Source organism: Pteronotus mesoamericanus, unplaced genomic scaffold (genome assembly GCF_021234165.1).
Source record: "Pteronotus mesoamericanus isolate MK-2021 breed Mesoamerican mustached bat unplaced genomic scaffold, CSHL_Meso_final contig_90, whole genome shotgun sequence".
Taxonomy (NCBI): domain Eukaryota; kingdom Metazoa; phylum Chordata; class Mammalia; order Chiroptera; family Mormoopidae; genus Pteronotus; species Pteronotus mesoamericanus.
The window spans coordinates 2,171,466-2,293,361 of record NW_026555277.1 but is presented as its reverse complement, the minus strand read 5'-3'; the positions used below and the strand labels follow the sequence as shown (position 1 = coordinate 2,293,361).

Sequence of the window (121,896 nt, the reverse complement as noted above, 5' to 3'; positions counted from 1 at the left end):
CTGACTTGCAGACCACTCAGACCACAAGCGACTTCAGTTGATGAGAGTGCAGCATGACTCTGGTCAAAGGGTAGCCAGATAAAGAGACACCGAGAGGGGTTCACTAACAGCAGCTGCTAGCAAACCACAGCTAACTTGCCTTTGTGGTTAACTTGATACTTTGAAAGCGGCACACGCAGAGTGAAGAAAAAAGTTAGGCAGGTATATTTGCAATGCTAAGAATGATCGAAGTGCTTACCTGCATGCCAGCTGCTGGGCTGGGTGTATTTTCTCATTTCATCCTTACCGTAACCTTCTGAATCATAAGCAGCCCCAGGGCTGGATTGATGACTAATAATAGGTCAGGTTTAAGGTAAAAATAGCTAAGGGCTTCTTCCCATAAACTTGCTCCAAGGGCTGCCCCACCTGGGGAGTGGACTCTGCACATTCAAGGAGGACGACTCTACTTGGCAAAAATTGCCTACATGAATAATCAAGACATTTTCGCCATGGGGAGAATGCTGCGGGTGACTTTTCAGGTAATTTCTCTCATCTGAATAACTTCCTGAGTAAAAGCAGGTCCTTCAAGTGCACAGCCCGCAGCTCTGGAGACAGGGTGGCATCCTCAGGAAGCAGAAAGTGCTGGCTGCACCAGCCCAGGGGTGCTCTTCTGTGTTTGCTCCCCGGAGTCCAGCTCAGTACGTGGAAAGCCAACTCTCCTCCAGGCTTTTCCTGTTGTTCTTCAGGTAGGGCCAGGATGGATGCATTTAGTTGACTGTAGCAGAGGTTAAATTGTGGGTTCTGCTGTCACACTGCGGACCTTGAATCTCAGCTTCACTACATCCCAGCTGTATGACCTTGGCAAGGTCCTCGAATGGGGAGCCTTAGTTTTCTTCATCTGTAAAATGGGCATAATGGTAAAACCTACTGCCTGCCACAGGCTGGGGGAAGGTTAATGGAATTACTCTGCAGGGCATGCTTTGCCGCGCCCGGTGCCGAGTCCCAGGAAATGCTTGTCGTCCGTGCCCGGCTGCCAGCCCTGGGGTTCTGTGCCGTTGCTTTCCTTCTCGGGGGCTGGGTGCCATGGCAACATCATTTGTTGGGCTCAAGGGATTTACTTTGTGCTCAGCTCACCCCGTGTGGTATAATGAGCCGTTACCTATATGCCAGCATTTGTTGAGGAGTAGCAAAGGAAGGAGGTATGTTTTAGAGATCCACTTTTAAAACGTTTTTATTTGACCCCCATAGCACAGAGGGCAGCCAAGTAGAGCCCGTTTTCCTGTTCGGTAGGGCCTCAAACCCTGTTGATTTTTTTTTTTTTCCTGATAACTGGAGCAGGTTTTTCTCCCCATAGGGGTCCCTTTCTTTCCTCTGAACCAGAAGGGAAGGTCCCCTTTCTCTTTCCAGTGACGGGCAAGAACAACGTTCCATTGATGACGTGAATGGAGCGTTTCTTACCCCGAGACTCTTCCTGCTGCAGAGGCAGGGACCCTTCTCTCTCCCTTGGCTTCCAAACACGATGATTCATGTTGTCTCCAGGCGACCAGGGCTGCCCAGGATTCCTGACTCTGGTACAAACTGACAAGGAAGGGAGGCTGCCCAGTTGCAGGGTCTCCACGCCACGCTTTCCTGGGGATGTCTGACGGGAGCCAGGCTGAGAATTCCCCCGGCTTCACCTCCCTCCAGCCCCCCCCCCCCCCAGCCCCCCCCCCCCCCCCCCCCAGCAGCAACTTTGCTCCCACTGCAGTCCCTCACCCTGCTTCATTGTCCACGGGAGTTCTCGGCACCGCCTGGCCCGCTTCTGTTACCACGTTTACTGACTGTTCTCCCACTCCTGGGAACACGAGCTTGTTTATTGCCGAGTCCTCCGTGTCAGGCAGATAGTAGATGCTCATTAAATATCTGAGCGAATGCATGAATGAAGGTGGAAAGCTACTTCTGATTTCCCTTTAAGATCCAGAAAATGCTTTTCTGATAACTGGATAACTGAAGTCTAGTTGCAATTGTCCTGGGTTTCTGGAACAGCCTGAGGTTGGATCAGTTGACCAACGGGCAGGATCCTTCTGTGGGCTGGCGGAGGTGAGGACCCAGCCCCTGGTCTCTGAGCTGACAGATTTGGCCGGTGAGACAAAGTTCCCCAAGGGCAGTGTAAAATGATTCCAGGCAGAAGGAGAGCCTGGCTTAGCCACAGGAGAGCTGGGGTGGGGATGGGGGCACAGGTTTGCAGCTCCTCTATTTCTCCTGGCTCCTGTTGGGCCAAGTGACAGTCCCGCAATCGTGGTGCCGAGAGACTGGGGTCCTCCAGGTGTCTACTTTCTGGCATTCTGAGTGTACCCAGAAACCACGCCCATGTTGCCAGGAAGTGTACGCCCGATGGCTTGTGCTCGGTAGGGGGTTTCCCCTTCTTCCTTTTCTATCTCTCTGCTGCTTACAAATTAAAAAGCAAGTCGGGAAGCCGTGTTAAAAATAATCAAACCACAGCAAAAGAAAGGTGCTACCAAAAGAGAGGGGGAAAAACTCAGAGTCGAATATTATTCCACAATGCCGTGTACCGAGGCCCTGTGAAACCACCATGCCGCGGCCGGGGGCGTTCATGCGGTCAACATTACTTTCCTTTTGCATTACTTTAACGGGCCATAAAAATTGGCATTGACTTCTCGGGGGAAAAAGTCACGCTGTGTGGAGAGAAGAATGTTAATAAAAAAAGAGGTTAAACCCACAGCTCCAGTTTTCTGCATTGTGAAGGCTTACTGCTCTCAGGCTTCTCCTCCCCTCTAATCAAAATCAGCTTCAGGCATTGGAGGACCCGAGGGAATGAAAGATCTGAACACCCTAAGGGCAGAAAATCAAGGTTCCCCAGGAGCCCAGAATCACTGTCCTGAAAGTTGGTGCCAAGGGAGGATTGGGGGGCTCCTGAGGGGCTCCACGCTCCAAGGATTGGAGTCAGGCAGAGCCGGGGAGACTCTGGGAGCTTGGAGATGAAGGGGGCTCCCCTCACAGAAGGCGCCTGGCCGCTTGGATTTTGTCAGGGGTCCCAGGATGTTAAAACATGAAAAGATGTCAAGACAGAGCCACAAAAAAGGTGGCATATGTGATACACTTAACGAATGAGCCCTTTACAAGGAAAGCCAACAAAGAAAATGGAAACTGTGCCAATCCAGGACTTATTAGATGTATTTTTACCAAATAATGGACCTGTTGGGGGGCCCAGATGCTATTACTGAAATGACATCCCCCTTCCCTGGGTCCCTGGTCTAGGTTCTTTGCCCACCACCCTTAGAAGTTATGGGTCTTAATGGCAGAGTTTGGTGAAAAGGAAAGGAACTGTTTATTCAAAAGTTATACAGGTTTTGAATAATGGATAAAGGTTGCTGTTAAATCTCAAAATCTCTTTAAAACACCCATCGACACACACAGCCCTGCCTTCCCCGCTTTGCCCAGTCGGGTCAGTCAGGCCAGTCAGGGGTACCGTCCTTCAGAAGAGAAAGAACAGAAGCCCGGGGCTCGGCTAGGCAGGCCTCTCGCGGTTCTCAGCACCATCCTCTGCGTTGCCGCGATCTCCAGCTCTTAATCCAAAACCACGTGGCACCTTCTCATGGCCCACTAGCAAGGGTCCTTTCTCCCCTCTATTTCCCGCAGGGGCTTCACATTGTTCCCCGTGTCTGTGTCCCGTAGTCTCCCACGCAGGCCCTATAACTCCTTCCCCGTTACCTCCTGCATTAAAGTTATGCAAAGCTTCCCGGTGAGCCTTGTTGAGATGCAAAATAACTGTCTTTGCATATGAGGTCTGAAGCTCTCCTGCTGTAATTGACATGCACAATGACTCTCCAAGGCCCTGCTCTGTGTCAGGTATGAAGCTGGCCTGTTATTGATACACAAACTCTCAATGGCCCTGCTCCCTGTCTCCCATTCCCCATGGTGGCCTGCCTGGGGGGTGGGTGGGAGAATATCTTATATTTTTCTTGGGCACCCCAAGTTCTGGTCCCCATAACAAATCCCCTCTTTGGGGGGCCCTGGCTGTGCTCCGTTACAGTATGATGTCTTAGTGCATTGCAGGTGGTGAGGAAGGACGTAGGACACGCCTGTGTGTCTGTGGGTAAGTTAGTTAGAGATATTGTCAAAAGTCTCCCAGAGGGAAGGGGGGTGGGAGGATGTAGAGGAGGGTAAGGGGATAAACTGATGGAAGGAGACTTGGTGTGGTGAACATACAATAAAATATCAGATAATGTATTATAGAATTGCACACCTGAATCCTATATAATTTTATTAATCAATGTCACCCAATAAATCCAATAAAAATTAAAATAAATAAACTTAAAAAGTCTAAATCGAGTCCTTTGTGAATGGAGAGGAGCCCTCCCCTCCTCACTCAAGTTCTGAGAGCTCCGAAGCCACCGCGGGCCGTCCCATGCTATACTGCTTGTCCTGCTTTGCTCAGAAGCGGACAGAGGGGCCTCTTCTTTGGGCCTCGCCCACAGGCGGCGAGGGTGGGGTGGCTCACGATGACTTGGCAGCTGGCTGGCTGGCTCCATGGGTCCTCTCCAAACACCAAGGTTTGCTCAGGACATTTTCTCTGAGTCACCCTGGTGATAAGTCTGGCAGGAGCCTCTAAGCAAGCCAGGTTTTAGATTCTTACCCTCGGAGGTTCGATTTCAGAATTTGCAAGTTCCTTAACAAAACTATTGTGGCTTTGACAGAACTGTAGTCATTCTGGGAGCCAAGGCGGCAGAGACAACGATAAGCCCAATGCAGGACCTACTGCCTAAGACTGAGGGAAGCTTTATTCTCTGGCTCTCCGTTCCTGCATTGATTTATTCACTCAACTGGTATTTACTGAGTCCCTTCAAGTACCAGGCCCCACGCTAAGTGCTGGAGAAATAATGGTGAGCAAGCACAGACCTGGTCACCTCCTGGCCTCCTGGATGGAACCTGCAGTGCAGCGGGGTCTAGGGGCCCCAATCGAAAACCGCAAAGCAGTGTAAATAGCCATCCCAGTAAATGCTCTAGAGGAGAGGAGCATGCTACTGTGAGCATGTATTAGGGGTCTGACTTGGTTAGGCAGGACAGGGAAGCATGTCTGAAAAGCAGATATTGAGCTAGATCGGAGGGATGAGAGGGTAATGGAGAGGGAACACTGCTTTTGGAAGCACTCATGACAGGTGCATAGGCCCCGAGGCGGAAGAAAGAATATACAAACCCAGAAGGGCTAGAGCAGAGTGGTGGTGACAGAGGGTGGTGCCCAGGACACCTGGGGCAGAGCGGGCCAAAGCAGGGGCAGGGGCAGGGCGACCTCGTGGGGTAGGCAGGAAGCAGGCCCCTCGTGCAGGGCTTCTGGGCCTCCTAGGTTTTCTTTCATTTTAAGAGCCATCGGAAGTCTCCGAAAGGCTTCAAGCAGACAGCAGGAGGCTGGGGAAGCCTGAATCGCATTTGCATTTTGAAAGGTCGCTCTGCTCGCTGTGCTAACATCTCTGAAAGTAATTTCTACTTTGCAAATCCAATAAGCAGGGTTCGCCCTCAGTTGCTGGAAACAGAGGCTAGTGCCCTAAGTGCCAGATCTGAGTTTCAGCCCCAGCTTCGTGCTTCATTTCCGGCGTGGCCTTGGGCAAGCCAGCCTTTCAGAGCTCCAGTTACCTCGTAGAGAAAATGGGATAATAATACCTCCTTCTGTATTGTTGTGAGGGTAAGGAAATTAAAGTTATTAAATAGTCTTGCTTGACACACTGAAACTCTTCTTGGAATTTTTAAACGTAGAAACCCACTTTGATATTATAGATGGTTATGAAGCAAGCAAAGCTCAGCAGATCATATGGACTTTCAGCTTTACTGGGAAAAAACATCTTGGACTTCACCTGGTGTGTGGACTTCACCGTCCCACACCAGGAAATACCTTCTGAAAATACCTTCTCCTGCCTCTCTGACACCACAACAACAACCCAATAATAAAACAACCGCTTATTAAACTGTTTGTACAAGGTGCTGCAGTCATGCTCTCTGGTTTGGGCATTTACCAGATCATAGACGATGGAGAGATAAACAAGGAGAAGACATATAATAATATGATATAATAAATGATGAGAGAGCTTTACAAGTATAGAAACAAAGAAGCAAGCCATTGGCTGTTGGGTAAGTGAATCTGTTAGCGATGAATAAGAGAGGGCCAGTGTCTTCAATGTAGCCAGAGTGGGGCTGGTAGGTCAGTCCAGAATTGGATACTTATCTCCTATCCAAGCAGCCCAGGGCCCGGCTGCCATTAATGGCACTCCAGTTGACTTTAAGTCAAGGATATTGACAAAAAGACTCGAGCCAACATTAAGAGGCCCTCGTTGGCCAGTGATGAGACAATGTGAGCACCACAGATAGGAAACGCCAAATATATCGAAATTCTTGAGTTTATAATGACACTGAAAAAAATATTAATCACCATTGAAAGGCGATACAAAAACCAATATATTATTTTGAAAATCTGTGATTAAAAGAAAGGAACCAAACATTTGTCCTGCCTTTTTGACATGAGCTGCACCAAACGGTAGATGTGAGGAAGATTTTCTTTATATAAATATTTCAGCTGATAAGATAGAAATAGTCTCCTGTCCCGTTATGTGACTCCTGATGGAAGAACACAAAGAAATAAGATTTTGCCAAAAAAAAAAAAAATTGAATTGGATACAAGTGAACTAGATCCAACAACACATTTTTTTTTGGAAATAGGCTAGAGAAAAATGTCAAAGAACATAGACTATAAGAAACAAAATGACAAAGGGTCCAATTCCTAAAAGAAAAGAATTGCAAGGAAAAAAGGAGATGGAGGGAAACCCATAGACTAAAAGAAACTTTGAGACATATGACTCAGTTACAACGTGTGGATTCCAATAAAGCGTAAAAAATTTTTTAAACATTGATAAGATAATTGGAAACTTGAACGCTGATGGGATATTTCATGATTTTAAGAAATTATTGTTAATCTTTTAGGTGTGCTATTGTGAAAAAAGAGAAAGTTCTTATTTTTTAGCAATATGAACTAAAATATGAGCAGATAAATGAGATGATAACTATGATTTGCTTTAAAATAATAGAAGAGGGCAGGGAGGAAGTGGATATAGATAAAGCACATTAATCATGAGCTGATAACTGTTTAAGGTGTGCCATGAGCTCATGGGAGTTTGACATTTTCATAATAGAAAAAAAAATCCATTAGCCAATCCAACATCTGTCTGTCCCTTTCTCTTTTATTTAGTTAGTTACTTGTAATCCTCGCCTGATGATATGTTTTTTAAAATTGATTTTAGAGAGAGATAGAAGATGGGGGGGAGGAGAGAGAGAGAAACATTGATCAATATGGGAGAGAAAGTTGCCTCTCATAGGAGCCCCGATTGGTTATCAAACTGCAACGTAGGTATGTGCACTGACCGGAAATCAACCCTGCCACTTCTTGGTCACTCCAATGGCTGAGCCACTTGGCTAGGGCTGTCTCTTTCTTTTAATATTAAAAACATTATTATTAATATTAATATGAAGGCTCACTTGACAACTCCCATGCAAGTCACTTTTATGGGGGATCTTGGCAAATAGGAAACCTGGATTCTAATCCTACTTTCCCATTCACCAGCTGAGTGACTTTGAAACTTCCCTCTCTGGGTCTCCTTCTATTCCTTTGGGAAATGAGGGGCAGGAAGAGTTTGGAACATCCTGCTGGCTGTGGATTCTTGCAGTAATTAAGAGACTGGGTCCTGCAGCCTGACTGTCTGGGTGGGAATCCCAGTTTTCCCATATGTCTCCTTGGGAAACATATCTAGACTTTGTAACATGGAAAGAATCAGGATGCTTACTTCAAAGGGTTCCTGGAAGGATTAAATGAGACACTGAATGCGTTCATTCCATAAACACTGAGCACCTTGGCCTCTGGCTCCGAGGGGCGAGCTGGTTTGAGCCTAAAGGGAGATCCCACGTAATACAGAGGAAACACCAAATAAGCAGCAGAATTTCAAATACTAGAACGATGAAGCAAACACCTCACAGCAAATTCACAGAGAGCAACTTTTCAGGAAGGTGGGCTGCAACTTTGGATGGGCTGATTGGGCCGAGGGTCATTACCTGCCGTGGATGATGCGGCCTTCCCAGTAGCCAGAGGTTTCTTGCCTGGTTGCTCTCATCTCTCTCTACCAGGGCTCCCCATTTAGTAATATCTGGGGATTTTTGGTTGCCACAACTACGGGGGAGGTCGTTCTGGCATTTAGTGGGTAAAGGACAGGGATGCTGCTCAGTATCCTGCAATGTATGGGACTTCCCACACGCCAAAAATGATCTAGTCGGAAATGTCAATTGTGGCGAGTTTAGAAACCCTGATAAAGACTGAACAGCAAGAGCAAGGGTCCTGAGTCACAAGAGAGCTTGCAGTGGTCAGGGAGCAAACGGAAATGTGGTGTGGCTGAGTAAACCAGTGTGGAGTAAGGGAGGCTGGGCCAGATGAGGGAGTGCTTCTTAGGGCACAGTGGGGAGCCTGGAGTTATCGCCAAAGCAGTGGGAAGCCCTTGGAGAGCTTTAAGTAGGGGGAGAAGGTAACCCATGCAATGCTTCTTTCTCTAAACCCTTTTAAGAGAGCAAGTAAATATTGTCTACTATTATCATTACTTTTCTGTGTTCCCTACTTGGCCCCAGCCGGAACCCAGGCCTCCGCGTGGCCGCAGTGACTCCTCCTGGCCAGCAGGGGGCGTCAACCGCCAGTTGGCCTCCGGCCGCCCGGGGCGGGCCTTCTCTTGCCGTCCCCTTTTCTCGTCTTTTCCCCTCTGGAGAAGTCGGGAAGGTGGCGGTGGCGGCGGCGGCGGCGGTGGTTGTCCCGGCCAGGCCGGTTGGTGTGGCCGGTCAGCCCGCGCGCCGCAGCGCTCGCGCCGCGCCCAGCCCAGCGCAGTCGAGTCGAGTGGAGGCGGCCAGGTCCGGCGCGGGCGGTGCTCGCTGACAGAGGGCGGCGGCGGCCAGGGCGGCCCGTGGGACCGCGGGCCCCCGGCGCAGCGCCGCCCGGCTCCCAGCCCTGCCGGCCTCCTCCCTCGGCACCGCGACCATGGCGGCCAGCGCGAAGCGGAAGCAGGAGGAAAAGCACCTGAAGATGCTGCGGGACATGACCGGCCTCCCGCACAACCGAAAGTGCTTCGACTGCGACCAGCGCGGCCCCACCTACGTGAACATGACGGTCGGCTCCTTCGTCTGTACCTCCTGCTCCGGCAGCTTGTGAGTGGGGGCCGCAGGGCGGGCGTGGGGGCGGGCGGGGGCTGTGCCTGGGTCGCGGTGGGAGCGCGGGCGGCCGGGGGCGGCAGCTGGGGCGGGGGCTGGCGGGCGGGGCGGCCGAGGCCGGCGGCTGGGATGCGCTCGGCCCCAGCTCCGGGGCTGGGGATGCGCTTTCGGTTTCTCCGGGCGAGGGTCCAGGCTCTGGGCAGCCTTCTTTGGTGGGGCGTGGGCGGGCCTGGGGGTCAGGAAGGGGCGCCCGGGGCGAACATCTTTGGTCCCCGCGGAGCCGGCGCTGCCTCCCTCGGGCCTCGGCTCCCAGAGGTGCTGACCCTGTGCCGCTGGAGGGGAAAGACCGGAGGGGGCTGGGGACGGCCGTGCAGGACCGTTGTGTGCTCCGCCCCGCGTCGGCCGGGCGAGGCACCTGCCGGGCGCCGGTAGAGGGGGTGGGGGGAGGCTGAGGTGGGCGCGGGCTAGGAGGACGCAGAGCCCGGGCTTTCCGCCCTCGGGTCAAGAGTGCCCGAGTGCCTGGGAGCAAGCAGGCGCTTAGCAATAGTAACGGGGTTAAAATGTTTCGATGGTAGAGATGTGAATCCCTAGGGAAAAGTTGAGGAGGATTAATTTCGGGGGAGGGAGGGAGAGCAGCAGATGTCAGGCTGCAGGAGTTTTAGCTTTAAGGTCCAAAGAGAGTCCTGAGGAGTTTGGGGGAAAGTTTTACTGGCAGTAAGGTATTGACTAGAAGCTGTGTCATTCTGAAGATGGTGGTGGTATCTGTGAGGCTGCTCTATCAACACCCGAGTGTCCGGGCTCTACACGGAACTGGGGAGAGACGGAAAGGCAGCGTTGTTTCAGAAAAACGGAGACTGCCGACTTGAATAGCTGGGACGGTGTGTGTGTGTGTTCATCTTTGCTTCATTAAGCTCTATTTAGATAAGATTTTTGTTACCGTGAAACTTCTTTTGGAAAGTTTGCAGGTGATTTTGGAACCGATAAGAAGTCTCTTTTATGCACTAATTACCATGGATTCAAAGTAACTTATCGACGAAGTGGTGGTTACTAAATATTTCTAAGAGTTTTGCTGTGCCAAAACATCTAATTAAGTTCTTTTGTTTGAACTAGTCTTTCAAAGAATTTGGTTACCCCCTCCCCAAATAAAAACGAGAGAGAGCGAGAGCGAGAGCGAGAGAAAGCCTTTGTAACGTTAATACTGAGACAAAGTATACGACGTATGAGAAAATTCATATTTGGAAAATGCAGGACTTGCTCGGTAGTGTACTGTTTACTTTTTTTTCTTTTAAGTTGGACAAAAAGAGGCATTGTTAGTCTTCCATGACTTACTGCTTTAACAAACATTTATTGGGTGCCCAGTAGGTTCTTTGAGAAGTTCTATGTGAAGTTGTGGGCTGTTGTGAAAAATACAGCAAAGTTCTTAAAATTTTTTTTTAAAGATTTAAAATGTATTTTTAGAAGGGAAAGGAGGGAGAAGGAGGGAGAGAAACGTCGATGTGGGAAAAAACCTCCATCGTTTGGTTGCTTCTCCCTTGCGCCCCAACCAGGGGACCAGTCCTGCAACCCAGGCCTGTGCCCTGACCGGGAAGGGAACCGGTCCCCTTTTGCTTTGCGGGAGGACGCTCAACCAGATGAGCCACGTGGCTCAGGGCTACAGATAAGTTCTTGGTTTCTTGGCACTTATATCCTAGTGGGGAGATGGTAATTAAATGAGAAAAATGTCAGGGGTAAGTATGTACTAAAATAGGATGATAGGAGGGACATCCTCTGAAAGTTGGTTTTAGATTGGGTGTTCAGGGAAGCACTCTGGGAAGCTGACAATTAGTAATACTATTGAATCATCCCAGAATCATAGAGCTGGGTGGTATCTTAGAGATTGTCTGGTTCATGATTTTTATTTACAAATAGAGTTAAGTGACTTATGTTGGGCAACTTTGGTTTTAAAATGAAGCCAGTAGTGAATTCATTTAAAGTGTATTTGACATTTATTATGTGCATTATATCCTGTTTTTACCAAAGCACAAGGTTCCTTGAGATACACACACACACACACACACACACACACACACACACACATAAATAAAGTATTTGGTTTGAAAAACTATGTATGTATTTACTGTTCTGGACTTGTGACATTTCTGTGTAGCTGTAAGCATAATGGGGCAACTTTTAATTTATTGTTGCAAATGCATAATGTCAAGAAATATTTACAAGTTTCTTCCTAGATCCCACATTTCAGAAACATTGTATGTACTAGTTAGTATATTTCAGTATGATAATTGTTTATTTTAATGGGGTTTATTGTATAATAGTTACAGCTTTATATCTCTGTTTAGTGGTGATTCCACAAATATTTATTGATCATCTGGTCTGTGTTATACACAGTGGGAGTCACTGGTGTTACTTGGATCCTCCTATTCTTAAGGCGTTTGCATTCTAAGTATATAAATGTTGTTACAATATATTACAACATTTCCTGTCTCTGAATGAGCTACCTGTGAAGTACATAAATGATAGGGAGAGTTTCACAGAGGATTTGATGCCTGAGCAAAGACCTTCAAAGACAAGATCTCTATGGCAGGCAGGTCCATGCAGTTGAAAGAACAGGTATTTATGAGCTGGGTAAACCTGGTTTTGAGTCCTGGCTCCACTTGTGAGCTAGGCGGTATTGAGGATGTCACTGTCTCTTTGAACTTGAGTTACCTATGAAATGGTGAGCATAAGGTTTATCTTGCAGATTTTGGATGTAGATTAGTTTTCAATATTTGAGATAATGTATGTGTAACGCGTCATACATGCCTGTTTCATAATAGATGCTCAGTAGATGAGAGGCATTATTAACAAGGTGGAAAGGATATTTCCCAAGTGGGGAACAGTATGTGAAAAACATATCAAAATGAGAAGCAAATTAATAAAAATCTCTCAGTTTTGAATTTTTTTAGATGTAACTCAAAACCTGATTTAAATTGGTTTAAAAATATGAGGGGAATTTACGGTTTTGTTTTGAATAAGACTTTATGCAGTGGCTTAATGATGTTGTCTAGACTCCCTCATTCACAGAAGGCTGCCTCCAGCTCCTGGCACTGCCATACTGTCCTCCCAGCTTTTCCAGAAGTTCTGCAGTTCGCTCCTACTTAGCTTGAGCCAGTGCCTTTATTGGGCACATGTTCACTGCTGACTTCATTGGAACAACAAGGATCCCCAGATAGAATTCCCTAATCAGAAATCTGGGAGTCTTGGGAAAGAAGGAATGGATGCTGGATCAAATGTCTGCGGCAGAACTATTGAAGGGACAGTAGCTCCTGAGGATTTTTTTCTTTGAAAAGCAACAATGCAGGAAAATAATTTAAGGATAACATAACTATTGTGTTTGTTAATAAAATATTTGTTATTTAGATGACATGGCAGAAGTGAAAGAATATGAATTTTGAAGTCAGATTTTGACACTTTCACTAGCTTTACGACTTAGGGCAAGTTAAGGTATTAGTCAAGCAAGCCATCTTCTCAGCCTCCATTTCTTTATCTGTGATAAGATGCTATGAGGATTAAATATTCGTTGAATACTTATTGAACAGATAATAAATGCAGGGCGGATTAAGTAGTGGATAGTCATACAGGGAGTGGGCAAAAGTAGGTTTATAGTTGTTTGTATGGAAAATAACATAATGAATAAATAATAGTATAAGAATAAACTGTGTTTTGCAAACTCAGAATGCTAAATCTATTTCTGCCCCACCCCTGTATATTAAATAAGGCATGGTAACTGCCATTCAGAAACCGTGATGTGCCTGTAAAATGCCAATACACAGTGAATGGTGTCCACTCTCAGAATTCTAAATTTTAGGATAGTCACATCTTTTATGATTCATTTAACAGTATCTTTGTTTAAATAAATTAAACGTTAATATTACTAGACACAGCAAATCTTTTTTTTTCAGAGGGCTGTCTTAGATGCTTGTATGAGGTTCATTCAGAGGACATAACTGAGTTCAGATTATGAAACTTTAAAATAGACTTCAGATTTAGATACAGTAGAACTGTTCTTTTTAAAAATTGTTTGTTTATTGAGTTTTTAGAAAGAGGATGAGAGAGAGAGGCTGGGAGAGAGAAAGAAAGAAAAATGTCAATCTGTTCCATTTATTTATGCATTTATTGGTTGCTTCTTTCAATGTGCCCTGATGGGAGATCGAACCTGCATTGAAACGGTGCTCAAACCAGCTGAGCTACCTGGCCAGGGCTGTAGTTAAACTGGTCTTTTTATTTGATTTTTTTAAGTTTTCATGTTTTCATTTTTAGAGAGAGGGGAAGGGAAGGAGAACAAGAGGGAGAGAAACATCAGTGTGAGAGAGAAAGGATGATCAACCAAAGATCGCACCTGCAACCCAGGCATGTGCCTTGACTGGGGATAGAACCAGCAATCTTCTGCTTTTTGGGTTGTTGCCCAACCAACTGAGCCACAATGGTCAGGTCTGAACTGTTCTTTATTGAGGCAGAATGGGGGTGATATAGCAGATTGAATTGTCACTTTCAAGTTCTGTTGACAAATACTTAAAATTATGAATGAACACTGTATTTATTAGAGCCAACAAGAAAAAATTGCCTTCCTGTTAGAGACTAATTTTATAGGCCAAGTTGTTTGTTTTGTGTAGACTAACATTCGTATAATAAGTGAATAATGTAGGAATTGTTCTATCCTTAAAAAATGATTCATAAATTTTTCAGAGAATTTTAGATAAAAAGTTACATTTAGAAATACTTTCTCTTAATAACAGCTAATTTTGTGTGGACAGTGTATTTATTTATCTTGGAATTTCACATGTGGATAAAGGTAGCTGGATAGTAACTTTTAAGTTTGTGGGCATTTTGACTTCTAGTGAATCTTGCAAGAATATTAACTTTCTAAAATTAAAGTTGGGTAGATGAGTGAAAGAGGTGTTTAGTTTTTTGATACAGTTATTAGCCTTAGAGTGAATTGCAATTAAACACCCCTTAGGAGCTCTGCTTATAGTATTTAGGGGAGGACATCATGAGATCACAGTGGGCGGTAATTTCTATCCTTAATTCCATTTCCACTTTTTTTACTATAATGTCACTATATTCAGGGAGATACTTTAACAATGGAGCACAATTTCAGTTTACTGTAAGTGGGAAAACTGTTTGATACATTCAGTTGCTGAATTTTGCAAGCACTTTGATGGGGGAAGTAGGAAAATGAGTACAATTAATAGTGTGAGAAGCTGTGAAAACTCTTCCTCATTTCTCTCTTCAAACCTTTATGTCTTACTTAATAAATCTTGGTGGCTCGAACTTGAAACACTAACTTGAAACAGTTGTATTCAGTAGGTATGTACTTCTACAAGAAGATTGCTAGTGTCTGTCTAATAAAGAAACTTGGTATATTTTTTAAAGATTTTATTTATTTTTAGAGAGAGGTAAAGGGAGGGGGAAAGAAAGGGAGAGAAACATCGATGAGAGAGGCATCCATTGGTTGCCTTTCACAGGCGCCCTGTATGGGGACTGGGCTCTCAACCCAGGCATGTGCCCCAACTGGGAACTGCACCCTGTGCTTGACAGGGTGTAGCCTTTCGCGTTGTGAGATGATGCCCAACCAACCGAGCCACACTGGTCAGGGTGAGAAACTTTGTATTTTTGAAATGTGAAAAATTACTCTTGTTTTCTAGGAATGCTTTTTCCATCAGTTAAACAATCTATAAATATATGTCAGGTTTAATTTTGAGAAGAACTGTTTTTCGTTCTTTATGTTTAATTTTTAATTCAATTTTAATTTTTATCAAAAGAATACATGCACATAATTTAAAAAGGGAAGGGCTTATATAGCAAACAAAAATAGTCATTGATCCCCTTCCTTCATTTCTTATGTACCATAGACAATGATGATGGATTCTTGTGTTTCCACTTTCTGTATTTACCTTAATTTTGGTTTTTATCTGTTGACTCTCTTACTGTACAAGGAGAAATGTAAGTATTTGACTCTTAATACTTCTCTTACTCTCTCCAATTATATTTCGCTTCTTCACCTTTAGTATAATTATATCACAACTTTTGATTAAATCACTGTTCAGAATTTGCCTTATCGTAACTGTGTATATTTTATTCTCAGCTGTGTTGTGCAGTATATTACTACATATATTTTTCTTCTTGTACAACCTTTTTTCTTCCTGAAGTTTGTAAGTGTCTAGTTTTCTTGGGTTGCTTCGTTTTCCATGTATATATATCATTAATATGTTCCCAGATAAATTGTTTCTAAGGTAGAAAATTTCATTCCACATGATCAGACACATTGGGTACCTTTTTTTAAAGTCTTTTCTGGGTACTTTCTGTCATTCTCTGGTATGGAAATGTTGTTCTCTGGGCCTGCTATGCATCCTGTGACTTTTCGTCTGCCTTCATTCTGGAAATTTCCTCGTACCCAACCTGTGTCCACCCTCTCTTACCAGGACCCCCCACATCTTCATTAGCCTTTTGATTAAAAGTTAATTTGAGACCATTTTTGAGAGCTACATGGCTGAGAATGTCTTATTCTGACCTCATTTTTTACTTAATAGTTTGCCTACAATCACAAAGATGAAAATACTTTTTTTTTGGATCTGTGCTGAATTTTCTGTTGAAGTATTTTGTTCAGTTCTTAGGCATTTTGAGGGGACTCGTTGGTTTGGAAACTCATGCTTTTTCTTTTTTTGTAGTTCAGAAGTATTTTCTTCAATCTTGCTGGGAAAAGGCCTGGCTACCCCTCTTCTAGGATCCACATTGGGGGACGGGAATGGAGGCATTGAATTTATCATTCAGTATATGGAGTCTCAGATAAGACCCCAGTTTTTAGTGTGGTACCTTATAACAATCCTCAGATCCCCCTGAGTCCAGAGTCTATTTGGTATACTCTCTCCAGGTTAAATTTTTCTTCAGATTACTCTGTCTAAAGCCTGGTAGGGGTAGTTTTGTGCCTTAGAGAAATTAGGAGTCTCTTGGTGACCCTATGTAAATTCCCTGGTTTCCTTTGGTAATCTTTGTAGGGCCCTGTAGCTGGGTTCTCCCACCTCTGCAGGAGTTTCCATTTTGGCTTCCTTTCCTCTGTAAAGTCGGTTACTGTGGGTATATTCACGTTTTATCTTCCACACCTTGTTATTCAGAGGACCATAGTGTGTTTTGGGGCTCCTCCCATGTTCTCTGTCTCTCTGCCTCTGTCCGGGTTAACGCCTTTTTATGCCTTTGCTGTAATTTCAGTGGGGTTCGGAGAGATAACGAAGACATTCCCGGGCTTTGTCTACTTTCACCTGAAATACTTTAATTAGTTTAAATTGTTACTTCACTATTTTCTAGATGCTTGCCCTAAGTATTACACAGAACTTGAAAGTGTAATTGTGACTACAGGAAGAAAAACCCAAAACAACAATTGTGTTTTATACCATGGTGTGTGTGTGTGTGTGTGTGTGTGTGTGTGTGTGTGTGTGTTTTCAATTAAAATTTGGTTCTAGATAAGTAATTAAATAACTAGTATTGGAATAGATCTAAATGTCAAATTAACTTTGTTGCTTTATGCCAACACTAGCAACCCCATAAATTTTCACAGCCTATTACAATATCTTAACCAGCTTCTCCCCCAGCAGGGAAAAAGCAATTAATCAAACTCACTAAATAAGCTTTCTTATTCATTCATCCAGCACAAATTGTTATTTGAGTTGAATAAATGGCTGTTAGCAAGCTTGTTTGAGGCGTGGTTAAGAGCTGCACAGGGGGAGACCTACGGGGTGAGTCACTCCGTCTGCTTGCCGTCGTACCTGGGCGGTGGTCCTTGAGACTGACACTCTGGGGGTCTGCATGTGACTTAGTTATACTGCAGGAGCCTATTTGACTCTACAAGTAGGTGACTTTGAAACTTCTTGAAACCAATTAACTGACAAACATGCTTTCAAAATATCAATTCTGCTGCTATTGAGTGAGTCGTCATTTAATTTTTTTTGCACTAAACTGAAGACTTAAAATGTGTTTTTTAGGATCCAGAATGGGTGGTACTTCAAATTGGCACTGTAAAAATGATGTGGTATACTTGCTCAACACTTTTATTCAATAGTTATGACTAATGTCATTATAGTAAAGTGTTTTATAATCACTAAATTCACATGCCAGCTAGACTAGGCTTAGTGAAAAAGGAAAGTGGCCCCAGCTTCCAGGAATACACCTTAAAAATAATTAAATAAAAATTCAGTTTTGATTAAAGATTTTGTTCATTTAAATGTTCAAATCTGGTAGATGGAGGTGTTCTGCTAATGAGAAAAGATCTATTTTAATTCCTGTTAAAATTTTGGTTACTATAAATAGTAATATAGAGTCGGGACTCTAGTGTTTTATTTCTTAAGTTAGCATACATTAAAATTAACTTTTTTGGCCCTGGCTGGGTGGCTCAGTTGGTTGGAACATCATCCCATGCACCGAAAGGTTTTGGGTCCAATCTCTGGTCAGGGCACATACCTAGGTTACAGGGTTCCCCAGGAGGCAACAAAGCAATGTTTCTCACAGAAATGCCCATCCCCCCTTTTTTCTTATCCATCCCCCTCCCCCTCTTCTCCCCAGTGAATGAACATATCCTTGGGTGAAGACTAAACAAAAAAATAAAGTTAAATTTCATCTTAAAAAATTAAAACATAAGCATGAGTATGCCTGATGTTATATACAGTTTTATTGTCATTTAACTACTTCCCCTTTGATACCAAAGTGTGTCTGATGTTATGGTATTACGAACTGCGATGAACATCTTAGACATAGTTAGTTTTGTTTCAGATTTTTTTTTTTTCAATCCATAACAGAGGATATGGTTAGTGATTTTAGACAGAAGAGGGGGAGAGGGAGGGAAAGAGACAGAGACAGAGACACGTATGTGAGAAACATGGATTGGCTGCCTCCCAGGGATTGAACCTGCAACCTTTGGGTGTACCAGACGATGTTCCAGCCTGCTGAATCGTCCAGCCAGAGCTTTGGTTCCTTCTAGAGCATTGGTCCCAACCTTTTTGTAGGGGGTGCGCCGACAGGAGGTAGAGCTCTCAGGTGAGCTTCGCTAGCTCGCCAGTGATTGAGGGGATGGAGGGAAGCCAGGAGGCAGAGCTCAGGCCATTCAGGGCCTGGGGTTTGGGGACCCTTGTTCCAGTGAATAGATTCCTAAAAGCATGTGCTACTGGGTCAAAAAGCACCGATGAGATTCTTGATAGTAATTGGTGAATTTATGCAGCCATAAGTATATTACATTCCCATTTTCACTGCAGACTCATCAGTTTGCATTTTACCTAAGAAATCGATAGTCTTCATTTTATTTCTTTTAAATGAACTGTTTTATAAGCACATGCTATCCTTGTACAAAAGCTTTTGGAAGCTGAAAGAGGAAAAACTCCTGTATATTCTTGCATTGAGAATATAGTTAATCTGCTTGAATAAATGGGATATAGAACATCAATTAGAGAATCAACATGAAAAAAATGTAATACTTCTTAGAGTTGCTCAATTCATATAATTAATGTGGTCTTGCAGAATTGCATCTACTAGTTTTATAAATCAAATCCTCTTTTAAGTTCACTGAGCTCTTTTAAAGAAATCCTGTAATAGATTGGAAGTTAACAATAGTCATGGGGATGTAAAGTACAGCATTGAAAATATGTTTATAGTATTGTAATAACTATACATGATGTTAGGTGGGTGCCGGAAATATCGGGGGAACACTTTGTAAAGTATGTGATTGTCTAATCATTATACTACACCTGAAACTAATACAAAATAATATTGACCATGAACTGTAATTGAATAAAAAACCTGTAATAAATTCTTGATAAGTGTGAAAAATATGTCCTTATTCTGGTTGTATTTGTTTCATAAGTTCTATTGTTTACTTATTTAAGTAATGAATACCTTCTTTATGCATAAATAGACTCTGTGATATGGTAGAGACTCAAGATATATTAGTACAAGCCATACATTGTACTGCTTTCATGAAATTACATCTGTATAAATAACTTTAAGAGAGTCAAGGATTTTCTTTAATTATTTGAGAAGTATAGGGGTATTGCTCCAAAATTTTTCTTTAAAATATACACCCTTGTAACAGTGTTTAATGTTTTCTCATTAGAAGGTAATTCTTTTGCCCTTCCCTCTTTTTTTTTTAAAGGCTACTATAGGGTAAGTGGAAAGGGAAAGGTTGGCTGGCCTGAGGAGGAGGTATTAGGGAATAAGGAGAGACCAAGCGGCTAAGTGAGAATAGAAGGAGTAGAGAAATTTGAGAGAACAGTAATACATTAAGTTCTTAAATTGTTTTGGAGCTGGGTAAAGTGTAAATATATAACATAAATGAATAAGCTTTCCTGAAAATGGTGAATTTCGTCTTGTTCTCATGATAAGGATAAGTTGGAATACAGTGTCATGCTTTAAATGAGTAATAATGACTGTCCTACATTTTCACTTGGAAATTTAAGGTATCTTGAAAGCCTTATTAATTTGTTACTGCAAATTGTAAAAGTACCTGAAGATAAATCGTACCATAGTTGCTTCTTCGTAGTTAAGGTTGAAAGTTTTACTGGGATGAGATTGCTATGTTCAGTTTCTTCTACTGTGCGATCTTCATTTCTGTTGTATGATTTACCAAGAGCTAGAAGGAAAATGACTTGTTAATTTAAAATTGAAACAAAACCTAACTTAACATGGGCTTACCACTTTGACATGTGAAGCAGATAAAGTGCAGCTTGTCATAACTCAAAGCATGATCTGAAAAGCGTGCCTGCTATTTCTGATAGTAGAACGGAGAGAAAGAAGCAGCAGGATATGAAGGTTGAGGAGCTTCTCTTCTGAATTCTCCTTATTATTTTGATTTAAAGTAAAAGTATACACCATAATTAATTATTCAAAAGTGTTTCCAGAATATTTTTGAAAGATTTTTGATTTGTGATTTCACAGCATGTTTAAATCTCAGCATGGATAATTACAAGATGACTATAACAAATTCTGTAAAAATATTATAATAATCTTTCCTAAAACCTAGATTCCAAATGACAAGTTTACCAGAGGACGAGACTCCCAAAGTAATTTTATGAAACTGTTAACTTTGCATAGGTTATTTAACCCTTATTCTCCTGGGTGGAGTAGCTACTTTGTGGTATTTGGACAAAATGTAAATAGTCCGTCCTTTTCTCTGAGTGCTTTTCTATTCACTTTTTTATGTGTATGATAAAACATCATGACACTTAGAGATAAAGTCCTCTCACGGTCATCTATACAGAAAAGTCCTCAAGGTTGTAAAGGGTCTTAAAAGTCGTTTAATCAAGTATCTGCCTATTTCTCGAATCCCTTCGCCAGGGCCCTGCTGTTTCCTCTTGAACACTTATTGCCTCCTGAGGTGATTAAAAATGTTCCTTATTACCAATCCTTGTTTGAATTGATGGGGAGACAGAACTTTATTCTTATTGTTAGTAACTTACTTTCCTTAGGTTAATTTTAATTTTCTAAATTGGCCTTAAACCTAAAGGTAGTAGCAGTTTGACTAGAATATTTGTGTAGCTCCATACTTAACACATTGTCGTATTTTCTTAAAGTATGAAGATACTTAGATAATCCATTACTTTTTGAATTCTTTACCATAGAGCTCTTCGAATGCATTGTTTTCTCCCTCCAAGAAAACACACTAAAGCAGTATTTGTATTTCCTAGAAGTTCTTGTGTTACAGGTATTATGGTTTCTAACTAGGTAGTGAATTGAATTTATTTTTAAATATATTATTTAGTGTAGGTGTAGCCAAACTTACCTGGACATACCTGTTGTGGATATTAATAGTTTAAAATAATTTTTAAGTACTTTTAGTTTATGAAATAAAAGCTCTGGTCCAAGTGTAAATGTGCTAACATTTGTATTGTTTTGTATTGATATGCAATTTTAAAAATATGGTATATAGTAGTAAATGTGTACAATATTTTCTCTCTTAGGCGAGGGTTAAATCCACCACACCGGGTGAAATCTATCTCCATGACTACATTCACACAACAGGAAATTGAATTCCTGCAAAAACATGGAAATGAAGTAAGTGTTTTTACAATTTCAACTTTCTTGTTGGCAGTCATTTTAATAAGATTTAATAAGTTTAGAATGATGAATTTCACTCTCTGAAAAAGTTATTTTTGTATTTTATATTTAGGTATTTTAGAATATACTCATATTATGCTTTTAGAATTAATGTCTAGTATCTAAGGACTTTGTCTTAAACCTGAGATGAAACATATGTATTTAAAATTCATCAGGGATGACTGTGAAAGGCATTTTTGGAGGTTGTCTAGTATTGGAGTAATTAATTGTTAGTCTTTAAAAGATAAAAAAAAAAGAATAAACTTTGCAGTACTATCATAAGCTTGTGTTAGACTGTTGTATGCTCAGCTTTCATTTGAGGTCCCCTCCTTCGTTTTTGCTACCTCTTTAACTTTGGCCGTGTATGTGAAGTTTAAAGCTGAGCAGGGAGAGAGCAGGCTGGTGGTTCTGAGGGCTCGGCCTGCTGTCATGGGAAACCCAGCAGTCACGGTTTGCAGAGGAGTGTTGTCCTTCCACTCTGCTTTATTGGGTTTCCAGCTGTTCCATTCTGTTGGTTGCTTTTTTGTTTTTACTTCCATGTTTTGCGCATGTAAAAGTTGGTGATCTAATGTTTTTTAAAAACTATAAAATTAACAAAGTGGGCATATTTTATAATCTGGAGTAAGGATGAGCTGGTTACCGAATTGATTAATCAGAGCCATTTCAATTTTATAAGTGATTCTTATCACTTCCTAGAAAGGAAATAATAGTTTAGTTATGCTGTTCTGATTGCACATTTTTGATATAAGATACAGAAAAGAAGTTAAGCATCAAGATTTTACTAGTTTCCATCTTCTCTTTTCACCTTCAGAAGATAATGTGTGAGCATTTTGTACTCTGCCTCTCTCTCTTCCTACACTTTGATAGTAATATCTTAAATTTGCTTGCCTACTTGTGATGCACCTGTGTTTTCGGCTCTAAAATAGTGGAGGTGTAAATTCAAGGTTTTATGAAATGCTTTTAAATACATGATTTATAGAAGTAAGCACTTCGTAGTCTCCCCATTTTACTGATAAAAAATTATTTTGAGTGAATAATTTCACTCAAATACTCAACAGAAAATTATATCAGGTTCCAGACTGATATTGGTACATTGCAGGACATCTAAAGCTAGATGAAGGGCAAAGGGTTTGTAATGACAGTTTAATAGAGAATAATATATTAATGGATTAAAATACAATTTAGACTATTTATATAAAGTTTGGAATTAGTATAGAAGTGCAGGCTTTAAATTACTGTTTTTAGAATGTTGGCCTAGTATGCAAAATTTTGGACATGAGAATGGAATCAGAAATAAAAATATTCTGTTTTTAGAATAAAGGTATAATGACAGTAGATAAAGTCAGAGCAACAGAATTGAAAAGGTAACAGTTCATTGGGGGAAGTGAGTAAAATATCCAAACCTGTCAATATATAACATTAGGTATAGACTGGTCCCCAAAACACTTAAGATTTTTCAAAAAATTGTGGTAACAACACTTAATGTGAGATTGACTCTCCTAAACATTTTTTAAGTGTACAATATAATAGTATTAACTATAGGCACAGTGTTACAGCACATTTCTAGCACTTATTTGTCTTGCATAACTAAGCTTTATACTCATTGAATAGCACCTCCCCATTTTCCTTCCCAGCCCCTGGCAACCACTGTTCTACTTTCTGCTTTGATGAGTTTGACTATTTTAGATCTCATGTAAGTGGAATCATATAGTATTTGTCCTTCTGTGACTGGCTTATTTCACTTTAGTGTATGGCGGGATTAAGACTGAAATGGCAATATAAATTTAGACTATATGACAAGAAATACTAGATTTAGGCAATCCATTATGTCAAAAAGTAGAAACAAAATACAAACATGAGAGATGAATGAGTTCATGATTCTTAAATTCTAAAAGGAGGAAAATTGAAAGGCCATTTAAAACACCCACCATGATAGGCACTGTGCTCAGTACTATGGGTGCAGTTACAGATGTGTCACATTGGCTTAGCTGACATAGTGCTAACAGGGTTGCTGAGGGAGACAGGTGTATAACATAACTTGGTGTTAGGTAAGTAAGATGAGTAAGAAGGTTTAGATGTAATATGGAACAGGGAGTCAGTCTGTTGGTGACAAGAAGAGGATTGGGAAGCTCTCACAAAGAAGGTGACACACTTTCTGGTTTTGAGGGTGACTAGGACCTAAGCTGGCAGGAAAAGATTGAAGGCAGAGCAAACAGATCACAAGAAAAAGAAATTTACAATAATTCTTGCTGTTAGAAAATACACTGACTTTTTAAATATTTGTTAAGACAGGCATACCCTCTTGTGTCCCTAAGGACATATTAGAACCAAAACATTTGGGTAGGTATACTTGATTCTTTACAATATTAGCAATATATGTGTTCTTAAAAACTTAACAGCTGTGTGGAATGAGGATTGATATGAAGTGCAGCACGGTTGGTACAATTTCATAAAAATACAGACTTCAAGTGCATGTGCTTTATCATCAGTTAAACATTTAAATCTTAAATATAACATGGATAGAGAAAAGTATACAGATTTTAATTTTTTCTTTCAAAATATTTTGATTATGTGTTTGTAAACCATACTTTATCACATAAAATTTTGGATTAAAAAGGTACTCTCATGAATCTTGTATGTGAATGAGTTCAAACTTGAAGAAGAGATGAAGTTACAAGATCAGAAAGTATATTAACATTGGGAGCAGTCTTGGATCTTCCACCCCCACGGGGGAATTTTAGTGTTCTGAGGGGCATGCCTGTGGGTGTCACTGGCTTTAGCAGGTAAGTTCCATGGTTTCTGGATGACACACAGTATGTTAAACAGAATTAACCTGCATTCCACATATTTTTCATGTTTTTCCAGATGTTTTTATAAGGGAAAAGCCTGTTTACAATCATCTGCATGTATAACTTAAATATATTTTACATGCTTGCATTACAGTTGTAAACAACTTACTGCCAAAGAAAGTCATGCTGCCAATTCCAGAACTAGAGTGGGAGGGGACTACCAAGTCCCCTGGCACAGGGCATGGACACAGGGAAGCCATTAACTGAGGCCATCAATGCTGTGGCTTAGCACATGTGACTGTCTGGGGGTGATTTCACTTCTCATTCAGAACTTTAAGAATTCTTTACTGTTTGGAAAATCACAAAACTGATGGCAGCATAACTTACAGTATTTGGGTCATTAGTAAAGTATATCTGTATTGGTCTCTTGGTGGCTATGTTAAGCAAATAGTGTTACTACTATTTATAAATGTGTATCAAGGACACACTTGATATTTAAAATAGTATATTATTAGTTTTTACAGATACAGCTTACAAATTACTTGACTACTACTTTAGTATTCTCAGACTCCTACAGTTATATTTAGTGGAGCAGATATGTTCATTTTTGGGTTATAGAATATAGTATGCCAAATGGTAGTTAAATATTTTGCAGCAAAGTACTTTGCATTTGTCATTTGCTGAAGTGGTTTTGACATTTTTTCTAAAAGTAAAATATTTCCACATACTATCTTATAATGCTTTCTTTTGTATCAGAGGTTACTTTAAAAGTGTGTGGGTGGGTGGGTAGGTGGGTGGGTGGGTGGTGGTGGTTTCCTCCATATGTTTTCTTTTGTGATATCATGGGTAAATCATGGCCCTATAGTTAAATTTCACTATTGGATTAACTTCTGATTATCAGAGTTAACAGAAGGAGGAAGGCTGGTGAACAGTGCTATAAATAATTCAGTAAAAAAGGAAATGCAGAAGTAATTTTATTTTGAAACATACAGTTTTTCTTTTCTAGGAGTAAGTTAACTATCCTGATTATGTTTTAGGACTGAGAGTAAAGGGTTTACTACTAATGCTACACATGCATATAAACTACACATATAAATGAAATCATACATTGATTGACAGTATTTGAGCTTTCGGCTGATTATAAAAATAAGCTTCAAACACCAATTATTTATTTTAAAAAATCCTAGATTGAGCAAAGAAGTAAAAACTTACAGACACAGACAGCAGTGTGGTGATTGCAGAGGGATGGGGGATGGAGGTGAAAGAGGATGTAGGGGGATAAATAGTAATGGGAAAAAATACAATACAAAATAAACTGTTAAAGAAAAACCCTGACAAACAAAATAGCTGTCAGAGGGGAGGGTAGAAGGGGAACTGGATGAAAGAAGGGAAAGGGATAAGCCAAAGAACATATCTGTACAACCTATGGACACAGACAATAGCGTGGTGATGAAGGAAGGGGGGTAGGGCCTGGGTGGAGGTGGGTAAAGTGTGGGGAAATGGGGACATCTGGAATAGTGTCAATGATAAAAATAAGAAAAACTGGAGGGAGGGACCCAAAAACATCGGGTCAAGATGGCAGAACTGATAAACATGGCTGGCCTCCTTTGCACAACCACATCAAAATTACAGCCAAATTACAGGACAACCATCACTCAGAACTATCAGAAATTTAGTTGAATGGAAGTCTGTCTGACAGCTATGGAATTCAAGAAACCACGTCCAACCAGACTGGTAGGAAGGGAGGAGTTGTGGAAGGGGCTGGTCTCATATCTACCTGTGGTGGATAAAAATTCAGAAAGGATATCTTAGGACCGAGGAGTCCCAGCCCTGTACAAGATGCCCCAGCCCAGGGTTCCAGTGCCAGGAGGATAAGTTCCCATAACTTCTGCCTGCAAAAACCAGCAGGGATTGAGTCAGTGGAAGAAACATCTGGAGTCCCAAGCAGTTCCTCTTAAAGAACCCACACACACATTTGCTCATACTTACTCCCTCTGAGCTCTGGCACTGGGTTAGGAGCTCAAAAGACCACCAGTGGCATGCAGGGAGAAACTGAAGTGTTTGACGTCAAGATGAGAGGTGGGAGACAGATTTCTTCCGGACAGAAAGGCGGGCAGAGGCCATTGTTCATTTTCTGAACCCTCACCCCACAGAGCCATGGAGCCTGCAGGTTGGGGCCATATCTGAGACTCCATCAACTTGGCTAACACTGTTTGCCCTGCCCCCCCCACACCCCTCCCCCCAGATCCTCTGATCTTCCATTCCACCCAGCTTGCAGTCCTTAACGGTGGCTTTTCCGTATGAATGGCTGGCCTTGGATCATGGTTCACAACTTCCTAAATCCTTTCAAACAAGCTACAGCCAGCCTCTGGGAACCCTAGCACCCATTACTCTCGCAAAATGGTGCCAGGCATCATGCATTAGCAGCGTCCAGCCTAGATGCACAGCTTCGCTTCACCTGGGAATCTCCAAGCCCAGCACAAGTAGCAGCCATCTCAGATTGCTTTACAGCTCAGGCAGGGTGGCTCCGGACAAAACACAAGAGGGGGTGACCTTAGCCTGCACCACGGGGCCAACACACCCAGTGGGCAGCTATAGATCATGTTGGAGCACCACCATCTTGCCCCTGCACAGCTGATCCTCCACAGAGGGCAGAGGTTTGGTGGTCAGTGGTCACATCCAACCATTGCAGGTGACTGTCCTGGATAAATCCCTCCCATTGACCTGCCAACGGAAACCAAGGCTCAACTACGAGAGGAGGGTGTTCTCAGCCCACATGAAGGGCACACCTCAAGTACCCCAGCTTGGGTGATAGGGGAGGCTGTGCCATTGGACCCTTCAGTACACCTACAACATTAGGCCACATTACCAATTTGGAGTCATAGCAGGTCTACCAAATATAGAAACAAATACAGGGGGTCTGCCAAAATGAGGAGATGAGGAAACATGGCCCAAATGAAAGATCAAAACTCCAGAAAAAGAGCTAAAGAAAATGGAGATAAGCAATTTATCAGATGCACAGTTCAAATCATTTTTTATAAGATTGCTGAGGGAACTTAGTGAGGACCTCAACAGCATAAAAAATGTCCTATCGTAAGAGAAGGTTACACTAAAATAAGGAACAATTTACCGGAAACAGCTGTAGAGTGAATGAACTCAAGAATCAGATCAATGATTTAACATAAGGAAGCAAAAAATAATCAGAACAAGAATAAAAAAATCCAAAAAACATGAGGATAGTAGCAGCAGCCTCTGGAACAACTTCATGCATTCCAATATTTGCGTCATAGGGGTGCCAGAAGGAGAAGAGAAAGAGCAAGGAATCGGAACTCTATTTGAAAAACAGTGAAAGAAAACTTCCCTAGTTTGGTGAAGGAGATAGACATGGAAGTCCAGGAAGCACAAAGAATCCCAAACAAGAGGGATGCAAAGAGGCCCACCCAGGACACAAAATTAAAATGCCAAAGGGCAAAGATAGAGAATCTTAAATACTGAAGAGAAAAGGCAGTTACCTGTAGGGCAGTTCCCATCAGACTGTCAGCTGATTTCTCAAAAGATACTTTGTTAGCTAGAAGGGATTGACAAGAAACATTCAAAATCATGAAAAGCCAGGACCTACAGCCAAGATTGCTCTACCTAGTAAAAATACTTTTTAGAATCCAAGGGCAGATAAAGAGCTTCCCAGACAAGAAAAAAACTAAAGGAATTCATCATCATCAAACTATTACTATATGAAATGTTAAACAGCATAATAAACATTTTTTATGCTGTTGAGGTCCTGAGTTCCCTGAGCATCCTTATAAACAATGTTTTGAACTCTGCATCTGATAAATTGCTTTTTTAAGAAAAAGATCAAAACTCTGAACAATAAACTGAACAAAATACATACTTATCAACAATTGAACCTAAAAAACAAAGTGAGCAAACAAGAATACAGAGACAGTCATAGATGCAGAGAGTGTTGTGATTGTTGCCAAATGGGAGCGGGGTGTGGGTGAATGGGTGAAGAGGTGAGGGGATTAAGAGGTACAAATAAGTAGTTACAGAATAGCTGTGGGGATGTAAAGAACAGTATAGGAAATGGAGTAGCCAAAGAACTTACACATATGACCCTGGACATGAATAATGGTGTGGGGATTGCCTGAGGGAGTGGGGGTTGCTGGGTGGAGGGGGGCCAAGGTGGAAAAATCAGGACAACTGTAATAGTATAATCAATAAAATTTTAAAAAAAAGAAAACCATTTTAAAACAATAGACCTGTAGGTAAGGTTCACTTTTCCCATTAACATTCCATGATGGATTCATTCTTCATTCTTGAAGCAGAGATTTATTAATCATCTGTTGTGTGTCCTTGGGTGCTTGGGGTACAATAAGCAAACCCAGACTGATTCTTGCCCTTAGGTAAAGCTCACAGTCTAATGGGGGAGAGAGACGATACACATTATTATTTTTTTGATATTGGTAAGATAGCTTCAGTTTGGAGTTGCAGATTTTTGGGAGTGTGGAGAGACAGTATTCTTCAAGCAGTTATACATATGGTTTAAATAGGCCTTGTTTTATGAGACAACTAGTTAGGCCTTTCAGACTGTTAAATTGCATCTTTGGGAAGGATTGGGCCTATTAATATAGCTGGAAACAAACACTGACACAAATTAAATTATTTTCGTTTCTAAATTTAAAATTCTAAATTCACAAGCTGTGTGTCATTTTAAAATCCTGGTATCATTTTATATGTTGTACTCAGAATCTATAATGAGGTTAAACAGGTCACTAGTGGCTATTCCTAAATCATCCCATTCCTACGTGCTGTAATGTGTTGGTCATTTTCAGTGCAGAGTAGCGGATTCTGAAAAGTGGAAGGCCAATGTCAGATAGAGCCTATGGGACATGAGAGCAAAGACAACGAGCTTGTGAGTGAATCCTAAATCAGTGCATGAAACTATGTTTCTATTAAGTTTGATTAAAACCTAAGCAGTCTTAACTCAAATTGCTTCTCTATAGGGATATTGATAAAGTTGGGTGGGCTTGTTAAATATTTCTTGAAGTGCAGTGGTTTTCTGCATAAAGGATCAGATTGGACTTGACAGGTTAAGAATGTTGGATAAGATGCTTCTGAGCCTTGATTTCTACAAGTGGAAAAGAGAAAGTGTTGTTTGGGGTTTTGTGTTTTTTGTTTTTTTTTGTCCTCACCTGACGATATGTTTATTGATATTTTTAGAGAGAGGGAAAGGAGGAGGGGGGGAGAGACAGACAGACATGAGGGAGAAACATCAGTTGGTTTCCACCCATATGCTTTCTCATTGGATATTGAACCTACAACGTAGGTATGTGCTCTGACTGGGGATTGAACCTGCAGTCCTTTTTTGGTATACTGGATTACACTCCAACCAACTCTGCTACCCAGTCAGGGCAATAACAATAACATCTTCATGTAGAAGGTTTAGAATGCTTTGAACTCGGGCAACCTGGGAAGATTCCCAGCATATTTCCTGTTGAATAATAGATTTTCAGATGCTGTTGAATCAGAATCTAAGATAAAAGATGTAATAGGAGAAGGATTAATGTTTTTTTCAATCCTTGCTCTGAGTTGTTTTATTAGGGGGATTTTCCAGTTTTCTTAGAAAACAGTAGTGTCATTTACATTAATATTTTGGTTATGTATTTACATTCATGGAGCATTTTAACTTTGAATTTATGGAAGCTTAAATAATAATATAAACTGGCAGTTATTTTAATGTTAAATATTTGTCATTATTGAGTGGCAGAGTTAAGTTACATACTTACTACTCCAGGATTTACAAACAACCTTGTGGCTTGTAGCAGAAGAGAGACATTTTCTGTGAACAGCAGTGAGTAAATATTGGAGGCTTTGCAGGCCACCTGTAGTCTCTGTTGCATATTCTTGTATGAAATTACACACCTTTAAACATGTGGAAACCATTCTTAGGTCAGGAATAGTACAAAAACAGGCCAGTGGTCCAGTTTCGTCTGTAGGTAGCTGAACAAAGACTCCTGGTCTATGGAATACCAAAATCTTCAGCTATAAATTGTGTGTGTGTGTGTGTGTGTTTAAAATTTTATTTTAATTTTAGAGATAGGGAAGGGAGGGAAAGAAACATCAATGTGTGAGAGAAACATTGATTGGTTGCTTCTCACATGCCCCCAACTGGGGACCTGGCCTGCATCCCAGACATGTGCCCTGACCAGGAATTGAACCAGTGACCTTTTGGTCACAGGCCACTCAGTCCACTGAGCCACATCAGCCAGGGCCGAAGTCTTCAGTTCTTAATACAAATTTTTTTTTATAACCTGGCTTCTTTTCCTAGTTAATCATTTTCTTCATTCCCAGCAGGAATATTTAATTACAGTAATCTCGGTTTTTGTTTTTCATACATGCTGTCTGTATTCCAGTCTTGCCATTTTGCTTATGCTGTTTTATTTATACTGAATCTTTTTCCCAAGGCCTGTCAGTATTTGTATTCTATTAAATCTTTAGGATGATTTTAGTCCATAGGAATGAAAACCTCCACTCATATTTTAAACTTTTTTAAAAAATGGCATTCACTGTAAGATTTTACAGATTTTTTTATTGGTCATAGTTTCCTTTATATTGATATTATTATCCTCAGAACATTATCAACATTTTCATGGCATAATCTTCCATACTTCTTCATTATACTTGTAGCAATGAGAATATATACAAGAGTAAGTACATCCAAGGGAGTTTCAAACTTTATACCCACTTGAGTTTCATTGGTCTTACTTTCATTAGCAAGTTTAAAAAAAAATTTTTTTTAAATTTTAATAAGAATTTAGAAGACCTGGGTTCTATTCCCTAGAGATTCTGACCCTAGATGTAGGTTGAAGCACAGGAATGTGTCCGAATTTTAAGGCAGAATTCCAGGTGATTCTGATGCTGACAGCTATAGACCACCTCGGGAAAGCCAGAATAGTATATGCTCCAGAGTAGGACTGGGAACAGTCTGGTCTGGTTTCAGCACCAATAATTAATTAACGTCACGTTGGGCAAACTTCTTTCCCTGAGCTTCATTTTCCTTTGTAATCCATGGGAAGTACCTGTCCTGACTGTTTGAGGGTGATTTGAAGATAGTGTATGTGAAATGTTTTGAAACTGACATCTTATATAAAGATATTTTTTCAATTGATTCCTAAGCTCAGGGGAAAAAAGTATCATATAGAAAAATGTGCTTTGAAGTGAATTTAATGAGTTTAGTATAGAGAGAATTTTTTGTTAAACTTCAGCCAGTATGCTCTTAATAAATATGAAAAGTTAATTCATTAATGGTGGTCATGTTAAAAAATTAACTATAAAAATGTAATTATTTGAGAGAATATCTTCCAAGTGAGGTATTTGAGGTTTAAAACCACCTAACTTTAGAATATTGAGGCACACTGTTGAATTATTTAAGAAGATATTTGTTTAATTTTTGAATGTTATCAAGAAATGCACATATGTATTTTATTTCCTTCCCTTAAGAGTCTCTTTGAATCAAGATGAGAGTAAAGTGTATACATTATCAATGCAAATACGGGTTTTAAATCTCTGTACTGATGACAAAGAATTGGAGACTCAGTGGATCACATTTCAACCTGCAAAGGCCTGGACCTGGCAACTTCTTGGGGCCTGTATCTTTTGCTCTGTGCGACAGAGCCAGGTTTTGTCAGGATGGGGAGGGGCTGGCCTCAGACCAGGCGGCTTCTCTGGGTCTGGAAATTCTAACCTGGAGTCCCTGGGAAACACTGCCACTGAGGTGACTTCCAGGCCTTGAAGCAAACTCGTAACACAAGTGTCCCCAGAGCACACATTTGAGTTGCCCTTTACCTGTGTCTTTCCGTTGATCCAGCGTCTGCTGCTTAGGCTCCTGGAAGATGGTGCTGGGTTCTTACTATAGAGCAGGAAGCCTGTTCAGCTGCTAGGACAGCAGCTGGCATTCACCCTGGCAACAGAGGGTGCTGTCTAGTGGTAGGGTGCTTAATGAGCTGGTAAGAAGAAACTTGGAACAGGCTCTGGGCCCATAAATTTTTGAGGAATTGGTGATGATATTTTGTATTTTGTTTTATGAAATTCAAGCCATCCTGCACGGGAAAGATCAGTTATGTTTAGGTGTAACCAGAGGCCATGTCCAACAGGAACTTCTTGAAGATTTAGATAGATACGTTTTATCATTCTTTTACTGGACCATGGATACCACTAATTCCCCTAGAACAAGCTCATATGGGCCTGTAATGTTGGCATCTTTCCAAGGATGGGGTGGCTGTAAGTGGTCATCTGGTACCAGAACTTGTTCTATTTTGTGCTGTCTATCATGGCGTGGTGCCATAGGTCTTAGTGCAGGTGAGTAGAGCCTCCTGGTAGTGTGAGTGCTATAGTGCAACAGCTGCTCTGCCTGCTGGGGGCCTAGGGCTTAGTTTGGTTTCCTGCTTCAATGTCTCAGAAGTCCCCACTCATTATAAGACTCTTGTCTCAGTCAGAGGCTGCTCAAAACCAAGCGCGACAGCCAGATCTGTCTTCCTTCCTTACCCCCACCCTAACTCCCAATGTTTTATTATGAAATATTCAAATATACATAAAAGTTGATAAACTATGCAGGTATAATAACTATTATGCTATATTTAGCTAATATTTATCCACTTCTTACTTGCAAAGATTAGTTCATAACATGCCTAAAATCTTTATCATTAATTACAACTTACTATTTGTTAATTTTTTGAGATATATGCATACAATGAAATGTAAAAATCTTAAGTGTACCTTTGGAAGAGTTTTGCTAAATGTATCTAGTTTGGTAACCTAAAGCTTAATAAAGATAATAGAACATGACCATCAACCCCAAAAGTTCCCTGACATCCCTTCCTGTTTAGTCCCTCTCATTTCAGAGGCAACCAGTATTCTGATTTTTATTTATATTCATGTAAGTAAAATAATAAAGAATGTGCCATTTTGTATAAAGGCTTCTTTTGAGAGTTATGCATGTGGATGCCTATAGCTTGTTCCTTTTTTTTTATTACTGAATAGTATTATATGAATATATCAGAATTTGTTCATTCTGCGTCAGATACATGTGTAGTGAATATTTTCTCCTGGTCTGTGGCTTTCTCGTTTATTTTCTTACTGATGTCTTTTATTAAGCAGAAGTTTGTTTTTTTGATGAAATAGTTTTATCATAGTATTATAATTACTGCTTTCTCTATTCCATCTTGAGAAATCTCTGCTTGCTCTCAAATAATGAGAATAATCTCATTTTATATTTTAGAGGCTTTGAAAAGTTTGGCCTTTATGTTTACATCTGTGGTCCATCTCAAATTAATTTTGTGTGATAGAGGTCACAGTTCATACATTTCCATGAATCTATATAGTTGTTCCAGTTTCATTGGTTCAGAACACTTTCTTCAGTGGATTGCTTTGGAGCCTTTGTCAAAAGTGAAGTGACCTTATAAGTATTGGTTGTTTCTCTCTATTCATTTTCATTTCTTCATTGGTCCTTATGCCAGTACCATGCTGTGTTGAAGTAAGTCTTGACAGCCCTTCAGTTTCTTTTTCTAAAAGACTTTGTTTTATGAAATTCAAGCCATCCTGCACAGGAAAGATCAGCTGTGTTTAGGAGTAACCAGAGGCCATGTCCAACAGGAGCTTCTTGAAGATTTAGATAGATACTTTTTATCATTCTTTGGGTATCATTTTTATACATATTTTGGGTTAAGGGTGGCAAACTGTGGTCACCCAGCCATTTGAGTGATCTACTGTTTATGGCCCTTTGTATGGCCATTTGAGTGATCTGTTGTTTGACATGGAGAGTAGGCTTGGTTGTCCCTTTCTGTCCTCGTTACCCTCTCCTGTTGGCAGCTTCTGGTACCAAATGGTGTAGTCTTATTTGGGAGTTGATGACTCAGTCCCCTTTGGCCAGATGCTCAAATGGAGATGACTGGGCTCTCTGGGAGGACAGAAAGGAGCACTGGGATCTGAGTGCCACTGGGACAGAGGATGAAAATGACCCAGGGTAGTTAATTCAGATTAGTAGTTTCTTGTATCAGTTTTGATGGGTTGTATTTTTCAGGGAATTTGCCTGTTTCATCTAAGTTGTCATATTTATTGATGTAAAGTTACTCATTATAGATCCTATTTTATAATGTGTATAGGATCTATATAATTTTGCTCTTTATTCTGTTTACTCTGGGTTATTTGCTTTTCTTAGCTTGTTAAGATGAAACCTAAGGTCATCAATTTGAGAACATTGTTTTCTAATATTAGAGCAATAAATTTTCTCTCTAAGCTCTGCTTTAACTGCTTTGCACAAACTTTGATATGTTGTATTTTATCACTTAGTGTAAAATGTAGAGTATCAGCTGATACTTATATTGTTCCTCTGTAGTGATAGGACATTTTAAAGTTTTTGAACTTTTTCAGAGTGTGACTTTGGTGTGTGTGTGTGTGTGTGTGTGTGTGTGTGTATCCTCTCTGGTGTTTGCTGAGCTTCTTAATCTATTAATTTGTCTTTCATTGAATTGGAAAGTTTTGGCGATTTTTTTCTTGGAAAATTTTTTTCTGCTTCATTCTCCATCATCTCTCCATCTGAAGTTTCACCTGCATGGAAGCTAGACATTTTGCTATAGTCTTATAGTTCTCTGAGCCTCTGCTAATTTTTTCTTAGTCTTTATTTTCAAATTTTATTAATTTATGTTCAAGTTTACTACTTTTTTCATGTCCACTGTCCAGTCATCAGATTGAAGTAATTTCTGCTTATCCCCACCTGAATTTTCTGTTACCGCAAAACTCCAATTTTTAATTTGGAATTGACTTGATACTATCTTTTCTAGTGGTAGAATTTACATTTGGTTCTTTTCTATAACTTCTATGCCTCTGCTGAAATTTCATAGTTTCCTTTATTTTCTTTTTAATCCCCACTCAAATATTTTTTTTTTTTAATTTCTTTTAGAGAGAGAGGAAGGGAGAGAGAGAAACGTCTGTTGGTTGCCATTGTATGTGCCCCTACCAGGGATCAAACCTACAACCCTTCAGTTATGGGATGATGCTCCAATCAACTAAGCTACACCTGCCCGGGCCATACAGTTTCCTTTTATGCTTTTGAATATAGGTGTTCTCACTGCTTTAAATCATTGTTAATTCCGGAGTCTTTATCATTTCATATCTGTCTCAAGTGGTTGCTTTTTTTTTTCTTTAAAGATTTTAAATATTTATTTTTAGACAGAGGGGAAGGGAGAGAGAAAGAGAGGGAAAGAAACATCAGTGTGAGGTTGCCTCTCATGTGCCTCCTACTGGTGACCTGGCCTGCAACCCTGGCATGTGCCCTGACTGGGAATTGAACCAGCAATCCTTTGGTTCACAGGCTGGCGCTCAGTTCACTGAGCCACACCAGCCAGGGCATGCTTTTGCTTTTGATTATGGGTCATTCTTTCCTGTTTCTTTGAATATCTAGTGATTTTGGATTATACTCAGAACATTGGAAATAGTAGGTTGTAGAGCCTCTGGACTCTGTTTTGTCCTCCAAAAACTATTGGTTTTGTTTGTTTTATTCATTGTTTACTTTAGCAAACTCTGCTTCTCCTGGTGAGTGCCAGCTGAAATCCCTTCTCGGTTCTTTTAGTCTTTGATTGAATTGCGTGGAATCTGTCCTGCACATTCAAATAGGTCAAGAGTGTGCCAGAGATTTGGGCAAAGGTGATATACAAGTTTTACAGTTCTTCTCTCTGATTCTCTTCTTTCTGGATTTGCCTCTTATTTTCCAGTTGCTGTGGTGAGGTAAACTCTCTCTGGAAGCTTAAACTTTGTGGATTTCTGTTGAGTTTTAGCGGCTCTGATTGGCACTCACTGGAGCTTTCTTTCAAGTGATGAAACAGCAAATGCACAGTGCTGTTTCTTTCTTACAACTTCTCTCCAGTTTTTGTTTGCCTGTGGTTGCTCTCTAGAGTCTTCTGATGGATTTTATAATGTGTCCAGAGTTTTTATCACTGGAGGACTGGGTTTTAATATGAGTTACTCTGGCATTACTGGAGGTAAAAACCTATTCTTTTGGTTCTTTGGGTTCTATCTTTTGGTTGTTTACCTTTTAAATTAATTTTTTTTTAATTTTTTATGTTTCTTCCTCCAGTTTTTTACTCTTTCCCTTCTTCCGCCTCTCCTCGCTTCCCCTTTTCCCCTCCCTTAGCCCAGCCATTTGTTCAGTAGTTTCACAGTATCTGGACTTTGCTGATTCTATGCACTTAGTGTCCGTGGGGGAAGAACCACTGTTTTATAGGTTGGGTGTGTTCTTTTATGGAGAGACATTTTTTTTTTTGGTGGGGCGGGTGGTAATGTTAGCCTCTAATACTAACTATGCCTCTGATCATTACCTAGGGATTGTAAAATTGTGATATTCTAATTTAGTCACTTTCCAAGCAAAGTCTGGGGACCTGTAGGGGATCTTGAGACCTTTTCATGGGTTCCCTAAGGTCAGAAAATTTAAATAATTCTAAGATTCGATTTGCTGCTTTTTCTCTCATTTTCATGAGTATAGTGGAATTTTCCAGAAACTACATAACATAAAAATACAGAAGCTGATGAGAAATCAATTGTCTTCTCTTTAACCAAGTATTAATGAAATTTGCAGAAATGTAAAACAGTGCCATTGTTTTCAGTAATTATTTTTGTTTAAAAAAATATAGCTATTTTTGCGTCTTTTGGTCAAGATGGTTGAGTAGGTGAACGCTGTGCTCACCTCTCCCATGACCACACCAAAATTACAACTAAATTATAGAACAACTGCCCTTGAGAACCACCTGAAGACTAACAGAAATCATAACTAAGGTTATAAAGAAGAAGCCATGTTGAGACGGGTAGGAGGGGCAGAAACATGAAATGGGCTGGCCCTTGTGTGGTTGTAATCCAGAGGAATAGCCCAACTATGGAGGTCCCCCCCAGAGTGAGGCATACCACCCCTATACTGGGATCCCCAGCGTGGACCACCAGTGTCAGGAAGAGGAGTCCCAACAATACCTGGCTGTGAAAATCAGCAGGGATTCACTCCTGGTGAGAGGGAGAGGTGTTGGAAACCCACACATCCTCTTCAAGGGCCTCTGCATGGACTTACTCACTGAGGCACACGCTCACTTTGAGCTCCTGCCTCACTCTGAACCCTAGCGCTGGGCAGCTGCTCAAAAAAGTGCCAGGGATATACAGGGAGGAACTGAACTGTCTGGCTTCAGGGCCAGGCCTGTAGGGGCAGCTCTGTCTTCCATTTTGTTCCTTTGTTGAGCCCTTTCCCCACAGAGCTGGGAAGTGGGCACCATTGTTCTTTTGTTGGTCCCCCCCTCCACCCCCAGTGCAACTTGAAGGCGCCATGCCTGAGTCTCCATCAAACTTCCCACCCTGGTGATGCCCTGAGAAACCTGCACTACCCAACTTGTGCTCAAACCTCTTTAAGTGGCTGTTATTCACAAGTGGCTGGCCTTGGTGCATACTAAGGACTCCTTAAAATCCCTGCAGGATCCACAGTCCCCCAAAATGTAGCTGCTGACCTTGGTGTGCCCTGTACTTTTGTTTCTAAGTGGCCCCTAGTCCAGCATTAGTGGCAGTTGGTTTCAGTTCACAGCATAGCCTCTCCCAGGCACCTCCACGCCCACCATAGGCAGCTACCAATCATAGATCACTTTGTAGCTCCTACCAGGTACCCCCGGGCTGAGCATAGGCAACAACTGACCTGGACTTGCACCTGCACAGCCTCTTCCAAGAAGCCCCAGAACCAACACACCAGGTGACCAGCTTTGACCACACCAGAGCGCCACCCAATTAGTTCCACAAAGGACACACCCAAAGGTTGGACTCAGCAGGTACCAGAGCCCCACGAAAGCAAATCCATGGAGTCAGCGCCCACACAACAGCTCATCAGCTATGGTCATGACCAGTCCTCACAGTGAGTCAGTCTGAAGGTCAGTTCCAACAACTGATGTGCTAACAGCAGTCAAGGCTCAACTACAACAGGAGGGCACCCTTAACCAATGCAAAGGATACAACTGGAGCGCTCAGCTCAGGTGAGCAGGGAGACTGCCACTGAACTCCACAGGACACCTACTACATACGGCCACCCTACCAAGACTGGGAGATGTAGCAGATATACCTAATAAATATTCAGTAGAAACAGATACAGGGAAGCAGCCAAAATGAGGAAACAAACAAACATGTCCTAAATGAAAGAACAGAGCAAAACTTCAGAAAAAGAACTAAACAAAATGGAGGCAAGCTATCTACCAGATAGAGAGTTAAAAACACTAGGTATAAGGATGCTCAGTGAACTTAGGGCAAGAATAGATGATCTCAGAACTTCAACAAGGAGATAATTAAAAAAAAAGAAAGAAAGAAAGAAATAGAGACTAAAAAAGAACCTGTAAGAAATGAATATGTAGATGGAATCAGTACCAGGTTAGATGAAGCAGAGGATGAAATAAGTGGTTAGTAAGAAAAGGTAGCACCCAATGAGAATAGCACAAAAGAGAAAAAGAATCCAAAGAAAAAATAGAACAGTTTAAAGGACCTCTGGGACATCAAATATAAGAAAATTTGCATCATATTGACTACCAGAAGGAGAAGGAAGAGAGCAAGGGGTTAAAAACCTATTTGAAGAAATAATGACAGAGAGCTTTCTTACCCTGGCAAAAAAAATAGACATACAAATCCAGGAAGCAGAGGGTCCCAAATAAGATGAACCCAAAGAGGCCCACACCAAGATACATCATAATTAAAATGCCAGAGGTTAAAGATGATCTTAAAAGTAGCAAGAGAAAAGCAGTTGGTTTCCTACATGGGAGCTCCTATAAGACAATAAGCTGATTTCTCAACAGAAATTTTGCAGGCCAGAAGATATTGGTATAAAATATTTATGAGGATTAAAAGCAAGAACCTATAACCAAGATTACTCTACCTAGCAAGGCTATCATTTAGAGTCAAAGTAGAGATAAAGAGCTTCCCAGACAAGAAAAAACGAATGGAGTTCATCACCATTAAATCAGTATTACAAGAAATGTTGAAGGAACTTCTTTAAGAAAAAGAAAAAGAATAAAAATATGAATAATTAAGTGGCATTAGCTACATGCTTATCAATAATTTCTTTCAATGTGAATAAGTTAAATACTCCAAAAGACATTGGGTGGCTGAATGGATAAGAAAACAATACCCAAGTGTCCATTGATAGGTGATTGGATAAAGAAGATGTGGTACAAAGAGGGTAGGGCAAAAGTAGGTTTATGTGAAACATGGAGTTTATTCTTGTATTATTATTTATTATTGTATTCCATGAGAACAACTGGAGACCTACTATTGCCCCACCCTAGAATATTACCCAGGCATAAAAAAACAAACCCGTGCAATTTTATCATTTGTGATAACATGGATGGACCTAGAGGGTGTTATGCTAAGTGAAATAAGTCAGGCAGAGAAAGACAGAATATCCTATCATTTACTTAAATGTGGAATCTAGAAAACAAGTGAAGAAAACAATGTAGAAACAAACTCATAGATATTAAAAACATGGTTACCAGGTGGGAGGGTGTTGGGAGACTGGGTGAAAAAGGTGAAGGGATTATGAAGTACAAGTTGGCAGTTACAAAATAGGCATGAGATTGTAAAGTACAGCATAAGGAATATAAATAATATTGTAATAACTACGTATACTGTTGGGGCAGTACTGTACTTTCAGGGGGATCACTTCTTAAGTTATATAAATGTCTACCTGCTATGCTATACACTTGAAACTTATATAATATTGAATGTCAACTCAAATTAAAAAATACGAAAAATTAAAACTTATTTTTATATGTAAAAGTTATTTACATTAACGTGCAATAGTTTTATTGTTATTTAAGTACATTAGAACAACTCATAAATATCAGTGGATACAATACACATAAACAAAGCCCCTTGTCCTGAATATTTAACTGTTCTCAAAATAATGAAATTGTTTATTTGATATGTTTCAGTCAGTTGCAGTTATTCTTATTGATGCTCAAAAATTGTTCCTTTTAAATGAGATTACGATTTGGGAACCTTAAAACTCACCCTCTTATGCAAATTTCATTTTTACTTAAAAGAACTTTACCTGCATATTTCTTTTTCTCTTTTTTAAATTAACCCATAAGCCACCCATATATTTGCAAATGTTCAAAGAAAACTAAATGTTTTTTCTCCTCATTATTGATTTATGTAGAATGTGGTATAGATCAGGTTTATGTCAAAGGCTTGTTTTACTTTTGGGCCACTTAGTCTGTTTTTCAGCCTGAAGGCTGAATTCTCAACCTTAGTCAGCTGTCTGGCAAATGCGTGCCTTTAGTTACCGGGACAACCAGACAATAGAATGTCAGTAGTATCAATCACTCTCCTGGAGCCTTAAGTTGACTTAAAGAGTGAATGAGTAGTGTTCATGTTAGAGGTCACTGGAATGCTTTCCCTAAACCAAGGCTAATCCACAAACAGTTCTTATTTTACATCAGGACAAGTAAATAGAACTGTTCTTAATACTCAGCTCTTTAGGAAATGATCAGACCAACTTGCTCATTCTACTCCCTTGCTCAGATCCTCTTTTGTTCTAGCTGTATTCTGGCAAATATAAAACTTACTCTGTGGCAAGAAAGAAATATAAACCTTTGGTTAATTTTTCCTCCTTGGCAAGCTTGCCTCTTGGATTCGTACTGTCTTTGGGAATGAGAGTGCTTTGCTTGAAGAAGCCTCACAGATTAAGTTTACAAGAATTGGAACAGAAACACTGGTGGGAATTTTTTTTTTTTTTTTTTAAGAAAATGATTCTAAAGTTCATCCAAAAGAACAAAGAAGTAAAACTTAGCTGGGAATAATTTATAAAATGAAGAATAAATAGAATTGGCTCTACTTAGATACTAAATAATCTGTATGTTTACAGGCAATAATGTGCAATATAAATTTATAGTAATTACATCAGTATGAAACTAATACAAGTATAAGCCCAGATCTGTAGACTAGATCCCAAGATACACTGTAATTTTTATATATATATTAAATGTGTATATGAAATTGTAAAATAAATGAAGTTCCTCACTTCAGTGTGGGAGGAATTGGTTATTCAATAGAGAATCAATGAGAATGTTAACTGACATGGTATACTAAAATAAATTTCAGGAAAAAATGTAAAGTTAACATTTTAAATCCATAAAGGAAGCCATAAAATACAGAAAATAGTTTCTAAGTGTCTCCCTACAAAATACTTACTAGTCCTCAAAGTGATGACTATGAAGAGATCTGGCATATGTAATTTTAACCAAGTAATCAAAATTGACATCACCAGAAATGGGACAAATTGACATCATGTGCATTCTGATGTGATACACTGGGAAGGATACAACATCACTTACGTGGTTCCCCCCAAATGTATAACATACATTTAATCACAAGGAAATCTAAATTAAGGAACATAATACAAAATAATTGGCCTGTACTCTTCAAAGCTATCAAGGTGTCCCAAAAGATAAAGAGGCTAAGAAGCTGTTCCAGATTAAATGAGAGTCAGGAGACAGGACAGTTACTGATTCTGTACTAAGAGAACCTTTTTCCCTATACAGGACATTATTAAGATAATTGGCTATAAATTAGATAATTAAAATGATTTCCTGATTTTGATCTTTTAACTGTGGTTACATAAAAGAACGTCCTTATATTTAGGAGATATACATTTGTGGGTAAAGGTTCATGTCTCTAAATGGTTCAGAAAAAAAATTTTGTCTATCTTGAGAGAATGCGAACATTGGAGGCTGTGAGTGAAGCGTGTATGGGACTTCACTGCTCTTGCAAGTTTTCTGTGAAGCAAGTTATTTCATAAGAAAGAAAACGGGCACAACTAAATAATGTTGTTTAAAGATGTGTACACTTCAGAGTGGACAATAAAAACACAAGAAGTGATTACTGTAAAAATAGAAAATATAGCTGATTATGATTTAACATTTAAATGTGTAAGGACTTTATAGACTAAAAGCTGTGGAAGAAATCAAAAAGTAAAAAATTGATAAATATAACTAGCTAAAACATAGAAACTTGTTATAGACATCACAAAATTAAAAGGCCAAGCAGGTGTTTGTTACCCACATAGAAGACAATTTACATATGACACCTTTGTTTGAGAAAGCAGGGAATTGGCAGTTTTTCTTAAAACCACTCAAACTTCAAAAGCAAAGATAATTTGCAAAGCATGTTCACCAACAAACGTGTTTTTTTGGGTGGGAGGTACTTACTAAGCTCATGCTTTCCTTGCTGAAGGAAGAAAGGGGGAAGGCTCCCTGCCTTGGGAAAACCACAACACACACAGCTGATTGGACCAGGAATAGATACCAACCCTAGAGGCCAGCGACTAATAAAGATCCTCTCAAGAAATTGAATTAAGGTTCACAGAGAGACTGGATATAAGTGATGAATCATTTGAGCAGAAAAGGCAGTGTGTAATTGTGCCATGTGCCGTTCAATGACTAAACAGAAGAAACTGTTCTAAGATAGCAAGAGCAGGGATTAGACATAGTGTGAAGAGCAAAAGTTATAAACTATGTGTTTGGGGTTTGTGGGGAGAAGGCTTTGGAAACAGATACTCAGACCCCTAGGTCCCAGATGGCTTCCTGTTGGCAACCCAGGTTTGTCTTGCATTCTTCAAGTATTGCTGTATGCTTCCCTAAGCCGGCTTTGTCTGATCTGGTGTGGCTAGATTTTGGTTCTTTGCCGCCTAACTGGATCACAGTTCTATCTGGCATTAGAGACATTAATGAAATAAGGCATGGGGGTGTGATGAACTGTGTATACTACCTTTACTAAGTCTCTACAGTAGGTGTCAATTAGAGCTACTGGTCTCCTTCACAGTCCACAGACACTTGCAAGTAAATTTATTTATTGCCATTTCCACTGGTTAATTTCTGGATAGTGTTCTAAATATTGGCTTCCTTTATCTTTTTCTATTTCTTTGGAGTTATCAGTTATTTAGAAAATGAGTATTAAATACCTGTTAATCTTCTCTGATACTTTTTCTTCTTTATTCTCAAGGAAATAATTATATATAATAAATTGTCCCTTAGATGGCCCTCACTCTTGGAAAGTTCTTCCTCCAGGGAAAGGCTTCTTTCATTTTATGCTCTTCTCACGGACCCAGTTGCATATGTTCTAGTACTTGCTAGTATATTTTTATAAAATCAAATTTTAAGATCGAGTATACCATATATTTGTGGGATACAACAAATAATTCTCTTCCTCCCACCTTTCTAATAAGTTCTTCTGACTGGGCAAATAAATTAACATGAGACAAGATAACGGGAAAATGTCAAATTTATTCTGGATACCTATGTTGGGATGTTATAAATATGAGACCGAAAACTCTTTGGACAGTTAAGGCTTATCTGCCATTCTGGACTAAGGAGAAGAAGGGGGCAGGGGTCTAGGATTTCAAAGGGAAAGTAGAGAATTCACAGGTAGAGGAGAAAGAGCAAACATGTGGTAAACAAATTCTTGCTGAGCCACCCAGAAACAGTGGGACACAGAGGGAGGTCTAAGGACAGGCTTTGCCAGATTTCTCCCTGTCTGCCGTATTGAATTTATAGTGTGATGCAAAGATAATGCCCTGGGTTTCTCTTTCTGAATTCTTTTGGGCAGATAAGGAGGAGGGTCAAAAGTTCTTTCTGAGTCTTTTGTTTCTTGATAACCAGCTTAAAATCACTAACCTAAAAAGGCAAAACTTAGGTCTCTTTCACAATCCTAAAAAGATTCTCAATTACTATTAGTGGATATAGAAATTGGACAGTGAAGGAAGCTGTTAGGGAAAAAAATGATTCATTTGAAATACTGTATTGGAGAAGCACTCTATGGATAACTTGGACTGCCAGAAAAGACAAACCCTAGGGTCGTAGAGCACGTGAGGTCTGAAACATTGCTGGAGGCAAACTCTCCTAGTTTGGCACAGCAAGAGAAAGCAGGGTTCTTCGGAAAAGACAATAATGCTGGGAAAAACAGAAGGCAGCAGGAAAAGAGGAAGACCAAATAAGATATGGATTGACTTCACAAAAGAAATCATAGGCCTGAGTCCACAGGAGCTGAGCAGGATTGTTGAGGACACTACTCATTCACAGGGTCTCTGGGGGTCAGAGCCATCTCAAGGGCAAATAACACACACTTAAAAAGACTTAAAAAAGACAAATGCAGGACTAGCTGTTCCTCTTGTATAAGGCATATGGATATTGTTTTTGTTTCTGCAGGTATGAGTATATATAGTCATTACTGAGAAATACCAATCAGTCGTTGGTAGAACTATTAGTGTAGTCATTGCTCATATAGAAGGAATGAGTATAGGAAATGTTAACAATCTACTTGTTTTTCCAGTATTTAACTTGAGTCATTACATATATTTGATATATTTGAGATATATTTCTGACTGTGGATTTTTTTGGGAAAAATACTAGGGCAAAAATGTTTTTTTTCTTTTAGGGCAAAATAATATGATGATGATAGAATTTTGTATAAATTCATGGTAGCTCTCTAGAGAACTTCTAATGGTATTTCCAATTTGTTAATATTTATTTCTGTTCCTTTTTCCTTTCTCTCCAAAAAGTGGATATTAGTTTCTTGTTCATGAATTTTTCAGTTCTTTAAGTGTCCTGTTTGTTATTGCTGTATTTGGTGGGCAACATTATGAAATGGTATAATTATATTTTACACACAGGAGGAGGCAGTAATACTCTTTCCAGTAAGAAGAGAAAGGACAAAAAAAAAAAAAAGTATAAAATCTAGTTATATGTATATAGATTGGCCTAATGAAAAAAACTTTTAAATTCTAGAGCATGTTTCTGTCCTTTCCAAATTTTTATATCTTTTTAGCTAGAGGTTGCAAGCAGCCATGCTACATTGTTTATTCCTTGTATCCTATTTATGAAAATAAGGGTTTCATGAATAAATGTAAATACCCATTCCAGCAATTTTCTCTCTATTTTGCTGTCCCTGAGAGGATTACAAAGTTGTATTATCACTACACTTACCTATTTTCCTTCTCAGACCTGGTACAACACTGTTTTCTACCTTTTTATATGTGAGTAATTGAGAATTAGTATGGATGTTTGGTATTTTTGATGTTCATAATTGAGTTTGTTAAATTGCTTGCACTGCATATGTTTGTTATGATTTGGGTGCCATGTTGGATATCTTCCATTTGTCCTTGTAGCTCAAGTCTTTTCCATGCCCTGGCTCCAGGCAGCTGATTTATCTGGATATACAATTGGGTTTTCTTGCCTCTGCTTGGGTCCATTTGAGGGAGACATTATCAGCAGATCAAAGAAAGGAAGGGAGAGAGAAGTTAGAATGCCTAACTTCACTGTGTGAGATCCGCAGCCTGGCTGCACCCTTCCATTGGAGGTCACAGCACCATTAAGTAGCCCTTTTGTTTGAGAATCTGCTGACCTCTTCCTCTCCTTCCCCTTCACTGCCAGCGGGTGGTGGAGGCCCTGCTGTTACCAGCCCTGGGATACTAGACTCTCACTTGTGATTTCCTCAGAGCCTCCTTGCGCCTTGTAAATAGACTCATTATTGAACTTGACCGGGGTGGAGTGTGCCATCTGTTTCCTATGGCAGTCCTGACTGATAAATACACTTTAAAATACTTTAGATTCTGTTGGTGGCCATTACAATTGCAATTACAGAATGGATTAGCATAGAATAAGGGGAAAAAATATTCTGACAATTTCATGAATTCTCTTGGCTGGTGTGTAATTTTTTAAAAAAATTCCTTTGTAAGATCTGTTTTTGAGTATTACCAATCTGTTTACTGAACAATTAATATGGTATGACCCATTGTCTTAAGCATTGTGGGGAATTAAAAGTAAATGAGATACATACTCAGTGATTGTAATATAAGGCGATTTGTAACCAGTTTCATGTGAGATACAAAGTGCTATAGTTTCGCTTCAGATACTGTGGTTCCAGGAGAGAGCTTCCATCAGGACCACTTTGCTTCTGCAGGAATGAAGGGAGCCCTGCGGCCTGTGTTCTGGGAGAGACTTCTTCCTTGCTTATTAACTTCAGTGCTCCATAACCCACTGAGAACCACGTGAGACCGGGCCCAAGAGTAATAACAGCTGATGGCATTTAAAGTTCATTCTGTATTCCTGTTCTGAGTGCAAAACATGTATTAACTCAGTCCTTCCAACATTCCTTTGAAGTGGGCACCATTATTAAACAGAGTTGGAATTCACACTCAGGCAGTCTGATTCCCTAGTCCAGGCTCATAACTACCACAACCATTGCGTTATTCTGTAGTTAGGAATGATTATCTGCTTCCCTCATAAAGATCGTCATAACTTAATTCCATCATGTGGGAGGCCTTTTCAGAGGATGGTGTTTAGGTACCTTGGTCCTCATTGATCTTTCTAGTTCCTCAGCCCCATGCTCCTCAGGTAGGTAGATTTTATCACTTGCTGTGTCTTGCTGCAGCCGTACACCAGTCAGCTCTCCTCATTCATGATAAATTTTAGCGCTTTGCATGCGTTCTTTCCACTAGTGTTAATCACTTCTGCCAATCCCAGTGACCTTATAGTCCACATGATTATCGTCATAATAAATCAGTTTCCTGATTTCTGTGACCTCTTATTTCCAGTGAACTTTCATCCTGTTTTAGAGTTTATCGATAACTATATGCCCTCTCATATTTCAAGTTCAAGTATCCGTTTCTCTGACTGCTATTGTGTCTCTCTTTCACTCATTCCCTCTAACTTTCTTTAACTCCAGTAGTTTGGGCATGGCTGACAGGAACTCTAGTCCACTAACGTGAAGCTTGTTGTCTGTCATTCTCACCACGCTCGTTTTTCCTAACCTACCTAGATTCCATGGTCTGTTCTGACCACTCCCTTTTAACTCTTGTTATATTTTACTTGATTAAAGCCAAACACTCCTACTTTGTACCTAAACAGCCAGATGAGACTGGAGGAAAATACATTACTCTGACTAGTGTACATTAAATAGTCATGACCACAGGCCCTAAGTGCTGTCTGCAGTTTAACTGGATTCACTCTATTCTCTTCCTTCAACCTTGAAAAGCTCTCCCTTTTCAGTTGATGTTTGTTATTTTGCTAAAACAAGTAAAGCAAAACAAAACAAAATAAAAATCCAGAAAATAGAACTTTGATACTTTACTATCAGCATATCTACAAACCTGAAAGAGCAATTTTAGTAGAATGGTGGGAGCAGAAGCCAACTTTTCAAGGACTAAAATGTGAATTGGTCACAAGGAGCTCTAGAGACTGTGACAGTATTCCAGATGTGTTCCTGGAACACTGTCTCTATTAAAGGAACCTTGCCCAATTACAGGTTTAGTGGCTAAGTCAATCTGAGAAATGCTGAAAGCTGTATATAGTGTACAGGGTCTCTCCAGAAGGTATCCAGACATGTAATATGAAAAAGAGACATTTATTAAAGATACAAGATACAGAAAAATGTTGTACATAGGACAGTGACACCTCAGTCCCCTTCAAAGTAGGCCCCTTGGGACCTCACTCTATTCTTTCAGTCATCATCAGCTGCCCCGTTGTACTTTCCTGAATCTCATTGGTGGTCTGAAATCTCTTCCCTTTTAAAGGTGATTTTAGTTTTTGGAAAAGCCAGAAGTCACAGGGCACCCAACCTGGGTGGTAGGAGGGCTGAGTCCACCAGGGTGATTTGATGTTTCACCTAAAAACTCTGCACAAGACGTGATGCATGAATGAGTGCATTGTCGTGATGAAGCTGCCAATCACCAGTTGCCCATAGCTGCGGCCTTCTGAATCATCTACATAGTTTCTGCGGAGGAATGTTCAAGCTTAATGCAAAATTTGATGCAGATTTGTTGCGCTACTCGCTCAGATATTGCGAATGCAACGGCCGCACAGTACACATGCGCACTCAACAGCGTCTGCTGCCCCCCACTGACTAGAACAGTGAAGTTGTCATTGTTCATGCATGAGCATTACAGTCCACTCTCCTTGGCTGCCAGGTTTCATTGATATAACGGAAAGTTCTTGTATTAACAATGGCTGTACTTTTTCTGGACGAACGTCTTATATATGCAAAGCAAGTTTCTGTCTGCTGGCCTAGAGTTTACTACAGCATTAGCTTTCAGTCTTTGGCTTATTTTGTAGTCATCTACAGGGCTTGCTTAAAAACAGATTGCTGGGTGCCTCCTGAAAATTTGCACTGCAACAATTTTTTAGGTAACTCAGATGGTGCCAGTCCAGGAAAGTGAAGAATTCCATTTCTGAAAGCCACTTCATTTGAGTAAGAACTCTACTGCCAAGAGTGACAGCTAAGATTTAGGATTTTGAACAACCTGGAAATAGCCAGGTGGGGTAACAAAAATAGAAATAAGAGCTGACTAAGATCATGAAGGAACTTTGATGGTGAGACAACATTAATTTGTGGTGGGTCCAACCAGCTAGTTTTCATGATTTTCCTTGGCAGGTTGGCCTGTCCAAGAGCAGGAGCAGAGTTACTAGCAGTCAGTACAGAATTTTGAGTGAATCCTGCAGGCTGCCAACATCAGATATCTATCAAGTTTACCATCAAGCACACCATCTTGCTTTGTGTTAACTGGGATAAGTACCAAGAGAATAACTTTATGATTTGTCTCCAGCACATCTTTTTATTTGTTTGTATGTTATTATTTTTCATTAATTGTTCTTAGTTTAAAAATTTGTATGTGGTAATTAATAGGGGTTTTGGAATGTAAAGACTAAATGTTTATGGCATTTAGAATCCTGAACTAATTCTGGCAGTTACAGTTAATAAATCTTTGGCTTTGGGCAAATGACTACCATGTCTCTTGTTCTTGTCTGGGAATTTTTAAAATAGAAGAATTAGGAACTTCCAATTTTCTTTTTATGAATGTAATTGTAAAACCGCAGGATCTTTTAAAATTACATTTTGGGAGAATTATTAGTCAGGTTTTTGCCTGAGGGTAGTCCCATGTGGTTCTTTTTAAGTAGCTAAAATATTTATGGCAGAAGCTGGGCCCCTACAGAGTTATAGTATTTCTGGCAGTGAGTTTTGCATTACCATTCCTGGGTGCCTGCACTTCTCTGGTTTTGCTTCTGAAATATTTTTATAATGAGACAGTGTCTTACTCTAAGGCTTCGCGGGTGTCAGCTGTTTCTGCCTTAATGACTTTATAGTACCTGTACTGAGCCTGGAGTAGGAGGGAGCCCCAGGAAAGGCTGTTTTCACACATGCTTGATATGTGATGGGAGAGGAGAAGGCTTAGTCCTTTTCCTGTCCTCCCTCACCCACTTCAGTGAGCAGGTAAGATTGAGAAGGGTTACTGGTTTTCCTTCTCTGATTTCTCACATTTCTGGCAAACTTTTCGAAGCTTGATACTATTTTTTTTTCACAGTTTTGATTGTTATTCTTTAAAATAATACAATTTTGGAAACTGCGGACCTGTTTTTTATAGCTTTCCGGAGGAATAATTACAGGAACTTGTGCATACTTAAGTGTCTAATTTGACGAGTGAAGCTTGATCACCACAATACGATAGCACATTTTTTCAGCATCAAGAGTTTTCTTATGCCCTTTTGTAACACATCTGTTTGATTTGCTTTCCATCAGTATAGATAAGTTTACATTTTGTAAAAAGTTAAATGAATCATGTGGTGTGTACTTTTGGGGATGGGTCTGACTTATGTCAATAAGTATAATTATCTTAAGTTTTATTTATGCAGTTGCTTGTATCAGTAGTTCCTTATTACTGATGAGTCTCCTACTTGGATATTTCAAAAATCTGTCCATTTACTTGTTGATGGATGTTTGGGTTTTTTTCCAGTTTGGAGATATTATCAGTAAAGCTGCTGTGAACATTTGTGTGTAAATCGGAGTATGGACATGTCCATTTATTTCTTGAGTAGCTACTTAGAAATGGGATGGCAGGGCCCATGTGGTAGGTGTATGTTTAAGAAACTGCCAACTCTCTTCCAAAGTGGTTGTACCATTTTACTTTCTTGAGAGTTCCAACTGTTTCATTTTCTCACTAATACATGATATGGTCAATCTTTTTATTCTTAGGCCTTCTAGTGATGTCTGTGTTGTGTGGTCATGGTGTTTTAATTTGCGTTTTTCATATGACTAATGATGTTGGACTGCATATTTGGTAAAGTGGCTGTAAAATTTTCTACCCATTCTTTGAACAGTTTTTTTGTCTTTATTATAATTGCGTTTTAAGAATTGTAAAATACATTCTGGATTGATGTTTTTTCAAGTTCTTACATGTTTTGCAAATACTTCTTATCACTTAGTAGCTTGCCTTTTCTTTAAGTTTTTGAAGAGCAGCAGTTTTTAATTTTGATGAAGACCACTTTATCAAATTCTCTTCATTGTTTTCTTAATGCTCTTGTGTCTTATTTGAGTTGTCCATCATTTCTTTGATTTGTCTAAAAAGGGATATTTCAGTTTCTCATTTTTTAGGCATTAGGGGGAAACAGCATAAGAGGCAACTATGAAGTGAAATTCGAATCTTCTTTATGTTCTGTTACTATTATACTTTAATAGCAAATTGTTGATGATTCTAGTAATTTTTGTTTGTTATTTGTGGTTGATTTTTAAACCTGTGAAAGGGTGTGTGAAATTGTTACTGGCCTAGTTCACTCTGTTTCATCCGGTGAGATAACTGAGATTCATAAGGTGACAAGGCTTTGTTAAGGGCTTACTGTGTGGATTATTCCAAGACCAAAAAATCCCGTGTCCCCTCTAATCCCGTTTCACTATTTGTTTCCCTATGAGGTGCTGTTCTTTATGATGCTGTTGCTCAGATTTTATTGCATACTGTTAACATATTTAAATAAATTACTTAATTTGTTGACATCTTCATTTCTCATTGTGATAAATATCCTCACTGAAAACAGTATTATTACAATTAAGTAGGTTAGTTTTTTGAGAGATCATAATTTTCCCTTAATATTTCATTAAGTGAAGATGTTGATTTTTAACACTTTTTTTTTTTTTTAATTCTTTTCAAAGGTCTGTAAACAGATTTGGCTAGGATTATTTGATGATAGATCTTCAGCAATTCCAGACTTCAGGGATCCACAAAAAGTGAAAGAGTTCCTACAAGAAAAATATGAAAAGAAAAGATGGTGAGTGAATAGTTTGTATTTAGAGCAAAGGTTCCCCAAATCACATTAATTATGGGTAAGATTAGTCTGACATAAGGGAGGGAGGAAGGAAGGAAGGAAGGAAATAAATAGGCAGGTTAGGTAGCTAGGAAATAAAGGAATAGGTAGGTAGGTAGGTACCCATGATACTTTAGCTTTTTATTGGATTTGGTTCCAGTATCCTTCACTTCTACTTTATCTTAACTCAGCAACCTGTTCCAAGTTTCTTACCATTTTTTGGAAAGTTAGGGATCATTCCTTTGAATCCTTCTCTAGCCCTGTTGGTTTCTTCAGATATTTTTAGTCTTATAAAGCCTCCTTTCTTCAAATCTTTATTCATTTAACAAGTATTTATTTAGTATCTCCTATATACTTGGCACTATGCTAAGGCTTTCGTGTAGTCCACTCACAATCCATCCACCTAATTGCATCTTGCAGCAAGTCTTTGCTTAAGATATCTTTTACTTCCCATCCAAGAAGTCATTTTACTACCTGGTTAAGGAGGGAACATTTATACTCCCCTAACTAAATCTATCAGATGGTAATTTTTAAAGAGAAAGAAAATAGGTTGGGCATGTAGCTAGTAAGCCCTTTAAAACAGAACAGGGAGTATATGCTTAGAGCTAGTGTTTAACTGCTTTGGGCTCTTAATTTTTAGCTGTATCAGCACAATGTAAGTCAGTTGACTAAGACTCATTAATGATAAACTCTTGTTTCTTTATAAGTATTCAGTAGTGTATATTTCCTTATTTTGGGGGACAAGAAGATTAAGGAGAGAGTCACAAATAGAGGGAATAGATAATGGAAAAGTTAATGGCCTGTTGCTATCCTGAGGAGAGCTGTGTTTTAACCCAGAGAATGATATATAGCCAGGAGGCTGTTTTGGTCCTGAGGGAATACTTGCTGTGATTTTATGGGTGAACTGTCTCTACCTTCATCCTCTTAGCACATTAGAAAGTTCGTGCTGCAAACTTTGTATTCAACTTTGTATTCTTAACTGTTCTCTTGAGGAGGCTGCTTTTTACAAAAGCAAGATTAGCACTAGATACATTAGGTGTGAATATAGATAAAACATACCAGTAAAGTTTTAGTTTGGAAAAGAGGAAAATTTTAGACGGTGGGGTGATAGTAAAAACATGGAAAATAAGTATGGAAAAACATGGGAAAAAAATAATTGATTCTTTTTAAATGAAGTATACAATTATCTTTTTATCATTTTAGTTAATTTCCTAGACCTTCCGCCCCATAGTGCAGGCTTTTCTTGTATAACCCTGGCCTAATTTTTTATTTCCCCAACAGTTTTACTTTTACCAATTCAGAGTATTAGTTTGAATAGGACTTAGCTGCAATTTGAGATAGTTTTGCTTCAATTAGCAAGAGGAGTTTTTGTGAATATGGGTTGATAGAATTAAAAACATATATCCTCCAACATTTTTTTTTATAATAATAGTAAACAATAAAATCTGTTCATTCAAACCACAACCCAAATAACTGTTAACCTCAAATAATTGTGATTTGTGTTATTTTTTCTGTCCTGAGAAACAGCACAGTAATAACAAGGTTAACAAATATGGCTTTTAATTGGTGGGTGGGAAGAGGGAGTGACCATTCAGGAAGGCCAGGACCTGTGCATTTGAAACACATGCTCCTGCACACCTGTAACATGTGACTAGAGAGCAGCGCAGTTGGTTTTTAATATGGCATAAGAACTCTCCAAATGCAGACTCCCTAAAAATCCCTACTTTGAGCAAACCATTCTTAAAACAGTGGGGCTATTGTCATCTAAAGAGATTTTGACATTGTTCTTTTGACCAATGTTCAAACTTACTGTGTTATACAAATTTACCTTATTTTTGGTCAGATGAGTCTTTTGAAGTAAATACTATAAATATTATCTGGTTTTACCCTTTGATGTGACTATGCTCAAAAGTTGGTATGATCAGTGATATGCCAAATTATGGGAAAGATAACTTCCTTTATTCATTGTCTTGTTCCATCATCTCCCATGTACTGGAAAAAGCAAAGCAATTTTATTGTTTGTGATGATTATGCAGTCTGATGATAGCTAACACCTGTTCCAGGAACTCTTCGAAGTGCTTTACAAATGTTAACTCATTTATACTTTACAGCAATCATTCTTCATTTTATAGATGGGAGATCATAGGCACAAAGAACAGAAGTAGTTTGCCTTAGGTTTCACAGCTATTGAGTGGTGGAGCTGGAATTTGAATAGTCTCTGGAACAGATAGGTGCTGTTAACCATTGTTTTCCTGCTTTCTCCACCTACTTGAAAAGGGGGTGTTGAAGGAGAAAACCCAGAAATACAGAAAGTGTATGCTCTGTATAATCCCAACCCTAGAGGTCATCGTTCTCAATATTAGGGAATTATATTATTGCCTTTCTTTCCTTCCTTTACTCTCTTATTCCTGTCAAACCTGAAAGACCCATGAAATAATATGGACATCTTCCCATGTCAAAAAAGTAACTATGTAGTATTATATTAAATAGATTTAAGAGGGCTGTGGTAACACACGTGTACATGCATTTGTGTACATGTACCTGGTACCTCTGGGGCACAGAGCTTACCTATTTATGTATTTTAATAGATAGTAACAAAATTTGTAATGTTTACACTAAGATTAAATACGAATGAATTAGATTACAGGTGTTTTCATTTCTCTGTCTCCCTTTGTGAATTGTTTCTGCCCATTTAAAAATTGGGTTCTTCATCTTATTCTTACAGATTTGTAATAGGCCTTTATATTTTAGACTTCTAACTCTGATAATAGATGTTTTCTTTCTATTCTGTTTCCAAATGATACTTAGGATCTTATAGTACTTTAGTTTTTAAAAATTAAATTATAGTATTAACTATACATCATGATAGGCCCACTGTTTAAAAAAAGATTATTGTGTTTATTTTATAAAAACTAAATAAATAATTGAAAAAAGTTTTATGTTTTTATTGCCCTTTCTCTGAGCATTTCGGTTAAGTGTCGTCTTCAGCTGTCAGTTCCAAGAGGGTTTTGAAATAAGATTAACATTAACAGTCTTGTACAAATTTAGAATTATGCTTATCATCTTTGAGTGTAGCAATTCCTATATTTTTCTTAGTTAATTGCCTGTTCACCTTCTCATGTGTTTTAGGTATGTCCCACCAGAACAAGCCAAAGTGGTGGCATCAGTTCATGCCTCTATTTCAGGGTCCTCTGCCAGTAGCACAAGCAGCACACCTGAGGTCAAACCGCTGAAATCTCTTTTAGGCGATTCAGCACCAGCCCTGCACTTAAATAAGGGCACACCTAGTCAGGTGAGTAGTCGTCAAGTCTTTGTAGAGGCTTCTACCTAAGGAGGGCTGAGTATAATGAATTTGAGAATTTTTAAAGACAGTAGCATAACCTTGTATGCCAGCAGCATTATGTACCAGTGGTTTATAATACTTTAAAGGATTGTTGGTTAAGTGGTTGGGGTGTGTGTACATTTGCTCCTTTGCTATTGCTAATACTAGTCTCTGTGCATCCTCCATGTAAAGGTATATGGGAACATTGCCATAGCTCTGTCATATAACAGAATTGGTAAAACAGGAGTCTATGGTAACCATTAGATTCATAACAGTATAGCCTCTGTGATGTATTTCTACAGGGAAGGATTTCTCAAGCAGTGGAATTTCCCCCATGTCTGCTTTGTAATGCATGTGTGTGGAAACACAGGTGGCTTTGCATTCTGTACCTTATTCTCAAAAACTGAATAGACTGAAGTCATTTCATGAGTTGATACCTAAAGTTTGTACTTCTGCCCTTTATTACAGTTGACTGAGCTGTGACAAATCTACTATTGTGTGACATTATGTCTACCTTACACAAAAATGGTTCAGAGGCATGGTACTGTTCGAATTAAATCCTACTCTTCTTAATAATGAGCAGTAGGGCATCTGGATAAATTGCTCTGTTTTTGCACAAAAAGATTTGAGTGAAAAATGAAGAGAAGTGTTAAGTCAGTATAATGTAACTCTTCTTCCTATGTATGAAGGATGTGCTGTATGAAAGCCTTATCCGCTTCTCTCAGCAGTAAGACTGTCTGCCAAGGGTGCGCCACACTGGAAGAAGAAGAGTTGTCTTGAGCCACACATTAAATACATTGCGACATGTAAAATCACACACACACACAAAATCTCATAATGTTTCAGGTAAATTTACAATTTCGTGTTGGGCTGCATGCAGCCCTTGGGCCGTAAGTTGGACACCCCTGCAAGCAGTAAACCCATCCTTTGTCGTGAGGTGTAACAGCTGTTGTAATTGTGTTTCTTTGCTTTTCACACTGTACTTAAAGTTGAAAGATAATTTGAGAATAGATGTTGAAAATTGGTGCATTTCAAAAAATACCAAAATACAGGTAAAAGATTATGTAATCTTTAAACTATGTTTTAAGCTTGATCAGTTGGGAACAGTGTGATAGCAGTTTAGCATATCATACTGGAGTCTCTTTATAGCTAATATGTGGTTTATAGTCCCCTGTTGTAGGTCGCTCTCAAGGACAGCAACAAGAAAAGAAGCAGTTTGACCTTTTAAGTGATCTTGGGTCAGACATATTTGCTGCTCCAGCTCCTCAGTCAACAGCCACAGCCAACTTTGCTAACTTTGCACATTTCAACAGTCATGCAGGTAAATGTTTTTTCCCCAAGACTTTTTACCAGAGTTGTGTATAAACACCAAGAAACAGCCATTCTTTTAAAAAGTTAAGTACTAGTAAACATATTCTGTTGAGAATATTTGGTCGCTTATACCTGTTGAGGTGTACATGTAATCATGTAACCCTGGTGCTTTTAATTACAAAAGAGACTAAATGTCAGGTATTGACGTGACCTCTTTCCATAGAAAAATGGGAAAGGACTATTAAATTTTTTTAACGTTTTGGTATGGACAGTTTCAAATGTTCAAAAGTAACCTTCATGTACTCATCACTCATGGCTAATCTGGTTTGATTTCTCATTCTAGTCACTTCCTCTTAAGTTATTTTGAAGCAAATCTGAGACATAGTAGTTTATCCCTAAATAACCTATTTTATATGTATTTATAAAATAAGGGTTTTTTGAGGGGGATTTATAATCACGGTAGTATTACTGCTCCCTAAATAAATGGAATAATAATAAACAATAATTTGTTAGTATTCAAATATCCATTGTGCATGCACACACACATATTTTATTCAGATTATGTTTCAGGTAAGGTCTACACATTGCAATTGTGAAATATGTCTCTTAGCCTATAGGTTCTTCCTCCATCCCCTTTAATTTATTTGTTGAAGAAACTAGGTTATTTGTCCTGTTGAGTTTTAAGCAAGTCTGAAGTTGTTGACTGCACCACTGTGGGGTCCTTTATCAGGTTCCTCTCTTTCACATCTCCTGTAAATTGGTAGGGACTTTATCAGTTACATTTTTTTGTTGTTGTTGTTGCTGCTGTTGTTCCTGGGTGGTGGCAGAGCGGGCAGGCCTGCTACTTAGGACTTAAGAGGCAGATAGTATTGACTACCTGTTTTGGCGATGTTAGCTGTTGATGGCCAGTGCTGAGGTATGTTATGCAAAGTTGTGATAATCTAAATTTATCGTTCCTTTATTTAGCAGCTGAAGTATTGGGGTAGCCAGAAAGTTCCCTAAGATGACTCTAGAGCACTTAGTTGTCTTTATCTTCATTTGAAACAGTTATGTGAGATTGTATTGTGACAGCTGTCATATGAATGTGCATTTTTAAAAAAACATTGAAGTTGGTGAATTTTTGTGTAGCCATTTTAATATTGAAGATGGGAGAAAATAAGCAACGTTTTTGGTATACTATGCTTCATTATTTCAAGAAAGGTGAAAACGCATCTGAAATGCAAAAAAGATTGTGCAGTGTTTGGAGAAGGTGCTGTGACTGATTAAACGTATCAAATTGGTTTGTGAAGTTAAGTGCTGGAGATTTCTCATTAGATGATGCTCCACAGTGAGGTAGACCAGTTAAAGTTGATAGCATCCCAATCGAGACATTGAGAACAATCAGTGTTATACCATGTGAGAAATAGCCAACATACTCAAAATATCCAAATCAATAAAGTTATTGGTGAAAGTGAAAAATGTGCCTTTTATTTTATGAAAAAAACATACAAACTTCTTGGCCAACCCAATACTTAAAAAAACAAAAACAATAGAAATTCTACAGAAATATGCCTGCAATTAGAAACATAATAGTTATTTTGACTGGTAATAAACATCACAAAACCTACAAACTGTAAACTGTAATTAATTTTTTTCATACCTTATATTAGGGATGTCAAACTCAATTCCCTTGCTACTAAGGTAAACACAATTGAGTAGTAAAAACGCAGCATGTGAGGAACTATGGTGCCCTTTTTAAGGCGGGGGGGGGGTGCCCGAATCTGTTGCCACATGGAAATACAGGTTTAGGATTACTAATATATTAATTTTCTTTTTAGAGAAGCAAGGAATCTTATTTAAAGTAAACATGTTCTCTTTTTAAGTTTTGGAAATTGATGGAAAAAATTTAAATATTGTGTAGGTGAAACAAAGGTACCTGTCAGCTGAATTTGATGAAGGCTGTTAGTGTCCGTCCTCTGGTCTCGACCTTTCTCACGAGCACCTGTTTCTCATTAAAGAGGAAATACAGCTCTTAGAAGGTTCAGGCTCATTAACTTGGTGCCTTAAATTTTAAACTTAGCTGATTCCTTTATACTTTTTGAAATAAGATTATTTAAAACACACCTTTACTGTTTTATCACATTCTTTTTAGTTTGGATTTCTTTGTGTAAAGATTGCTTAAGGTTCCAGACAGTAACTTTTGTATTATTACATTTATTAGAGCTTAATTTCCAAACTTGTATTTATCAAAGTTTTATTCCACAGCACTTAGATGTTGTAAAAGTTACTATAACCATTTGTTGAAGATGATGAATAGTCTACAAATGAAAACTAATAGAAATATTAGAAAGTCCTATATTTTCGTAAAGGTTAGATATTTGATTAATGTGTTTGGTGATCTGGTGAGAAACACTGGGAAAATGTAAAGGAGATGAAGTAGACTTGACTAAATGAATTGTGTTGAGCTGATGTTTTTTTCCTGATGTTTGAAATATATTAAATGTATATTTTTCCCTTATGATATTGTAAATTTAAGATAAATATAGAACATATACTATTATATAGTATATATTCATATGTTTGAGGTTTAAGTGATATCTAGCTTAGGGATTCCTATTTCTTCAAGGGACATGTGTTTCATTTGTTCTCAGATGTACATCTGAGTTGTTTTAAAAACCTAAAACTTACCTTATGCAATATGGCCCACTAAATTTGAGAACTTTCTGTTCCATGTTCTCTGTTTGGTTTATGGTTGCATTATCTATATATTATACATTTTGGCCTTATAAATTTACTTGGCCACTTAGTAGAATTTTCTTCATTTTGGTCTTATATTTTAAAGCTCTTAAAGAATTTCTGTTGTTTCAAAAGTTGTAGTGCTGGAATTGCAAGTAGAGACGTATATAGTGAATCCTCTCATTTTGCTAGTTGATAAAACTGGTAGAGCCAGAACAATTGAGGGACTTGTCCAGAGCTCTTCAGTTACCTGTGTTAGGGTGGAATTCTCTGATTTTAATCTCAGATTCCCTTTGCACTAAATTGTTTTTGTTTAGTGGTTTTCTCTGCAATACTAAATGGGAACTGTGTTTAAACTCGTATTACACTTATTATATAAACTCATATAGCGATTCCAAAATACTGAAGAAATTAATTTTAAAATTTATTATTCATTTGTTAGTACTTATATTTATTTTGGGGAAAGTAAAATTTCAACTTAAAAAGAAATTGAATTAAGTAAAAAATAATGACAAAAGATTGGGGGTATCCAGAAAATACAGAATTTATATTGTTAAGCAGTAAGCAGCCTTTTAGTTTAGGGACTTCTGTATAGTGTTTGAGAGGTAAGATAAACGTGTTTCGAAGAGGCTTTCAAGAGCACAGTGTGGCCGGCGATGCTGGGGCAGCGCCTCACGTTTCAGAAGCGCTTGGCGCGATTGCCCAGAAAGGGAAGTGTCACGGGCTCCAAGTAAAAGAGGTCTGTTTTAGGTACATTTCCTCCCCTACCGTCGTATCTTTTAAGGTTATTAAGTTAATTAAACCATTTTATATCAATACTGTAGATTCATCTGGCTGATGAATCATTTATTACCATTTTAAATCTGAATTCTCCAGACTGCATCCTATATCCAACATTTCTACCTGCTTTACTGTAACTCATGTATTTAGTGCTCTTAATTTAGAGTTTTCTTTAATAGAGTTAAATTTATAGTACTATTCCTGTGATCGCTCAAAGGGTATTGTATGCAACTTTATCATTGTACAACGTGGTTTTGGAAATTTCTGGTTACCCTTTAATAAACTGTTTGAAATTGGGCTAAATAAACATGGGTAGGATTTAAAATCTGATTTCTGTATGTCTTTAAAATGAGTTCTGAGATGTAGAAACTTTCCATAAAATTCTTAAATTCATTTGTCATGGTTTTTTATTTATAGTTTTCATATTCATTAACATGTATTGTTCCTTACCATTTACAGCTCAGAATTCTGCAAATGCAGATTTTGCAAACTTTGATGCATTTGGACAGTCTAGTGGTTCGAGTAATTTTGGAGGTTTCCCCACAGCAAGTCACTCTCCTTTTCAGCCCCAAACTACAGGTAGAGCTTCTCCAGCATTATGCCTAAATGTTTTCTTTAAAGAACAAAGTAAAACTCTCTAGATGTAATTCTGAAAATTATTCTAATCTTCAATTCTATAATGATCTCATTTTAAAATAGTTCTGTTTTACAAAGCTCTGGGGAAACCTGAAATCTCTTATTTTATTTCTGTGTTCATTTGTGTTTCTGACCTCTTTGGTATGTTGTCTAATTCACAACATCGATTCTCCTTTTCCTGCACATGAATCTTCCTTAAATTCCTTACGCAAGGAGGAATTAAAGTACTACAGTGTTTTAGGTTTATAGAACACAATAATTTAGGCTCTAAGAAAAGGAAGCGAATTGACTGCTTCCATAGAACTAAAAGTATAAGTAATTTTCAGGACAACAAACTTGCAAGAAATAAATGTTACTAGTCACAAGTAGGTTATTTAAGGGTCACTTTAGTCAAACTTGAAAATAGTTTTCTGTGCAGGAATTGGTCTTTAAACAATGAATACTCTCCCATAATCTATGTTATTTTCAGAAACTCATTGAACCCTTGTTTAGATCTTTGGCTGATTACTTTGCTTTCAACTTGAACTCTGTGTATTGTCTTAAAGATTTTTCTTTCAATTATCTTTTTTTTCCTTTAACTTTTATCATTTACGTAATTTTTGGCTGTCCAGTATTTAGAATGCTTTCATCTAGCTGCAGTTTTGGTGAATTTACTTCAGCTTTTCCTCTCCAGGCTACCAACAGTAAGTTCTGTTGTCAAGGAGGCATCTTTTACTAATTTTACTTTTTATGCTATATTTCATGGGTTTTTCAGTTATAGAATGTTAATCATCTTTTAATAATCTGTATAAACTCTTGCTATTACTTTCCCTTCACTATTACTAAACTCAGAGAACACAATAGTATACAATGAGTTAGTCGATTTCGTAATTCCATTTTTAATAATTTGAAAAAAATTTCATACAGACTTTGAAAGCTTTACTATGTACTTGATTCATCAGCTGCTTGTAACAGATCACAATCTTTTATTTATTTATTTTTAGAAGGATGGTAAGGGGAGAGACAGAGGAGGAGAGAAACATCAGTGTGTGAGGGGGAAACATCCATCGGTTGCCTCTTGCACACCCCCAACCAGGGACCTGGCCCAAAAAGCCAGGCATGTGCCCTGACTGGGAATCAACCTTTTGGTTTGTGGGACAGCACCCAACCCACTGAGCCACACCAGCCAGGGCCAGATCATAGTCTTTTAAATACACACACTACTTAATTGGAAACAACCAGTGTTTTAATTCCTGAGGAATTTTATTGTTAGGTATTATTTTAGAATGTTTAATTTTAAACATTCTGATTGATGGAAGGTCCCCTCCCCCCCAATAGTGGTATAGCCTTTCTGTTCTAAAAATAGCTATACGTGTTTTGCTATCACTTTAATATAAAACTACTTTTATATATTACTTTGATTGTTGAAACCAATGTGTTGGTGTAAAGAACTGGTATCAAAAGTTTAGGATCAAAAGTACAGCATGCAATATACTGGCGTTAGCCTTTAGTAGTACTCTAAAGAAGTCTCTAGATTATAGAATGAACTTTAAAATCTTAGCAGGATATATTATAATTAGTGACCTTTTGGTGAATTATGCTTTATAAAGTTAAAAATTGCCATAATATTTAAATTTTTATATTGTGTACTACAATTTTTATTCCTTAAACTATAGTAGGGCATGGTTTTAATGGAATTTTTATTCCTTAAACTATAGTAGGGCATAGTTTTAATGGGGATACCATGTGCATTAGATTATTGTGTGGAATTAATAATAGCTCTTTAAATAAAATGAGTCTGGAGCTCAAAGACCATCTATTATAAATTCTGGATCAAAATAGTACATCTTAAGACATTTTAAATTTCTACCTTTGAATTTGTTTTCAACCAAGTCTTCATTAGAACTACAGAAGCTTATATTGTCAGGTACCTGTTAGCAGAAGACCTAGTAAAAAGGTCATAGTAAATAACTATAAAGGGGTCTTAAACCAGGTGAATTATATTCTTCAGGAGAGGTAATAACACGCAGAAATTTGTAACTCGTCATTTTGCCAAGGCCTTTAAAAACCTAGTTTTGCAAATTATAAAAAGTCACATGTAGCTGGTTAAAGTTGAATGCTATTTGCCAGTTGTTACTTTTAGGAATATAGGATTGCTTATAGAATACTTAATTTAGGAAGCAGTGATCATATAATCTACCACAGCATATTGGGAAAAGTCTAGAAATTTCAAATGTTTTATTTATTCTGTTACAGGTGGAAGTGCGGGATCAGTAAATGCTAATTTTGCTCATTTTGATAACTTCCCCAAGTCCTCCAGTGCTGATTTTGGAACCTTCAACACTTCCCAGAGTCATCAAACAGCAACAGCTGTTAATAAAGTTTCAACAAACAAACCTGGTCTTCAGACTGCAGACAAATATGCAGCACTTGCTAATTTAGACAATATCTTCAGTGCTGGGCAAGGTAATCAAAATTCAAACAAAGCAATACAAATTTGTATATTATACAGTCCTTTAAACTTAGTTGTGTTTATTAAAACCTGAGGATGCTGTGCTCTTCTTAGTGGTTGTGTAGATTTTGAGAATCTGAAATCTCAACTATAAAACTGAAGGCATAGAAACTAATTTCTGTTCTTCTAGTTTCAAAAGAAAGTAATTGACAGAAATTTAATTTTGTCTTAGAAAGCATGCTTTGCTGTTCTAAGGCCTTACAGGGATAAGAATGTTAGAACGGACTGGAAGGTTATTTGGTGGTTTCTATAATATATTCATTTTGAACTATTTTCTATTAATATCTTGGTAATTTTTTTAAAATGATTTTTACAATGTGTTTTTATGCCTAGAATTGGTCTCGAGGCCAGTATTTTGCCTCTCAAAGTGCATAGTGCAGTGGGGAAGAGCAGGGATCTGCCTTCAGGCTGGATTTTGTCCTGCTCTCTGCAGGGCCTACTTTCTCATCTACAAAATGAGGGTAGTAAGTAGCATTGAAACCATGGCATTGTATTATATGTTACTGCATGTAAGGCATTTAGAACAGGGCTTGGCACATAGTAAATACTCAGTAAATGTTCCCTGTTATTACTACCTCTAAGTTTTTCATGGACAACCCTGCGAAAATGCCATTAATAGATTGTTCACTTTAGGGTCCCTCATTTTACAAGTTTATGTTTACTTGAATGAAGTGCACCTTTCTAGGAGATGTTAAGTAGCACTTTTTGAGAGTTCCTTCTTTATGCACAGTTTAGATGTGTCATTGGTACAGAGTCTTAGTTTTTGTTATAGAAGCAGTATTCTGTCTTTACCCCAGTGGTATGTATCACAACTAATTCTGTCTAGTATTTTCTAGATTATTTATTAGATAAGACTCCAGAGTCCATCCATTTATTTGCTTAGCTCCGAATCAGTTTCAAATTTACATGTGTTGCATAGCAAATATGGTTGATAAGTTTGGAGGTATTAATTTTCTGTTGTAATTTGTTTGTTCACAGGTGGTGATCAGGGGAGTGGCTTTGGGACCACAGGTAAAGCTCCTGTTGGTTCTGTGGTGTCAGTTCCCAGTCAGTCAAGTGCATCTTCGGACAAGTATGCAGCCCTGGCAGAGCTAGACAGCGTTTTCAGCTCTGCAGCCACCTCCAGTAATGCGTACACTTCCACAAGTAATGCCAGCAGGTACCTGGTCTTAGTGTTCCTGCTTCATGCTTAAATCTTTCTTCAACTCTGAATAATAATGTTAAAGAATGAGTATTTGGGGCATAATTTTAAAATTATTGAATTTTTTATAAATTTGAGGAAACTGAGTGTAATTTGCTAACTATATGTGCTAAAGTAAAATCCTTGAATAATTACCTAATTTTATCTTCCATTTAATCAAAGGTTTTGTTGCTTTCTTGAACACCAAAATGTAACTCAGCATATGTATACATCTCAAAATGGACAGCTAGATACAGATTTAATTATACTCAGCAGAGAATCCATTTAGCAAATTATATGCTTTTAAGGTACAGTTCTTAGTCATGAAGACTAAACACTGAAAGTAACATGATGTTGCCTTCGTTATAAATAGGCTTTTTTAGAAATGTTTGCACCAGTACCCAGCACTAATTCCATACCTCTTCAGTGTCATACTGATATTTATAAATAGACCTACCTGTTAACTGTGTTCATATACACCAGGTATAAAGGAATTCTTGGCAGCAGGAAGTCTGACACATTTTAACAACATAGCTCTTTAAAAGCTCTTACAGTTTTGACTTCTAAGGTGTACAGAAGTCTCGGTGACTTACCTATACATTTTATCCATCTCATTGTTTTTATTCCTGTGGATTGTCCCTCTTTTGTTATCCTAGAAGGTTTTTATTTTATCACCTTTTCTAGAGAGAAATGGTAGGATTGTAACACCAACTACTTGGTCTCTCCAGTAATAAATTTTCCATATGCCATATAGGAAAAATTAAATATGAAGAATGAAATTTAGAGTATTTTTTACTTTATTAATATTGTCTATATTAGACATGTAATAGTGGACTAAAGCAAAGTGGCCCTAAAACCTGGGAACATGGGTTACACATAACAAATGGCTTAATTGATATTACATTACAGTGGTCCATGGAATGTTTTGAGTACTACCTGGGCCCTTTGAAGGGATCTGTTAGGTTAAAACTATTCATAGTCATTTTGAGCGATTCTTTGTGTTTTCAGTTGTTGATGGTGCAAAAATAGCACCAGGTAAAACTTACTGGCATCTTAGCACTAAACTGTACAAGTAGTCATCAAATAATCATTACATTTCTTTTACCACTGTTCATTCAGTTTTACTTACGAATGTTCTCATTAGTTTTTCTTACGAATATTCTTGATGAATCAGTCAAAAGATGAATTGTATTAAATCTTTCTCCTTAAACTGACTGTCTGTGTTCTGTGTGTTGAAGAAAGGTATGCATCAGGCAGGTCTGCTGCGTATTGATGGCTGTCTTGAGGAAATTAACTGGTTAATGGTGGAATGAAGCAGCCTCTTGTATTATGGACCACCATTTTCCCTTGAAAGATGACTGATAGGTAGACCGTGATTATTCAGATTTGGGTATTTGGCGATATTTTCTTACAAATTAAGAATTTAAGCTTATCATTTAAAGGAAAATAACTGGTAATAATTCACACATTCAAGCAAATATTAGAATTTTGGAAACTTATTGACTCTACCGTGAACTTGATAAGCTTCCCATTACTTCTCTGATGAGATGGGTAGCTAATGAATGTGATTCTTTTTTGGGGGGGGGGGGGGGTAGTTTTTTTTTGTTTTTTTTGTGTTTTTTTTATTCTGGATAAGGAAATGTGTTGACATTTGGAAGATTGGGATCAAGTATTTTCCAGATGCCGTAACATCAGTAAAAGATTCATTTAAACTGCAAGAGAGGCTAGTGAATGTTAGCTTTAATTGAGTACAAAAAAGTTAACTGATAAGTTTTCAAATTCTGTATTGCACCTAACCTTTAAGAAATTCCCACTGTTTTTGGTATGATAACAAAGAATATATCTACAATTTTCTGAAAAAGCTATTAAGATACTCCTGTTTTGTTCAACTATGTATCTATGTGAGGCCATTTTTTAAAAAAAATAAATACTTCATCCTAAACAAGTCACAATAGATGGTTGCTCTGTTAAGCCAGCCATTAAAGGGATTTGCAGAAATGTCAGTGTTACTGTTGTCATTAACTTCCTTTTGTTTTGGAAAATATATTTACCATAAAATGTTATTTATGTTAGCACGTAATAGCTTTGTTGTTATTTTTAGGTGGAAAAATTATGTAAAATTTCTGTTTTAATTTTTGTAGCATATGTATATTGATAAATACAGCATACTGAAACAAAGGCTCTTTCAGGTTTTCAATAATTTTCCAGAATGTAATTGAGTCTTGAGACTTAAAGTTTGAGAACCTCTGTGATATGTGGTATGTTCATAATGATCTGTTTCTACATTTTTATGGCCACCCTTTGAATAGATTATCCTTTTTTTTTTTTTAATATGAACTCTTTCAATACTTGTTTTCAGCAGTGTTTTTGGAACAGTGCCAGTGGGTGCTCCTACACAGACACAGCCTGCTTCTTCAAGTGTGCCTGCTCCATTTGGAAGTACGTGTTTCTGGTATACACTTGGCCCTCCTTTATATGCAGGAGATATGTTCCAAGACACCCTCAGTGGGTGTCTGAAACCGTGGATAGTACCAAACCTTGTATATATGTTTTTCCTGTGTGTACATACCTGTGATGAAAAAAAATTTAATTTATAAACTTGGCAATTTTATGGATAGAAGATTTGTTCTCACCATAGATCTTAGCAACCTCAACATTCAGTTTTTTGTTTGTTTCCTTATTAAGTAGAGAACTCTCACCTTTTCACTTAAAGAAAGTACTTCGTAGCTTCTCTTTGGTATGCCCATATTGTGAGCATCACTACTCTTGTGCTTTGGGACCATTATTAATTAAAAATCGAGCAGGATGGAGCGAGATTTCATCACATTACTCAGATTAATGCACAATTTAGAACTTACCAGTGTTCTTTTCTGGAGTTTTCCATTTAATATTTTTGGATTGCCATTGATTGCTGGTAATGAACTGCAGAAAGTGGGATTGTGGATAATGGGGGGGGGACTAATGTAACAGTGGTTTTTATAAAAGCCCAGATGTGTGTTGTATATTGTAGAGCATTTTCTAGGGGAACCAGAAGACAGACCAACAATATTTATTATCAGAAAGCTCATGTTTTCTGTCTTCATAAATATATAACAAATGTTTTAAATATTTGAATAAAAAATGTTTTAGGATTTTATAGTGTATTTTGTAATTTTTTAAAGCTACGCCTTCCACAAACCCATTTGTTGCGGCTGCCGGTCCTTCTGTGGCATCTTCTACAAATCCATTTCAGACCAATGCCAGAGGAGCAACAGGTGAGAAATACAGATTACAGAATGGCAAGTTTTGAAAAACGTGTTTATTGCAAAAAACCATGTGAACATTAGAAAATAAGGATTCTTACTGGGGCTTATAGAAGTTAAATGATTTCCTGTAGTTAGAAGATGACAGAACCAAGACTCAGAACAACTCCAGTTTCTCAGTTGCCATTTCCCCAAATTCAGTTGGTTAGGCATACTAATTTAAAATGCATGGACTTATATTTTAGAAACAATTCCACTTCTGATGGTTAAAACAAACACATAACAACAAAAATTTGTTTTCTATTAATTAAATTCAGTTATATGTAACCTCTTTGACCTCAGTCATGCCGGGTGGGAAAGATGTGTGCAAGATGAATTTTTCTTTTCAGCCATTATATTTTAAACTGAATATGCTGCTCACCTTTCTAATGCTAGCTACATCGAATAATTTTTCCCTCATAATCGTTCATTAGTTTACTTGAGTTTCCTTATGTATTTCTAATTAGCATACAGAATTGTAAATAAAAATCAAGCATTGTTCAGGTGCTCTCTCCAAGATTTGACTTTGTAGATGCTAGATCATTTTAGATTATCCTGTGAATAGCATTTTTGGGTGTAACTTATAAGACCTATAAGTCTTTTTATGAATATGGTTATATCTTCACATGAAAAAAAGTTAGTGCTTATTTAAAATGATGGATTTCATAAATGTGTCTTCATTTGATATTTATTCTAATTTCCCCTTTATTGCTAACAGTGTAAATGTTACAGTATCATGAATAGAGTTCAAATAAAAAGATTGTGGATGTATTCTTATCATGCATTATGCTACCCACTTTCTAACAGCACATTCTAATTTTAGAACTTCTTAATGAAACAAGTTTACTTCTATTTTTACAATAGTTACCGTAAGTTAATTGACATTGGTCTCTTTATGGCTTTCCATAAGGCCTTTCTGGAGCAATGCATTCTCAAGTGTTTCCTCACGCTCATTTTGGTAGGTGGCCACAGCGAATGTCTAGATTTATGTGGCAGTTTGTCTACCTGCTTGTGGAAGCTTCTGCTAGTGTTCTGGATCCCTGCATGTGGAATTAAGTTTTTCCATGTTTTAAAATGGAGTGGGCATGAATGTGTGGCATTGGATTTCCTTATATTTAAAGTTACATGAAAATCTTGCGTAGCGATTTCTGTTTTGATGCTGAAAAGCATTATTGCTTACCTCCATGGTCACATTAGAATGTTAAATAGCCCTTTTGATTATTTTCCTTGAGTTTGAATTTATAGTACTTTGAGTGACACATTTTGATATCCATGGAGTTTGGTTTTGTTTAACTGTATCCAAGTTTTGCTTTTTAGTGCTTTCTTAAAAAGCGGTATGTCAAAGTTATGTCAGTGCATTGTTGTCTGTTACGAAACCCTCCTGTTTCTGTGCAGTGTGCTTAATTCACTTGCTTCCTAGTGGCTTGTTTTTCCTTTTTTTCCTCCTCAATAATAAGAAAGTCATTTAAAATTTTTTGATATTCTACTTAGGTTCATTGAGAATCATTGTTAAAAACATTAGGATTACAGGGTTACTTTGAGCAACATCTATGACATTTTTATAAGGTTTTTTAAAATAAAAGATAATTCATTGTAACATTATGTGTGTTAATGTCTGTGCCTTAGATCTTAATTTTAAAAATTAGGTTGATTTTTTAAATACAATTCAGTGAATTATGTTTTCTGATAGCATCACGCTAAAACTATTTCACTATGTAATTAACTAGTATTCTCTATCAGAAGCAATGTTACTGGCTTTTACTTCACTGAGACCTTTCCTAGAACACATAGTCTTCTCTAGCAATAAGTAATACCGTGTTTTGTTCCTACGTGATTCTGTAATGCGAATCAGTTCAGGAGCAGTTCGTAAGTGGGAACAACGGCAGCATGCCACGTCAGTGGGGCAGTCCACACAGGTTTCCCCAGCCTGTGCATGTTCAGTTTCATGGAGCAGCAGCAGCTACACCGGGCAGGCGGGGCAGGAGTGCGGCACTGAACACTCTCCACTTAGGCTGCACACTTGGTCTCTTCTAAGAATCCTTAATGCACTTCCTTCCCAGTCTGGGTGCATTTTGCCCTAATTTTTATAACTCGGCAATCCTAACTTCCTTATTAACTCTTTATCCAAAGCTTTATTTACCTTCCAAAAAAGGAATGTGGGGGTGTATATATTTCTTTTGGAGCTGGTTTTTTTAGGAGTGTAACATGCCCTTTTAATTGTGTTAGTGTTTTTATTAAGATCCCCCTCCTCCCTTTTTTGGCTCTGGTTACAAAGCTGCATACCTTTTGCGTGGCCTGCCTCTGACCTTGTTTCTCCTGTAAGTCTTGTTATTTTTGGTGAACTACTTTGCAGAGGTTTAAAATTTTTTTTCCAGAAATTGATGTTACACTATAGCACACAATTGAGAAGATAAAATTAAATATTTAGCTATTTTACTGTATATAGCAAATCAAAACTGAAAAAGTAAAACTAGTATGTACTCATCTGAATTGCATTATGGTGGGCTTTAAAAAGTAGACTGCTGTTTAGACCCGAACTTTATTAATGTATTTTGAGAAATTTTCTTTGTAAGTTTTATTCTGTTTATTGGGTTTTAGGAAAATATAATTCTGTAGGTATTCAAACTTTGAATTTTGAAATTTAGAATACCTTTAATGTCCATCTTAATATTTTTCAAGGTAAACGATGTCTCTTCTGTAATGTTGACTGTGAGAAACAAAATGTACCTTTATGTATGTAAGTGGTCACCCTTCTCTTCCCCTGTCAGCGGCGACCTTTGGCACTGCATCCATGAGCATGCCTGCAGGCTTTGGGACTCCCACGCCCTACAGCCTGCCCACCAGCTTCAGCGGCAGCTTCCAGCAGCCTGCCTTTCCAGCCCAAGCAGCTTTCCCTCCACAGACAGCTTTTTCCCAGCAGCCCAATGGTAAGGTCTGATGTTTACCTGTAAGTCCACTTTAAGTCTCTTATATGTCATAATGTTGCATGTTTGGACAAAAGGGTTTATCTGAAGAATGTTGTAGCATTTTCTACCAAATGTGTATTTGGGCCTCAGAAAATTGACTGAATTAGTAAGTTTTTGTGACCAGATTACAGACTGAGGAGAAATCAGAGTCTCTAAAGAGACCCTTCTTTCTCAGAATCCCCAGTGTCTGTCTTTTTCATTTATCTGTGTTCTGTTACACCTCTTGGTTTTAAAAAGAAACTTGAAGGACGTAGAGTGTTTTTGTTTTGCATCAGAAAACTGTTTGTATGGCATTTTGTGAATTTGTTACTTGTTTTGGGGAAGATTCAGTAGAGACCAGCTTGTCGTCGTTTCCTCCCCCGCCGCCCCCGTTGTGTTCATGACTGAAGTTGAAATCCATAGATTTGAAGATTATTTTAGGGTTATATATTTTCTTTTTTACAGTCAGTAGTTAGATAAAAATTTGGAAATAGGGACCATGGTAGAGCCATAATGATGAAATGCTTCTTACGAAATGCTGTGCTTGTTCACGTAGGAACTGCTGTGTGGCCCCGTAGCCCCCGTCACACACCTCCAGTGTGGGTCTGTTTGTTAAACCCTTTGGAGGTCAGCAGCTTACACACCTGAGACAAATTGGAATTAACCATTTCAGGAGACCTACATAAAAGCTCTTTTAAGACATGCCGCAGGAAGTTTGTCTCTGGTATTTGAAAGACCATGAGACCTAACAATTTGACATTGATATTTTATTGTTATTGCCCTGGTAGGAGTTTCTCTAAAATGCATTATGAGGCTTTATGAACATCACATTGTCTCTCAAAGGTATGGGTTCTAATTCGTGGTTCTGTTTTAATAAGGTGCAGGTTTTGCAGCATTTGGACAAACAAAGCCAGTGGTAACGCCTTTTGGTCAAGTTGCAGCTGCTGGAGTATCTAGTAATCCTTTTATGGTAAGTGAGATGCAATGTTAAGCACTTTGTAGGTTGGTAACTTTTTATTTTCAAATTAGGAAAAGCAGGATGTGACTCTTAGATGCTGTTTGGTATTCTACTGATAGGACATTGCAAGAGTGTACAAACTGAGGCAGCCACTCTGCATGATTCCTCTTTGGCTTAAAAAAGAAAACCACATTAATCAGTTGAACTCAAAACATTGACATTAAATAAGCTGTTTTAGAACATGAAACTTGTCTGCTTTCTTATCAAAGTAACACTTGATGAGAGGCTGTAGATTTAGTGAACATTGTGAAAACGAGTCTTGGGGTCAGACTTGATTTGAACCATAAATGCAACTTTTTTAAGAGTCAGGTTCTTTTTAGACTCTATTTTGAGAATTATATGAAATAATGTGTACATAAAAGGTACAGTACAATGCCTGACACCTCATAGTTTTATTGTAGTATATTGCTAATAATGATAGGGAATAAATTTGATTGCCAATAATTAATCCTAATCTAAAATACTGTTCAATATTTTCATCTTTTCTACACACACCACTCTTGTCTGTTTATTTATTTTGTCTTATGTTTTTCTTTAGACTGGTGCACCGACAGGACAGTTTCCAACAGGAAGCTCATCAACCAATCCTTTCTTATAGCCTTATATAGACATTTTACTGGAACGAACTTTTATGTGGTCACATTACATCTCTCCGCCTCTTGCACTGTTGTCTTGTTTCACTGATCTTAGCTTTAAACACAAGAGAAGTCTTTAAAAAGCCTGCATTGTTGATTAAACACCAGGTAATACGTGCAAAACAGAGGGCTCCGGTAACAACTTTTAACCTGTGAATTGGCAGAAAAAGGTAGAGGTATCATGTATATTAAAAATTGGCTAATATTAAGTTATTGCAGATACCACATTCATTATGCTGCAGTACTGTACATATTTTTCTTAGAAATTAGCTATTTGTGCATATCAGTATTTGTAACTTTTAACACATTGTTATGTGAAAAATGTTACTGGGGAAATAGATCAGCCACTTTTAAGGTGCTGTCGTGTGTCTTGGAATGAATGACCTAAAATCGTTTTAACCATTGCTACTGGAAAGTTACAAAGTCAGAATGGGAAGGTTTTATTCATTCTTGAATTTTTCCTTTCTAAAGAGCTCTTCTATTTATACATGCCTAAATTCTTTAAAAATGTAGAAGGATACCTGTCTGCATAATAAAGCTGATCATGTTTTGCTACAGTTTGCAGGTGAAAAAAATAAATATTAGAAAATATGCTATTGTTTTTGTGTTCTTGCTGCAATGCCTTTACCAAAGTGGCCTTATATATGAGTAGTGAATTGAGAACATCTCGAATTCTTAAATTAGAATTTCAGAAGACTTCTAGTGATTAACTTTTATGTCTCAAAGAGAAAATTTTATAAAAAGGCCATGTAGAAGATGTATTAAAACTACTATGATTGCTGTATTCAGGAATATGTCAGTGGTAAAGCATTTAAATGTAGCTTGTCAGATTCACCATAATCCTTCGAATTTCTTTGCAACTTCTTAGTTTTGTGAAATTTGTATATATGAAAAATTTGCATGTATGTGTATTTACAAATTTTTAAAAGTATCTTGAATTCTCAGACTGCAAAAGGCCTATTTTAAATATTGATTTAAAAATATTGTCTTTGAATGTATTGGAAGCAGACATGCATTAACTGTGACATGATTGCACCTCGGATTTTTTTCTTTGGGCAGACTGAACTATTAATAGGACATTTGTTTATGTTCATACCTGGGGGCAGAGAAACTGGAACCCAGTGTTACCTGAAAGTTACAGAGTACCTTGTTTAAAAAGTCAAATGATACTAATGTTTGGTTATATCTTTTTGTTAATATTCAAATGAACGTGTTTAAATATTTATGTACAATAATGCCTCATTCATCCAGAGATAATCTGGCATTCTCATCAAAACAGAACACAACTGGGAAACTTGGAATTTTGTTTTAATGCCTTTGAGCAACCTATCTAAGTCACAAAGTCTATACTGATTATTTGATTTCCCAGCCCATAGCATATTAGCAGTTCAGAAGTGGCGCCTTGAAAGGAAGAACGTAGAAAATAACTATGGAAAAACCATGAAGAGCATACACTATTGAAGACCGTTTAGTGTAGGGGGCAGCCAGCTTAGCCTAGACCACTATATTACATCATCTTCTAATAATTGTTTAGTCTTAGGACTCCATGTGTCATCAAGAAAAGGTGAAATGACATATGTGTTTGTAAAGTTTTATCTTAAAATGATTAGAAAATTTTTTTAAAGCTTTGGTATTAAAAGAGGTGAAACATCAGTTTCCTCACACATTTTATTCATGTTGAATACCTTTGCCAGTGGCGGTTACATGAGTGATCCTACTATATTCAATCTGTGTAGTGTTTGAGGCTTGTTAAAACATTGCTGTTCATTGCAAATCCAGCTTGAATGTGTGGTTTATCTGAACCGTTTGATAAGAAGACTGGAGGTACCTGCCCCTTTTCTGAGCAGTATGCCTCTTCTTTCAGAATTAAATGAATGCTGCAAAGGTTGTGGTGTGTGTTGGTGTATACTTGAAGTGTCTCTACTTTTGTGGGTGTCCCTCCAACCCCTTGATCATGGAGGGAATGCTTAAGAAATGTCTTTGTATGTCTATGTTTTAGATTGTACTGGATCCCAATCAATCCATGTGTACAAAGTTATAATATATAATTGTAGGCCATTACCCAGTTAACCTCCTAGGCTTTCCATCTAAGAAATAAGTAAATTAAACAGTTATTAAAATAATTTTAAAGACTTTTTTCTGAGTAAATTTTGAATTTTGTAATTAAATGGGAACTCTTAATGACTTACTTGAAATGAGTGCTTAAAAAAGTGGAAGCGCTTAGTTTAAGAAGTGATCCAGATTTACAGTGGTTTTAAATCAACTTTTGTTAGACTTTCATATTCAGATCAGATTTGCATCTGGTTTTACATAGACTGATTGCGTTGTGTACTGAAGAGGAGGAAATTCTCAACGGTGACAAGGCTGAAGACCATGTTTCCAGGCTTACTGGTTGAAGCAGATCTTTTCTCCTGTCTTTACTCAGGAAAGAAAATTTTCTTTTCTTCTAGGGTGACAAACTTTGTTGATAAAGCTTAAAGGCGTATTGTAGTTTCATTTTGTGAAAATAGAGATTAATCACTTTCTTCCTTCAAATAATTCCTTCTGTAAATTGGAAAGAGCACATCAGCTCTTTCCTGCTGTGAGTGGTCCTGCCCCAGCACGCGCCAGCGTTGCCATATTTCCTGTAAATTGGTAAAATGGACGCTTTTGTACCATTTTACTAACAGATCTGAAACATTTTGGTCTTGGTACCAGAACTCTTAAAAATTTTTGGCCATTCCAAAGAGCTCTTTTTTTTTTATAATATGTGTCAGTCAAAATTTACTGTATTAGAAATTAATACAGTCATTTAAAAACTGCTTATTTAAATATAATAAAAACCCATTACGTGTTAATATAAATATCATTTTTTATAAAAATGGTGTTATCCAAAACAATGAGAAGAATATATTTTAATGTTATAATTTGCTCATCTCTTTAATATCTGGCTTAGGAGTTGAAGCCTCATTGTGATTCTTTTTATATCACGTGGCATGTGGACACTGGAAAACTCCACTGTGCGTTCATAAAATCATGGGTGAAACCAAAGATGGAACATTTTGGTGGGGCTATGAAAATAGTTTGGACTGTGGCTTTTTGGGGACCCTCAACCGTCCTCAGACCAGACTTTGAAAAACATTGCACTACATCTTAAATCTGTGTGTTTCTGGAACAATAATGTTTAGTTGTAGACAGTACTCCCTAAACTTCTAAGTGTTTCTGTTTACTTGGTGGGAAGAATTGAAATTCTGGTTGAAATTGCAACCAGATTTTTTATTTTTATATGATAGTTTTTCAATAATAATGAAATTGGTTAACATCTCCTTTTTAAAAGGATATTACAATGTCTGGTTCATGGTCATTGGTGTTTATTTTGGAATCAGTTACTATTATGGAAGTTAAGTAATTGTTTTGGGGGGCATTTCAAATAGCTATTTAAAAATTTTAATTAGAACACCTTATTGAAGTAAAAGCTTTCTAGTTTTCTAGTAAATAATTTTAGTGCATATATGTGTGCATGGATGTACACACACACACACACACGCACACATTTTTTTAAATGAAAAGTAGATTCCTCTGACAAACATTACCCTCCAAGTCAGTCAGTACAATTAAAGGATGGTATTTTCCCCCAGTGGCTTTTCACACTTTATTTTTAAAGATAGCACTCACTCTTGCTTCTCACTTAAACAAAATGTTTTGAAATTCTGTTGAATAGTGACTTTATAAAAAACAGTTTTGAGGTCGGTAGTCACCACACACTCTGCCTCAGTTAGTTCTTGTGTGTGCTGTGGAACATTCTTTCTTGAGGTAGTCTAATTTTACCCCCTGCTCCTTGCTGCTTGGGCCTCCTCTGTCCACATGTCTGTGCTCCTGCACCAGACTCGTGTCCAGAGTGACTCGCCTCCACTTGGGCCTCCTCACAGATTCAGATTTGTATTGTCAAAGCAACCTGGAGGGGAACCATTATGAAGGTGTATTTTTTTAAAAAGTAATTATTTCAGAGTAATGTGGTATGGAGTGTGGTTTATTAAGCCCTTTCAATGTATTAGAAACTTGCTATACAGTCTTCATGTATTATCTCACTCAATCCTTAAATTGGACTCGTACCTCAAGGACAAAAGAAGCAAGACAAAGAAGTGAAGCTAAGGACAGCTGCTCTGGGCAGTGCACATTTTATTGTTGAACTAAAATGCTACCACTTCTATGTGTAAGTGGATTTTTAAAAATCTTTTCCAACTCGAAGAGTTTGTATGTCCTATATACTTAATAAAACTTAATCATTCAACTGGGGCTTCATTCATAATTTGATTAAATCAGTATATGTTATTCTTTAGGGGTTTATTTCAACTTTGCAAGTAAATTAGTAAGGTACAAGTAACTTTTAGCCAAGATTGAGGCATAGGTACATACTGCCTCCTCGCACAACCAAAAGAAGGACAACAAATACAAAAACCAGAACTGCCAGAAAAGTGAACTGTATGGAAGTCCAGCAACCAAGGAGTTAAAGAAGAAACATCCAGACTGGTAGGAGGGATCGAGATGGGCAGCTGGGGTGGAAAGGACATGCAGCAAGGCGGGTGCCAGTGGACCTGGTGGTCCCACATTTGCATGCAGATAAACCGGTAGGAACAGCTGGGGAACGAGACAGACTGTGCAATCCAGGGCTCAAGTGTGGAAAAAGAAAATCTCAAAACCTCTAGCTGTAAGAAACAGACACGGCAGCGGGAGAGACTCCCAGCCTCACAGGATTTCGTTGGAGAGACCCATAGGGTCCTAGAATGTACACAAACCTGCTCACCCAGGAATCCGCACCAGAAGGGTCCAATTTGCTTGTGGGTAGCGGGGGAAGTGACTGAAAGCCGGCCAATAGCTGAGCAAGCAGCATTGTCCCCTCTCAGACCCCTACCTCACACAGCACAACACAGCGACCTGGGTTGCCCCACCTTGGCAAATACCTAAGGCTCTACCCCTGCCAACTTAACAGGTGCACTGAGAGAAATACAGCCCAAATGAAAGAACAGATCAAAGCTCCAAAAACAGAACTAAGTGATGACAAGAGAGCTCATCTATCAGATGCACAGTTCAAAACTGGTAATCAGCATACAGAAATGGATGAGTATGGTCACAAAACAGGAAAAAGTGAAGGCTACACAAAGTGAAATAAAGGAAAATACACACGGAACCAACAGTGAATGGAAGAAAACTGGGACTCAATGATTTGAAGCAGAATAAGAGAGAAACATTCAACCAGAACAGAATAAACGAGAATTCAGAAAAAATGAGAGGCTTAGGAACCTCCAGGACAATTTTAAACGTTCCAACGTCCAAATCATAGGGGTGCCAGAAGGAGAAGAGGAGGAGCAAGAAATTGAAAACTTACTCGAAAAAATAATGGAGAACTTCCCAATCTGGTGAAGGAAGTAGATTTTCAGGATATCTAGGAAGCTCAGGGAGTCCCAAAGACGTTGGACCCAAGGAAGCACACTAAAGCACATCATAATTACCCAAGATTAAAGAGAGAATTTTAAAAGCAAGAAAGGATATAGTTATTTACAAAGGAGTTCCCATAAGACTATCAGCTGATTTCTCAAAAGAATCCTTGCAGGCAAGAAGGAGCTGGAAAGAAGTATTCAGAGTCATGAAAGGCAAGGACCTACATTCAAGATCACTCTGTTCAGCAAAATTATTTAGAATGGAAGGGCAGCTAAAGTGCTTCCCAGATAAGGTCAAGTTAAAGTAGTTCATCATCACCAAGCTCTTACATGAAATGTTAAAGGGACTTACCTAAGAAAAAGATGATCAAAAACTATGAACAGCAAAACATAGGGAAGGGGGAAGATTGGGGGAAGAGGTACAGAGAAAGCAGCATAAATAGTAGGTACAAAATAGATGGGGATATTAAGAATAGTATAGAAAATGGAGAGCCCAAAGAACTTATATGTACGACCCATGGACATGAGCTAAGAGGGGAGGGGTAATTCTGGTGGGAGGGGCGGTGCAGGGTGGAAAGGAATGAAGGGGAGGGAAAAAAGGAACAACTAATAGCATAATCAAAATGTTTTAAAATGGGGGGCAAGTAATTAGTGGAGTGTGTTTCAAACGAATGAGACATCTATCACAATTTTGTGAAACATTCCAACTTTATTAATATAGTTTCTTAGTTTTTAGATTTGTAAAATAAGTAAAATTTGCATTGAATTACCACATTGAATGCACCTCAGTTAAAATTGTCTTTGTATATTTTAAAATGTCATTGATTAAAATTTTTATGTGGTATATTTGGACAAACGCATATATGACCAAGATGTAATGGAATATTTTGCTGATGAATGTTTGACAACTTCCTCTCTCATGAAAACGTGCCTAGTTTTGTAGAATTTGCTGCTCAACATCGGTGGTGTGAATACCATCGCCATGGCTGATCATGCCTCCGACCTGCTGTTAACTTGGAGTTAGATAACATACCAGCAGCTCCTGCACAGCACTGACATAAAATTTCACAACTCATTCATTAAACTTACCAGCTATTTGGTGGTTTTATCCAATATTTGAAGAGCCTTTTGTTTTATACTGTTAGTTCAGCAAGATTTGGACACTAACTCATTTCCAGAAGTGCACTGGGTCCTGAGGTATTTAAATCTGGAAAGATCCAAGTATTGTAAACCCTGGCTTTAAAAAGTCCAGTTACTGGGCAGATGTAGGGGTTGCACATCCCTGGCATAAACTGAGTTCTGTCTGGAGCTTTTTGGTTTTGTTCTGTTCTTAATAGTTTTAAAGGAGTATGTGCTCTAAAGGCGTCCATGAGTCACCTGCTCCCAACCTTCTTAGCCTTATCGTTCAAATGAGTCTTAGAGCCATTAACTTGGCAAATCCTGAGTTGACGTAAAAGGGCTCTTATGCCTCCTCTTATGATTTTGGGGTTAATCCTTTGGGATTTGACTTTATGATTTTTTTTAGCGAAGGCTTTTGCCAAGAATGTACTTCCTTTCAAACCTTATAACTTTTGTGTATTTTGCTTATTTTACACCAATAGATAAGAATTCAGTATATCTTGAAACAGGTTTTTGAAATCTGCTTGTCCAACTTATAAGGCTATCAAGTTTAATGACAGTAAGATGTTATCACTCAGGTTTTTGTGTAAAGAAAAGTGACTCTGGGTAAAATACTTCAGTTGGTGATTTAAATGCCCATTGATTTTTTTAATTGGTTCTCTGGAATCTTGAGTAGATGTTACCCAAGCTGCAATTTAAGCAAGATTGAAACTCTAATTTCTCAACATTTTCCTTCAACCTTAAGTAGAAGAGCAAAACACCAAGGAGCCTTCTAATTTCAACTAAGTAACAAGCAAATGACAGCAAAGGATTGTAAACGGATGTTTCAAAGAAGACTGGGTACATACAGTCAGGTTTTTCAAAGACTTTAAGGCTTTTTATAGTATCAAAACAATACAGGCTTGTGATTTTTAAGAATCTTGCAATATACAAAGAGTATAAAATGAAAAAGCGTGTCTTTCCTGTGACCTCATTCCCACACCCCAGAGGAAGTTTCTTGTATGTCTTTCAGAAATGTCTATTTTACATATCTGTATACATACATATGCCTCTCATCCTCCCTTATTTTAGGTGTACAATTTTGTAAATGGGTTCTTTTAAACTTTTGTTATCTTTATGTATTATCACATCCAGCTCTAACTCATTATTTTAATGGCTCCAAGATTTCATTATGTGGATGTCCCTTTTAAAGAACATTTGTTTATAGATTTTTCTACTGAAAATATTGTTACAGTGAGAATATCCTTATGCATGTATGAAGATTACTCTTGATTCTGCCTGACTGGAAACCATAAAATAGACATCTTATTTGGAGGCTCACCAGCTGTGTAAGTATGGACTGGTGCTTCCACTTAGGACATTCTTCCATTTGAGGAAGAGGGAAAAAAATCACTCATTGACTACCTTCGAATATTTGGAAAAATTCTGTGCTTTTTAGTTGAACTAAGAAGGCATTCAGTCAGTTCATTAAAGGATTATGCAAGTTCACTTCTTGTTTTGCATCTTAATTTTTCCATTGCCCCTACCCATGACCCCTGGCATTTCTAAAAGTGCAGTTTGGGACTGTTTTCTTACTACTTGTGCCTTGACTACATTATCTTAGCATATACCATATTTTTAAGAAGAAAAATTCAAATTTACTATGCCAAAATCTTTTGACATGGCCGTGTTTTATTTATTATTTCTTCAAAATAAGCTCTCTTTGCCTTAGAAAAACCTTAGGTAGTAATGGAAAGTTGTGCTTGTTATTCCTTACAAGGTTCAAGTCCAGGGTTTCTCAGCATGTATTTACCATTCATCAAGGACAGGGTTTGCTTCCTGGGATAGTTCATTTACAAGGAACAGTATCAGCTCTAATAATTGACGGAAAAAGTACCTTAGCACTTGAAGACTAGAAGTGGGGGGCCAGGTGACTTACTGAGACGTCAGAAAAAGGAGGCAGCCCTTTTGGTCTGTGTATGTCTTGGAAGTTGTACTGATGTGCTGAGATCCATGAAGACCAGTCCAAGTGCAAGAGATGGCTTCAGGTGTTGGGTGACTCAACCTAAGGGCTGATATCAGTGTTCACTTCTAAACCCCTTTAGTATGGTAGGTAGATTTGGTTAATAAGTGTTTGTTCATGGTGAATTATTGTTGGAAGAACTTTCTCAAAACAAAGACTCCTGAATTTGTGTGCCATTTGAAAATAGCTTCTTTTCCTTTGTCACATAATGTTAAGACATCTGGAGTATTGGAAGACTAACCTTTTGTCACTCACATGATGTATTTCTGTAAAAGCTTGTCTACTTGCCGCTTAACTTTTTTGTTCCATTAATTATATGTTAATAACATTTTGTCACTTTTTTGTCGCTTTTTAAATTACAGAACTCTTTATTTTTAAAAAAGCAAGTATGTGTTCCTGAACTTCCAGTATTGACCCCTCATTTTCCCTCTCCCCAGACATTTTTTCTTGATGTACATATTGGTCTAACTTGGATTTAAGACAATATTTTAGTTGTAATTGGATTTTACCTAGTCTATGACCTACAGAAATTGAAAAGGTAAATAGTGAGCTATCCCTCAGTTCTTCACATCCCTAATGTTATTTCCTGCAGGGTAATAGTCACAATTACTTGTTGTACATCCGCCCCAATATTCTGTAGGTTTTTGTTAAGTAGTTTTAATTAATCATTACCGGAACCCAGAAAAGTGCTTTCCTTAGAATCAGTATTTTTACTCCCACTTTATTTTGTAACTGTCTTAGTCTCTCATTTAAAATGAGAAAAAAAAATTCAATTTCTTTTTATCCATTCTTTTTCTTAAAAGGTATGCTATTTTTACTGAACTTGAGGATGGGGGCTCTGAAAAGCAGTAAACCAGAGTCTAGATTCCCAAGTTCCAGTTTTAAGTTCTGCCATTACTGCATTTGGGCAGGTAGTGTAGGCACTTCCAGTCACCTGACTTTAACATGGGGTCTCTTCCCAATGGTAGCACGTGAGCCTCAGCCATCTGGAATACGTGTTCAGACTAGAGCGTAATTAGCTTTGGGATTTGCAGTGTAACATTTCAGAATAATAGCCGTTGGGTTGAACAAATGAAACTGAGTTTTTGTAGATAAAAACAGCAGCTCTCAACATTATATAGTTTAGTATTGTGGCCATGTGTGCATGTCATATAATTGATGTCATTTAATGGCTACAACACTGCTGCTTCCAGGCAGTAATTGTCACAGGAAACTATTCAGGTATTTACTTGGCCAAGATGATACAGCCAAGTGGCGGACTAGGATTCTGTCTAGCTTTATGTTGTGTTACTACTTGAAGCTCCTGGTTCCAGCAGTTTGAAGGCGAGTGTGCATTTATAAAACTTGTTTCTCCAACGTTAACGGAAGTTAGAAAAAAAAAACAACTACTCAAGCCTTCCTATCCAAAATGATCTGATTTTATTCTTTTCTCCATATTTGTTTTTGCCCATAGGAAGCCTCGCATTGGTAACATAGTCACTTCTTAATATTGTACTTCTCCCCTACAATTTCCTTTCAAACTCAGAATATATGTTTTTCTGGCTGTGAAAATAATAAATGCTTGTAAAGAATCTGAAAAATGTGCTGACTGGTGTGGCTCAGTGGATTGAATGCTGACCTGTGAACCAAGGGGTCCCTCGTTTGAGTCCTAGTCAAGGCATGAGCCTGGGTTGCAGGCCAGGTCCCCAGTAGGGGGCATATGAGAGGCAAACACACAATGATGTTTCTCTCCCTCTCTTTCTCCCTCCTTTCCATTGGAGGGAGAGACCATTGGGAAGAGACCTCATGTTAAAGTCAGGTGACTGGAAGTGCCTACACTACCTGCCCAAATGCAGTAATGGCAGAACTTAAAACTGGAACTTGGGAATCTAGACTCTGGTTTACTGCTTTTCAGAGCCCCCATCCTCAAGTTCAGTAAAAATAGCATACCTTTTAAGAAAAAGAATGGATAAAAAGAATTTGAATTTTTTTCTCATTTTAAATGAGAGACTAAAGAGAGAGAAATAAAAAATTTTTAAAAATCTGAAAAAAGAAAAAAAAATTTCTTTTTATAAAAAGAATCCTCTGCGAATGTAGGTACTGGGTTGTATTCCATGTATAGTCAACATAAAGACCTCTTACAGAATGGAGTTGTGCTGTGCTTGCTATTTCATAACCTTTTTCTCTCAGTATATCTTGGGTTTTACTTTCAAATATAGATCTACATTCTCTTCCAGTGATATTTTACTAAATTGGGTTCTCATCCCCCTGATTGAATATTAAGGTTGTTTCCAATTTTTCAACGTCAGAAATGTTACCAGTTCTTTTGCACGCTTACAGTTTGGCGTCATGTCTAAGAAATGGAATCACTGAGTGAACAATGTACATCTCAAACATTTTCTATATGGCTATGTAGTCTTCATGGTCATTTATCATTTATCATTTAAATGTTACTCGAATACCTTGTGGTGTATAATCTTCATTTGTATTATATCTCAATAAATTCTTATAAAACACTATTAGCTTGTAAGCAAGCATTAACATTTTGTCATATCAACTAAATTACTATACTTAAAGGAATTGTTTTGATTTTTCCAAGTACCAAATAGGCACATAGGCCATTTTTTACTTTAGTCTCTGGTTGTCAGAAATGTCCATAAATTCTAATAAGTACCAATTTAAGGGACATGAAATAATGGCTTCTCTTTCTCTGAGTATTGCTCTGGTTGATGTTTCCCATGTTTTACTAGTTACATTTTCTCATTTATGAGTGGTTTTAAAAGTTAATGTAGAAATGGCACTGTAGAAATTATCACTGAAATTTACATTTTTATTCATCACATTCTATATTGTTTTGGATTTACAGAGGCACACACAAGGACTTTCTATTTGCTAATGATGTCACTTAACTTCTAGTTTAAATAGCCTCATCTGTCATTTCAAATCTAGAAACTGCTAATAACTTCCCTTCCACAGGAGTTTTTTTAACAAGAAGGATCACTTATATCCTCTAGTGGAACTGATCATTGTTTAGGCTTATAAACTTACCTTTTCTTCCTACCCTCAATTTCCTACCCACAGAAATGACTGCATTTTAGTGTGTGTGTTCTACTCTGATGCGCCTAAGTATGGAAGTTTATTTTATCCTTGGGATTTGGGGGGCTTCTTGAGTTTTGATGGCTGTTCTTACAGCTCTGCAAGTTTTCGACCCTTGTCATCTCCAAATGTTCTTTCTACCATATGCTCTTCTGCAGTAACTTTTAAAGTTCTTAAGAGATTTTAATGAAGGAACTGAATAAAATTTAGCGGAATTCTAGAAGAATTTTAAACACTTAAAATGGTAATGGTTATAAATAACAATTCGGACTAAGTTTCTGTCACGCTATCACGGAGTATTATAAGTTTATCGAATATGTTGTGATTTTAGAAAGGCGCGATTCCTTTCAAGCCTTATTCTTTTCTAAATATGTGTGGGGAGCTCTCAGAGAGAAGAGGAATTGCCACGCCTTCCAGGTGAGCTGTCCAGCACCTTAAACTGGAAGTGAGTTTTAGATTTGAGAAATGTGTAAGTAAATCCTAATGGACCATTTAAAACCTTTGCGTATTTTGGGTTTCTTTTATTAAGAAATAATACCTTTTAAAATTACTTTTAAGTGGCATTTGAGAGCTGCCCATGGATGAGAAATGAGACTAAATGTTGTGTTTCATCGCCATGGTAGCACCCATTCACCAGGTGGCAGGTGATTTTTAAACATTATTTCCTATGATTCTCAGCCTATGTGTAGGCACGTGTTCTATTATACCAGACAAAATAGGCCTAACGGTGGTGGTTTACTTGCCCAAGCAAGTAGCAGAACTGAGCTTTGTGGGCAGCCCTGGCTGCTGCTCCGAACCTCATCACGTGCCCTCAAGGACCTGCAGGTGAGGGTCATCGTAAAGAAACGGGGGGGACCTGGAGGAGACACAGGCAATTGGAGGCTCCCAGTCCTTCCTCCGCACTTGGAATGTGAGCTGGGCATCCTCACATGTCTTGAAAATGCCCAAGGACATGGCCTTTCCATAGTCGCGTGGTAATGGGACTCTGGACTGGGCACATGCCCGTGGCCTCTGTAGACTTGTGAGATTTGGAGGGTGACTGCGGAAAGCAAGTCATCTTGCAGCCACCGAAGACAAGCCTGGTATGTAAGTTCCCGTGCTTATCACACCTGCCACCTACCACCCTGGCGTGGTCTCCCTTTCTTTCTGGGATCTCTTCTGTCCTTAGTTTGCAGGGTCCTCTTTCAGATTTCACTCGGGAAGCTTCTGAACACGAACTGGTCACCCAGATGGGGCAGGCTGCCGTGTATACCTCAGTGCAAACCGAAGGCAGGGAAGCCGGGTCCCTGTCTAATGCAGACGTAAGGGAGGAGTTTGTGCGTAGGCTGTGCTGTGGGACGTTTTCCTTAATTGGCGGTGTCCAATCCACTGCCTGTGGGCCACACACGGCTCAGCACGGCTACGGATGCGGCCAAGCACAAAATCGTAATTTTACTTAAAACATGAGACGTGTGTGTGTGAGAGAATATATGCAATGTATTTAATGTGCAGCCCAAGACAACTCTTCTTCCAGTGTGGCCCAGAGATGCAAAAAGGTTGGACACCCTGCTAGAGCTTTTGATTTAAAAAATGTGAGTGTGTGTGTGTGTGTGTGTGTGTGAGAGAGAGAGAGAGAGAGAGAGAGTGTGTGTGTGTGTGTGTGTGTGAGGAATACTTGTGGCAAATACTTCCAGATTCCTAGGGCATGAAGAACATGAAAAGCAGTGGAAGAGCCAATAACAAATCTTTAGTTAGTGCAACAGAGTGTTCGGTTGGAGTTCTCTACAGCACATACTGCACCCCTTAAAGATGACTGCAGTCATTTGATACTCAAAGTGTGATCTGAGAGTACACGGCCTGGATGTCACCTGGGAGCTCGTTAGCCAGGCCGGTGATGTCCCAAGGTTACAGTAACCAGAAACTATATTCTAACAGATCCCAGGGGATCTGAATGCGTGTTCAAGATCAAAACACGCTGCTTGAGGACCTATGTTAGATAAATAATTTTTGTTTCTAGCTTTTCAAATCTCAAAGTTAATTTGTAATGCTGACATTGCTGTAGGGAATCTTAAGAAGGTAGGTTAAGAAAACCTCATCAAAAGAAATTATGTAACAGCACATTTAAGTTCCCTTTGAAGCATGTTCAGTTTTAAATATGTTTCTAGGAATTAGGAGTCAGTGCGGAGGGTATTTTATTATTAGAAAAGGAATTAGTAAAGAAATACGCCCATAGTGCTCTCCTAACACATGGCCCACCGGGTGCTGAGGCTGGAGCGGGGTGGGGTGGGGGAGGTGGGCCTTCCCCTGCGGGTGCAGTGGCCGAGGCGAAGTGGAACACTGAGGCCAGTCCCCGGACAGGGGGAGGAAGCTCCATAGGTGAGAGAACAGGAGCACCTAAGGACACCCCAAGTATTTCTTGGTGGTGCTGATTGTACCATGTCCATCAGTGTTGGATCCCTGGGCCCAGGAAAGCCCTGGTGGCTTAGAGGACGATGACACAAGAGTGTCATCTCCCCGCCCCCTCAACTGTTTTATTATACCCTAACTTTTCAGCCTGGAGCATTTAAAAGCAGCCACTTCACAGATCACAGATCTGTTGCTTTTCATTTTTAGAAAAGTAAAGTGTGCCTTGAAGAAAACACGAAAAGAGCCGTGCCCCCGCCCCCTTAAAAATAATAACCGAATTACGCTGAGATCACTAGAATCCACATTTTGGTGCAGAATTTTTTCCCAAATATGACTGGGGTGTTTTTATGTATACAACGTATGTAATTATTACATTATCTGATTTTAAATTTTAACAATTGATAAGTGCCTTTCCCCATCATTAAATGGTGTATAGTTATTTTTAATGGCTGTATGACATCTTTCTCTTTCTGATCAGACCATAAATTTCTTCACCAGTCCTATCGACTGGAAGGCCTGCAACCCTTAAATGGCCAAGTAGTATATATTTTAGACTTTGCAGGCCATGTGCTCTCCCTCCCTGACTACTGGGCACTGCCCTACTGGAGTGAAGCAGCCACAGGCAGCACGGAGCTGGTGAATGAGGGAGCTGAGCTCTGTCCCAGAGAGACTTAGCTCAGAAAACCAGTCCACAAGCTGTAGTCTGCCCACCCTTCTCTAGCCAAACCTTTATGGTGTTTGCATTCCCTCTAATCTTTTTTTAAAACTTTAGGATTTTCTTTTTTGTTTTTCAAGATTTTATTTATCTTTAGAAAGAAAGGACAGGGTGAATTCTTTTTATTAAATTTTTTTGAGTTTTTATAACAAGGACTCATGGACAAAGCCAAAGTAGAGAAGGATTGAGGGAGGGAGAGGGGGCAGGGGGGCCGGGGAAAGTGGTAGGAGGAAGGCGGAGACAAATGTCCAAATTTATTTGGAAAAATAAATTTTAAAAAATTTATATATTTTTAGAGAGAGGGGAAGGGAGGGAGAAATAGAGGGAGAGAAACATCAATGTGTGATTGCCTCTCATGTGCCCCCTACTGGCGACCTGGCCCGCAACCCAGGCATGTGGCGTGACTTGGAATCCAACTGGCAACTGACCATTTGGTTCGCAGGCTGGCGCTCAAGCCACTGAGCCACACCAGCCAGGGTGGACTCTCAGTGTAATTGCCCAACTATAGTTATGTCAGTCCCCAGAAAGGATGTTTCTGGGCCAAAGGGTGTGCAAAACTAAGTTGTCATGTTTTAGTTCTCCAGAAAGTTTGCACAATGTAGAATTCCCACACGTTTTTAGTGTTCATTTCTCTGAAACATTGATAACATCGGGTTATTTTTAAGAATCAATTTGTTAATTTGATCAGTTTCTCAATATGACAGGTCCAAGATGTTCTCTAATATTTCATGTTTAGTTTCTTGGATTACTGGTGAAGTTGGTCATCTCATACATTGTGAATTATGGTTTCATGAGGTTTGCCCTTCTTTTCTAGTGTGCTTATCTTTTGAAAATTGTTTTGTTAGAACTTTGTGTATATTGGCATTAAGTAAAATCATTTATGTATTTAGCAAATATTTCTAATGTTTTTGTTTTTTGTGTGTGTACAAAAATTCCATGTTTTTATAGAGCCAACTCCATCAATCTTTTCTATAATTTTTAACTTTGAATTTATGCTCAAATTCTTAGCCAAACCAATGTTATATAAATATACACTGGTATATTCTCATAGTGTTTCTGTGTTTTAGTTTTTATGCATAAATGTTCAAGGCTGATAAAACTTTTGAACTTTGGATGAAAGGCGTGAGGGGTGATACTGGAGAGGAAGTGCTCTTGACCAGATAGCATTGTAGTTCACACAGGAATTTGGAAGCAGAGGATGTAAAGTGTCTCCCCGAAGCCCAAACATCAGCGAGGACTATGACCTTTGCAATGTGGCATGAGTTCAGCTTTGAAGTTTGCACAGAAGTCAAAGGCAACTTTATATCTACTGTGATGGCTCTAATCAAAAAGATGAACAACCTCAAGTGCTAGCGAGGATGCGGAGAAACTGGAAGCTTGACACACTGCTGGTGGGCATTTAAAGTGACGCAACTGTTTTGGGAAGCAGTTTAGCAATTTCTCAGAAAGTTCCATAAAGAGTTACCCTGTGTGACCCAGCAATTCCACTGCTAGGCATATGTCCAAGAGAAATAATAACATGTCTACACAAAGATTTGTACACGGACATTTATGGCATTATTCCTAATAGCCAAAAAGTGGGAACAACTGTCCATTAACTGGTAAATGGATAAACAGAATGTAGTATAGCCATAGAAAAAAGGAATGAAGTATTGATTCATGATGTACGTTGCATAAACCTTGAAAACATTATGCTAAGTTAAATAAGCCAGATATAAAAGTCCACATATATATAATTCCATGTATATGGAATGTTCAGAACAGGCAAATCCACAGAGACAGAAAGCAGATTTGTGGTTTCCAGGGCACAAAATGCAGGGGCTTGGGGTGAGGAGGAATAGGAAATGACCATTAATGGGTAGAAGATTTCTTTGAGGGCAATAAAAATGTTCTAGAATTAGTGAATTTTGTCAATATACAAAAATAACATTGAATTGTATACTTTAAAAAGGTACATTTCATGGCATGTGAGTTATATCTCAATTAAAAATGTAAAAATGAGATGAAAAGGATTGTGTGTGGATAACTTATCCAAATACTTAACCTGGACTATGGAGACTTCATCCGAATCCCTAGCATGAAGCCAGTACTAGCAAGTGGTGGGTGCTCTTTGTCTTTTTTTAACAGTTGATCAAACAAACGGAATACGTCATCCTAAATTGAATTCCTTTACTCACTTCCTGGGGGTCACAAAATTGGGTCTTGTGACTCATTTCCCAGTGATGAGGTGGCTGCCCTCCGTGCTGGTGGTCCCACTGCTTCCCGCGCCTGAACGGCTTCTGCCCTAAGCAACTTACCAAGTGTCATCCACTTGCTCATGTGAAGTCGTGATGAGCAGCCTAGTCATCATTGGTTATGTTCCCGCACTTGACTGATGCTCATTCTGAGATTTCACACGGAATGCCGTGATCCAAGGGTGAAGAAACCAGATGGAATGTTCCTGCAATGAAAGAATTGACCACTTTCGCTATGTCCTGTGTGGGATGAGATGACAGCAGTTGAGGGGGGAGAGGAGAGGAGAAGATCCAGGTGTTGGGGTGAGAAGAGCAGGGGGTGGAGTAACCAAGAAACGAATGGAAAACCATCCTGCCCCCCACCCCACCCCTGTTTAGAAAGAACCTGATACCTACGTTTCTCTGCTACTTTTAAAGTGATAGAAAGCGGACACTGTTCAAATCAAGGAAGAGTTTACTTGTCCTTCAAATATTTCCTCATAAGCTGGTTTTCCCGACCCAGAGAATGAACAATGCTAGAAGTTACTGCTAAAACAATCAGGGCATCTGGTCGTCCCACTCCTGTTTCACGGCTGGCGTCTGGAGGGCAGTGACTGGGAGCGCGGCACAGAATCTCACATCTGGCTTCACATTCCAGGCCCGCACCCTGGAAAGCCTCGCCCCTGTGGCAGCTTGTTTAATTTCCCCGGATGTTAGTTTTTCCGTTTGTCGAAACAGGAACATGATATCGATCTTTCAAGACTGTCATCAGAATTCAATGAGATTGATGTATCTATACCCTCAATAAATGATAATGATTTATATCCTCATTATATCCTCGTTTCTTTTAGATCTGGCCCAATTTTTAAGAATAGAATTTGGGTCTATATTATGTTAATTTAAGTGACAATTTTAGCATTACCTGCTTAGCCTCTCATCGTGAAGTAACTTTGAGTGAAATCAGTTCACCCATCAGTTTTATACATCATTAGTAACAGTGAAATCTTCAGTCCAGATCAAACAAAAATAACTCCTGCCTTCTTTAGACAAATGGGTAATTTCCTTAATAAGTATATATCTAGGGAATACTTTTTATTGAAAATGGACCTTTCTGTATTATCACTGAGCTCACTGAAAAACTTAGGAGCTAGAAGGGACCCTTGGCGGAGTCTGAGCCCAGCATTTACAAGGGAAGAAAGAGCTGCTTAGAGAGGTTTAGTGACATCAACAGGTGACAGGTGCGCAGGGATGTGGACAAAACCAGATGTCACTGTCCCCCGTTCCCATCTGATGATTGTTCCAAGGCCTCAACTCCTGCATTAAGCAAAAGACAAGTGATGATACTGGTCACTTGCCCTTAAAGTTTTACTGAGTGGTGTCCCCTCAGTTACCTTTTTGAACTCTCCAATGTCCATCTTCCCCTCGTGTCCTCGTGACCCATCCTAGCTCATCAATCTTACAACCCCAGGTTCCTTTCTGACCTCAAGCTCAGAGGCTTTATAGGGCTCCCAGTGGCCTCCCACACTGTATTCCCACAACCTTATGAACAATTACAGATCTGGTTATTTCTGGGTAAAAACGCTCAGCCCTAGATATCCTGGCTCCGACTGAGAAGTGTTTGATGAGGACTGGCTCCTAGGAGGAGGGCAAAGTTTCTCAGACACCTGTTTTATGTTCCTTTCAATGACTCTTAGTTTCTAATTCTTTATTCTGTTCTGTGTTGGAACAACTCAAAGGAAAAAGAATATCCATTAACATCCTCCCTGCAAAGCAGTCAAAAGCTATTTTGAAGACCTTGGTTTCCAGGGAATAGACACGTCTCTGTTCTTGCTTTGGGCCTGCTGGTAAACCATCTTATCTCAGGATCAAGAGGCTGGTGATTGAAGGGAACAAAGGTGGTGCATCCTGGGCAGGTGTGGGTGGGGCCAAGGTGCGAGATGGGGGCAGGAAGGTGTTCTCTCTGGAGGCTGAATCTCCACCTGTTGATACACGTTGAGACACTGATACGAAGGGACTTACGAAATATCCTGATCAATTAGACATTTTAGGTATTTCGTTCCAAAAGTTTTCTTTTTATTGCCCAATTATTTGGCCTGTATTTTTGGATTTTGGTAGCTCAATTTTGCTTATATCTAATTACACTTTTTTTGTAACAAGCAACAAAAACCACAATAGCAGCAAAAACTCAACATAAACTGGGAGATCATTTTAATGCCTTTTTATAAGAGTATTAACGTGCTCTTTTAATAGCATGCATTAAAAGAAAAAAGGCCTGCTTTCAAGATGACATTTTCTGAGTTTACATCACCTGCTCCGGTGACCTCCAGCTGCTCGGGAGACCTACCCCAGAGGTCACCTGTGTATCCCTTATGAAGACCAGTGGTTTTATTTTGAATGAACTTTGTTGCATTGTTATTATGCTTTCTTTTCTCTGTTTTAAATGATATACCTTTTTTCAAAAAGAGTTTCAATTCAAAGTCTTTGTGTTTTTGATTTGCTGCTGTGCTCCTTTGTTTGGTGAGTTTTCTGTGAAGAATGTCTTTGGCCCAAAGCCTAATGACACAGCTGAACTGCATACTCTACTGGGATGGGAAGGGTCAGGACTTCTGCGTCCGACCCACATGCCTCACATAAGACACTGTTCAATACCCAACCTCACTGGCCCTGTAAATGGCTTTAAATTGATTCTTGGTGCTGTGACCACCTGGTGTCATCCCCTGGAAAGAGGGTGAAGTCATTCATTCATCAAATATTAATTGATTCTTTATACAGTGAAAGGGACTGGGAATTCAAAACCGAAACCACATGGTTCCTGCCCTCAAGAGCGGCAGGGTCTGGTAAATAGGCACAAGTGTGATGGTGGCAACATGGCAGTCAGGGCACGGAAAAGGCAGGTGCTCGCTCAGGTAAGGGGGTGATCGAGTCTGTGAATGAGCTTCCTTTTATTTGTTCAGTGGCCATTTCGATGTAAGGTTTAGGTTAATGGTTTTTTTCATGGATGTCCAATTGCTCTACATCATCCTTTGAAAAGATTATTCTTCTTCCATTGAATTACTTTTTCTCTTTTGACAAAAATCAGTTGGGCCCATTTGTGCAGGTCCTCTCCTGGACCCCTATGCTGTCCCCTTGATCTCTGTGTCTGTCCCTCTTCCCATCCAGCACTGTCTTGATTGCCATGTCTGTACCGTAATCCTCGACATCAGGTAGAGTGATTCTTCTCACTTTCAAAATTCGTTTAGCTATTATAGGCCTGGTGCTTGTCCAGTAAACTTTATTTTTTAACTGAATATATTGGGGTGACATTGGTTAATAAAGTTATATAGGTTTCAGGGGTATAATTCTATAATACACCATCTGAATATTATATTGTGTGTTTACCGCCCTAAGTCAAGTCTCCTTCCATCACCTTTTATCTCCCCTTCACCCTCTTCTACCTCCCCCGACTCCTCTTCCCTCTAGAAATCACCACACTGTTGTCTATGAGTTTGGTTTTTTTTTGCTTAATCCCTTCACCTTTTTCACCCAGCCCCCCAACACCCACTCTTTTGACAGCTGGCAGTCTGCTCTCTGTATTTATGAGCCTGTTTCTCTGGTTTGCTAATTTATTTTGTTCATTAAATTCCACGTATGAGTGAAATTATATGGTATTTGTCTTTCTCTGACTGGCTCATTTCACTTAGCATAATACACTCTAGGCCCATCCATGCTGTTGCAGAAGGCAAGATTTCCTTCTTTTCTACAGCTGAGTAGTATTCCATTGTGTAAGTATACCACAGCTTCTTTCTTAAAAAATTTTGTTTATCTACTTTTAGAGAGACAGGAAGAGAGGGAGAGAAACATTGACATGGGAGAGAAACATCAGTCACTTTCCTCTCCCATGCACACCAGAGGGGGACCAAACCTGCAACCCAGGCATGTGACCTGACCGGGAAACGAACTGGCAAGCTTTCACTTTGTTCAGTGACGCCCCACCAACTGAGCCACATTGGTCAGGGCACCACAGCTTTTTTATCCATTCATCCACTGATTGGCACTTGGGTTGCTTCCAAATCTTGGCTGCAATGAACATAGGGGTGCTTATATTCTTTCAAATTAGTTTTTCAGTCTTCTTTGGCTATACGAGGTCTGTCTGGAAAAAGTCTGGTCATTGTTAATATAATAACAATTTTTGTGACATCAATGTAACCTGGCAGCCAAGGAGAGTGGACTGGAATGCACATGCATGAACAGTGATGACTTCACTCTACTAGTCAAGGGGAGCAGTGGATGCTGCTGAGTGAGCATGTGTACTGTGTGGCTGTCCCATTCAAAATGACTGAGTGAGTGGAGCAACAAATCTGCATCAAACTTGGCATTAAGCTTGAACATTCCCCTGTAGAAACTCTTTGGATGAGTCAGAAGGCTGCAACTGGTGACTGGCAGCTTCATCAGGACAATGCACCTGCTCATGCAGCACCTCTTATGCAGAGTTTTTTGGTGAAACATCAAATCACCCAGGTGACTCAGCCCCCCTACAGCCCAGATTTGGTGCCCTATGATTTCTGGCTTTTCCAAAACCTAAAATCACATTTAAAAAAGGAAGAGATTTCAGACCATTGATGAGATTCAGGGAAATAGGATGGGGCAGCTGATGGCGACTGGAACTGTGTGAGGTCCCAAGGTGCCTCTTTTGAAGGGGACTGAGGCATCAGTGTCCTGTGTACAATGTTTCTCGTATGTTTTATCTTCAGTAAATGTCTCTATTTTTCATAGTACATGGCTGGATACTTTCTGAACAGACCTCATATTCCTAGAAGTGGAATTGTTGAGTCATAAAGCTTTCCACAGTGGCTGCACCAATTGTCCAATAAACTTAAGAATAATCTTGTCTATGTCTACAAAACACCTGTCTTAAATTTTGGAGTTACATTAAACCTATAGCTCAATTGTGGAAGAATTAGCATCTTCACTTGTTGAGTCCTTCAATACACGAACATGATGTGTCTATTTAGGTCTTCTTTGATTTCTTCTTTCTGCAGAATACATATTTTGTTGTATTTCTACATAGGTATTTCATTTCCTTTGGTGCAATTGGTAAATAGTATAGTTTTAAATCTGTTTTCATGGAGTTTTTTATTTTTGTTAGTACAGAGTTTATTTTTTGCTCTTCTCTCTTTTTTTAACGTGTCATCTGGTGGAAGATTATTTCTTGCAGTGGATATAAATCACTAAGAGAGTTGCTAGTCTCAGAATTGCAGTTTCCCAAACACCATTTCAACCCCGATTCTCCATCTGGGTAGCGGTTAGGTCGCTTCTGCACCCATGGAAACCTGTGATGTTCGGTTGGGACCGTTATGACATGGTGTGTGTCCAACAGGAGGGGAGCTTGGTTTCTGGAGAAAGAGGTTTTGTTAGTGTTCGGATGGCCACACTACTCTCTGCATTGTTTAGTTTTGGTTCTTCACGCATGTCTGGAATTAGGCTGCTGGTCCCTGAGGAAAGGGTGTTGGCACAGGGCTTCGTGTGACGAGCAGCTGTGGAACCAAGACCTATTGCTGTGTTTCTTTCTTGCATAGCTAGCTGACATCATAAAGAGAGGGTTGAGCACTTGGTACTGTTAGGGTGATCCTACTTCCAAATCCCAAACAGGACATTGTAGTTGAGTAAATGGGCTCTGAGTTATTTGTTAATATGAAAACTGCATATATGTTGAGATGTGAACCTACAAGTACAGGGTAATTATTAGGAAACACTGCATTTTGGATTATATTGTGCAAATTTAGCAGATGAAGATAAAGTCTTAATAAGAAAGGATGCTGCTTTTAAAATAATAACATCAGCTCATAGCTCTAGGGAAACATGTGGAGAGGAAACACTGAAGGCAAGGTCAACATAAGAAAAGTGACTGAATAATGCAACTTAGTAAAAAGTTGTCTTCTCTGTTCTACAAAAATCTTCACTGGAAAAATGAGAAATAGTAAATTAGGCACCTATTATATGGGATGGCACTCCAAATTTAAATGGACAATACCTTCTTCCCCTATATTGACACAGTCTGAAGATGAGTATGCATCAGAATCACATGGAGGACTGATTAAACACAGGTTATTGAGCTCCACTCCCAGGCTCTCCAAGAATTTGTGTTTCTAACACAAATGTGATGCTGATGTTGCTGGTCCCAGGGGCCCCAGGTTGAGATCTCCTAATATATCCTGTCTCTTACTGCATTGAAGGCTAAAAAAGTGAAGGTTGTTGGATATTGCGAGGAAAAGACTGAAGACCATCCTCAGGTCTATAAAGGGCCCCGATGATCAGATTCCTAGATTTTACTCTTGGGTCTACAGTGAACATGAAAGCGGGGAGGTTTCAGTTGTACCTATGAAAGACATCAAGTGCTAGGGGGACAGTGCTTTGGGATGCACCAACAATGGAAGGCATTGATTTTCTATAACTAGAGTCCTCATAAAGAAAATAGGTCATAGGCCATCCTTTTTCCTATTCAGAAGCACTTGTGTCTAAAGGTAAATGATTACGTTTCTAAAACTACAGAATCTGCCACAAAGCGTAGATTAATTTCCAATTTCTAAATCTACTGAGTGTAGTCCTTTGAATTCTACAGTTACGTAGCTGTTTTCTCTCTGTGTTTGACTTGGATTCTCTTACTCACACAGGAGGACACTTCCTGGGCCTTAGCAATCAGGTACCCATGATGCAATCTTGCTTTGGTTTGGCCAAGAGTCACTGCAGGCCTTCACCCCACATCACATGGAGATTTCAAAGGCCTCCATCCTCTTGCATGTACATGACTGTGCATAAATGGTGTGGTTGGTCCTTGAACACCAAGTTAGGCCCATTTTTCATATTTACTTTCTATTCTCTGTAGTAAATGTGTTACTGTGCTTTTCTAAATAACCCACCATCAAGATCTGCTCTTGGTGAGTCCTGGGAGCTCTCTCCTGATAGAGAGTCAGGTTGGTGGTCTGGTAAATTAGACCCAATGGAAGCCTCTGAGAAGATCTAGAGTCAAAAAGGCTGTTTAGCTTTATTTAAGTGGACTGCTTTCAAACATATTTGAATCACTTTTGTGTGGTATGCTCTACTATCCTGAGGAACTAGTGTTCCGCCAAACACATTTTGAGAAGCCTAAGAATCATTGTGGCCCTTCTGTGACTAGAGGTCCACGTGAGTTCTGAGCTAACACTGCAGAAATCAGCCCTCAGGGAAGAGAGTCCCCCAAAGGGACAGAGGAGCTTCCTAGGGCCTCTGAAACCTGACCTCGTGGTTGCCTTGTTGCCTACTCTGTGATCAAGACGGCACCTACCGATATGACTCATGCAAGAAGAATTAGTTATGAGGCAGAGATTCAAAGGCGAGGCAGCCATGAAGACGAGCATGGAGCCCGCAGGCTCTCCGAGTGGGGTGATTTTTAGAATTCACAGGATGGGTTCACCGTTTGCAGTCAGGGCATCTATCCCAGGGAGAAGAAACAGACATATCCACTAGTTCAGATAAATGTGGCCCCTTTGATTCTGTGACATCCAGGCCAATGACGACAACAGTGATGTTGGAAGTTACCTTCTTTACTTAAGTTTGTGTGTTCTTCTCCTACTGAAGGGACCACCCAGGAGTGTTCCCTGGAGAGGTGTCAAGGGAAGCGCAGGAGGCTCCAGGGAAAGATTAGCGAGCAAGGAAAATATAAGTGGGCAGATGGGTCCCCCTGGCTTATCTATTCCAAGACAGGCTCTATATGAAAATAGGAACAGGTCCTTTGCTAAATATTCCCACTGGGTGAGACAGAGGTATTTTAGCTAAACTGAAAATATGTGACTTAACAAGACTGAAGGTATCCAGTAAAAAAACAAACAGGAGCATGAGATTTTCCTAAAGGCAGTGAAATAAACAACAACAAGGAAGGGGTCATGTGCCTTCCCTCTCCCACCCCCAGAGTTGGTATATAAGGGCTGCCCAGCAGGAGGGGCACCAGACCTCCCTCACCTCCTCAGTCCTCTCTCCTCACTTCACCTGAGTCCTCTCTACTGACACCATGGGGTGTTGTGGCTGTCGTGGTAGCTGTGGCGGCTGTGGCGGCTGCGGGGGCTGCGGTGGCGGCTGCGGCGGCTGTGGCGGCTGTGGCGGCTGCGGTGGCTGCGGCGGCTGCACCACCTGCAGAACCTACCGGGTCGGCTGCTGCTCCAGATGCTGCCCCTGCTGCTGTGGCTGCTGCGGGGGCTGCTGCAGCGTCCCCGTGGTCTGCTGCTGCCGCCGCTACTGTGGCTGCGGCTCGTGCGGCTGCGGCTCGTGCGGCTGCGGCTGCGGCTCGTGCGGCTGCGGCTGCGGCTGCGGGAAGGGCTGTTGTCAGCAGAAGTGCTGCTGCCAGAGGCAGTGCTGCTGCTAGGCGGCCGGCAGAGCCTCTGACCCCCGGCAGGAGACGCTGAGGCCTTTCCTCCACTCGGTCCACCTGCCCTACCTGTCGCATCTGGTATTTTGGGACCTAACTCTTGGTCTGTGACTTTGCTCCTGAATGTGGGTTTCTATCTTTTCTGTTTTGGGTGTTTTCAGTTTTCCTCTCTGTAAAGTTTCCAGCTGAACAGTAAAGAGTCAAAACAGAGACAGCCCACCTCCTACACAAGGGCTGACGCCACTGAGCTCAATCACACAGGACGATGGTTCCCAACGTTCTTCATGGGTGTCTGATCATCTCTGCCCTCTTTCCAGCTGGTATTCCCATTTGTCAACAGCTGTTCTTTAAATTTCCTAATAAAATAAATTAAATTTATCATTAAAAGTTTCTGTTCGTCTTTATTTTGGTTTGACCTCCTGGAAGATCTTAATGTCTCTTTAAAGGCCTGGTGTTGTCAGTGATAGTGGAGCAGGGACAATGAGGACATCTTACTGCCCCTGTGTTCCAGGTACCAACGCAAACACAACACTTGAATGTATGACTTTTATCCATAGTCTGGATTCTATTTTGAGGTGGGAGTTTCATTTGTAGGTAGAGCAGTTTTCCTAATTCACTAAAAATCCTGATTTAAGGGTGGGGATTGGCTGGCGGAGCGGGAGGGGTGGGCGGGGCATGGGAGGGCTACAGGGGGAAAGTGGGACAACTGCGATAGAACCACAAAAAAGGTTTAAAAAGATGGCAAAATATTAAAAAACAAAATGAAAAATTAAATGAAAAGGAAAAAATTTTTTAAATCCTGTTTTATTCACAAAGAAGCAATTTAAACAAATTTTCTGAAACACACCTACTACCAAGATATGGATGACGACGTTTATTTTCAGTTTCCACCTACTGAAGCCATTTACGCGGGGCTGGGACGGCAGAGTCCGCCTCTGCAGCGCGACCCCTCTTGTTTGCGCCCTGTAAACTCAGCCCGCGCGCACACTTAGAGCTTTGTCATTGTTCGTTTGGCGCTTCCATCTCCCTAGATACAGAACATAATGCCGTCAGGTTGTGCTCGGTGAGTTGTCATTGATCGACGTGGGATTGACCTTAGTTCTCCTGGTTCTCTCGCACCAGCCTCGGGCTGCACTGGTCTTTCCAAGTGAGCTGCTGTTTGCTTTTCTGTCTCAATTCATTTAACCTTGACTGGGAGATGGTTAAGGCTTAGGATTTCCTTCAACTTCCCTTCAGATCATACTTCATAACTGAAACCATGGGACATGTTTTTGTTCATTTCCTCCCAGGCCCAGAGGGACCTTGAACAGTCGTCTAACGTGGGTCCTGTTGTCAGACTGTGGCAGTCCATTCCTGATAGGAAAACCATTAGATGGGTTAGATCTATCTCTTTCATAACCTAGAGAGAAAAATAGACCTTAGTGAACCCTCAGCAGCCATCATTTGCTTTGAAGATACAAATAATAGTTTATAATTCAGACCATGAGTAGTAGTTAGGATTGAAATATTTTAGAAGAGCCTTTATTTTCTACTGACAAATGTTCATTGAGAAATGCCTAGCTATAAAGGCCTAAGGTTCTGAGGCCAGTTCAGAGAGAGAGCAGATCCCACCCTGGAGTGTCTTTGGGTGACAGATCATCATCATCATCATCATCATCATCATCATCATCATCCAAGGCTGAATGCAATAGCTGCTGTGGGGGTTCCCATCAGAGGTGGGGAGCGGGCCCCTGAAAACTCCCAGAATGACTCCAGACCATTGAATCCTGTGGCGTCTTAGTCCGTGTGAACTTCTCAGTGTATATTCTTTCCATCACGTTTGCTTTATTTTGCACCAGAGCCAGAGAGTCACAGAGGCTGCCATCATTGCAACAGGAAGGTCGGCCCTCACTGACTTTGCAGTAAGTTTGTGCACATGGCAGGGAGGTGGGGGGGGAGGCAGGTTGTTTTTCAGAGAGACTAAGTACTGAAAAGGTAACGTAGGTCACAATTTAAACAATATTTCTGTAGTTCAATTGAGCTCAGAAAATCTTCATTTTTCAATCTGACATTATTCTCACTTAGTTTTCAAATGCTTATGGGTCCCGGACCACATGTTAGGCCACTTACTCAGGTAAACTAAATGAAGAGCCAAATTTGAAATCGGATTATAGACAGGAGCCTGCGACCGGCTGAGCTGGGATGCAGGATGTGGACACACAGATTGTTCCTCCCATATCTTTCAGTCCCCATCACAACCTCCACCCCATGCATAGATCCTGTCTGATTTCCTTGTGAATGTTGTGGTAGCTTCACGTGGTAGGAATTGTGTGGACCGCGCCCTGGAGGAAGAAGAGGGAGCTGAATGTATCAAGGAAAACCAGGGACCACACAGTATCCACATGCCACATGTTGCATAGGACAGCAGGTGTCTCTTTTCCTTTAAACATCAAGGATGACTCATCAAACAGGTTCACTTTAACACAGCATTGCTTTAGGCTTGCAGCTCAGCATGCCTGCAAACACACGTGTTGTTGACACTCATCACGCATGACCAAAAGAGCATGTTAGTTTGCCAAGGCTGCCGTAACAAAGTAACACAGACTGGGTGGTTTCAACAACAGGAATTATTTTCTCACAGTTCTGGTGAAGAAGTGCAAGATCAAGGTGTTGGTGGATTTGGTTTCTTCTGCAGCCTCGCTTCTTGGCTTGCAGATGCCCGGCTTTTCTCTGTGTACTCACATGGTCTTCCCTTTGGGCATGTCCGTGTCCTAGTTTCCTCTTCTTATAAGAACACCAGCCATATTTGTTTAGGGCCCACCTTAATGACCTCTTTCTAACTTAATTATCTCTTTAAAGAGTCTATCTCCAAATACAGTCACAGTGTGGGGTCCTGGAAGCTGGGACTTGAACATATGGTTTTCAGGGGGTTGCAATTCAGCCCATAACCAAAAAGTCACAAAGCATAGAGATGTCATGTGCTTTGTCCTTCATTTATGTGATTTTTGCTAGAGACCTATGTTCAATATAATATGCCCTTTGATCTTTTCATTTCAGGAGCCATTATGGTTTATACTTATCTTCTCTTCCATATCAGGTTGTCACCTATTTAACTGTAGGAACTGTTTCAGTGTCCCACAAATGACCCAGCATGGAACTTGGCAAATAAAAGTTCAACAAGTGTCACTGGTTCACCCTGGTCTTGGGGTCCCTTCCTTACAAATCAATGTTGACACTGAGTGTGACAATTCCATGAATCCTGACGACTCTGTGCCTTGTTCTTGCATTGACTGCAAACAAACTCACATGTCCAGTGAGCAGAACAGGACAGCAAGAGCCTAAGAAGCCTTACATCTTCTTGGCTAGGAGGGGCGACATGACCCAGAACTGTGCCCACCAGCCTTACTTTGTGGAAAACCTGCCTCCCGGGTCCTCAGTGGGGAAAAGCTTGGTAAGATAGATGGATGGGGCATCACTCCTGACCCTCCCTTCTCGCTGGGAATGGCCACAGGAGACAGGTCCTAGGGGTGGAGTCTGGGAGGGGAAAGATGAAGTGGGGGGTTGCCCTGGGATAAACCCTGGAGGCTGAGAGTAATGAAGGGGTTCTGGGTGGCTGTAGGGCACCGGAAGCTCAGGACTTTTGGGGGTGGTAAAAGAAGTAGAAAGGGGGCCTGGTGGGCACCCAAACTACCTTGTCAGTTTAGAGTTCGAGGAGGCTCACCTTGTACCCCTCTCCACACACCCCACATTCTGAATTCCAGGGGGAAGACTCCCTTTTGGGAGTTGTGTCTGACGTGGCTATTCAACTCGTCTTTCCTCTGGTTATTTCATTCTGTTGGGCCAGTTCCACCTGTTTAAGCATCTGTCTTTGTCAGGCTCTGCCTGGGGCGATGAGGAAATACCCAGAGAGGCCTTGTGGGGTTGGTGGAAGACTGTCCTCCTCCTGGGGGTCACTCGGAGGGGCTGGGCTGCCTTTGGCCCCTTTCCCTCTCATCTTGCGGTAAACCAGCTGCAATGGCTCAAGAAGCTGGAGTCTACATAGAAGAGGGCCAGGGAGCAGACAGGAAATTAACAGAAAGGGCATTTGGGGACACATTTTATTATGTACGCAGACTCCTTCACAGAAAGCTGAGGGGGAGACGGTATGAAGGGTGCTCATAATATGATTATGTTGAATCTAATGCTCATTTTCTCATGTTATCACAGAAAGCTGATTTTGTAGGTTGGAATGACCCAGAGATGTCCTTGGGGCCTGCCTGCTACAGCCAGAGCCGGGCTTTGTTGTCTGGCTCTGGGACAGCTGAGTTGGAGGACACAGGTGCTTAGCGAGGGGTGATGGATGAATGGAAAACACACAGGAACTGTGGTGCTAATGGTCAAAGAAATGTGACAAGAACCAAGCCTCCGTTAATGTTGTATTTTGGAGTAATTCTCAGCAACGAGGCCATGATTCAAGATCAACGTGCAGTAGGAGAGGACTCTAGGAGCAGGAAAAGAGTGACTGTCACAAGTGAACCTGAAAAGTGGCATGTTTCTGAGTGACCCAATGACCATGTAGGGTCTGTAAAAATAGTCACACACTCAGACTTCTGGTGCTAGGACTCTATCAAGGGAGAGATTTGGGGAGAGCTTAATTTATGACATTGAACTGCTAAGATTGCAGATGTGCCCCTAAACCCTTCACTTCTTGATAAATCCACACACAATGAGCCATTCATCAATCCATCTATCTTTATTGCAAACTATCTAGTTTTTGATTCATTGATACTTTTGCACTTATAATGTCTACTTCATCTGGTGGGATGGAAATATATTTTCCATATTTTCCCCCATGCACAGGAAGTTTAAAGACTGGAAAGAGAGGAAGAAGTGACTCTTTGAGGTTGATTTGATATAATTTATTAATTTAACAGTTGTTTTGCATATACAGAGACGACAGCGCAGTTGTAAGAATGGAACATAAATAAAGGAGCATTTTAAGGAGGTAGAAGATGAACAGTCTTGACTCTGTTCTCGAGACATGACTGTAACGGTAATTGACAGAGAAGACTGCACATTTATTACTTTGGTTGGTATTTATTAAATGCGGGAATGATCGCAGAAACTACAAAAATGAGAGATTCCTGTGGGATGGTGATAAGGCCCTTGTCACACGTCAGAGCAGCAGACAGGAAGGGGGCGGGACATCTTACCTGCAGCACAGTTACCCGCAGCACCTGCCGAGGTTGGCAGGCCGCCTAGCAGCAGCACTGCCTCTGGCAGCAGCACTTCCTCTGGCAGCAGCACTTCTGCTGACAACAGCCCTTCCCGCAGCCGCAGCCGCAGCCGCACGAGCCGCAGCCGCACGACCCGCAGCCACAGGGGCGGCAGCAGCAGACCACGGGGACGCAGCAGCAGCCCCCGCAGCCACCGCAGCCTCCGCAGCCGCCACAGCCGCAGCCTCCGCAGCCGCCGCAGCCGCCACAGCCGCCACAGCCGCCACAGCCGCAGCCGCCGCAGCCGCCACAGCCGCCACAGCCACCGCAGCCCCCACAGCCGCCACAGCGGCCACAGCTACCACGACAGCCACAACACCCCATGGTGTCAGTAGAGAGGACTCAGGTGAGGTGAGGTGAGGAGAGAGGACTCAGGAGGTGAGGGAGGTCTGATGCCCCTCCAGCTGGGGGAGCCCTTATATACTCTCCTGGGAAAAGGGAGAGGCAGCGACCCAGGGCACATGACCAATGGTCACTTCCTCGTTGTTCCTGCAGCTTCCAAATAGGGTTATCTAGGCATATTTCTGAACTATATTTGACATTTGCTATTTTCAGCTTTTTCTTGTTTAAGGTCATGTGAGAAGCAAACCGAGAGATGCTAACACGTTGGAGGTGGCCTCTGTTTTCACAGAAACACAGTTGAATCTTTGAGATGTTGCACTGAGGAGGCACTCCGCTGCTGCTGGCTCCTTTTCCACGTCTCCTCAATGGTGTTCTCTCCATATATTCAGTTGAAATCACCCTGCATTAACAGAAATTTCCGAGGTGTGAGTCCATACAAATATCCGAAATCAGCAACCTATTTTCTTCTCAAATGTTTTATAGCAACTACTTTTGTGGACTTTATACCTCAGTAAATAGGTCATTTTAGTTCTTATAAAGTTGTTATATGTGTACAGCTGGATTTCCAAAGGGATGGACTGCTTTTACAGTAAATGACCCTCTTTTTTCCCTTAAACCCCGACACTAAACTCTCGATCCCATGTTCCCGCTGTCCATTCTGCACTCTCCCTTCGCGCTCACATCCACATCCGCAGTATCAATTTCCACTTGAGCATTCATAAATTTATTCTGGAGTGTACAGCTCCAGGTTAGCGTCTCCTCCAGGCTCCAAACCCATAGATAGTCATCTCGTGACTCCATCTGCCCCCCGTGGGGGACTCCGAGGCACCTCCAATGTCACAGGCCCCAGACACTAGTCATAATCTTCCCGGCCCAACCACCAACCACCTCCTTTCCCATTAGGTTGCAGAAGGATATCTTTGAATCCTTCCTTTCCCTCAGCCCCATATCTAGTCTTTCAGCCAATTCTGTTGACTCTGCCTCCTGCAAAGCTCTCAGCCTATTCACACATCTCTAGCTCCATGGCACCCCTTCTCCTGGGTCAAGGACCCCCCACCCCCAAGCAGTGGAAGTATTCTTTTTGGTCCATTGACCACAGAAATGGTTTGGGATCGTTACTAACAACGCCGACCAGCTTGAGGGATGTGGCAGTATCTCCTCTCACTCACAGTCCGGAAGAAGGACCCCGCCAGATCGGGAAGAACAGGCTCTGAGCAGCGAGCCTGTTACAAAGTGAAGTGCGGGGCTTGGACGGCCACCAAATCTGCCGTCCAGGCCCTCTGTGCTCTCCGGGACGGCCAGAGACGCCCCTGTGTCAGCCCGTGGGACGAAGAGCCCCCTGACACTCCCACGTTTCTTGTCTCATGTTTTTCAGCCTTAGCGTTCATCACCATCCCTCAGATCCCACCAAGACCCACAGTGACACACTGCTCCTCGTAGCTATACCGCCTCTCCCTCCTCAGGCCTCTCCTGTTCCTCTGGTCTTGGCACCTGCACCCCTCAAGGGGCCCGCCGGTCTCCAAAGTCGCCGAGGTCAGGCTGCTAAGTATGGGGCTGTTGCTCTCAGACATCCATTGATAGCATGTAATCAAGGACAAAAAGTCATTTCCCGTCCAAAGCAAAACACATCAACAATTACATCATGAAAATACAGGTTCCTGAGAGGATTTACTTCTGTTTTTAAAATAATCATTACAGTCCAGGTGTGAGAAGAGAAAATCACAGTGGTGTGCTCCAAACGAAAAGGTAAAAATAAACAGAAATTGAGAGATGCCATCTGGCTTTGGCGGTGGCTTCGAATCTGCTGCCATTTTCACTTCCCCCGCTCCCAGAGTTGCTGGCCTTTGCAAGCTCGGGAGGTCTGCGCCTTCGCGGGCCCGCGCCCGCCCTCGGAGCGCGCAGACCGCCCGGGCCGGCGGCCGCCTGGGGCGCTGCGGCCGGTGAGCCCCGCCCCGTGCACCCTGCGTGTGCCCTGGGCGCCGTGGGCGTGCAGCGCGCTCTGCCTTTGCCTGGTGACAGCCTGGTTCCCAGAACGCTTCCCTAGATCAGGCCTTTTTTACTTACATTGGAATACAGCTTATGAAAAAAATAAACAAAACTGACCATGGGTGAAGATACGGAAAGGGAAGTAAATAAGAGATGATGAAATGGATGCTTCCATGTCAATGGAGCCAAACAACAACAAGGAAGGGGTCGTGTGCCTTCCCTCTCCCACCCCCAGAGCTGGTATATAAGGGCTCCCCCAGCAGGAGGGGCATCAGACCTCCCTCACCTCCTGAGTCCTCTCTCCTCACCTCACCTGAGTCCTCTCTACTGACACCATGGGGTGTTGTGGCTGTCGTGGTAGCTGTGGCGGCTGTGGGGGCTGCGGGGGCTGCGGTGGCGGCTGTGGTGGCTGTGGTGGCTGCGGTGGCTGTGGCGGCTGTGGCGGCTGTGGCGGCTGCGGCTGTGGTGGCTGCGGCGGCTGTGGCGGCTGCGGTGGCTGCGGCTGCGGCGGCTGTGGCGGCTGCGGTGGCTGCGGCGGCTGCGGCTGTGGCGGTTGCGGCGGCTGCGGCTGCGGCGGCTGTGGGGGCTGCGGCGGCTGCGGGGGCTGCGGGGGCTGCTGCTGCGTCCCCGTGGTCTGCTGCTGCCGCCCCTGTGGCTGCGGCTCGTGTGGCTGCGGCTCGTGCGGCTGCGGCTGCGGCTGCGGGAAGGGCTGTTGTCAGCAGAAGTGCTGCTGCCAGAGGCCGTGCTGCTGCCAGAAGAAGTGCTGCTGCTAGGCGGCCGGCCTGCAGGGGCTGGGGGTACCCAGTCTGGTGGTGAGACTGCCCGCCCCTCCATCTTCTTCTTCTTTCCCCACCCTAGGACCCTGGACTCTCTTCCTGTCTTTGGTGCCTCAAGTGTTTCCATCTGAAAAGCTCCCAAACTAATAGGCACCACCATCTCACGGGAAAGATGCCAGTGCAGCCCAGCACCTGAGTAATTGCGCCAATCACTCACCTCAGCCGAGTAATAATCATGATTCCTCACCTTCGGTTTGATGGATTTGTTCACTGCCTTTGAGCTCTGTTTGTGTTTTACTTTTCCCTGTCCAAATGCATGGTTCTTTCCCTGTGCGTGTATATGTATGTTCTTAGTTATCACGTAATGTTGTCCAAATTTCCTAATAAAATAAAAACTACGTGCCCATAAAAAAGTATCCTTTTTTTTCTTTTGTCTTTGTTGTGTTTGAGCACACTGAATCCTGGTTTGTCTGTTCTAAAACTTGAGGATTTATCTTTGAACAAAGTTACAACACTTGCAATAGCATCATCACATGCAAAGGTCCTATAAGGAGCCCTGGCCAGGTCTCTGCTGACTAAGCTCTCCGCTCAGTGACACGTCACTTTGCCTCAAAGGCACCTCTGTCTCTTACACCCCAACACGTGGTCCCCAGGAGATGGTCCCTGTTTCACTGATGTGACGTGACATGCCCCTTCAACAGCCGCCCTACAAACCAAACACGGGCATTCCATTAAGACCCAGATTTAGAATTTAACAGTGGGACCACCATCTGGGCTTTTGGTGGGTTTATTTTATTGATACGTTCAATCTTTTCCTTCTCCCCTTTTTCATGGATGTGGTTTTCTTTCTCCACTTTTTAAGACACTGCAGCATTCAATATAATACATATGGAACAGTTTGAAGAACAGTCACATGTCACTTAACATAGGGATACGTTCTGAGAAATGCGTCGTTTGGCCATTTTGTCATCGTGCAAAGAGGACAGTGCACTCACACGAGCCTAGATGGTAGAGCCTACTACACATCGAGGCTGTGTGGTCTAGCCTGTGTACAGCATGTTCCCGTCCAAAGCAACACAAGATTCAATCAAGCCCCAGAGAAAATGTGCTCATTACACATGAGATGTATGGGGCTACTCTCAGTGTCACAAGACATATTGTCTTACAACTTGGATTTTTAATAAATAGAAACAGTACACTCTAAAATAACAACAAACATATAGTATGGTCAATACATGAGCCAGTAATATAGCCATTTATCATCATTCTCAAGTGTACTCATACGCACTGCGCATAACTGTATGAGCTACACGTTCACGCGGCTGACAGTGCAGTAGGTTTGTTTACACCAGCATCACCACGAACCCATGAGCAAGCGCTGTGCTACAACGTCACGATGGCTACAGTGACAGTAGGCGATAGGAATTTTTCGGCTCCACTGTAGTCTTCTGGGACCACCGTTGCGCCTGTGGTCTGTGGTTGACCAGAACGCTGTTATGCAGCACAGGCCTGTGAAACCCTTCAGATCGCCACAAACTCTCCCACTGCCTGCCTTCTCAACTCTGTTTGGTAAAAGTCGTAAATGAAAGTAGGGCCTGATGAAAGGAAGCTCAAGGAATGGGAGGCTTCAATACTTCTTGAAGGAGGAAGTCTTTTCTTCCACTACTTCAATTTTATTAAAAGCCATGGGGTAAGTGCTTCTTTTTTTCCTTCTCCTTTCTTGTCCTTTTCCTTTATCTTCCCTTTACTTTTCTATTCCTTTGTTTTCCATCCTTTCCTCATCCTTCCTTTTCATTTCATTTTTTTTTTTTTACTGATTGTTTTTGGCAGCTTTTTCTAACTGCTGTGATTCTGTAACTGAGCAGATGGGGGCCCACTCACGTGGTGCTTGGTACATGACCCAACAAACAGTATTGGAGAGAATAGGTCTTTATTTACAATATTCCTACCTTGGGGCAGGGGGCTCAGAGCACTTATGCTCGCAACCCTCCTTTCCCACGAGACCGAGCGCTTCTCTTCTTCCCCAAAAGGCTATAAGCCAAAAACCACAAAAGTTCACTGTGTTCTGATCTTAAGCCAGCTGCACAGTCTCACAGCAGCTCCCTCCTTCAGAACCTGGGGTACATTGTTTTCAGCCTCCATGTTATAGTCCGGGAAAACATGCTGTGGTGGACTGGACCATAGTAAAGTCCAGGAAAGACATAAGTCTCAAGAGCCCAGAGTTTGCAAGGCAGCAGGTCAGCGTCTTGCAAGGGAGAGTCTTTGGAATCAGCTGGAACAGGCACAGTCAAAGCAGCAACGTGTCTCCTTGCTTACATACTAAACCAGGCCGCTTGGCTGGATCCTGACTACCAACTACATAGTTGCTTGCTTACTTCTCTCTCTCACATGGCTCTTCTACTCCCTTCCAAGCCATGTGGCTGAATTCCTCATTGCTGCCCACCTCTTCATTTAAATCCTGACCCAGAGCCTCCTGTGTGATCTTTTCTCTGACTCTTCCCACCATGAATGACATGTGCCAGTTCTGTATAGTTTACATTCATTCATTTGGCTGCCATCCCCAGTCAGGACAAAAGTTCCCTGGCTATGTCCTGAGTCAGGATACACCCCTAAAGTCAGACCCATTTTGCCCCAAAGCTGCAGCACAGCTATGAAACTAGCTACCAAGTTGCTATAGGTATGTAAAGTATCTTAACCCTGGTATCCACTCTCTCCCAATCCCCAACCAGGAGCTATGGAGGAACATGCTCTGTACCCCATTTCAATTCTCCTGTTTCGTTAACAGTATATACTGTAGGCTGAGGAGATAATAGACACAGTGACTCAGTGTTTTGACACACTGATTCAGCCTCTCTGTTCAAAAAAAAAAAAAAAAAAAAAAAAGGAAAAAAGCTATGGCAGATAACATATAAAAAATAAAATAAATCAACCAAAAACAAGATAAATATTTCTGTGGAAAAGACACAGAATGGAAATGCAGACTACAAGGCAGAATCCATAGTTTGTTGGCTTCTGGGTCTAAAGGTAAGCTGTTGTCATAAGGAAAGTGGAAATACAATAATAGAAATTAAATATATCAGGTGTTATGAGGGACTGAAGCCAGGCTCCCTTTTGAGGTTAGGTGCCAAGGTGGGGCCTCTTTGGTCTTAAAAAAAATCCATTGCTGTTTGCTACCTGGGGCTGTGGCTCTTAAACTACTCTGCTCCAGAGACACTGGAGGATGTCGCTGGCCCTGAGGGTGCAAACAGGCTGAAAGCTTCTCTGGTCTTGAAAATAACCTGCGATATCCCATGATCACTGCGGGAGAGGTCTTGCTAGTGGGGCCCAGCAATGTAACTTAAAAACTTCCAGCCAGGAAGAAGCAAAGGGGGATTTTCATGTTTTGTTCTGCGGAACCACTCATGGAGGCTGCAGCTCTCTGGGCTTGCCACGCATACCAAGATCCCAGGTCACTGGGAGAATCAGCAGGTGCCTTGAGCGCATGACAGGCTCTGTGCTTCCTTGTCTATCAGGTTTCCAGTTCCTGCTTTGGCTTATGAGGACTCTATACATTTCTCTCCTAGTCAACCATTCATTAAACCAATTATATTTATAGCCAGGAATTTTAGATGTTTTGTAGTGTAAGGATTTTTTCTAATATCTATCCTGTTGTTGCTTTAATGGAAGTCTTTCTTAATTTAATACTTTTAAAAAACACTTATCGAAATTTGTTCAAATTTCAAACCACACAGGGCTACCCCTACCCCGCCCTTTCTTTTTCTTCAAACTCAACCCCCCCCACCCCATTCCCCTGAAGGTAAGAGGATGGAGGCCGTGTCTATTAGAATAGAAAGGTAAGAAAACAAGACAACGTTTGACTGATTGCCACCCAAACTAACTGTAAATGTATAGAAGTAATTATTTTGTTTAATAACAAAAATTTGACCTTTACCTCCAGCTATTTGATTATGAAACAGTGAAACTTGAGGCTGACAGACCACACTACCACATGTTTGAATTAATGAATGTGAACTAAAAACACTCGACTGAGCTATCTGGACTGGGAAATAGCCTATGCTTTAAACACATGGGAAAATTTTCAATTTTGGCGCGTGTGAGGCTGCCCAAAATCTGAACGAATCCCCATTGCACGCACTTAAAATAAAAGCATTGCTCTTCTACTTTTTGTGAGGTAATCTTTCTTTAGAGTGCCCCTTCCCTTACTAAGCCCTTTGGGGTTACAACTGAAATCCATTTTCATGATTCTAATTTTTATGTAATTTAAGGTAGACCAAAGTACCAGTTATCCTAGTTAGATAATCTAATGGCGTGTGTAATCAGCGTCCATCTGGCTGGTCCCAGGTGGCTGAAGGCAATGGCTTCCTGCCAAGAGAGCTGGGGAGGATCACTTTGCATTCCCCAGTGAGGACAGGAGGGACAAGGCAGCAAGCAGCTGTGCTTTTCATGACAACAACGGGCCACTTTGTACCACTGGCCTATCCTCGTTCAAGTATATACTTCCCACACTTAATGGCGATGGCCATCAGGACACACTACCCCAAAATACAGCACCTTGGCTCCGTGAATATTTTTAGCAGAAGGATTTGGAGACACAGCAGGTGTAGGGAAGGCTTTCTGACTTTCCCCTGGAGCAGGTCATGAGACCTCCATGTGAGAGGTGCCCCCCTTACCTGGAGGGAAGAAGCCTTATCTCCGAAGACGAGGGACACTCAGAGGAATCTGAACTAAAGGGCCATGCTAAGTTCCCCCCAATTTACTACTCTTGTCCTGTTTGCACTATCACATTGTTTCAGGGCTCTCCAAGCTTCACCAATGAGCATAAAAATTATTTCTTTGGATCTTCTATGAAGGCTCCTGTGTTACATAAAACTTACATTAAATAAATGTGTATGCTTTTTTTCTTGTAAATGGCCTTTGTTACAGAGACCCAGCTGAGAACCAGAAGGAATAAAAGTAATTTTTCTCCCCTACAGGAGCTAGAATTGCTTTTCATATGTTAAGCCTCGGGCCCACTCAGGGAGGCAGAGGGTGAAGGCAGTAGATTCATGGATGGAAGAGAGGGCTCATGGTCAGCTCTCTTAATGAAGAAGAAATTGATGTTTGCCCAGTTGGCTCCCCATCCCAAAGGGTAACTCTGCAAAGTGGAAGGTGGAACTGGGGCAGGGGTGAAGGGGATGAAGAGGTTTAATAACGGGCAACCTATTTGTCACTCGTTGTGTGTTTGGATATGACACTTGTAGGACTTGATTACTTCGTTTACCCACTAAAGGATTATTTTCAAAAATTGACTCGTTTTGAGAGGTTGTGTGGTTATTTATCCACTTCCTCCAAAAACCCCTCATACTTCAGACTAATGAATTACATCTATTTTTTTAAAACAAGTCTTTTTCCAGAACATCCTATCATCTGTATGCCACATTATATTCTTATGCCTTCAGCAAAGTTTCCTTATTACTATTCCTTACATACTTAAAAATTATTATTAAATTACTTCTTAGATTTTCTAGATGAAGTAAAAAGCTTCTTTAGCTTTTCTCATGGGCCTTTTCCCCTGTTAACCTGTTATCATCCTGTGAGATGTTCTTGAAACCTTTTTTGAAGATCTCCATGGTCCTTTTAAATTGGGAAATCCCTAATCGCCTACATTGTGACAACAGTTTCAGAAATGCTAAAAAAGTAGAAGCATTACTTCAGTGGTCTGAATGAAGGCTTCTCTCTGATGAACCTCTGTGTCATATGAAAATGCTGACTCAGATGGTTTATTCTAGTTTTTAAATTCCAGTCTTTTAAAATGGCATTTGATATTATGTTAAGGAGTTTGTGGGATGTCAAAAGTGCATAATCAGTGATAAATCCATATTTATGATTGAGATTTGGGAGTTAGCAATCAATGTACCTTTACATTCTCGGCTTTTAGAAGTTTAATTCGAGCATATTTAATTAGATTCCTACTAAAATCAGTTTTGAAGAAGCTTGCTTTTCAAAACCAGCTACCTCTAATAACACATTGTTTTAGGTGTAATGGGGTACAGAGCGGTAACCCCCACAATTCTTGATTGGGGGAAGGGAAGAGTAGATGGTATGGGCATTTAGGATGCATTGCATAACAATGGCAAGTTAATAGCCTTGCCTTCCTGTAGGGATAGGGCTGTTGCCTGCAGTGAATTGTCTGCCTTATCTTGAAAACGTTCAGTGGCTTGTGACAGGGGGGCTGGGAGGCTCATATTGCACTTGCAAAGAAGCAGAGGGCTGACACCCACCCTGGATGCCCATGTGCGTTGCTGAGAATTTTTGCCCTAACTAAAGATGGCAGCCAAAAGATGCTGGGAAGCTGGCAAAAATAGTAGACACTAACACATCAGAGGAAGGGCTAGATATGGGGTCACAGCAAGTTCTGGGCCGAGCACTTAAGTTAGGGCAGGCTCAAAGTCAGAGAGAAAGCCAAGAGGTCTGGAGTGAGTGAGGAGGTCCCCTGGGAGGTCTGAAAATCAGGGAGAGAGCCAGGAGGTAGGCAGGGAGGGGAGGTCTGATGGAGAAGATGGTGGCAGAGCTGATGGAGCCGTGGGAACCTGCGTGGTCGCCAGGCTCGTGAGAGATGCTTGGAGCTGTGACTGGGAATGCTGAGTTGCTGGACCTACGGAGAAGCCACTTTCTTGGGACATGTGCCTCCCTGGACTCCACCAGTGTAATGGGGCTCATGTTTTTCTGAACTACTACATGGAGGCTGAGAACAGCGCATCCCAGATCCTGCAGGAGAGAGCTGCTGAGGCAGGAAGGTGACTCAGACCCGCAAGAGCACATTCCAGGGAGGATGGAGCTCTGTTTGCGGGACTGGCTGATGGACAGATAAGGATATGGGGAACCTCAGGGCATGGTTTTGGCTTGTAGACTTTTGGGGAGCAGGGGAAGTTTTGGATCTCGTGGGAGAGGAGGGCTTTGAGCAAGAGTGCTCTCAGCCACCGTCCCCCACCTCCTGGCCCAGGTTGGAACCTTGTTAATAAAACCTGTTTCTTTCAACACTAATTGTTGGGTCATCTGTAAAGGCACCAGCTGGCTGAGCCCCAGTTTGCTTGGTAACAGAGGGAAATATTTTATAGAAACAGGGTTTGTCCTTGGTTATTCCTTTAGACTGTATATTTTTTGCTTACCTTACTTTAGCACCTGGGTAAACTAGTTCTTTCCTTAGGAGCTGAATTTTAAATAACTTTTCATGAAAGAACTTCAATAATAATTTTTCTAAAATTAAGGATGCATTATAAATAATTGAGAATATCATGTTAAGTAAAATAAGTCAGTTAGAAAACGTAAAAGAGCTATAGCAATTGTGAGAATGCTCTGATCTCTAAAACCTGCAAGTGTCTTAAAATCAAACGGAAGAAGGTTTTGTTTTTGTTTTTGTTTTTTTTTTAATGTGGTAATCCTTTGCTATAGAGCAAGCAGAGATAAGCAAGATTTTTGGTGGAGAAGCTGGACAATCAAGGGGAAATGACAAGGGGAGTCGGACAGGAAAGGGTTCCGCTGTGGTCAGCTGATTCTCAGGAGAAGCTGATAACGTGGAGCCTGTCCCATGTAGCAGAGTGTGTGCTTGCTTAGGTTGGCGAGAGCAGGGTGCAGGGGCCTGTAGGAAAGAGAGGAGCCTGGTTAATGTTTGGTCAAGACAACACAGAGGATAAGGAATGGGCAACTGAGAAGGCAGCTCTTTCGCCCAGGCCCTTTCTCCAGCAAGAATGGCTTCTCTCTTTCCCCTTGTCTCTGTTTTCTTTACCTTTTCTATAACTTCACTTGAAAAGTTTCCTCAAGATCCCTGACAGAATTTTTTTCAAGAACTCTGTACACATTTCTTCCTCACTTGAGTGTTTTGTCATTCCTTCTTCACTTATGCATTCATTCATTCGTTCACTAATACATCCACTAAGAATTTTGGAGCGTCTCTGTGGGAAAATATGGTGCTAAACCTTGGAATCGTGCTCTTGAAAATAATACAGCTTCATAGGCAATTTTGAAAAATAAATGTATAGTTTTAATAGAGTGTAATAAAGATTGTAAAAACTCTGACCCTAACACAAATCTGACCTGGTGGTTCTCCCTGGGGGGTGTTTTTGCCCTCTAGGGTTATAAAGGGCAATAGTTGCATATATTTTCAGTTTGTCATGACTGGGGGGGATATGTGTGGGTGCAAATGGGATCTAGTGGGTTAGAGGCCAGTGATGCTGCTGAACATTCTACAATACCCTGGGCAGCCCCCCATAACCGAGAATTAACATGCCCCAAATGTCAGTATTGCTGAGGATGAGAAATCCTGACCCAACGAACCAAGTGCGCTTGGGAGCCTATGTGGCCACAAGACACATCCCCAGGAGAAACCCGTTTTATAATGTGCACTCTTTAGGTGTGATTATAAGGTGTTCCTACAATGCGATGTGAGCTAGGTAGTTAATTGCCAGGTTTCTTACTACCCTCAGCTTTCATTACTGACATGGTTCAATTTACGAATCCCTAGGTCAATCTTACTTCACTTGCTTTGGCCTAAAAATTTGACACTAATTAGGGACCTTGTTCTCACAAGGAGACTAAGGACTATTTGTGTTTAAAGAGTTTTTAAAGAACACGTTTTATAAAAATCTTACCTTTTCTACACATACCCCTAAGTAAAGGGCACATTATTGGAAAAGAAGAGGACTTTTCCCCCTTCTCCTGAGAAGTTAAGCTCTTCTAGAGGAAATGAGTTTAAGGTGAACCAAATCCTAGAACACGTTTCAAGGAGTCAAATTGGAATCTCAGAAAGCACATGAGAAGAATATTAGCTCAACAATGGACCCGGAATGTTCAATAAATAATATGTGGGTGTGGAACACCCCCAAAATAAATATCTTCAAAGTCTTATTTGATGTAAAAGCTGCATTATGTCAGGAAAATCCAAGTGCATTGTTGGGCTCACTTCAAAAAGGGCTCTGGACTGCGCCCTCCTCACTTCGGGGTATTACCTCTTGCATCAGCCCACCTTCCCTTCCTCTCTGTACCTCGTTCTCTTTGCAAAAATGCTTCAAATGTCACAAAATATGTTCTGGGGAAAAGGAAGAGTGCATGGACCAGTGTCTAATTCTGTCCCGCCCCGCCACCCACTACTGTAGCTTCTCAGCAGGAGGGACGTATTGCCCAAGCAGCAAGCCCAGGGGGTGCTGAAGGGTGAGCCCCACAGCAGGCGCTGGAAACCACCCATCCCCCAGAGACCTCCTCAAAGGCACCCGGTCTCCCTGCCTTTTTCTGTAGGAAAAAATGCAAAATCACAGTCCAGCTGTAGGTAGATCAGGATGAAGCAGGTGCTTATCAGCCAACTCAAGGTAAAGCAACATAAGAACATGTATGCTACTCTTAAAATAGTTTGGGAGTAAGGAAAGGATGATTTCCTGGTGAGAAGAACACGAGCTTTTATTTTTTTAAAAAAATTTATTTATTGTGAGGAAGAGGGCGAGAGAAACATTGATTTGTTGTTCCACTTATTTATGCGTTCTTTGGTTGTTTCTTGTATGTGCTCTGACCTAGGATCAAACCCACAATCTTGGTGTATCAGGAAAACACTATAACTGTCTGAGCTACTCAGTCAGGGCAAGCATGGGCTTTGCAGTTGAGCAAATTTAAGTCTCTAATCCACCCTCTCAAGTCATGGGACCCTGGACAAGTTTCTTAATGTGCAAGAGCCTCAGTTTTCCTCACCTGCGTAGGTCGATTATAATGCCTATCACAAAGTATAATTTGAGTAAACTTCCTGCCACAAAGCCTGTCATTGCTGCAGGTGCTTAGCACAGGTTGAGTTCCAGACTCTGCCTGGGGCACCCACATCCGGATTCCAGGGCAATGAATCGGGAAGCACCATCTTCACAGACAGCATTGGCATTTGTTATCACCGCTCTGGTTCCTGCTGCAGTGTGAAATGCTTAAGCTGCCCGCAGGTTCTTGAACCTGGGACAATTAAGTTTTAAGTGATGTTAAGCAATTGAGATTGTTGTTTATATGGCTCAGACCCGCTGGCCATGAAAGAGAACATTCACTGAAAAGCAACTCCTGGAGAGTGATAGAGTAAATAATTGCATTCTTTACAAAAATTCATGATTTCTCGCTGTCAGATCCATTGCAAGGAAATCTCAAATCCTCCTTCTGAGTCCATGTCTTGGGTGTTGGTGTGGATGAAACATCACGTAGCAATCAGGAGACCAGCACTTTGGTTGCAAGGAGACACGGCTTCAGTGTTTTGTTTTCTTTTTTAAAATTAATTAATTTATTTTTAAAGAGAGGGTAAGGGAGGGAGAAAGAGAGGGAGAGAAACACCTATCTGCCACCTCTTACATGCACACCTACTGAGGATCGAACCTGCAATCCGGACATGTGCCCTGACCTGGAATCCAACTGGCTACTCTTTGCTCTGCAGGACAAAGCCCAACCAACAGACCCACTTGGGTCAGGGCTGGCTTCGGGTATTTATGTTGGAAATAACTTCCTCGTTCATCTCTAATGTTGTGGCCAGTTTGTAAAGATAGAATGTTGAAAATATCTGGATTGGTTGGTTTGACTAGATTCTGGAATCTGCTACCAGCCCAACAAAAAAGACTCTTCTAATAAACAGCTGCAACAAATCGTCTTGATGGCGATTTCCACTTTTCCAGTTAGGCTGCAAGTTTGCCCCCTGCTGGTGTCTTCATTTATTACAAAAAGACAGTGTGTTTTTATTTTATCTGCTGGCGGTCTGCCTATGCAGCCCCTCTGAACTGAATGGCTTTCCTAAGGACTCCTTAGGAAGAACTCTGAAAACACGAGGAGTAAGGTTCCTTAATTATGTGTTCTTGGCTGAGATTGAAGGGAGCAAAAAAACTCAGCGGGAAAGATGAAAACCCTCCTTCTTAGAGCTCTTTTTCTAATTCAAAAGCCTTTTTCCCTTTTCAAGATTAATGGTGGCATTATAGCTACCAAAAAAATAAACATAAAAAAAAAGAAAAGAAATACTGAATTTACAATCCCAGGTTATCTCAGTGGTGTAACTTTTAATATTTCAAGCAGGCAGTAATTTTTAGTTAATTTTAAACCTGTTGTTTCAAAGGTCATTGGAAAATCAGTTAAAATGTTACCAAACAAATGCTATTATTTTCCCCTAATTATATTAAAATGCAAATTTCCAGCTTTCTGAAGAAAGCCAGGGACATGGAAACTGTGGGCTTCTGTTTCAGAACACGGGTCTGTCCTCATACAGCTCCACTCTGGGGGCCTGGGGGCCTGGGGGCCCTGCGCCCAGGCCGTTTGTGACAGGCATGAACGAATGGGTGGGCTTTTAATAAACATCCCAACAATTACTGTGATGTGGACCATCAGATATATATTTTTTCCTTTTGTACCTAATCATAACTAGCTGACCACACCCAAATTCTTCAGCTGAGTCCCACTAATTAAAAGAAGATAAAAACTATCTAATTTATGGTCTGGGAGGAGTGAATGAGGTTAACAGGACAGGACTGAGGGTGTGCCTAGCTCAATGCCAATGTCTTCTCCTTGGCTTTCTCTGAGAAGCTGGTCTTGTTTCAGTGACTCAGGAAATCACAATGACCAATGAACTGCTGATAAAATAAAGCTCATTACATCAGACCCAGCTAATTTGAATCATTGATAATCAGTACAAAATGTATAATTAACTTCAAGATTATTATTTTTTATTTCTTATGTTATATTAGTTTCAGATGTACAACATGTCGGTTAGAAAACTTTACTATAATTTATGAAGAGATTTCCTTGATAATTCTAGTACTCACCTGGCACCATACGCGGGCATTCCAATACTATTGACCACATTCTCTACACTGGACTTTACGTCTTCATGACTATTTTGCAACTTCTGACTCACTTCACACTTTTCATCTACCTCCCCGACTCTCATCTGGAAAAAACAAGAAATGATTGAAAAAGTAAATACATTGTTTAAGTAAGTTATGAGGAAAATTATTTCTTTAAGGATTCACTTATGAATATTAACTTACAAAAGAAAAATCATAAATCATACTTATGTGTCTTTTGATCAAATCTTTATAGCCTTCCGCTACGGGGAACACGTGGTCAGTTTAACTAGGTTCTGCTCACAATACCTGCCGTCCATACACATATTCTCCATTCAGCTGTTTTACTCATGCATTTAGATTCTTCTCTAAATAGCCTCATTAACGAACATTTTCTTTATGTATTTTTGAAAAAATCGAAAGGACATGATCTCTGTATTCCAGCTTATCATGCCTCAGTATTGAAAGTATTTTCTTATCGAGATTACCAAAATCAGTTTTCCATGTGAACCTTGCCCTGCCCTTTTAACCAGCGGTGTTGGTTAATACACACAGACCAGGTAGCCTCATAATTATTAATGGTGATTGCACATATTTTCCTCCTGGCTGGCTTTCTACAGTCATGTCACTTGCCTTGCTATCTGGATGTTATGAGCTAGGATGAGGGGCTCATTTCAATGGCATGTTCCCCCTGCACCCACGAAATCACGAGGACGAGTGCATTGCTGACGCCCATTTGGGGACAGGGAAGTGGAGTGCTGCCATAACAAATACCTAAAAGTGTGGAGGCAGCTTTGGCACTGGATTATGGTGGAGGATGGAACAGTTCTGAGGAACTTGATAGAAAAATCTTAGAATGCCTTGAAGAGATTGTTGGTAGAAATATGGATATTAAAGGCAGTTCTGGTAAAAGCTCAGAGAGAAGAGAGCAGAGCTACAGAGCATAGAAAGCATGTCTTAATACAGATATCATCATGAACAGAATGTTGCTAAAATATGGGTAAAGATGCTTCTAGTGAGGTCTCATATGGAAAGGAGCAACATGTTATTAGACACTAGACAAAAGGTGATTTTTGTTATAATGTGGCAGAGAACATGGTTGAATTATGTTCTATTATTGGGAGGAAAATAAAACTTATAAGTATTGAACTTGAACATTTTGCTCAGAGACTTCCAAGCAGTAGAAACGGTGCAACCTGGCTTTTCCTTGCTGCTTATAGGGAAATGCAAGAGGGAAGAAATTAATAGAGGAAGAAACTGCAAAGGAGCCAGCGTTTGATCGGTTTGGCAGATTCTCAGCCTATCTGGATAGCTACTTTAGAAATCGGGCAAGGGCATGGTGGAGAATCATTTGCTAGAAAGGTTGGGTGTGGGGCTGAGGGATTCGGCCACCCACTCAGCAGAAACCAGGAACAGAGATGGGGTTACCCAGGAAAGCGCCATGGAGGATCGTCTTTCTGGACGGGTTGACCTCTATGAATTTCATGGGAGACTGACAAGGTTTTTGAGAATTTTATACCAGCAGAAACACTACCAGTCTGGACCACAAAGCACAGACAGAGCATGAAGTAAAAGCAGAGTGAGTCTGAGGGCAGAGCGATGCGTGCAGAGGCTTGACGGACGGGACCCGCGGGAACAAGAAGATGGGCTGCCGTCTGTCCGAGCCAGGTGACAATGTGGAGCCACGGATGCTTATGCTCAGGCCTTGGAATCTAACAAAACTTGCTCTGCTAGTTTTAAAAACTTGGTTGAGACCTACTGCCTGTTTTTTCCTTCCAATTTCCTTTGGAATGAGGATGTCTATCCTATACCTGGACGTTGTATTTTGAGAGCACACAACTTATTCTCATCTCAAGTCTCACCTATAGTGGTTCAGATGATGAAATTTTAATTTGATCTTTCTCTGGAGATACGGATGTTTATGACCGCTGATCTTCTTTTCTACTGGGTCTGTCTTCTTTATCAGGTTATCAATTTTTGGAAACAAGTTTGCCAAACAAGTTTGAACTTTCAACAAACAGATCCCCCATCCAGCCTCAGGGGAAGGGAAGGCTTTTTTTTTTTTTGGTAGTTGTAATGAACTTGCATTATCCATTTATGCACGTTGATCTGGTCTCCCTCGTCAGGAACAGAGAATAAAGTGGTGGCTGGCCACAGAAAAGACACTGGAAGTACCTTCAGTATATGTGGTAAACACAAGTAGCTTTACAGAGCTGTCATGGCTCCTCTATGCAAAACCTGTTCTCTTTTTTTACAATGGGCATTATCACCACAGAAACTTTATTTTAAAGAAAAGATGACCAGGTCCATTCTAGAACCTTCTTTTGTTATTCATGGCTGTGTTACAAAGAAATTGGGTCCAATGGTGTTGTTGGAATGGATGTAACATGTATTGAGTCTGAAAACATGGCATAAAGTGAAAACTGCTGAAGAACAGTTAAGTGTAGAAACTCCTCTGTTTATGAACTTTTTGGCTTCCAACAAGCTGTTCCCATAGTCCATTTTTTTCTTAATTGAAAGCAACATTGTACAAAAAATGTCTACTCTCACCCGTGGGTGATGGGTTGAGTTGGGATTTTTTTCCTCATCCGGAGGGCTTGTGGAAACACCGATAGCTGAGTCTCTCTCCACTTAACTCACTCGGCGAGCCTTGGAGGGGGAGGGGTTGAGACTGAGAATTCTCCTTTCTAACAAGTTCCCAGGTGAGGGTGATGCTGCTGGTGGGGGACCTCACTGTGAGAATCACTGCTTGGCCGACAGCCGTCTTGGTCAGAACTAGGAGGCTGCAAGTTTGGATTCTAGATTTCTTTCTTTGCAGATCAGACACTAGAGGGCGCTGCGATCACAGCACAGAGAAAGCAGACGGGCCCGACGACCACTCCACACGGGTTTGTCGAAATGAATCACGGCTTCAGCCCAGGCATCTTTGTTTAATCTGTTCTGTTTATTCACATTTCACATAAGAATTTACCTGCAAGAAAGGTTCTGCTGATAAAAATAAGGTTAGCCTGGCTGGTGTGGCTCAATGGATTGAGCGCTGTCCTGTGAACCGAAAGGTCGCTGGTTCCATTTCCAGTCGGGGCACATGCGGGTTGCGGGCCGGGGCCCCATTGCGGGGCGTGGGAGAGCGCATGGATGTTGCTCTCCTTCCTTTCCCCTCTCTCTAAAAATAAACAAGTAAAATAAAAAAAAAAAAAGGTTTAAGAGCTACTATCTCCAGCCCCATCCTTGTCAAGCCAGGCCTGTTAGCCGAGAGCTGCAGCTCTGGGGGCCTGTGATATTGGGTCTCATTTTTCTTTAGAATTTAGAATTTAACTTTAGAATGGAAAGGTGAGTTGGCCTCTGAGCCCAGTGTTTCTCAAAGTGTGTTCAACGCGCTGAATTCTAACCGTTCAGAAACATGGGGTTAAAAAAGGTTACGTGGGTTTCTTTACTGGAATGTTCCTCAGAGCATTTATTTGTTTATTGGAAACTGCTGGAGGAGGAAGTAGTTGGCTGGAACAGAAAACATGGATCTGATTCTAATCCTTCATCTTTTTCATGAAGGAAGCAGAAACTGGGAGATAAAGTGACTGTTGGGCGGTGACAAGGGCTGTTCCATTTCCACCGGGCAGAACACCTGCGGAGCTGTGTGCAAGGACAATACCCAGGCAGGCGAGGCACTGCCTGTGCGGGACCTGGGTCTTCCTATTGCGCCTGCGGGACTGCTCTTCCTCCTGGAACCCGCGGGCCGGCGGGCGCCTCCCACAGATGGCGCTCCAATGCCCCTCACCAGGGAGCACTTCTCAGAGCAGCCTGTCCCGAATGGCCCTCCTCCCGTCGCTCTCTATTTCCTTACCCTGTCTTGTCACCCCTGGTTATAGATTAATATGCTTAATTGGTGTTTTCTATTTCTCCCCTCTGAAACAGAGGAGACCTAAAGGAAAAGATTGTATCCATCTTGGTGCTACCATATTCTTAACTGACAATTAACATTTTGTGTGTGTGTGTGTGGGGAGGGGGGGAGATAAATTAACTCTGTTAACATTTTTGGATGAATTAACTAATTCTATCAAAGAATATAATGTGAGAATGATTACTGTGTCAGTCGGGGTCCTCCAGAGGCCCAGAATCAAAAGAGTTACATACATTACATGTCAAATGTGTGAAAATGGTAAAAGCTAGTGTGTTTGATGAAATAGTTCTAACAGGACCCAGATGACCCTAATTCTGTAGGAATTTATAGAATAATTTCCACTTGCATTTCTGGGTTTAGAAGTACAATATTTGACACTCTCCAGTAATTGTTTAAATTTGATGGTATTTTATTTTATGCCGCCAGGTTGCGTTAGAGAATATTCTTACAGGCTTTGGGAAGTTTGAATTTAAATGTCACTAAGGCGATGGGTATTTGTATTTATCCAAAGGCTCCCCTGAGGGGAGTTCTGCCCTGGGTTTGACTGCAGTCGGGATGACGGCCGTGCAGAATACTGGCCCTTTAACAGTTGTCCATCTCCAAATCTCAGAGGAGCTCCTGCGGTGGGCCGACCGACCTGTATCCGTTCACGGACGCGACTTCAGCAAGTGTTGTCTCAGGCTTCTTCCAAGCAGGAGAGAGGAGACCCCTGAAGGGGGTGGAGGTGTTGGGGATGTTGAGTTGCTAACAGACAAGGAAGCACAGGGCCTTTCAAAGACGTTTTTGAGGTTAACTGACTTACGATAAGGTCCACCCTCTGAGTCCACCCTCCCCTGCTGAGCCTCGTAGAGTTTTATCTTCTGCCCTTGAATCACAAGACCTCACATCCCATGCTGACAGTGAGGTAATAGGGATGGGGGGGGAGGGCTGTGTGTGTGTGTGTGTGTGTG

General features: G+C 40.4%; 1 protein-coding gene across 7 annotated transcripts; it reads left to right on the top strand.

Moving 5' to 3' along the window:
• The first annotated feature begins 8,764 nt into the window (after window positions 1–8,764).
• AGFG1 (ArfGAP with FG repeats 1) lies at window positions 8,765–73,689 on the top strand. 7 transcript variants are annotated; one of them, XM_054585583.1, is made up of 14 exons: window positions 8,765–9,201; window positions 21,177–21,270; window positions 51,129–51,244; window positions 54,410–54,572; window positions 55,770–55,923; window positions 59,868–59,987; window positions 62,280–62,489; window positions 63,514–63,694; window positions 66,078–66,154; window positions 66,877–66,969; window positions 67,907–67,954; window positions 69,765–69,923; window positions 70,820–70,911; window positions 71,498–73,689. In XM_054585583.1, the coding sequence occupies exons 1-14, from the start codon at window positions 9,035–9,037 to the stop codon at window positions 71,555–71,557; spliced, it is 1,734 nt and encodes a 577-aa protein (XP_054441558.1). In that variant the 5' UTR covers window positions 8,765–9,034; the 3' UTR covers window positions 71,558–73,689. The 7 variants fall into 7 exon arrangements, with proteins under 7 accessions (XP_054441558.1, XP_054441559.1, XP_054441557.1 ...); XM_054585584.1 differs by having other exon boundaries at window positions 66,075–66,154; window positions 70,826–70,911; XM_054585582.1 differs by having other exon boundaries at window positions 66,075–66,154.
• Window positions 73,690–121,896: the final 48,207 nt, after the last annotated feature.

What these genes read in the sequence shown, in the direction of transcription:
- AGFG1 (XM_054585582.1), top strand. Translation starts at nt 9,035, where the DNA reads ATGGCGGCCAGCGCGAAGCGGAAGCAGGAGGAAAAGCACCTGAAGATG. An exon ending in TTTTTCCCAGCAGCCCAATG is followed by an intron (nt 69,924 to 70,819) that starts GTAAGGTCTGAT and finishes TGTTTTAATAAG; the next exon opens with GTGCAGGTTTTGCAGCATTT. An exon ending in TATCTAGTAATCCTTTTATG is followed by an intron (nt 70,912 to 71,497) that starts GTAAGTGAGATG and finishes GTTTTTCTTTAG; the next exon opens with ACTGGTGCACCGACAGGACA.